The sequence below is a fragment of the Molothrus ater genome, chromosome 18 (assembly GCF_012460135.2).
Source record: "Molothrus ater isolate BHLD 08-10-18 breed brown headed cowbird chromosome 18, BPBGC_Mater_1.1, whole genome shotgun sequence".
NCBI classification, from domain to species: Eukaryota; Metazoa; Chordata; class Aves; order Passeriformes; family Icteridae; genus Molothrus; species Molothrus ater.
This window is the reverse complement of record NC_050495.2, coordinates 11,705,339-11,811,064: the sequence shown is the minus strand read 5'-3', so window position 1 is coordinate 11,811,064 and position 105,726 is coordinate 11,705,339. Positions and strand designations below refer to the sequence as shown.

The following is a 105,726-nucleotide window of genomic DNA, read 5'->3' as shown; positions in this document are numbered from 1 at the left end:
AAAGTACTTTCTGAAAAAGCTCCTAATCAGGGTTTCCTGCAGTTCCCAGGTCTTTGTTTTATTTGCCACTTGGCAAAGGTTCAGAGATGGAGCTGAAAATTGGCAGTGCTGAAGAAATGACAGTGAAAGAAGTGCTGAAGAAAATTGACAGTGCTGAAGTCCAACAAATGCCCCCATCTTACCAAGAAAAAGCAATTGAACTTATTTAAACAAACGTGCAAATACTCTTGAGTCTTCTTCCAGCAGCCCAGTCTACTAAAGCAGAGTAATTGAGGTCTGTTCTGAAATCATCTTTGCTTCCATAACCAATGTGCAGGAGCTCCCTGCATTTCTCTGAAGTGGCACATCCATGTGCAGTATTTATCTCAAGTGATGACACTTGCCTAGTTCCCATGTCATTCTGATTGTCACTGGTTTTGCCTTTCTGCAACCCCATTATTGCTGTAAGATTTAAAAGCTTTGGGGAGTTTTTCAGGATTTTCTGGTGCACTGATTACTCCACCCCTCCAAGAGGAAGGATCTCATAGTGTTCAGTATGACACTGGTTCAGACTTTAAATCAGCTTCTAACCTAATGTTAAGCAAGATGGGAGTCAGGAACCAATTATTTTAAGGTCCAATGAAGGAAGGATTTACTGTGCCTTATCCTTTTCAGCTGTAGTTCCTGGCATTGCTTCAGCTACTGCAGAGTCTTGGACCAGTGTAATCTTCTGTACTTCTTGTTATCTCATTATTTTTTTCTTTTGCTGTGGCAAACCAATGTCTGCTCTTTTTATTCTCTTGTAAAGCCTATAATAAAAGAATGAAAGAATTGCCCATCTCCCAGGCTGGAGTAACTTTGCCAATCCTGCTGTAGGATATAATGAAACTTTCAGCCACCACATCACTGTCAATAAAACGGAGACAGCAGTTAAAAAAGCTCTGACAAGAATTTATTAATTTTTGGTTAAGAACAATGAAATGTGTCTGACCATGAAATGATGAGATTGCCATATTCTGTACAGAGAGATTTTTCTAGAGATCTTTCCACTGTGTTGACAGAACCTGCAGTATAGAAGTTCAGGAGTGGTGTCAGTTCACAGACTCTCAGCCAGTTCCAAGGATGGCTGCATGCCCAGATGAGATGAAGGCTCAGACTTGCTACTCTTCCTGTTTCTGTATGTTCACTCTTGCTGAAAACCTACTCAAGCTGTCTGACACCTGGCCCAGGAGGGCAGCACTAGGTGCTACCTTCCTGTATTAAGCTGGCTAGGAAGTTTTATTACCCAAAAGAAAAGAAAAAAAAAGCTCAAGAAGCTATTTTGAGCTAAAAGCTGGAAGGAAAGAAGCTAGTCAAGCTGAGCCTTCTGTGCTTCTTTTCTGTCCATGCTGAAGGCTGAGAAAAGCCTCATTCAGAGTACCAGAACCTCTATACAACTGGGGGGAAATGGCAGTTGTGTGGTTACTGTAAAAATGCTGCTTTCTGGCAGGTGGGCACAAAATGTAAGTGCATTTTGTGCAGGACACTTGCAGATGGGTGGATATTGACTGTGAATGGCATTTTGTGCAAAACACTTATTTTTAAAACCTTTTAATACTTTTATGATATAAGAAAGACATATAAAATCTCTCAAGTACTTTCCCCAAGCCTTCATTTCTTCATCCACTGGCAAAAAAAAAAAATAAAATTAAAGTTTTCTAATCATCACTTGAGTTTGAGTTGTCAAATTCCTCCCAATATGATTCATTCATAACTTCTGGTGGAAACGGTGGAAACTCAAAGTCAAAATGATCCTTCATTTGGTCTGCGTTGCATTTTGAGAGCCACTTCTCTGTTTCCATTAAATTAGGCCTGGGCAATGTGAGGACACAGGCAGCCATGCCAGAAATGCCATCCTCCAGCTGGGGTCCTTCCTCCCAACAGTCTCTCTCTGCATCATAAATGTGCACATAGTCCACCCGGATTCCCCTGTTGTGGGATCTGCCTCCCAGGACATAAATCCTGTTGTCTAAGACTGCAATGCCTGGCTCTCCATGTCCTGCAGGCAGTGGACATACATTTGTCCACTGATCAGTGCTTGGCTTATAGCAGGCAACCTGTAAAACAAAAAAGAGAGAAGGCAAAACTGGACTTGTATCCTTGGCCATCTTTTTATGCTTGGCCAGTTTATCCTTGGCCATAAACTTGCAGGCTGGCCATAAGGTAAACTGTTTAGGAAGGAATCTCATCATTCTTCTGACAGTGTGTTGATAATGGAGACAGCATGTGACTGTCTAATACAAGTACAATGCTCAGCAGAAAATTGTGCATAGTTGCCACATAGCTTTGAAATCACAATTCTGACCCTGCTGCTGGACTAACAGCTGTATGTCATTCCAAAAATGTGTACAAAACTGAAAGAGATGGGGACACATGCTAATATAAGCCCAGACAGAACTGACCTGTTTGCATTAGAGAAGGAATGCTGGAACATACAAATATGACAAATCTGCTGAGCTGCCTCTGTGCCATGTTGGAGAGCTTCAGGTTTCATTGGGTACCTACTTGGCTAACTGCTTTCATTTGTAGGCACCTTCTTATCATTCAGACACACTCTTCAGCTAGATTTAATTCTGCCATCTCCACTGGCTCTATAAAAACAGTTCGTTTTTGTGTCTTCTTTTCAAGTCTCTAGCAGTTCTAGAAGCTGGAATAAGGCTGAAGAGGATTCTCTCCAGATGTCCCTTACCATCAGATACTGTACATTTTAATTGCATTACACAACTGCCATCCAGTGCCCCCAAGTAGGGGAATACACAGGAACTTTCTGCATTTCTCTGCCTTTCTTCTTTTCAAGTCTCTAGCAGTTCTAGAAGCTGGAACAAGGCTGAAGAGAATTCTCTCCAGATGTTCCTTGCCATAGTGTACATTTTAATTGCATTATACAACTGCCATCCAGCATACCCCCAAGTAGGGGGAATATGCAGGAATTTAAAGTAGGGGGAATATGCAGGAATTTAAAGTAGGGGGAATATGCAGGAATTTACATCCTTAACAGCTCTGCCCTGCAATTACACACTGGGAATTCAAAAGTTCTCCACTTAGAAAAACTGAATGTAAAGACAGCATAAAGCAAATTTAACTGATGTGCTGCTTACTGGGCATATGCATGCCAGTGAAGTTACCCATCAGAGATGTTTTAAAATTGATAAGAATTCCAAGTGCTAGAGCTTTAATGCTTTGTGGGTGAGACAAAGTGTTCAAGACAGACAATAGTAAATAAATCATTGCCAGTTCTGCAGGTGAGGGAAACCTCATCTAGCTGAGCAGTTTTATTTGCATGCTTAGTAGGACAAAGACATTACATCTAAGTGCCAGCATCCACAAGAAGCCAAGAAAAGACCCAGGTATTGCTGTATTGCACTAGTTGATGTTATGTCACGTGGATTGTTATTCCCTTCTCCCATCACATGGTCTCTCCCCCATCCACCCCTGTGCCCTATACCCCCTGCTTACCCCTCCTCATGGTATCCCATTGGCTATGGTCCTCTTCCCCTGCCCCCATTCCCTGGGGTATAAAAGTCCCCTGCAAGAGGGGAACCCTCTCTTTTCTACCTGGGGGGTCACCAGAGTCTGAGGTGTCCCTTCCCAAGCTAACAAACAGGACACTGCTTCCCACGTGGAGAAGAGCGTTTCTCGTCCTTTGCTTTGTCCATGTAAGACTGTGTGGGCCAGTGTGGGAGCCCAGAACATCCTCTGGCTGTCCAGGATGGCCAGGACCCCTGCCAGGGGGCTCAGAAGCCCTGGCACAGAGCCCAAAACACCTGTGGGTTTGATTATGACCCATGGAGCAAATCACCAACCTTAGATGAAGATCAGCAAGCCACAACAGTTTAGGTAGAATAATAGTGAAGTTATCATGGGGTGGAAAAGTAGATTTTGGGGTTTTGTTATGGGGGTTCAGGAGGCAAGATGGAGGGAACTGGGTGTGTCCAGCCTTTCTCCTTCTTCTTCTTGGCCTCCACCTTCTGCTGTGATGTTGGCACTTTTGGATTGGTTTAGAGTAGAAGCTCAGTGTCTAACACAGGTGATAGGTATTGGAAAGGAATTGTAAACATTGTACACATTGTAGTTTTTAGTACAAAGACATAACCCTGCCCTGGGGCAGGCAGAGTGCCTGGAACTGTCCTGCTGGACGGACCTCGGCAGGGCAGGAGAAAATTCTTTATAGATGAGAAACAATGAACAACCTTGAGACTGAGAAATGAAGAGCCCTGACTCCTTCTTCAAGCACCAGGCTGGGAAAAGAGACTGTTAACAACCTTGGAGTCACAGCGACCCAGAAAGGCCCCAAGAGGCCAGGATCCATAGGTAGCCAGAGTGGACTCCAAGAACAGCCCAAGAGGTGTGGATCTTACAGGGTGTGAGCTCTCTCACCTGGTGCACGTCCCTCCTGTAGCCCGAGTCGTTGTTGCTGCCCCCGATGACGTAGAGCTTGCCCAGCAGCGCGGCCATGCCGTGCCACGCCCGCCGGATGGGGCCGTCTGCCAGCACCTCCCAGCGGTCGCTCCTGGGGTCGTAGCACTGCAGCTCCTTCAGGTAATCCTCTCCTCTCCTGCCGCACGTGATGTACATCTTCCCATCCAGCGCCGCTCCCGCGTGCGCGTACACCTGCACGGCACAACCACGGCAAAGCAACAGCTTCAGCTCTGCATCTGCGGGTTTCTCCCGGTTTTGAAGCAGGGAATAGACGTGAAGGGAGTGATATTGTCATGAGTTACGCAGAGAGCAAAAGGAGAAAGGATTTTCTTAGGGACAGCTCTTTCTAAGATATTATAATTGTGAATTTCTGAATGAAACACACTAGAATTTCTAAAGCTTCCAGAAATGCAGCATTCTATGTCTTTATTGTTCCTTCATACTATAACTTCACTCCCTAATCTACTTGGAAGCCTTCTGATTGGTGATTTTTCTTATACAAGCAGTGTTATCAGGAATGCAAGTTATTCTACTTAGTAGCACTCAATTCGGGCTTTTTATATTTCTAGCAGTGACACACATTTATTATTTGTTTTATTAATAGCTTTAAGGATTAACACAATAAATGCAAGCAAAATCAACAAGAAGCAGTAAAAATAAGCATTTGACTGGAAAACGTAATTTACATATGCTATTATTTCATTTTCTTGTCATCCATTTATTGCATAGACAGAGTTTTACTGCTTTCCATCTGAATATCAGCGAATTAAAAGTTCCACCTGAGAAAAACATCTAGCAAGCTTAAACCAGGAATTGGGGGACTGTGGTAGTGTGTGTGGCTAATGCACTCCTTACCTCCTTCTTCAGAGGTGTCACATATTCCCAAGTGTTGGTTTTAGGGTCATACCTCTCCACTTCCCTCAGGTCTTCATGGTAATCTCGGCCTGCGACGGCATAAATATAGTTGTCCACGACACAAACACTGAAGTCAGCGTGCTCTTGCTGCAGGGATTCGATCTTGAACCATCTGTTGTGTCGTGGGTCATACCTTGTAAAAGAATGGGATCAAAGAAAGTTATTCCTGCAGCTGCAGAATCACTGCAGGAGTACCAGACAGCTCTGTGGATGTGGGTAACTGCACTGGCTTCAGCTGAAATTGAGCTCATCTCTAAGTGATGTGAAATTTGGCCTTGTCAGCATTTTATTATTAGCAAAGTTGTTTTGTTCTATTTATAGAAGATGTAGTTTGGCTGACATAATCATGCTATCAAAGCCTAGGTTTTCCATTATCTTGTACACTGCTGTCAGGTTACATATCACAATCTCTGTTTGCACAAAGCCATTCCACAAGGTAACACAGTCTAAAAATAGCACAAAGACTCAATCTGGATCTTCAAGAATGCAAGAAGGGCATAAATATGTGGTGGGTTCTTTGATTCTTTTCCCCAAATATCTGCTGCTCAAAGTGAATCTCATTATTCACTTTCATGTCAAACCATCTCTCTCATCTGGAAATTTTAGTTACAGAGAAAACTGGTTGAGAATTGAAACTATGCATGCCATAAAATAAGAGCAACTCAGCTAAGACTTGTAAAACTGAGCACAATATAAAAACAAAAGGGTTTATATCTGGTTTTGTAATGTAATGGGCATGAAGGTCTAAACCTGCTCCTCTCTCCTGCTCTTCCCTGTCACACAGTAATATAAAAGGACTCTGGAATGCCGCTATTGTGCACACAGATTCTTGAAAATCTGTTAGTAATAGCATTTTATTGAAAAACCTTTTGTACTGGGACAAAAACTACACATAGAAGACGTCCAGAAAACGCTAGTTAGAGAACATCTAGACAGCCTAGAGTTCAGGCTCATTACTGCTTCCCACACCTTTAATACTTCCCTCCTGCAACAAGGCAGAAAGAAGCACAAGTAATACTCTTGAATGAGTAGCTGTTTCTACACTGTCTGGCTCAGCTTTGTCTCATAAGCACTGCTGGGAGCTTCCTGTTACTATGAAGCTCATGAAATGAAGCTCATTTCTTGTGTTTTCTTTCAGTGAGGCTCCTGCTCAGCTCCTGATCTTTTGGCTGGCAAGTGTACTGACTGTCTGCTGGCTTACTGACTCAGAAATGGGCAACAGGCTGGCAATAAAATTAATAGCAGGATTATCCTTTTCTTACCTCCAACACCTGCTCTCTGCTCGAAAACCCCTTTCATTGTTGTCTCCACCAATTAAATAGACAAAATTATTGAGAACAGCAATCCCTTGGTTGGACATTCTGGGGGCTAGTGCAGCTGTAAAGTGCCTCCACTCCCCCAGCGAGGGGTCCAGATACTTGGCTTCATCACTGAGGACAATGGATGGAGTAGAATGCATCCCTCCAAATCCCACTACACACTGGAACTCTGATCTCAGCTGTGACTTGGAGCTCTGAAGCATTGGCTGAAGACATTCATTCTTGTGGTACATTAATGCATCTGCAACTGCATCTTTTAAAGGACATGGAATTAATTTGTCATGAAGTCTTTGCAGGGTCTGGAATTCCATCAGAGGAAAACGAACTGTCTCAAGTAGTTTAAGGGGCTCCATCAGGGAGACCTGTTTTGTTTCCAGTTCCTCTGGAGAATAATGATAAAAAACTGCCCCATCATAAACTTCAGACTCATGGTTAACCTCCAAACGGTTGCTGCTGAGGAGGGAGTAGACCTTCTGCAGGGGCAGCTGTCGGTACACCTGTGTCCTTGAGAAGGCTGTGAAGTTCTTCAGAATGTAGGAGTCCAGCTGCTCACTCAAATGCTTTAAGTCATAGTGGTCAGCTAGTCTGTACACATCGAGGATGTTCTCTTTATCTACCCAGGACATGAGGAAATCACAACAGAACTTAATGACTTCTGGAATCTGTAAGAGAGAGAGGTTTTTCATTTCAGACACCACCTGCCCCACACTTGAGAGAGGGGACTGAAGCCTGCGATGACTGTGAGGAAATTGTCCATGAAATGGCTGCTGAGCACTCTCCTCACAGTCTGAGCACCACAGTCACTTGTGTCCTATTCACCCTTCCCCAGAGAAACAACTCAGCATGGGTATGTGGATGAATATAACACAGCTCTTGTAGCCATGCTCTGCTGCAAGGCTCAGCTTGGCCTCAGGTGCAGCAGCAATGTGCCTTCCAGGACATGTGGGGCCCTGGGCACTGCCTGCTCTGCTGCCTGCCTGGGAGCAGCCAGGAAAACAGACCCAGGACATGGTGATACAGTCACTCTCTGCTTGTTCTTCCAGAGCACTATAGACATGCTATATCAAAGATTGTATCTGTTACAAATATTTCACTCAAGAGCATAGGAAGCCATTGGAAAGGAAAATGAATATTTACTATTGTCTTTTGAAAGCAATTTGAAGTTGTATCTGGCAGGAGGAACAAAGAACTAACTGCTGTCCAGGAGCCCCTCTGCTAACAAAGCGTGTAAAAACCAACCAAAGCAAGCACTCACAAAGTTTAGGATTTGGTACCAAAGCCTTGTGCAGCAGTTAGCTGCAGGGGAAATTAGAGAAAAAAAAACTTGTCTTAAAAGCACATGAACCCTGCACTTAGTGCAAACCATAGTGGCAGGATTTCCTGTAGTGATGGGGTCAGGAGAGGCCATGTGCCTGTGGACTCACCTTGAGCAGCACAACAATTTCTGAGCAGCAAACCCTATTCCTAACCATAGGCCAGGGATTTTCTGTTTCAGGGAAGCTTTCACAATCACCTCAGTGAAAGTGAATGTTATATAAAATACTCCTCTAGATTAAATGAGTAATGTTTTAACAAATGAAACCATTGGCCAAGTGAGATGTTAAGGACCCATTCATTGTTCCTAGCCTCCACAGTTACTTCCAGTAGATACAGCATCCCAGAAATCCTTCTTATCATGCCCATGCTCCTGCTCACCTCTTAACCCTCCCTCTAACCAGATATCCATGTTTTCTGTTCTTCATCATTGCTTTTGTTTCTTGTTTCTTTTTTGTCACATCTCCCAGGACCTCACCTGAAGCTGACAGGCTGCAGCTAAGGTTTCCTGTACACTGTTCACACTGAGTTCCAGCTCAGAAGTGTAAATGAAGTTCAAGATTTTACACATTGCATTGTAGGAGATGCCATGAATATGAACTTCTTCTTGTTCCATCTCTCTCAATCCTCCTGCAAACATTCCTCTGCAAAACAGACAATGGCACATGCTATGGCAGATTTGCATTGAAGCTATTTCCAGTTTGCTCATCTTATGTTGTCCTGGGAACATAAAAAATATTTGGAAATACAAAAAGCAAGCTAGACACTTTAATGTGATTACCTCTTCTCCAAGTTAAGAGTACAGGCCTTTAGGACCTAAGAAAGTAACACTTCATTGTGCAGGAAAACAGTAGGGGCAACCTAGAAGGGACAGTTCCCAGGTGAAGGATTTAAATACCCAGCCAGTATCTATGGGTAGTCAATGGTCAAAGGCAGATACTCTGGGTGTGGGGGAAGAGGAAACACAGAAGAACTTGGGACAGTGGGAATTTTGTTCCAAGGTAGAGCAGTTCTTCCTTCAGTTAGAAATTTGTCTGGATTGACTTGGGTGTTTGCTCTATGAAAACAAAAGGAACTGCTCATCAAATTGCCTGGTTTAATGGCCACTGAGTCACCCTACAGGCACACAGCAGTGACCCAGCTCCAGTGAGTTTTTGTGTATTATGAAATGATCACCACCACAGGCAAAGTCTTATAATGCTAAGGATATGTTAAAAGCCTCTTAGAGTGCACTTAAGCAGAAGACACCAGTTCAGATAGGCTCTTCTCTTTATAAACCTCCAAGTATCACAGTGAATTTAGTGGAGGTAAGCTCAGTGTGCAGGGACAAGAGCTTTATTTCTGCAGAGAAATAACAGAGAGATGAATAAAGCCATCGTTAGTATTTTGAAACAGCCTGTCACTCTTGTGCTGAGAATGACACAGGAACAGGCAGGAGGCAGTACTGCAGAAAGAGCAAAAGAAGGCTAATTAATTTATAATGAATTACTTTATTATACTATATTACATTATGTTACATTACATCTAAACTGAACCTGCCAAGCACTCAGCTGCACACAACTGCACAGAATCAGTCATGACACACACACACACACCTGGCCCTGACAGGCCAAGGAAACAAAACCATCACTTTGGGTAAACAATCTCCATGTTGCATTCTACTTTAGCACAAACACAGGCACAGCAAGTGAGATAAGAATTGTTTTGATCATTCTCTGAGGTTCAGAGAATGTGAATCTCAGAAATATTCTTGGGAAGATGGCCTTGCTTTTCTCTGTGAGGAGAAATGTGGCTACAACAGCCTCAGCTCCATCTTACAGGTCTGATTTTCTATTCACAAAGAGTCTGCCCAGCCAGAAGCTTTGGATGTCACAGCTGTGACTAACAGCCAGCCATGTGCCTGTTACTGTGATATTTTATGAAAAATCCCTTCACCAGGGTTTTTCTCCTGAGAAGCTTCAACTTTTCCATGTTTTGCTCCTCTGGAATGTGATTTGGAGAATTGTTTACCCAGCACGTGAATTGTTTTTACTTAATAACCAATCCCAGTCTTACTGTGTCAGACTCTCTAGTCAGTCAGGAGTTTTTAATATTCATTCTTGTCTAGCCTTCTGATGTCTCCTTCCTCTTTCTTTAGTATAGTTTTAATATATAATTTTCTTTTAATATAATATCATAAAATAATAAATCAGCCCTCTGAGAACCTGGAGTCAATTCTCATCTCTCACCTCATCCTAAGACCCACAACACGTGCCCATTGCTGCTGCGTGTCGCTCTAGGACATGAAATAAAACGACAGGAGCTGTCACAGACATATTTTATGAAAAATCTTTTTGCTAGGATTTTTCTCCTGAGAAGCTGAGAGGCCTCAGGAACAAAATGTAAACAATAATTATCTGCTGCTGTGGAATGCAACACGTGCATCTTTGATTGGTCTCATGTGGTTGTTTCTAATTAGTGGCCAATCACAGTGAGCTGGCTCAGACTCTCTGAGAGTCACGAGCTTTTGTTATCATTCCTTTCTATTCCTTGCTAGCCTTCTGATGAAAACCTTTCTTCTATTGTTTTAATAAGTTTTAATATATCATCTTCTTTTAATATAATGTATATCATAAAATAATAAATCAACCTTCTGAAACATAGAGTCAAGATTCTCATCTCTTCCCTCGTCCTAAGGGAGATCAGCGCTGTGGCACTGCAAACACCACCACAGCACACTGGACCTTCTAAGATAAAAAAGAGAGTGTTTAATTTCTGACTCCAACATTTCTTGATTTCCAAAAGTGGATTGGAGGACGACAGTGCCACCTCTCCAATGACCCTGACAAACCAAGTTATCAAATTTCCTCCATAAAAGAATGCAAACCACTAAGTTATTTACAGAGAGCACGTGAGAAAGTTCCTTACAAGAACGTAAACATCAGAAAAACTTGAAGAAGCAGGGTGACAGCAGCGTACCTGAAGTAGTCACAGGAGGCAGCCAGGAGGATGCGATGAGCCTCGATGGGTTTGTCCTCCACCACCAGCACCACATCGAAGAGGATGCTGCTGTCCCTGAGCGACACCAGCCCGCTGAGCAGCGCCTGCGAGTGCTCCGCGCTGCGGTACGTGCTGCTGCTGCTGCTGCTGCGCCGCTGCGCCGGCGGCTCCAGGCCACCTCCGCGGGCCTGAGTCAGCTCCTGCTCCTCAGCCATCCCAGGCACAAATGCTCAGCCGGCAGCTGCAGCAGAATGAAATCTGTGAGACAACAGAATCGGCAAAGGGTTGTGCTTTTTGCTTCACAAACGGTGCTCTGATCCTTGCCCGTCACAGAAAACAAAGCGACTCTTCAGGCAATGGAGAGACAGTTCTGTCCTGGACAAATGATTCCAAATTATACTGAAAACACACACATGGACATCAGCACATCAAAGTGGTACAATAAGGCTTTCCCAAAACAGGTATTCTGACTCCTGGGTTTTCACACCAATATCAGAGTATGTGCCACATGGGTCTTTGTTTTTCTCAGCAAGAATTTCACTTCCCAATCCATTACCAAAACCCCTTTTTTCTTTTGTATTTCTGCATCATCTGCCACAAAAAATGGACCAAAATTTTGCCAAATTCCAAATTGCCTGGTATTCTCAAGTAGCTTTCCTGCAATATAAACTGCACCTTCCATCTTTCTCTTAATATTTTACCACAGAATCTCCTCTCTCCTCTCTCTCCCTGTGTTTGCTTTTTGCATTTTTTGTAGCTAAGCACATTCCAACCTTAATTGTGCAAAATCACTGTACGAAACTGTAGGCTTCAAAGTGAGTTTCATTATTTTGGCATTTTCAAGCTAGCATGTATATGGAATATTAATCTCAATATTTCCAGGCGTGTTGTGCCTGGCCCCATCTGACCCTTGCTGCTGGACCAAAGGCAGCAGCTGTGGTGTTTCACCTCAGAGATACATTTGCCAGGCTGGGTGCTGCAGCTCGGCACTCAGAACAAATCCAGGCAAAGTAGGAACTCAGTTTACCTCTGGTGAAGAGAAAAGGAGAGGATTCTATCGTAGAGTTTTATTCCAGGACGACAGACCTCTGAATCTTGTAACAGCTCCCAACAGAATCCAGACCGCATGGTCCCGTCTCCTTTTCAGGCCGGGGACAGGGGGAGGGGAAGGCACAGGTGAGCCACCAACCAGGTGGGAGGAGGGGAAGGCTCAGGGAATAAAGACACTTGGACAGGCCAATGAGCCCGGACCTGAGGGCATCTTTTGAACTTCTGCCAACCACACCACGACCCTGCTGGAATGTTAGGATTGATGGACAGCTCAGCAGGAGGGCAAAGGGGGAGGGGAAAGGAGAGGCTGGCACACCTGGGGGGTTGGGAGAGGTGAAACAGGAAATGGCTTCACACTGCAACAAGCATGCACAGCTACTTTCCACTTCCTGTGACTCCCTGCAGAGAGCAGGTATTTCCTCCAGAATGGGCACTGTCCAAGGCTATCCTGTACCTATTTCTAGGACTGCCACTGATACACTGGGAAGGTCCCCTATGGCACATGGGAAACACCTGTAAAAAGCTATCTGCAAGTGATTGTGTTTCATGTCTATGGTTAAGCAATCAAAATCTCATGAGTCCTCTTCTACCATCCTGTAATTTACCCTGTCCATTGTCTTTGAAGAATGTCAGAAGTTGTGGCAGTCAGGGCTTATAGTCTCTATCCAGTTGTCAGCAGGCATTAAAAAACACCCCCCATTAGCAAAAGGAAGTAAGTGAGCTGATGTGGCTGCTGACACACTCAGAAGATCCTCTCTTCAGCAGCCTGGGAAATAGCTTAGTGCCACAAGGGATCATCACAAGGGGTTAGCAGCAGTCAGGGAAGCAGAAGAGAACAAACCCAGCAAATCCAAACAAAGAGTGAAGAAATGGAACCATTGTTTCATTGTGCCAGCCATAGACAGGGAGGGCAGCACTGCAGATCTCAAAACACTGCAGGTATTCTGGGTATGGCAGTGAGGAAGGAGCTCCCCAGATGATAACAAGAAATATGAGAATGTTTATTGTTCTGCCTGAGGAAGCTACCCTACACTGCCCAAAACAAAAGGAAGGTGGTGCTGCATGGTGAATGGGATGGAAAATACCCTGAGAAAGTGTATTAATGTTTATCTGCTCTTTGCCAGCAAAACCAAGAGAGCAGCTGAGAAGAGCAGCTCTGACAAAACAGCCTTCTGGGGAGCACTCAGGTCGATTAGAGAGGGAAAACTATCCATCATCAGCTGAAGAGATGAGTAATGGCTTATTTTTCATGACAGGTTGATGCTTTTCCTAGAAATCAAATGAAAGCAGACAAAACATTAGTGTATCATTGCATTTGCTCCTGGGGAATACTAAGAGTGATGGATTGAGGCAAGGGAAATAATGTAGTAAGAAAGGCAAGTGAAACAGTGAGTGTTACATGATGTTGATCAGAAATTTCCCATTGCACTAAAAGGAAATAAATGCAGCAAAACCAAAGGAGGGTGACATATGGTCCAAACGAGGAACTGATTAAGATTAACTCTGTTAATGTGGTTTAATGTGGTTAAAGCTCCAAACCAGGTTTTATCTTTTCCTCTTCTTAGAGAGCTGTATCAAAAGAAGTCCCTATGGAAGTAAAATTACTGTATCAAAAAGCAGAATTAAAAGCAACAAATTAACTATTTTCTGAATCCAAGGACATTTCAGGACTAGGGGGACCTTTGATACAACCTTATATCATATACTGCAGTCATTGGTGGGAGAGAGGCCAAGGCAAGGTAAGTGAGAGATAAAACTACAAGGGCCACTGAAGCCCTGAAATAAGTGTTAGAAAATAAATGTATTGTAGGAGAAGCAGGTTACAGACAGAGATACATACAGGGTAGAGTGGGAAACCCATATAATAATGCAAGCCTTTATTTATTTGTTTAATATGACTGTAGATAGTAACTGTTCAGAATATATTCTCTATCCGAATAATCTGAAAAAAATAACAAAAAGAGGATGAAGCTTTCAGCAAGTAAAGCCCCAGAAGAGATCTGATCTTACAAACGTGGTAACTGGAAGCAGGAAGATTAAATGGTATTATGAAAGAGAGAAGATAGAAATACATTAAAAGGATAAATTATTTAGTGATTCTGTAGCCAGTATGAGCATTAGTATCTGAATACCTCTCAGTGACAAGTGGGGGCTGTCTTGCAGATCTGCAGGGAGTTTATCTCACACTTAGTTGGAGTAGATACAGACTTGCATTATGCCACAACCATTACCAAGAGCTGAACAAACCAGCTCTGCTGTGACCACCCAGTGTGGGCAAGAGGAGGTGCTGGGAGTGCAGCTGAACCATCCTCCACAGCTGATTTTTGGCTGGTTAACAGCTGAACCTACATACTTTTTGCTACGCTCTCTTTTCTGAATTCTGGCAGTCCTGACCTCCTGTTTCCAACTCCTGTCCCTGGGCTGTACCTCAGCTGTCACTGGTGAGCTGGACTGTCCCTCAGGGTGGTCACTCATGCTTGTACATCATCCTGAGGAACTGCTCCCAGCCTAAAAAATGAAAGGTGAACATTTGTAGTATTAATTTACAAAGTCTGACTGACAGATATGGTTAAGTCAAGCCTTCCTTGAGCCAAAAGCCTCTTAACTCTTGCCCAGGTAGTCTGAGGAGCTGTTAGAAAAGAGGTGTGAGCCCAAGGAGGGCAGAGGGCCACGGGCTGGCTGTGGGGGATGTGGCCAGCAGGATTCCCTCAGCTCAGTGTGCTCAGCTCTGCAGCAGCTGCACCAGGAGCAGCTGGGCTGGGCAGGAAGGTGCAGGAGCAGCTGCTCAGGCAGGGTTAGTGGGGTTGTGCTGTGGGCTTCTTTCAAAGAGAAGTGGGATGGATTTGGGTCGTCTGGATTAAATGCAGTGTGTTTGCTGAGTTGATTGATCATTTTGTGTATTTCTTTGGGTATTGTTCTAAATGCTGATTACAAAATTGCTGAGGAGGGATGTTGTTGTTAGCACAGAACTCTGCTTCTCAAACTGTGTGGTCTGACCAGTGTGCTTTGTGCCTTTGTTGCTGTCTATAAAATCTATTTTGTCTAATCTTTATTAAAAAAAAACCCAAAACAACCCAAAGCTGCCTAAATGTAATATAAGCAAGACAGTTCTGGATAGAGAGCCAGAACAGGTTTGTTCCTCCATCCTGAGCTTCTCTACTGTCAGCTTCTTGCTCATAGGATGTACCTAAGGCTTCTCTGCTCTTATATTTCTGTTATTGTGAAAACAGCTCTGTGACTGAGACAAGCTCTTAGAAATTTGAGTAATATGTTTTCTTTCCCTTGTCTTCTTGAGAAAGTTTCTGGTCAGCTGTTAGCAGTGGGCTTCAGTGGCTGAGTACTGCAGAACTAACCCTGCAGGTGGCAAATAAGAGGAATTCTTTGAGTTCAATGTGCTTCTTTAACAGCAGCAAAGATAAGAAGTATTGTCTCATGTGCTGTGGGATGTTGTCTGCAGAAACAGGAAAATCCTTGTTCTGACCACTTTGAAACTGCAGAGAAAATCAGGCTAGACATTTTCTTTGCTGGCTGCACAATGTATTTGAGCCTGCAGTTGTGTTAGTTTGTATTTGTATTTTAGAGGATGTGGGTTCATGTAGTGATTAATTTTAAGGTATTACAACTTAGTTTCCAGTACATAAAGTATATGGGATCAGTAATTGTATGTGCATGGCTGCAGGCAAGTGTAGAAAGGTGTTGACTGTTTGGTCACTTTGAATCAAGGAGTTAAAAAAACTACAACAGCCAAAAAAATCCCCCATAAATGGAAAAACCCTCAGGGGGTACCTAGAAACACAAGACTGCTCTTTTCCAGTGGACTGAAATCTTCTACATTCTGTGTCTGGATTCCATCTGGGAACCAAGAGAAGGCAGCCATGCCTTGCAATGGAGGGAGCAAAGAACTTGAGTGCTCCCTTCTCTTTCCTGTATTATACACAAAGTTCACTGTGTCACCAGTGGTCCCTGGCAAAAAGCTATGGACACAGTGAAAGCCAAATGTCTCAGTGACCTGCAGAGAACTCTGTGGTTGTCTTGTAGTCAAATTCTACAACATGCTTCTGCAGATTACTGGCATGAAGAAAAGTAGAGGTCTTAGGCTTCTGATTGTTCAGCTGAAACAATTCATTAACTACCCATTAAAAGAGTCATGGTAATTTTTAAAAATAAAACCCCCTCTCTGATCAACAACAGAATACTTGCCTTCATAATAAAGGTATGTGGGTTATGACTGAGGAAGTTGGCACTGGGACAGGAGGAATTTAGGGAATGCACTGTAGTTTGATCAATGGCAAAATGGTGAGAAACTGGTTTGCTCTTGTGCTCACTACAAATCCTTATCCTTTTAAGAACACCAGGTCTAGGAATGGAGTAACTCAACTACAAGCAGAGGGGAAGGGGAAAGTTAAAGGTGTGGCAAAATAGATAAAGTAGAGAAGAATGCAATGTCTGTCCTAAGGATATTTTTCAGCACAGATGCATTGTCACACATGGTGTTCCTGTGCTGCCTTTACAGGAATTAACTCAGTCTCTCTTTTCTGGGAGGGATGCTGTGCTCTAACGTGGTATAGATCATTTACAGTGCTGAAGCCTGTTGTTGGTGTGTGAGGTATGATACACACCTAGCCAGGTATTCACCCCTTGTTGAGCAGCATCCAGCTCACAGAGATGCCCCTAATGTCAGGTGCATGTGTGGCTTTGGGGGTGTCTTCTTGTAAAGTTGTGCTGACAGCCTTGATTCCCTCCTGTAGAGAAATGGCTGGATGCAGGCAGGATTATCCAAGTTAGTTTCTATGGAAACTCAGACATTTTTGTATTCAGGAGCTGGTGGCTGTCAGTTACATCACTACAAAGAGGTGTTTTACGCAGATAGTGATATTTTCTTGTGCATCAGCTGTGCCCAAAATAAACTCAGGCTTGCTGGTGTCGGGTATCCAAATCTGTTTAGCTCACTGCCATATGGACAGGTGGCTCCAGCTTGGTGGGGGTCCCTTGCTTTCTTAGAAGTGTGGAATCATTTACACTGAAAAAGAAACTTGGGAGGTCTCTAGTCCAATCTGCTCAAAGCAGGGAAACCTTCAAAATCAGGTCAGGATGTGGAGAGCCTTGTCTAGTCAAGTGCAGAATCTCCATCCTTGTCAGTAGTCAGAAAGCTGATTGTTTAACCAGCAGATTTATTTTCTGCTTTAGCTGTGTGAATTTTTTCACTGCAATTTGTGACACTTGCCTCTCATCCCTGGCATGCTGCACCACAAAGGAGAGTTTGGCTCTACATTGTCCTGTGCCCATTAGGTAGCTTAAAAAATGCCAGCTGGCTCTGCCCTTATTCTTTTTGCCCTGAACAAAACCCAGTGTTCTTGCCTTGCAGGTGCTTGTACCTTCTTGTAAGTGCTCCTGCCCTGTACAGCTCCTCCACTGAATTCTCAGCTTTTTCTTTCAGTAGAGACCTCAAAACTGGGCAATTTTTTGGGATTATGAGTGCTTAACAGAGTGGGAAATAATAATTCACATCACCTACTGGCTGTATTCTTGCTGACACAGACTGAAGCTGGACCCCACTGGAGAAATCACATTCAGCTAGCTGCCTGTCAGGACCCCCAGAGTCTCCTTCCAAAGCTGCCTTGCAGCCAGGCTTGTCTCCTGCCTGCTGTGATATCTGGAGTTCCTCTCACCCAGCATGACTTTGCTTTTGCTGTTAAAAGTGATGCAGTTCCTCTTGGCTGACACAGAACAGCCAGTGTGGTGTGCTGGTTGGGATCCAAACACATCAGGCACTTAAACATTTGAATGCATTGGAAGAATTTGAAAATCTGGGCCCTGAGGCTGCCCACACCTTCATCTCTCCCTAGGGAGTAACAAGGATTAGGATTTAAGCAGGTTTCCATCCTGACAAGACAAGCTGCAGGAGCAAAGTGCTGAGCCCTGGGGGATCTGCAGGCAGGACCTGGCTGTGGAGCAGAGCTTTGACAGGGCAGAGAACACACAAACACACATCAGCTAACTCAGGGAGTGAGCAGGAAGGGAGGCAGCTGGGTGCCTGCCAAAATAGTTGGGAAAACAAATGTGATGCCACAAACAATGTAAAACGAAAAGCAAAACTATTGTTCATTCTGACTGGAGTGGAAATAGCAGAATAATTCACCAACTGGGTGATAATGTGTAATGGGCACTTGCTACAGAGAAACCAACTGAGTTCATGTTATGTGTAGATAAAACTTAAGCCAGTTTCATGTTTTTGCAAGGAAAAGGGAAGGCAGAAGCTTTTATCAGTAATTCTTCTTTCAGAATCCCTTTATGCATTCACAACTGTGCAAAAAAAATATTCTCAAATACTCTATTTCAGGAACCTTCTACAAATACAAGGAACAACCCAAACAACTCCTTTTGACTGAAGTCCCCACAAAAAGAAAGAAAGAAAGGAGGATATCTGGTATTATACCATATCTCAGCATTATTTTTGAGCACTCAAATGATGATGTGCCTTTGCCTGGTATGTACACACAGTCCTCCATTACCTCACTAATGGAAATAAGCAGAAACACACTCTGAATTGACTTTCTGAGCCATGCAAATGATGCTGTCTCACAAATGCTGGCATTCGTTCCTTTCAGCAAACACCTGGGGGGGTTTTGCTTTTTTTTTCCCCTCCCAAACCCATTACAAGTTATTTCTAAGACATATCCAGAATAAAGCACCACATTTAAAATGTATATGACACCACCACCATAGAGTATATCTATATTTAAATAAATGGATATTTAAAAATATTTTTTCCTCCAGTGAATAGTTTTTTTAAATTTAAATATTTTTTTCCTCCCTGAAGATACAGATAAGGTAAAACACTCAAATTAGAAAGCCCATGTTCTTTTGGTTGTACTAACAACCTAAAGAACATGAGCCTTCTAATTTGAATGTTTTATCTTAGTTGTATCTTCAGTGTTGCAACTTACCCACATTCATAGAACTGTAATGTTTTCTGTTGTGTAATTTATATATTAGCAATCTGCTCAAGGAATTTTGAGAACCTCAGGTAGCTGCCAAGACTTCAACCTGATTTACTGATTCAAGTAAATCACGTCCTGGCTTTTTAAGTATTCTAAAAAACAAGGAGGAAAAAAGTTAGAAAGTAATTATTTCTATGCCAAACACAACACTTAAGTGACCCGGAAGAGAGCAAGGGCCTCTTCCAGCATTTCCAGCTCCAGTTCCTCATTAACATGAATTTTTTCACATTATTCACCACATGAATTTTGTCCTGGCGTCTGTGGGGTTCTGACCCATGGCTTAGGCATTTCTCGGCAGCGCCAGAGAACGAGCAGTGTTCCCTACGGGGGAAGGTGACCTGGCACTGCTCACCCCCCCCAGGCAGCTGGCTCCGGACCCGCCCTGAGGAGGAGGTCAAAGCCAGCTCAGCCCAGGCACGGTTTTACTTTCTCCTGCCGGGCTGCCATTGCCCTTGCAGGGGCTGACACCCGCCGTGCTCGCCCCTCGGAGCGGGCAGCGCTGCCCGGTACCGGGGCCGGCCCTCCCCCTGCCGGGGCTGGGGGGCCCGGGCGGGTCGCGCCGCCGGCTGCAGCCCCCGCCCCGGCAGCGGCTCCGGCCGTGGGGCTCCCTCTCTGCCCCGGTGCCCGCGGGCAGCCCTGGGGCGGGGGCCGCGGCCTCGGGTCGGGCCGGGACACGCTCCCACACGCGGCTCCCCAGCAATGGCAGCACCGGTGCCGCCAGCAGGGGAGCGGCCCGGCCGGGGCCCGCGCTCCCTCGCCCCCGCCGCAGCACCTACCGAGAGCGGCGGCGGCGCCTCCGCCTTTATGTGCGACCCGGAACCCACCGGGCGAGGGAGGGGCGGCGGCGGCCGGAACCGGGGCGGGCGGCGTGGGCGGCCCCGGCACGGCCCGGGCAGGTGCCGCTGCTGTGCCCGGTGAGCGTCGGGCCGGTCACGGCCGCGGGGAACGCGGGGCTGCCGCGGCTGCCACCCTCGGGGCCAACGCGGGGCACGCCCGGGCCACCACCGCCGGGAAGTGCTCCTGGGCCGGACTACATTTCCCAGAGAGCCTCACACCGAGCAGGCAGATCCCGCGAGATTTGGCGGGGCTCGCTCCGGGACTCCACTTCCCGCGATCCCTTGCGCGCCGGAAGCGGCGGCGCGGCGGTTCCGCGGCGGAGGCCCAGGGCAGCGGCGGAGGCGGCGGGACGGGCTCCCGGTGGCCGCCATGGACGTGACCGGGCCCGAGACTGACTGGCGCAGCACCAACTTCCGCCAGAAGCTCGTCAGCCAGATGTGAGTGAGAGCCGCGGGCTCGGTGATGGGTAGGTAGGCCGCGCTAGGGCCTCGGCTGCTGCCGCCCTCGGGGCCGCCGGCGGGGCCGTGTCCCGGTCCCGGCCGTGCCCGCTCCTCTGCGTGGCTTTCCGGGCCTGCCATGGCTGGCTGGGTTCGTGCCCGCTCCCCGATGTTTGCGCTCCCAAGCGTGGTCCTCTCCTGAGGGGGCCTCGTTGCCAGATTTGCCCAGAGCCTGTGCGGGGTAACCGGGACCGGTCTGTGACTTGATTTGATTTTCCCGATCCTCCTTCTCTTCCGCTTTCCCCTTCCCCAGCAATACCGATTTCCTAGCCCTGCTTGACACCGTCTGGTTTAGGGTTGTGATTTTGCCCGTGTCCATGATGTTGTGAAATTCGGCATATTCAGCTCTATGAAAATCTCTGTGATGGGCTTGTGTGTGACTTTTGGGGGCAAATATGAAATAAAAATGCTGGTGGTTTAATGTGAAGTTCAGCTTGTTGCCTTTTCAGTTTTCCTTGGTGCTCTGCAGGCTTTTTCTATATTTAAAGTTTTTTCTACCCTATGCAAGGTGGTGAGCACAGAAGTGCAAGCACTGCTCATTCTTTCTAAAGTGATGTTGGAGCGCTACTTCGTGTATTTTGGAAAGTTTGATATTCTCTTGTTGGTTTTAGCAATCAATACCTAAAACTGGACTGTTTTTTATGATGTGCGTGGTGTGAGTGTTTGTGGGTTTCCTACAGTTCGGGTGCTGTTCCAGAATGAAACTGTTGCAGTGTTCATTGAAGGAGTAGGATGGTGGTTGTCTGTCAGAGCCAGCCAGACTTCCTTGGTGCTCACAAGGGATGTTTCACTTTCTAAACTTTCTGTAAAGTCATTAATCTTGTTAGATTAATCCCTTACTTCCTCTCTGTTCTGCTGCTTTGTCAAAACAAGCAAACAGAAGTGCCCTGAATGCTTTGAGGAAATAAACGTGAGTAAGCACATGCAAACCCAACACAATCAAACCTGGAGTTTGTATTTGCCCTGCAAACTGCAGTGTGGTTTCTCTAAGCAGCAAACAATGCTCAAAAATGTTTCAGTGGAAGTGCACAATAAGGGATTAAAAAATTGCTGCTACTGACCAAAAAAATCTTTAAGTTTAATGCCAAATGAAGAGATGACAGTAATCCTAAAATTTAATACATGCCCTCTATTTATTTTCTTTTACACAAGTGCACAGATGTCTCTCTATGATTCATGTACTTTTTATTAGGTGTAGTGACTGCCTTTTTTTGTCACTACAAGTTTAACAGGATGGATCAGATATTTGCATTCATGGCCTTGTTTCAAAAGCAAGCAAAACTGTTACTGGGCTGACTGGGACGAGTTGTTACAGTGACTGCAGCAGACTTTTTAAAGCAGTTACTGTGTGTTAGGTATCCAAAACAGCCTGGCCTGGCTCCATGGGGCCCTTGGGATAAGATGAATGAGAAATAAAAGCAATGCACTTGCTAAAAACTGGAGCTCTCATGCAGCAAGTTCCTGTTTCTTTCCAGGGGCTCCCAGCTTTGTCATTAGAGGCTGATGTAGTAGGTGGAAGAGGGAGGTAAATAAACATTTGGTGAATCACCTGAAAGTTTTTATCCTCTGTGGGAAGGTTGTTCTGAGCAGTTAATGAAATACAGTCTTAAATGTGTGTGCACATCTTGCAGCTCATCCTGCAAGCAAGAGGTGACACTTGTCAAGGGAAATGTTAACACTTGGTCTTGAACATTAAAAGCATGAAACAATCACATAACTCATTCTGAATTATCTGAATAGTTTTTGAGTTTTGAGGCAGCCTCTTCAGAGCTGCTGGCTATGGCTGTCTCCATTTGTTGCAATTCCACACTTGGGTTTTCATGACAACACTGAATTGAAGTTTTCTGGGTTTTGGCCTTGTTTGTCAGGAGTGATGTTGTGAGTGACCATTTTCAGTGTGGGCAGTGGTATCCTGAGGAATCTCTCAGTGCTCCAGGTGTTTGATTTGGTTGTGGACATTTGGGAGAATTGTGCTTTTCATGTCCTGAGTCCAGTACTGGGTGCTGTGGGGCTGCAGGGCTGAGCAGAACTTCCATACTGGAGCAAGACTGGGAAAGCCTGAGCTCCAGTGGCTGAGGCTGAGGGGCAGCTCTGGCTTCTCCCAGGGTGTTCCAGAAGTCAGCAGTGCTGTAGGAGTGTGGATAAATACTTGTGCTTGCAGGGCACCACTTTATCCTGGCCCTCACATAGCTCCAGTACACCCTGGTGCCTTGGGAGTCTCCCCTCTAAAAGCCTTTCCTTCAAATGCCTTTAGATGTTGGTATTGCCTGAAGGACAGCTCTGCTCTGGGATGTAAACTCAGTTTGTGGCTGGGTCTGGTTCCTGCCCTGAGCTGCTTGGGGGCTGTGTGAGCAGGGAATTGTGCTCTGATGGTCCCTGGGGTGCTTTGGGAGGTGCTGGCCCTGCATCTCCTTGTCCTGGTGTTCCACTGCAGCAGCTGCTTCACACAGTCCTGCTGTGCACTGCCAGGGAGGGAGCTGGGGCACTCTGGAAGGAGAACATGTTCTGCAAGATTTTTCTGTTAGACCAGCTAGCCTGAGTGAGAGCTTGCACATATTTGGGCTGGAAAAAAGCTTTGTGAGAGTGGAGGGGGAATTCCTGAAGCTGCTGTTGGTGCTGAATGCTGCATCTTGTGAAACCACAGCTCTGAGTGTTCTGCATGAAATCAGATTTTTAGTGCACATCTACACATTTACTAAGTGCTTACAAAGCAGATGGAGGTTGACTTGGTTGGGACCATCTCATTGCCAAAGTTTTGTAGAGTTGGGAGTTCTGCAAGGAAAGTGCTCTGTGCTAAAGCTATGACTCTTTTTTAGCTGATTTCCCTAGTCTTTTAATGTAACTGTTTTTATGTTGATTGCAGTTAAATATGTGAACAAGGAACAAGTTCTGTGGTTTTGTTTCTTCCCAGTCTAAACCTTTATTGGAATTCTAACAGACAGGACCTTTTCAGTAATGGAGATGTAGCCACAATAACACATCTTCCATGTTCTGTAATGTCAAGAGGAAATGGTTCATATAAAAACAGATAATTTCTTTGCTGTGGGTTTTTTTCCAGGTTCCTGATACCATGTTGATCACTGTCTCTGTCACATCCCCTAAGTGCTACTTACACATTACTTTCTTTGCTTGCCTCTTTGCAATCTTTGTCTTCCCTTTTTGTCTGCTCAGTTTTCAGTGCTCTCAACGTGAAAGGCATTCTCATTGTACTGAGACTGGAAAGTTAAGGAAGATTCAGAGCAGTGTGGATTTAGAGACAGCCTTTCCAAAAAGGAAGGTGTGAAAAAAAGGAGAATTGGGTATAGCTTCTATAGCTTCTTCCTCCACAGCAGAGCTCTTTCATGAGCAGTTCACTTCAAGGCTTGTTTGCTCGTGGAGGAATTGTTGCTCTGCACTGTGTTCAGATTCTGCTGCAGTTTAAGGAAGCTGCATTTATGAGCAGCATTGTTTTGGTGGCTGCCAGACCCCACAAAAGGTGCCCTTGCAGCAGGTGCAGTGTTCTGCTGTGTTCTGTGGTAAAGGCTGCAGCAGTGCAGCTGCTGGTTTGCAGCCTAAGCTCCTGCATTTTAAGGCTGTAGCATCTGCTCTTCTCTTCTGAGACTGTCCAAAGTTTAATAAGATTTTCTTTTTTTGGTAAACCCATTTGATTTAATCTTCTTGCAATCTGAGTCTAATTTTCCAAGTTCCGTTTGCTTTTGCCAAGGCAGCCTGGTAGCAAATCTCTGATGTTAACCAAGTCCAAAGTGCATCATCTGTCTTGTGTCCCCCAACATTCCAGCAGTCATTGAGTTGATTCAGAGAGCTGAACCCATTTACTTCTTGTGCAAGCACCATTCCTGCTGCATGGGAGGTCACAGAAATTCAGGGGAAATAAACCAGTAGTGTCTCTTCAGAGTGGCTGAAACTTCCAGGGTCACTGCCCTGACCTGCATTTAGTGTTGGGTAGCTGCTCATGCAAGGCAGTCACCAAGAGATAACTTTCTGATATGTTAATCACAAAGTGGAAGGAAGTATTTTCTGATCACTGGTTTGTGGAATGGAGACTGTAACTGCCAGGCTGCTTTAGCAAAGAACAGGTTTTGCAGGAAAGTTTCTGAGAATGACAGTGCCTAGAGGATTGGAACAGGGCTTCACCTGGCTGAGCTCCTTGTTTTGGGATGTCTTTCTCTGCATATTCCATAGCTGAACTGCTTGCTGCTCTTTGATGTACTGAGAATGCTCCTCTTTTCCCCTCATGTCCCCTCCCACTCTGCCCATGCTGCAGCTCTGCCCTCCTCTGTCCCCAGCCCCTGCTCCCCCTCATTGTCCTCACTCACTGGTTAAGCCTCTGTGCCTTTAAACAACCTTTTTTGTTTTATTCCTCCACCTTATGTTTCGAGAATTCTTTTGGAAGATCCTTATGCTAGGAAGCTCAGTCTCATTGTTTGCCAAACATGGATTACATTAATCCTGTCATTCAGTTTTCCTCAAATAAACAAGTGCTGCTATTTTGTCAAAATAATGCATCAGGCAGTGAAATAATGACTTGTTTAGCAGTTGGCCTTGAATTTCTGCAAATATTTGTGTTGCCTTTTAGAAATTAGTTGGCTTTTCTCTCTGTTATTTGAAGAAACTTTATAGGGTGGCAGTTTTAAATAATAGGTGGTGGTGATTTGGTTTGGGGGTTTTTTGTGGTGGGTATTTGGGTTATTTGTTTTTTTTTTAATCTATAAATGAGAGAGGAGTAAAAAGCTGTTTCACAGACCTTTCTAACTACAGGAAGTATTTGTAAGACCCTCAATTAAAATCCAGCCTTGTTTTTTTCCTCTTTTATTTTTCAGTGATGAAGCCATGAGGAAAGCTGGTGTTGCCCATAACAAATCTAGCAAAGACATGGAGAGCCATGTGTTTATGAAGGCCAAAACAAGGGTAAATCTCTATTTGCTTCCAGAAGTTATTGGCTGTTAAAAGAAGTTTGTAATGAATTGTAGAAATACAGAGCCAGTGCACTTAGGAATAGAGATTTGTGTGAAATTTGGATTTGTATGTGCTGCTTCTTTTACCTTGAGGGGAACTGGGGAGTTCTGCATGCAACAGATGCATCAGACTGGCCTCAGTGCCAGACAGCTTTGCTGGTGCTGCAGTGTTTCATGCACCTGTGGAGCCACCCTGTTCTTACTGAATGTCTGTGTGTAGTGAATTGCATGGAATTTCCTTTATCTGCACTGTAGCACCATTCCAGTTTGGTGGTCAGGAAAAAAATATCAATGAAAAGACTCTGTAAGAGTAACCCCAAGGGAAGAGCTGTGCTCTCTGTGAAAGTCTGGCTCTAATGTACAGTCCTGCACTCTTATCAAATCATAACCTGCTTCCCTGGAGCTGTGCTATGGGAAATTGGACAGTGGTTTTGTCTCCAAATAAGCCATGTTTGAAATGGAACCTGTCTTGGTGAAAATGTTACAATGCTGATGCCACAAATCTGCACCCGCTGTTGGCATCCTCCTGATGAGTTGTTTCATGGGTTTGTCTCAGCCTCTGCAACTTCCTACAAACTATGAAGCACACTAAGAAAATACTTCAGAGAATATTTGTCTTTTCACTTCTGACACTTCTGTCACGTTAGTTTTGCAAGTTAATAATTTACTTGCAATATGAATTTAGCTTTAAAAAGAGTTACTGTAGTACAAATGTGACATAATTCAAGGACTTCAATAATTCAGTGTGCAAAGTAAGCAGGTTCTGTCCTTAGAAAAAAGGAATTATAGTGGATAAGAAGTGGAGAATGCATGTTGATTGATAATATTTGCATATTGAGGTGCTATTAGTGTGGCTGTCAGGGAGGTTCTTCCCTGTGAATTTTGTGGTTTCTTGGTGTTCCTTCACCATCAACCACAATGACGTGTTAGTGAAAATATTCCTGCTTCATAAACAGACTGTTCTTGGAAGTGAACTGCTCTGAAAAGCCCACACACATTGGAGAGTAAAATCCAGTGTGGTGAGGAAGAATACTGAAGAACCAGAGAGTAATGGTTATTCTGTTTTCATTTCTTATGCTAAAATAGCCATTTTTCACCTTTAGGAGGAGTATCTTTCTCTTGTGGCCAGGCTCATTATCCATTTCCGAGACATTCGTAAGTAATTTTTTACTTTTGGTTTTACTTTCTTCTCAGTTGTGGTTTCTCATTGAATCATCATCAAAGAAAAGTAAATTTTAGGGCTTCTGTGTGTGATTCTACATGTGATTCTTAGAAAGTTGCTTTAAGAATTTTCCTGTAGTATGCATGCCTAATTTATAAATCCTGTTTCTCTTACACATCATCTATAATTGAAAAGTATTTGAGAAATTATTTGAACTTGCTACTTTTCCTACTTCCTAATTTTTTTCTGTATCTTTGCTTCTTTCATATTTTTATATAGCATTCTGATTACCCAATGGGCTTAGGTTAATGTATTTTATTAGAGCTACAGTAGATAGTGGGTTTTTAAAATTTATTTTAAAAATTATGTAGAGAGTATATCCAGAAGGTCAATGTGACAATATTAACAAAGATGATTCATCATTTTTTCTTTGCAGACAATAAGAAATCTCAAGCCTCAGTCAGTGGTAAGAGTTCCTTTTTTGTTGTTGTTTTCTTCCTTCCCATACTCTCCATTTCTAAATAGAGCAGCTTAGACATCAGGGCTGTGGTTACTAAGAATAAAGCATCTGTGTATTGCCTAGCTGGGATTTTAAATGTATTAAATGCTGCTGGAGTAAAGGAAGGGGAGCAGGACAGTCTTGGAGTTGTTCAGTGCTGGGGGTGGGAGGCTTGGCCAGTGCTTTGGGTGTAACACTGCAGGCTTCTTAGTGCCCCTGTTTGCATTTCTGTTAGCTCACAGCAGTAAGGTTCAGGAAAGCACCAGAGGGATTGAAAATCATCTGCTGAGCAGCCCAGGTTCCCTCCTGTTGCCAGCTGTGGCTCTCCAGGTGTTGCACCAGAGGCAGAAATATTTGTGGTGCTATTTGGTGAGCTTAGATCTGGTCCTGGCTTCTGCCTCTGTGCTCATTCTCACTGCAGTGGATGTTAGGGACATGGTGTGGTGCTTTCATCCCTCTGGAGGGCAAATATGCACTCTGTGGTTGATGAACATGCAGTCTGGCCTGCTGGAAATTATTTTATAAGTATTCTTAAGGAAGAGGTGGTGTGTGTTCTGTACCTGGTTCATATTGCTTCTGCACCCTGTGTTGTGTTTTGGCCTCTTGAATTGTCTTTCTCTAACTTCACTTTTCTGTGTGCCCAGGATTCAGATTATGAAAAATCTCTTGAAAGGCACTGAATTTATTCAATGCATAATAGCAGTGATGTTAGAGGGGAAGTGTACAGCACAGTACATCCTCTGCTCTGAGCATCGCTTCTCTGAACAGGAAGATCCACAGTGGGACTCTCTTGGTTTTTGAAGTTAAAGGCTTTATATCCTCATGGAGTTTTGTTGGCAGCTTGTGTATCAAGTTGGCGATGGCCAATAAGTTCTTTTCTCTGATGTATTTAAAATCTGTGTGGAACTTCACAACACTGGAGCACTTTCAATCACCTCTGTCTTTACAGAGAGGCAGAGATGTGCCAGAAGCCTCGCAGGCAGGGCAGTGAATCTGATTTTGTCAGGATATTGGGTCTAGTCATGGTCTGAAGCTGCCAGATCAGAGAGTGGATGATGGAGAGCAGGGGATTGTGGACAATTGCATGGCTGGCTGCATAGCAGTGTCTGTTTCCTTTGCAGATCCAATGAATGCCCTGCAGAATCTAACTGGGGGTCCTGCAGCAGGGGCACCTGGCATGGGCATGGCTTCCCGAGCTCAGGGGGCACCAATGAGTGGCATGACAGGCCTTGGTCCAATGGCACAGCAGATGAGTCTGCCAGGGCAGCAGCAGCCTCCTGGAACCTCAGCAATGGCCCCTCATGGCATGCCTGGGGTCTCTACAGCCACTCAGCAGAGTAAGTGTTCCTTTGCTTCAGCCACTGAAGTTGTTGGGTCAGCTTTGCAGTAAAAAGGCCTTTCCTCAAGGAAAGGGTGCTGAAGAGGTGTCATACTAGGTGTCATACTAGGTGTCATAGTTCTGGCTAAATCAGCCAAGTGAATTCAGAAATAATTGATTTCAAGTACTGCTACCTAATTGGATAAATGTCTTCCTTGGTATAGCCAACACAGTAGAGCTGTTGTATGAGAAAGTTCTTTCATCATGTCAGCTTCAGAACATTGTTTTCTTTCATCATGTCAGCTTCAGAACATTGTTTTCTTTCATCATGTCACCTTCAGAACATTGTTTTCTTTCATCATGTCACCTTCAGAACATTGTTTTTTTCAGAACATTGTTTTTGCCTGTGCAAACATGTACCCAGGTTTTCCATGGTAAGGTGCTTCCTGCTGGTGACCTCAGTGTACATTTCTTCCTGCATATTTTTACTCTTTACTTACTGACAATGGAGGGAGAGTGAATTACAAGTTGGTAGTACAAAGTGTGATTAATTCTGCTGTTAATCCATTTGAGGAAGCAAAAGTATATACTGCTAAGGAAGGACATGAATTAATCTCACATTATTGGGGTATCATATTTTAAGTAGAGTCTATCTTCTCTTCAGCCCAGCTTCAGCTCCAGCAGATAGCCCAGCAGCAGCAGCAGCAGCAGCAGCAGTTCCAGCAGCAGCAGGTGGCCCTGCAGCAGCAGCAGCAGTTCCAGGCCCAGCAGTCAGCCATGCAGCAGCAGTTCCAGGTGCAGCAGCAGCAGGCGGCGGCCGCGGCGGTGGCGCAGCAGCAGCAGCAGCAGCAGCAGTTGCAGGCTGTGCAGCAGCAGCAGCAGCACATGCTGAAACTGCAGATGCAGCAGCAGCAAAACCAACAGCAGGTGATGACAAACAGCTCCCATGGCAAATGTGGTGATGGGGGTGTGCTGGTTTGAGAGCAAACCAGTGCGAGATCCCAAGTCAGAACTACAATTTAGTGGGAAAATTAGATTAAAATGCAATAGTACAAAACCACTGCCAGAGTCAGACCATGCCCTGTCCCCTGTGTGTCAGGGGGGTGGCACAGCCCCATCCCATGTGGCTCAGCAGCTGTGGCTCTGCTGGAGCAGGGATCCTGCACAAGGGGGGAGTTTTCCTCTGCAGCTCCAGGGCTGCTGGAGATGGGCCTGGGCTCCCTCTGGCCATGCAGGGCAGCAGAAGCTGCTCCTCTGGGAATGCACTGGGCAAAGGCTGCTGTGCTGTGCCAGGCTCACATTGGATCCAGGTAGGAATGCTTGGCTCCTGCCCTGGGCGCAGCATCTCCCCATGGGATGATGGAATTGGATCAGCCCTGCAGGGACACTCAGTGGCCATGGACAGCAGAGATCCACCTGGAAAGTGGGTGGGTCATGGAAGAGATAAAGAACACTGCCCCACCTGGTTTTAACAGATGGTAATAGAATACAAACATTTGGTTACATCTTGCAGTGTAACCTAAGACAATCAGTTACTTGTCAGGTGAGGCTTGGCTTGTGTGGAAGTATCAGCTCTGCCTGTTACTAACACATTTCCACTTCTGGGTAGGGCTTCAGGTTAGATTGGCAAGTTAACTGACAGCAGTGTGTTACATACCAGAGGAAAGGCTTTACAGATGTTTTGTTGCTTTCTTTTGTCATAGCAATAGGGAATGAAAATGTTTGTCTCTTTTTTTTTTATAATTGTCAGGACAGTCTTTCATTCTGACAGAAATTGGGAAAGAATAGCCCTTGAATTACTCTAGCAACAGTGGTTGTTTTGTCATTGTGTGACTAATGTGTTGCCACTTTAAAAAATGTGTATATATACACGTGTGTGTATATATATATCATCCTTAGGTACAAAAGCAGGGGAGGAAACTTCAGCTGTCATATTCTTGTGCTGTTTTTGTTAGGGGGTGATTACATTTGAAAACTGTATCTGAGCCCATTTGTACAGGAGAAGCTGATGGATTTAACCTTTGCTTTTAAAAGTTACAGGAAAGCCTGTCATGTGGAAATATGGAAATATGGAAATACAGGGTATTTAACCATTTAGGGTTGAGATATACAAGGATGAGTGGATAAAAAGGTTAGGCTTTCCCTTTGGGCTTAAACCATCAATCTGATGTATTAGGATTCTGTTTATTTTTGGTTTATGCTATAAAAGTCAGTCTGCTGTTGCATTGCTGGGAGCTTTAACATGCTGGCTTTTCCTGCTTTTCAGATGCAGCAGCAGCAGCAGCAGCAGCAGCTGCAGCGGATTGCTCAAATGCAGCAGCTGCAGGCAGCACAGGTCATGCAGGCACAGCAGCAGCAGCAACAGCAGCAGCAACAGCAGCAGCAGATACCACAGCAACAGATACAGCAGCAGCCTCAGCAAGTCATGCAACAGCAGATGCAACAGATGCAGCAGCAACAGCAGCAGCAGCAGCAGCAACAGCAGCAACAGGTTGCTCAGGCACAGCAGTCTCAGCTTCCACCACAGTCCCAGCCTCAGCCCCAGCCCATGGTGTCTCAGCCTCAGGCAATCTCAGGACAAATTCCCAGCCAGGTTATGCCTGTCACTCTCACACCACAGCAGTTAAAAGCTATGCAGGTAAGGGCTAGTGACCAGCTGTCCATCTGGAGAAATAAAACAGATATCTGACTTTTGCTAATAATGGAATAGGAAACCATAACTTGTTAAGAGCTCTGCAGTTAGCAAGTTGTGGGTACAGGGTGTTTAAAGGTTTATGTCTGGGCCTGCCAGTAGAGAACAATTTTGTACCTAAGAGTAAGAGTTCTGGAAATGTGTGAAAACCATTCATGCAGCTAAAATTTTAAGAATAATTTCTTGTCTCACTCTTGAATGGACAAGTGAAACAAAGAAAAAGAAACATACTCTGGTTAAAGAAAAGTGATCTCCATGCAGTTTGCTTTTCTAGAACATGAGCAGGTACTTCGGAGTGTTCTAGACTGCAGCCAGTGTTTGCTCTCTGCCATGCTGGCTTTGCTTCTGCTGCCACATTGGGAGATTTGGTCACAGTTCAATGTGCTGGCTGTTCCTGCCTTCGAGAGAAGGTGGGAAGGACAATAGTTCTACTAGTTCTACTGAATCTCTTGCTGGGTCATGCACTTAATGGTGCAGCTTTTTGCAGTGTTAGAGTAATTTTTATCTGGGCTGCATAGGTTACTGTTGAATCAAAGCTCAGACCTGTTTTTCTTTGGGCCTTACTGGGGAGGATTGGAGAGTCAGCCACACTTCAGAAATGGATGAGTTGATGTCTCCACTTTGTGCTCCTACCAGCTGAGCTAGGAGTAGTTAAATGTCATCATTGTCACAGTGACAGATGTAATGAATTTATAAACATTTGCAATGCTGGTCATTAGTAGGCTTGCAAAAAATATAAGTGCCTTACTATCTTGATATATAAGACCTGATAGCAGAGGTAAGATGTGCAGGAAGTTGTTGAATTGGGTGTGCAGTCTATGGGAAAACTATTCTAAATGTTTTAAACATGGAAACTTGTTTTTACAAAAAAAAAAAAATCAAAAACTTCAGTTGGTGAGGCTGATCTTGTCTCCATACCCCTTTTAATGAGCACATGAGCCAATGCAGTTGAAACAGAAGTGTCATACCCTGCTCAGGTATGTGTGTTTACTTTGGGTTTGTTCTCACCCCCAGGTAAGAGCCCAGCTGGTGCAGCAGCAGCAGCAGCAGGCAGCAGCAGCAGCAGTGCAGGCAGCTCAGGCCCAAGCTGCTCAGATGGGAGCCTCGGGGCAGGTAAGGGCCCAGGGCCACAGCTCACAGCCTGTGCCAGGTGCATGCTAGAGATGAGCATGGAGTGGGTTCCTGGTGGTTCCTGGTGAGGGCTCTGACATTGCTCATCCCCTCTAGGAAGGGGCTGTGGTTCTTCTCTGCTGTTTCTCCTTTGCCTGGAGTCAGAGGCAGGATTTCATTGCCAACCTCTCTGTGCATGCTCTCTGTCCCCAGTAGGTTCGAGTGTTGCCTGTACTGACACAGGAATGCCCATGAGTCAGATGGTCTCCTGTGGGCACACTACAAGTCTGACTGTTGGTACCTGGAGTGTATCACCTCTTCTTTCATTAAACTCTCCTAGGTGACTGCTTTGTTGTGTAAACTGATTTCTGTACTGTGAATCTTTGCCTGCTATCTTTAATCACATGTGATTTACCTTCCATCTTCATGTATTGACTGGAAAAAAATAGTATAGATGATGAAATCTCTCTGCACTCCCCTTTCAGTCTTTCATCTTTCATTTTCTTCTGAGTGAGATGGGCAGTAGATCTAGATGCTTTTGTTCTGGATGTGAATTGTGAAGAACAAATGGTGTGTGTCACAAGTGCAGAGTTACATGAAAAAAAGAAAAGTGCTGGGTGAAAGCTTGTTGTCTAACGTGGTTTTTCTATCCTGCAATACACCTGCAGCCCCAGTGGTTGTTTCTTGATGTGTGTCTGGTATGAAGGAGACATGGGGAAAAAATGGGGAATGGCTTGAGCTGAACCTCTTATCCCATTTTCCACAAGAATATGGAAGTCTTTTGTGGCTTACCTGTGTAGTGTTTCATACTGAGGCATTTTACAGACATGGGTAAGTACAAATGTCACCACTCTGTAGATGAAGAGAGAGGCAGACAGATGAAATGAGGCTGACTAGGACTCATGGCAGAATTCTTGATGTACACCCAGCCATTCCATGTTTTTCAAGCACCATTTTCCATCCAGTGCACAAGTCATTTTCTAGATTCAGTAAGAAGTTTTTTATGTGGACTGTGCTTCTCCAGTGGACATCTCCCAGGCTTGTATCAGGGCCAGTGTCTTGTACCATGGTCACTCTCAGCTGGCCACATCCTTGTTGGTGTGACCAAGTTCTGTTTCTGAGTTGCTCCTTTGGCTTGTGTCAGTGTAACACAGGATGTAAAGCTGGGCAGTGGTAAGTACAGTTGGCACAGTGCTGGCAGCAATGCAGAATTCTCTTCCTACAGCTGAAATGTCAATTAAAACTTGTTTGTTTCTTAAATAATTTCCAGGTGGGAGCTGCAGGGACTTAGGCTGACTGGAAGGAGACACTGACTTTTTTTCTTGTTGCTAACTTCAGTGGTGCTCTTTTCAACTCTGAACAGATGGATTGTGTTTATGTAGAGTCAACTGAATTCCTGCCCCTTTAGTGACTTCATGTGCCAGTGGCTTAACAGCACAGTGCATTTGAAAAGCTTTGGGTGATGACATGGTTGACAGCCAGTTTTGTATTGCAGCTTCATCCAGTCCTGTGTGGGGATTGCTCTTTATCTACCACATGTGGAGTTTGGAATATTCCACACACAGGTTTTACTCCACTGATGTTCATGCCAGTGCAAGATGAGTCTACTAAAATTCACCTACCACTATGAAGTCCAATAACTAAATGGGTTTCTTGTACTTGTCTAAATATTTTCTGTATATAATAGGTTTAAGATTGTGGCTGTATTTAATATTACCATGCAGCTTCAGTGTTGAGAGTGTGTAAGGATTTCCTTTATAAGAAGTCTCTTTTAAGGCTAGATTTTTGCTTTCTATTTAGTACATTTTTCGGTAGCATCAGCATTTTTAATAAATCTGCTTTGATTTCTTTATTTGGTTCAGGGAAGTTTTTTTTAGAAACAAACCCTATCCTAATCTTTGCTTGTTACATTTAAATTTAGTTTTTAAGGGCTTTCAAACTGGGAATTTTGTTTGCTATGGCTGCATTTTTCCTTTTCCATAAAGTTTCTGTAAATCCTTTTTACATAAAAGTAAAAGCAGTCCCAGGTTTGAACATGGATTCATGTGAGAGGTTCTTCCCCGAAGTTATCAAGACCCCACACAGGTCAGTGTTACCCTGCTCCAGTCCTTGTGAGCATGTAACTCCCGGGGGAGCTCACAGCAGTGCTGTCCTAGCAACATGAGATCTACACAGAGTACTTGCAGCACCAAGGAAAAAGATCTGTAATCAACTGCAGTTAAGTGTGAGTAAAGTTGAAGTTAAATAGGAGTAAGGTTAAGTCACTGTTGTGGTGCAGTTCCCTCAGGTGCTCAGGATGCAGAGTGGCTGATGCTGGCTGAAAATCTGAGCTGCCTTTGGTGCAGGGGCACTGTAATACATGTGCTCACCAGAAACTGTGTATTCATGGGCTGCTGAATGCTTGGATGTTAAAGAAAAGAAAGCTGCAGGTTCTGGATTCTATTTGTTCTATTCCAGTTCATTTTTATGAATGAATGGGGTTTGTAGCTTACTTTGGAGGGAGATCCTCTTTCTGCTCTCTGATTTATCTCAATTTAATGGAATTTTACCTCATAAGAATCAATCTCACTTGTGGAGGAAGATGTGTTCACTTAAAATCTTTCTCAAAAGTACTTAAACATTTCTGCTTGTGTTCTTACCTTACAAGAAGAGTAACTCCTTTATGGACATACTGCTTTGGAACCCCTTTCCTGACTCCTTTATCAAAGGGTCATGGGTTTTGTAAATATAAATGGGCTGGAGAATGGGGGAAAATAGATTGTTTTTGTTAAGAGAGTGGAATTGGTGCCATTTTATATATGGATTTCCTTTCCAGAGCACACATTTAAAAAAATACAAAAGATCCTAACCCAAAATTGTAAGCTTGTGCACTCATTTGACCAACCACAACACTACAAACAGCTGAAAGCCTTTGAATTGGAGTTTGTCATGCTGCTGTTCAGTGATTTGCCAGACACTTAACCTGTGAATATTCTTCTAATTTCCTTTGCCTCAGTGGAAGTAATGTAAATCTTCACTTTTTGGTGGTGTGGCTTCAGAAACACAGCCAAGATGGGCCATGTGGGTCACCAGAACATGCCTGGGATTGCACAGCTCCAGAGATCTGTGTGCATTCACCAGGGTCTGAGCTGGGGTGATTGTGCCTGAAAGGATATTCCCCTCCCACCCCAGCAATTTCCCCCCTTTTTTTTTTGGTTTTGTTAGGGTTATGTTGCTTCACCAGCTCTCATGTTGACACTGTAGCTCTTCACTGCACTCCCTGGCATCCCCCTGTGCTCTGTGGCACTGCTGGGTTGTTGTGTTTGCTCTGCAGCTGCTGCATGCTGTGTGTGCACGTGTGCATGTGTGTGTGTGTCTGAGGCACCCCCTTTGTTCCCCTCCTGAAATCCTGTCTCTGACCATCCCTCTTTGCCTGGATGGAAAGGGACTGCATTGCTCTGATGTTGTGAACTAACAGCTGTGCTGAATTTGACACTATTTTTTCTTTATCAGTTATTGCTTTCTTTTTTCAGTCTTGCTATGTTGTATTTAATTTTATTTATTTTTAACAATTGTAAGCACATGCATTCTTTGACTCTCTAGAGATGTGTTGCTGGCTGCTTCAGTCCATTTACATAAACACCCAGCAGGAGTGCCCCAACCCATTTACAGGAAGGAGACTGCATTATCTCTTAGGTCAGTTAGGATTGTATAGGTTCCTTGGTATAACATGTAAGCCAGGGAAAAAAGGTAGCTCAGAGAACTTCACTGTAGATCTTTAGGTCCCAAACAGAAGCTCTTTTACTGATAAGTGAATCTGCCAAAGCTACCTGAATACTACCTCAAATATATACTGGATTTGTTGTAAATTCTCAATATGTGAGGCAATATCAAATTTTAAGTAGCAGAGGGCTATACAGATATGAAAAATTACATCTCTGTGACTCATGCAGGCTAATGGTTCTGAAAGGTACTTGTAGACACTGCAGAGCAGCATAGTTCCAATCCTATTTTAAAATAAAAATTGATTCTAATGCTCACCTTTGTCATTTACCCTAAATGCACACAGGGTGTGCTCACTCTATACAGCTGGAGAATCAAAAAGCTTGAAAAAGATCATGGACTCAGAAAAATTTAGCACACCTTAGTAGTAGAAGAATATGTATTTGTCAAAATGATGGTAATTTAAAAAGTGCACTTGGCTTATTGTGTGGGTTATAAAAGGAAGGAAATAAATTTTTCAAAGCTGGAAGTCCTTTTAATTGTCTTTGGCATTGCTATACTGGCATGGGTTGGGCTGGTGTGAAATTTGCTCACTGTGGGGCAGTGCACTGCCAGCTGCTGCTGAACTGTCTGACAAAGTGTCCTGGAACAGAGGGGACATGGCCAATTCTGCTGAACCCTTGGGGCCCACAGTGGGGAAAACACATCAGAAACCTGTGGCATTATAGAGCTTCTTAGGTGGAGAGCTCCTGACAGCAGAGAGCTTACTTCCAAGAGTTGGGAGAGCTTACTTCCAAGAGTTGGAGAGCTTACTTCCAAGAGTTGGAGAGCTTACTTCCAAGAGTTGGGAGAGCTTACTTCCAAGAGTTGGGAGAGCTTACTTCCAAGAGTTGGAGAGCTTACTTCCAAAGGTTGGAAGACTTATTTCCAAAGATTGGAAGACTTATTTCCAAAGATTGGAAGACTTATTTCCAAAGGTTGGAGAACTTCAAGATGTCAGGAAAAATTTAGGAAAAGCCCTTTATGGAAATGACAGGATAGTGAACCCTTGAGCCATGAGTCAGGCTGTCTATGGGCTCTGTCGGGGTACCAGCAGTTCATGAGGTGCTCTCTGAGATGGAGAGGAGGAGCATCAAAAGGAGCTGCATTTCCAGGCCAGCAGGTCAGGTTAACCTTCAGAGAGAAGCTCACTAACCTTCCCTCCATGCTCCCCCTCCCCAGTTCCCGGAGGCTGCATGTGCTTCTCATCCTGCCAGTGCACTGCATTTCTTGTTTTGCGATTACTTTTGTCTGTTGTCCCTCTGTCCTCAAAGATGATCACCGCACCCCTGGCCCGAGGCGGGATGCAAATCAGACCACGGTTCCCGCCTGCCCCCGCGGTGCCGGCTCCACCTCCAAGCTCCGTGCCCTTGGGCGGACAGCCAATGCCACAGGTATTTACTGGGTCACAGCCACGTGTGTGCTCGGGCACAGCTGCCCTGCCCGCCTGCTGCCTCTCCGGCAAGGGGAGTGTTCACTTGTGATCAAACCATGAACTTGCTGCTGCTACTCAGCTTCTTGGTGTGCTTTTTATGGATCGTTTTTCATTTTAACTACGAGGTTTTTCTTGGGATATCAAATAAAGCGTTTTTAAAGGGGGATAGATCTTTATTTTAACATTTAAAACTTTGCCTGTCGGGACCCAGGACATTCCTCTGTCTGCCCTGGGTGATTTTAGACCCTGGCACAGAGTCACAAACACCTGTGCCTTCCATTTTAACCCATGGAAACAATTCCCAGCTTTGTGTGAAGATTTACAAACCACAAGGGCTTGAGTAGAATGATGGTGAATTTGTCACAGGGTGAAAAAGTAGAATTTTGGGGATTTAGAATGGGGATTCAAGAAGCAAGATGGAGGAATCTGGGCATGTCCTGTCCTTCTCCTTCTTCTTGTCCTCCATCTTCTGCTGTGATGGTGACACTTTTGGATTGGTTTAGAGTAGAGACAGACTGTCTAACATAGGTGATAGGTATTGGGAAATTATTGTAAATAAAGTATATTTGTTTGTAGTATAAAAAGCCAACACCACCCCAAGGGCAGGGACTGTGCCACAACCCAACCTGTTGGACAGAGAAAGAATGTAACAGATAAGAGAAAATAACAACCTTGAAAAGCAGAACCCAGGAATCTCAACTTCTTTGGTCATGGGGCTGGGAAAAAAGAGACTTTCTAACACCTCAGGGGTCATCTCAACCACAGAAACCTGAGATTTGCCGTGTTCAAGATTCACATTTGATTCAAGACTCAAATTTCAGGTCCACACTCCATGAGTGTGCGTTGCTGAGTGTTGCAGGTCAGCTCTGCAGTGTCCCTGGCTGAGTTGTGCCAGGACCTTGCTTGGCCTATGTTCATGTACAGGTGATTCTTGTGTCATTAAACCTGGCTTGTTCCAGTTTGAGCAGCTTTGGCATGGTGTCAGGGACCCAGAAAAAATTGAGCTGTTCTTTTCTTCCATGGCTGTGTAGGAGAAACTGCCAGGAGGGTTGCACTTGTCCCTGTATCAGAGCAGATCCTGTGGAGGCAGGCTGGCAGCTCCTGCCCAGCTGCTGCTGGAAAATGCACCAGGTCAGAGCACTTCATTTCCTCTCAGGAGGCTGCAAAGGCAGTGACAGTGACCAGAAGGTTCTGCAGGCCCAGGCAAACACATCTGTTGTTATTTCTGGTTGAAGATGGATGCTCATTTCAATCCAGGACAGTGTGGATTTGTTAACTTACACAAACCCCAGCCATAGCTGTGGAGTCAGAGGGGAATTTGTGCTTTGGTCACTGTAACAGTTAATATTGACTGACATAATCATCTCCCATTTGAAATACCCACAATATTTGAGGCTTTTCCATGGATATTTAAGTATTAGTTTTGCTTCTATTTGATACTTGACTGAGAGCAAAAGGCTTCTAGTTACAATATTATATCTAGTTACAATATTATATCTAGTTACAATATTATATCTAGTTACAAGGCTTCTATCCACAATGTTTGAAGCTTTTCCATGGATATTTAAGTATTAATTTTGCTTCTATTTAATACCTGACTGGTAGCAAAAAGCTTCTAGTTACAATATTATATCTAGTTACAAGTTATATTATATCTAGTTACAAGTTATATTATATCTAGTTACAAGGCTTCTATCCACAATGTTTGAGACTTTCTGATGGATATTTAAGTGTTTTGTTTCTATTTAATACTTGACTGGTAGGAAAAGGCTTCTGGTTCAGGCATTCGGTGATGGGGTGATCTTTGAGCACTGTCACTGAGGAGCTTTGACTCCTGACACCAGTGAGCTGCTCATCAGAGGTGTCTCAGTAGAGGCCAGGGAGTGGGAAAGTGATGTAGAAGCTGAACAGCTGGTCAGAGCAGAAGAAGAAGAAGAAGAGAAATTTTTCATGAGCAATGATTGTAGTGAGAATGGCTCTGAAGCAGGTGCTGGGGTGAGTGAGTGAGTCATGGTTTCCTGGTGGCTGGAATCAGGTTTTGTTCTGACCTGCATATACTTGACAGCTCTGGACCACCATGAATCTCTGGTATTGTGTGCCAGAACACTTTGTTCAGGTTCTAGGTAGATTAGAAATTAGAAATGTTGTTTTTTACAGCTCTTAATCTTATAAACTGCTGAACTGCTGCTGTCTGCTGGGTGTAACTTCCTGGTGATCAGAGCCCCTGCAGCTGTTGACAGCAGGAGGGAGGGCAGAGCAGATATGTGGGTATTGGTCACTCATTTAAGAGCAAGTCTTCTCCTTGACTGCAGTATCAAAATCCATTTGGATGTGGTGAGGGTAGTTCAGGGTGTATTTTCTCTTTAGAAAAGAATCTTGGTGTTGCACTGAAGAATGCTTTTCAACAGAAGGATCAGATATGATAGCAATACCTTGTGGTTATTTATTTTTGCCCCATAACAGTCTGGCCTTTTTTATCACAATTCTCCTTAGGTTCTCCAGTGAGTTTATTTGTTTGGTTGGGATTTTTTGCTTCTTACAGTCTTTTCAAACAATACAAAAAATTACTGATATGGGGTTTTATTCCACAAACACCTGGTGTTTTGATTTGCAACAGAGTCAGAACTGAAGCCCCTTACCAGCCTTATCTCCTGGGTGCTGTTCTGTGCCTGAGAGTCAGCAAACTGGAGCTGGAACTCACAGCTGGGTTTATCTTCCTGACCTTTGCTTTAGTGGATGCAAATGCAAACTTTTATCATGCAAGCCTAAGTTCCCTATGGGCAAGACTTCAGAAAATGAGAGTGTGTGTCATGATCAGGTCACTGTAGGGGCACAGAGCAGATTGGTGCTCATGGGCTGCAGTAGCTGTCCATGGAGATGATTTTATGTGCAGAAATTCCTATCCCTCAGTGAAAAATATGTGCTTGGATTTCCTTGTGTCTGCTAAAGATGCAGGGTGTACAAATGAGCAGTAACCATGGCCCAGCTCTGGAAATGAATGAATTCAGTGGAGTTAAAGCTCTGGAGGAGGGGAGGTTTTGTCTTTTGGGCTCATAGCTGTTTTTGTAGTGTATTTGTTTGTTCTTCTTTATTTTTTAAGCCTTCTTTTTACTCAGAGTCAGCTGCAAAGAGCATTCCCTAGAAGTTGAAACTTCATTAAATTGTTACAATCTTAATCTTTATCCTACAAACAATGTAGAAACCTAAATCTGAAATCATCTTTAAACTGTTCTGAAATGATGTAGCAAATGAGCTGCTGTCAAAGAAAGCCAAGGCAGTAAGTTCAGAACTGCACACTTCTGAATGCATGTTTTTGAAAATGTCACAGTTTTGGTTACTGATAGGCATTGGCCTTTGCTGTTCTGAAATGAAGGTGGCAGAGGGCAAACCTGGAAAGGAGGAAATCTGTTTGCCTGTGCAGGTATTTGAATGAGGAGGGGTAGTGCAAAAACTTCAGTTCATCCAGTGCTGATGTGCACAGTAAATGCTGCATATCCTTTTCTTCACTTTCTGCAGCATTTGTAAATTAATGTAAATAATATCCTTGGTGCTGAATCACACACAGCAACTTAAATCTGGCAGAAAACCCAATGAAATCTTTCTCCTTCCTTCCTAAAACACAAGGGTTTAAGTGTTCAGAAATCCTTTTTTGTAACCAACTTGGGACACTTAACTGTGTCTGATTTCAGGAAGAGATGAACCACTCCAAGTGGTGTTAGTGTGACTTGGTGAGAAATGGGTGCAGTATCCATATGGGTAAGCTCCAAATCACTGTCTAACAGCAAATGAAATGGGCTTGTGAAGGATCAGGGAATGCTCTTTGCAGTGTCCATCCTTCCTTCCTTCCTCACATGGTGTCTGCAGGAGGCCAGCTGTGCTTTTCAACCTCAGAAAGGCTTTTCCAGTTGTTGAGGAGAGACATGCTGGTAACAAATCCACCTCCTTTGGAGAACACCAGCCCAGGCTCTGTAGTTGTTGATTATGGAGAAAAGGAAGATAATTTAATTTCAGCCTCACTTGTTCCATGTATTAACTTTGTGTGAGAGGTTGCAAAGATACTGGGGTTATTGAAGATTGAAAAGAAATCATAGCATGTCAGGCTGCATTTGGTTTTGAACTGTTCTGTAATGGGTGATGAACTGGTATCTTCAAGATGAGCAGTTTTGCACTGAGCTGGGGATTGTTTGTGCCTTTTTGGGGGAGTTTGACCTTTTGCAGGGCTGCAGTGAGAGGTACCAAGCAGAGCAGCTCCTGTGGCAGTCAGTGTGTCCATGCAGAAGTAGACAATGCAATATTTTTCAGAGTGCCAAATATCATGTGCTCTGCATACAGCTGGGTTATTTAACACGAGAGTGAAGGGCAGCACCAATGTGCAGTGCCTGTGATGTGCCTGGGACTTGTGGATTTACTGGAACCTTTGCTTAAAAATGGTTTAGACTGAGGGAAAGAGTTGTTAATTCAAAGGTGTTCATCAGTGACTTACAGAATGGACACATGGGTTACTGAGCCACAATCTGTGGCCTCTGCAGGCTAATTCCATTTATCTTTGTATGTCCTTACTTATAGCCTCAAGTCATCAGAACTCTCTGCATGCTCCTTAAACAAATGTGATCACTCAATAGCTGCATTACTGTCCCATGCCTCTGCCATTGCACAGGTTTTCTTGTTTGGTTTTAAGTGATTAAGGGGAAAAATATGAATTAGAACAAATGTGAGAAGTTGCTCAAATTTGAGTGTTCATCTGGCTCTGGCACTGTAGAGTGCACAGAATAAACTTGGTTGTTTGGTTCTGTTCTGGAATGCTCTTACTTGCCTTTTTGTCCTTTAGGCACACCTCATTATTCTCCAAAGGTCAGAAAGCTGCTTCATTTTTTTTCCATCCAGCTGTTGAGTTTGGAGTTTCTGTCTCCACCCAGATTTTCAGAACTCAGTATTTAAACAAGATGTTGGTGATTTGGCTTACTTGATTTTTTTTCTTCCTTCTTCCTAAAGAAAACCAGTTGAGAAGCTGCAGCTGAGTCTGACAGACCTTTGAAGACTGTAATTAAAATGTCTAAATAAGGAGGGGTTTTTGACTCTTAATTATCAAATGGGAAATGTCTTTTCTTCCTGCTCTTCCTTAGTTCCAATAAAGTACAGGTTTCTCACATGGCACTTCTGACATTTTAATTGCAACATGATGGTTTGGGCAGTGAAAAATAATTATTATGCAGTTAATTCAAGTTATGTGCAGATTTAATGGTCATTTCTAGTGAAGTTGATAAGATTTACTGCCCTGAGAGCTTCAAGAGTGATGCAGGTGGGAGTGTCCTTATGGGGGAGAAAGGCAACTAATGCTTTCATTTCTTGTAGGCCTGAGGAACACTTCTCTCCAAGGTAAAGCCTTTTAGTTAGGCTCCCCTGCTCTGCTCCCCTTGGTTGTTATTGATGGTGTCTTTCCCACACTGCAGGTCAGCCAGAACAACATCACCATGATGTCATCCCCATCTCCTGTGCAGCAGGCTCAGACTCCCCAGTCCATGCCTCCACCACCACAGCCCCAGCCTTCTCCTCAGCCAGGCCAGCCAACTTCTCAGCCAAACTCAAATGTCAGGTGAGCCCCACTGCGACTTCTGAGCACTTCTGGTAATGCCACAAGTGGGAGGTTTTCAGAAATATTCAGTAACCTCACTCTGTTTCCATTGGAATGAATGAATTTTAATACCAGCTGCACTGGGAGCACAGGTGAGACTGTGCTGAGTCCACTCTGAAAACTCCCATTTTCCATAAAGAATCTGTGTATGAAACCTCACCAGGGCAGAACTACAGCCAGCCCTAATGCTGCTTACTGAATGTCAGGACCCAGAACACCCCTCTGGCTGTCCTGAGCAGCCAAAACCCTGCCAGGGGGCTCAGAGACCCTGGCACAGAGCCCAAAACACCTGTGGGTTTGATATGACCCGTGCAACAAGTTACCAACCTTGGATGAAGATCTGCAAGCCATGACAAATTAAGTAGAATGATAGTGAAGTTATCACAAGGTGGAAAGTAGATTTTAGGGTTTTGGTATGGGGGTTCAGGAGGGCAAGATGGAGGGATCTGGGCATGTCCAGCCTTTCTTCTTCTTCTTCTTCTCCTTGGCCTCCATCTTCTGCTGTGATGTTGGCACTTTTGGATTGGTTCAGAGTAGAAGCTCACTGTCTAACACAGGTGATAGGTATTGGAAAGGAATTGTAAACATTGTACACATTGTAGTTTTTAGTACAAAGACATAACCCTGCCCTGGGGCAGGCAGAGTGCCTGGAACTGTCCTGCTGGACGGACCTCAGCAGGGCAGGAGAAAATTCTTTATAGATGAGAAACAATGAACAACCTTGAGACTGAGAAATGAAGAGCCCTGACTCCTTCTTCAAGCACCAGGCTGGGAAAAGAGACTTTCAAACTTTCCTTGGAGTCACTCTGACCAGGGAGAGATCCCAACAACTAAAATCATATCAGCTTCCAGGCTGAGGATCCTTCCTTGTCAGGTTCTGGCAGGTTTAATTTGTGTTTCTTTTTCAGCTCTGGCCCTGCTCCATCACCCAGCAGTTTTCTCCCCAGTCCCTCCCCGCAGCCATCACAGAGCCCAGCAGCTGCACGAACTCCTCAGAACTTCAGTGTCCCATCCCCAGGTCCTCTCAACACTCCAGGTGAATGATTTGAGAGCTGTGCTGCACACCAGGGCTTGGGCTGTGCTTTGGGAACTGTAATAATTCCTGGGAAACCTGTTCTTTTTGGCACAGTGTGAACTTCCAAGAGCTCTAGGTAGAAGCTGGCATTGCAGGTACTGAACACATGACACAACTGCTTGGATTCCCAAATCAAAATCAACTGAAACCTCTTTTCTCATCACTGAACTATCTAATGGGTTTTTCTAACTTCCCCAGTCTTTGAAAAAAAGAATGATATTTAATTTAATGAAGGAAGTTTCTAGAGGCATAATGATTCTCTATTCCAGCAGGAGGGAGCCCTTAGTGACACTGTGCAGGTGGAAAGGACATAAACACTCCATGCCAGGCAGGAGGCTGCTTTGCTCCTGAACACCTTCCCAGGTGAACTCTGGCACTTGGCACTCCCCCCCCAGTCAGAATAAGCATTTTGTCACCTCCATTCGTGGTACCACAGAGTGGCTCCTTCTCCTACCACTGGTGTGTGCTTTGCAGGTAGGAAAGGACCCACTTAACAAAAACTGCTGTGAATTTATTTTATTTTGTCTTTAAAGCATCAGAGTGAAGGCAAAATAAAGACCTAGAAAATTGGTATGTGGAACTTTGGAACTTTGCAGAAAAACATGTATTAAGTGGGAATTGCTCTCCTGCCCATAGAACATGTTATTTCCATACAAAAACTAGAGGTTAGGCAAGCACTTAAACTATGGAGGGTATCCAGTTGTGGATTTGGATATTTGACATGAGCTACACTTAGAGAGTGCCACATTTCAGCTCAAGATTAATTAAGAATAATGTTCTGCAGTATCTTGTATCACCCTGTGACATGCAGTCTTCCTTTTTGCCAGGAAATCCAAATTCTGTCATGAGTCCAGCCAGTTCTGGTCAGTCAGAGGAGCAACAGTATCTGGAAAAACTCAAACAACTTTCAAAATACATCGAGCCACTCCGGAGGATGATCAATAAAATAGATAAAAATGAAGGTGAGGTTTCCTGTGTTTGGCCATACATTTACCTGTGTCAGCTCTCTTATCTGCTGGAAGAAGCAATACTTTGTCTTTTGTGGTGACTTCTTTTCCAGAGATTTAAAATGTCAGAGCTTTTCTTTCTTGCTTCTAACTAAAGGCTTTAGTGTGAGGAATGGGCAAAACCCTCATCCTTAAATTCTCATCAGTTTTTTTACTTCTGATGGTTTTGAAACACGTAGAGTTCATGCTTTGGATATACTTAGGATTAGATGGAAGATCTTTAATCCTCACCACTTTCTTTAGTATTGGCTCATGTTTTCATTTTGACTGTGTCTCTGTCTGCAAGAATGGAAGCTTTTCTTGTAGTCACTGTTTGTTTCTCACACTGTTTCAGACAGGAAGAAGGACCTGAGTAAAATGAAGAGTCTCTTGGATATCCTGACAGACCCTTCTAAACGGTAACTTTTTCCCAGCTGTGGCAGAAATCTGTGGTTGGCCCCCAGCCCCGCTGCCACTGAGGCTGTCTCAGGCTCACACAGCAGACACACTCCAGCTGAGGTGCCTGTTTGGTGGCTGATGTGAATGAAATTTCTCCTCTTCCACAGGTGCCCCCTGAAGACGCTGCAGAAATGTGAAATTGCTCTGGAGAAGCTGAAAAATGATATGGCTGTGGTATGTAATGCTTTGTGCCAGCAGAGATAAGCAACTCATTCCAAAAGGTCTTAAGACTTGGCAGGATCATTTTTGCAGTTTTTATTACTCATGGTGTTAAAACTTCAAGTTGGACAAAATAAGAAAAGAGAAAAAGTGGGCAAGCATTTACTTCATGTAAGTTGCCTGTGTGTATCTTTTAACTGAATTTCAATTCCTTGTGCTTTGTGCCAAGACTTGAATAAATGTTTCTTTGGACTGTGGCTAATTTCAGGACAGCCTTCCTAAACTAAAACTGAATATGTTTTTTTTTTGCTTTACTTCCTCCCTTAATATTACTATGTACAGTTTTGAGAATCATTTGCATCGGAAGTTTACTGCTATAAATTTTTTCAGACTCAACAGTAAATATTTCTACTTTTGGTGATGATTAAAGCTTCTGTTGTGTTTCAGCCAACTCCACCACCTCCCCCAGTGCCCCCCACCAAGCAGCAGTACCTGTGCCAGCCCCTCCTGGATGCTGTTCTGGCCAACATCCGCTCGCCCGTGTTCAACCACTCCCTGTACCGCACCTTCATGCCAGCCATGACGGCCATCCACGGGCAGCCCATCACGTACGTGCACAGGGCTCTGAGTGGGAGCAGAAATCCCTCTGAGGAACCACTCAAAGAACAGATGGGTTTATGGATTCCTTTTTTCACATGTGGAATGTTTAATGATTCCTTTTGTGGGCCGTGTCGTTGTACACAGGGCCCCCGTTGCTTCCCCTCGGAAGCGGAAATACGAAGAGGATGAAAGACAGACCATCCCAAATGTCCTGCAAGGAGAAGTTGCAAGATTAAATCCTAAATTCCTGGTGAACCTGGACCCTTCACACTGCAGTAATAATGGCACAGTTCATCTCATATGCAAGCTAGGTAAGAAGAAAGGTGGTTCCTTTCCAGTCTGGTTCCTCCCTGGGGTCCACAGGCTAGAACCCAAGCTCAGTTATGCACTAAAACCCTCCTGGCTGGCAAGAAATGCTCTGCTCTGATGGAAGTGTCTTTGCCTTTCAGATGACAAGAATCTTCCAAATGTCCCACCACTCCAGCTCAGTGTTCCTGCAGACTATCCAGATCAGAGCCCTCTGTGGATAAAGAACCCCAGGCAGTATGGTATGACATTTGTTGGGCATGTGTATGTGCCACTAGGGGAAGTGGGAACACTTCTTTTATTTTAGTGTTTTAATACCATTTTTATAACAACTTCCTTTATCTGGTCCCTCATTTTTCTCCAGCAGCCAATCCCTTTTTGCAGTCAGTGTACAGATACATGACTTCCAAGCTCTTGCAGCTGCCAGACAAGCATTCAGTCACAGCTCTCCTGAACACCTGGGCACAGAGCATCCGTCAGGCCTGTCTCTCTGCTGCATAACAGCTCCTGCCTCATGCAGCCAGGAAGGAACCCTCAAAGGCTGGCCAAGATCTTCCACATGCCTCTGGAAAACCACAGCATGGGGAAGTTACTTCAGAAGAAAGAAGCCTTATGTTGTTTTGTTCCTAGGTTGGCAGGTTCAGCAGAGAACCTGATGTTAGACTTAGCTTTCATGCTTTCTATCTTCTGCCTCTGTGGACTTTTGCCAGCATTTTCAGATATACAAAATGTGTATATATGGTTCTCAAGACTGTATTTAGGATGAGTTTTTTATTGTCTTCTTAGAGAAGAAATTATTTGTGGACTTCCATCAGGGAGTCTGGTATAAGAGGGGGTAGGGAAAAATGTCCTAATTTGCTTCAAAATTTGCTCAGTGCCAGTATTTCTTTCACACTGTATGTTTTGTGACCTGACACTGCCCCAGAAATAAATGAGCTGCAACTCAAATGTGCTTGCAAACTTGCCAGTGGGTGCAGGAAATCTTTTTGACTGTTAGCTTTGCCCAGAGATGGGATAAATGACATCCTTTTAAGGCATCCCTCAAATATGTGAGATAAATCTGCATAATTATACTTGGAGGGGAGGAGGGGAATGTGGAACCAAACAGAGCAAAAAAGGTTTCATTTTATAAAACCTTTTATAGCTTATTTTAAATGCAACTTTGTATAAACGGTTTTTGGTTTGCATGGACCAGGTTTCTCACCTCAACTGAGTAAGGTTGATGAGAAATAAGAGATCCTGCTGGGCACACTGACTTCCCCTGTAAATTCACTAAATGTGTACATAAAGATGGGGGGAACCAACACGATAAAGGCCAAGTGACACAAATCAGTCCAGCAGGTTTGTAGCTACATTTCTTCTTTTCAGAGTCCTTCTGAGACACCTGGCTGCCAGTGGGAGTTAATGCAGTGCACTGAAAATGTTTCTATACTACAGCAGTTTGTTTAAACAAAAAAGGCAAAAAACATCTCAGGAGCAGAACTGACAACTCATCCATTGTGCCTCCAACAGTGATGGGCACTCAGATCAGTCAGCAGCTGCCTTAGTGTTGGCACTTTGAAAACATTTACCACAAGTAACTCTAATTTCATGCATTTTTCATACTTCCCCATGTGTCTAAGTTGCTCCTTCTCGAGTTCCTGAGGTGCAGGAGAATTTCAAGTACCAGATGTTCCAATTCTATCCTGCCCCACCTCTCTGTATGGTGCAGCAAACCTTGAAGAGTAGCTGGGCTCTCTTACAGTCGTGTCGAGAAATTGCTGTGACCTCTGTAAATCCACGTGGTGTCATCAGTTTTAGGATGTTTTTAAATGTGGGTACCTAGTAAGCACTGACTGGGGCAGCAGAATGCTGTCAGTATTTTGTACATGAGCTAATGCATTATCTGTTTGTTTCTACTGTAATAAATTTATTATTATTCCTGTGTTGGATGCTAACATTGTACTGCTCTTGCCCTGTTAGGAGACCATGGGATGAGGGTTGCTGTGGTCTGTGGGAAGGGAAAACTCACAGGCTGTGAAGGTGAGGGGACAAAATCACAAAAGGCTCTGTGTCTCTGCACCACATCCTTCCTGTCCTCAGTGAACTGGAAGAACTGGTCAAGAGCTCAGTGATGGGATGCACCTGTGGCATGACTGCAGGTTTATAAATACTCATGGCTCATTCTTCCCCCCTCAAAAACAAAAAACCCAAACAACATATTCACTCGAGTCTACAGGAAGACTTTTATAAAAATAAAATTTACATTGATTATCTCTACAAGGCCACATCAATGTTTATAAAACTCCGTTAACTTTAGTATTAAAAATATTTTAGGAAGAGCTGATATAATTAAAACATTTTAGTCATGGAATCTCAGGCTCATCCTTAAAACATTTATTTCTAGAAGCCAGGAAGAGGAAACTAGTGTTCATGTGGTTTCCATCCTTCGAAGAAAAAAGTCATTATTACAGCATAAAGAAAATATCCAGTGAGGATAATGAATGTGCAGCCAACTGGCCCAACATAAAACCAGGATGCAAGGAAGTAGATCATCAGCAAAGAGATCAGAGTCCTGTAGCTGGCCAGAAACCTCAGGCTGATCCTGGGTCCCCAGTTCTGGCTCGTTCTGTCCCTCACCACGGGGCTGTACCTGATTTTCTGTATGAGCTGGGGGTTGGTCAGGTGATAGCGACACAGTCTGCCAACAAAATCATCCCTGGAGCAAAGCACTTCCATCTGATCAGCAAACTGAGGAAAGAGGCATTTAAAAGTTAGTGTCCTTCTGCAAATGCTGTCATAAAGTAACTTATTTTATGATTTTCTTAGTATAGAGAGTGAGGATTATAGGGATCAAACTGCACTTTTAAACAGCAGAAATGGCTTAGGTGTGAAAACACAAGGCAAGTGTGCACTAAGAAAAGAATTTACTTTTCCTGTTTAGAAGCATTCACTCTGCATGTTACTCCCCTGCTGATCAACCATGAGTCCCCTAATAAATCACAATGCAATGCTTTGTGTAGGAAAAGCAGAATTACAGGCAGAGAAGCAGGCCTCTACTACTAGAAAATACCCATCTAGCCCACAGTGAAGATGGAGTAAGAACAAACCAAGTATCCCACAGGTACAGGTGACGTAGAACAGGAATGTGCAGGGGGAAGGCCAGGAGGAGGAGGAGGAGCAGGAGCAGGAGGAGCAGGAGGAGCAGGAGCAGGAGGAGCAGGAGGAGCAGGAGCAGGAGCAGGAGGAGCAGGAGCAGGAGGAGGAGCAGGAGCAGCAGGAGGAGCAGGAGGAAGCGGAGCAGGAGGAGCAGGAGCAGGAGGAGCAGGAGGAGCAGGAGGAGCAGGAGGAGCAGGAGGAGCAGGAGGAGGAGGAGGAGGAGGAGGAGGAGCAGGAGCAGGAGGAGCAGGAGGAGCAGGAGGAGCAGGAGGAGCAGGAGGAGCAGGAGGAGCAGGAGGAGGAGCAGGAGGAGCAGGAGCAGGAGGAAGAGGAGCAGGAGGAGCAGGAGGAGCAGGAGGAGCAGGAGCAGGAGGAGCAGGAGGAGCAGGAGGAGCAGGAGGAGCAGGAGGAGCAGGAGGAGCAGGAGCAGGAGCAGGAGCAGGAGCAGGAGCAGGAGGAGCAGGAGGAGCAGGAGGAGCAGGAGGAGCAGGAGCAGGAGGAGGAGCAGGAGGAGGAGCAGGAGCAGGAGGAGCAGGAGGAGCAGGAGCAGGAGGAGGAGGAGGAGGAGGAGCAGGAGCAGGAGGAAGAGGAGCAGGAGCAGGAGGAGCAGCAGGAGCAGGAGGTCAGTGCTGTGCTCACCCTCTCGTTGAGTGCCGAGGACAGGCGGAACAGCAGCCGCACCAGAGCTGCGTTCTCGTAGCTGCGGATGGGCTGGAGCTCAGTGTCCCCCTGGTACTGCAGCTCAAACCTTCGTAAGCCATTTATGATCTAGCAAGGGGAAAAGCAACACCTCATCCTGCAGCTCCCACCTGAACCAGCTTTGAACTGGCACCTCCCTTAGCCCCAGGGAAATTGCATTTCTCTTGTATTTTCAAGAACAGCCCAGGCAGTGGGCTTTTCTCTCACCTGGTACCTGCCAAGGGGTGTGAGGATGAGGCCATTCTCACTGGCAATGCAATCTGGAAGTTGTTTCTTTCCATTCTCATCTTGAGCTGTCCCACACTTCATCATCATCTGGGTCAGCTGGGCTTCACTCAGCTACACAAGAATATCACAGTTCTAAAGCAGGTGTTTGATCCACCCCTATTTAATTTATTTCTCACTTCACAAACTCATTAGCCTTGGAAGTTTTTGACAGCCAGCTCAGATACCAAGAACTGCTTAAGAGCACCTCAGACATTAAAATGACATAAACCTCTCCAGATTTGTTTGTTCTTGTCCAATTCTAGATTACTGCTATGGTTTGTATCCCCCTTAGCCCCCAAGGAGTATCAAAGAGCTGTCTCCTAGGGCAATTCTGTACAAGGGAGTGTGGCTGAGAGAAATTCATCTGTTATTTTTAAGTTTAACAGTTCATCCATAGCTGCAGTTGTATTTTTACAGCTCTACATTTAGAAGACACAGGAGAGTTTTTAAAATTGCCTGTTTGGAAACAAGAGGACAGCCTTGGTATAAACAGGTTTGGTATAAATTATACAGTCCAAAAGAGTCATCACTTAAAGTGGGTTTGATACTTAAAAATTCATAACACTTAATTCCATCTACATTGAAAATGGGTTTTGAAGCAGGCAAATTGAGAAGATGTTAGAATTTACTAGCAAGGTCTCTGGACAGCTTTGTGACCCCACACAGTATAAGAGACACAGATGTACATTTGACAAATCCTGACTCTTGTTCTTGCTGCCAAGTTCTTAGAAAGATGTTACTTACCTTAAAGATCTGGCACAAATATTCCAGTGCCTTCTCTAAATATTCATCTGTTTTTTTGATGCTGTCCTGCCCAATTTCATCAAGGTCATTGCCTGTGTAGGAGCCATTCACCTCAGATGGTGTGAATCTAAACCACGAGAAGAAGGACTGGCTGGCCATGGTCTCTGCAGAATGGTCTGATATGGACTTTGCTGTCTGCTGTGCCTGACAAATTAACTGGGCCAGTTTTAACACCTAAAACAAAGACCAAAAATTGTGTGGGACAAAGATAAAGGTCTACTAAGCATCAATACATGGATAAAACTGTTCCTTGACAGCTGAAAGTGAGAGCAATCCAGGCAAACTGACTCCCTTAGTGCATATGGATTTGTGCTGTTAGCTGGATTTCCAATAGGGCAGAGGCAGTTCTGTTGGAGCATTTAAGAAACCTCAGAGCTGCTTAGGTTCTTCAGCTGCTTTTTTTCTTTTTCCTGCTGCTTTTGTCTGAGTTGCTGGTAGGTACTGATCAACCAGAAGATCACAGTAAGCATGTTTGAGAGGAAATACCATATCCTGCTCCAAGGCAGCAAGCTGTTACATGAACTTACTATTTATCAAAGAGAAGCAGATTTGTACAGCTGTGGGTCCAGAAGAAAACTAAAATTAGGAGACTAAATTATTCAGGAATGCAGGGTGTCAAGTTTTCTACTTCTAACTTCTGATATGGATGCTCAGCACTGAGGAACATCTGTCACAGCAGAAAGGCAGGTGCAAAGGAGCTTGTTGCTTACCAAATTCCTGACTTCTGTGCCAAACATCTGTTTATACTGGAAATCCTGTCCTTCCAGGCTGTAAACATGACTCTTCACCTTAAATGAGGCATCTGTAACAGCTGGAGACCGTGATGACAAAAAACTCCCACCAAGAGTGGGGCTCATAAAAAGTCGGTGTTGCCGGTGGGGAATCACAAGTTCTGGCTCCAGGAATAACTGTTCTCCTGGAATTCCAAAAAAGCACTCAAGATAATGGTGCATAATATTGGTCTTGCTGGGGAAGGTCCAGCTGCCTTAAAGCTGCTGGGCAAGTTTATTTAGAGAGAGAGTTCTAAGGGGAAGGAGGCCTTAATTAGTGCTCATTATTTACCTCTCTCTGCCCAGAGCAGGAAATGTCAGCATGCATTTAATGCAGACCATACAAAGCAGCATTTTAAATTTGTAACATTTTTCAACAAAAGGCAGTGGAGAAACATACTTCAGACATTGATACTTGTGAAATCTCACCACTCCCAAATTCACTATGTCCTAATTATCCTGAAATGCATGCATGACTCTTTTACTAAGTAAAGAGACTTTCAGAGATATATAAAGTTTAAATCCTGAAGTATATAATTAAGTAATACAAGTGTAAGAAAAACTGACAATTGTAATTGGGCTCTTTATCCTTTAAAGATAAATTGTGAAATGCGATCTGTGTTGATTAGAAGAGACCAATTGACAAACATTAGTGAAGACAGATTGTGAATGGCAAATAGCATGAAAAATGGGAGAGAAGTGCAGCTCTGCTAATGAGATGTAACTATTGTGAGGAAAGATTGAGACAGGACAACACAAGATGTCAAAATATCCTTTTACCTTTCAGGATCATTTCAGCTAGATTGGGCTGAGCAAAGACCTTAGCTACTCGGAACACCATGAGGGCATTTTTTGGACTGACCAAGTCTGTCCGAAGAGCTCTGTTGAGAAATCCCACAAACAGCTTGGTGTACATGAGCAGGTTCTCTTGAATGAAGGCAGCCCTGTCAAAGTGAGCACAGGATTTGTGAGTACAGCTGTTTAAAGAACTGTTATTTTGTCTTCTACCAAATAAGGCACTAAGGGAATGTTTTATACTGTCTCTGGAAAGATGGTCAATTTACACTGAGACAAAAGAATACTTTCAAAACAAAAACTAGCGTTCTAAGAAATCATTCTCTAGTCTCATAACTAAGGAATAACTGAGGAATTTAACTCAGGTTGGTGCATAGTTCCTGAAATCCTGCTGTTTTACTCAGGATCTCCTTGAGGTTTGGCTCAGATCAGTCCCAGCTGCTCCCCTCTCACCATTTCTCTGAGACGCTGCGAGGCAAAGGCTCCGTGCTCTGCGGGGGCTTCTCGGGCGCGTACCTCCAGGGCTGCAGGTAACTCAGCCACATCTCAAGAACCTGGGCAAAGTCACACATAAACCCCCATGAGAGCCAGGACTTTATTGGAAAGGGAAGCAGGACGGGCTTTTTGGTAATTTTGTTATTTGTTATATAAAGAATTCTACTGGTCTAGAAAAGGAGATGACCAAGAAACAACAAAGACCAATAAACAGCTGCTGAACAGCAGTAACTAGTTCTAGTAACTAATAACTAGTTCTGTTGAGTACAGACTAAGTGGAGAAGCAAGTACATACTGCTCTGAAGGAGGCATCCAGAGGCCAGTGGCCAAAACAGTGCTGCAAAAAGATATAAAGCTTCTCCTGGACAAACCGAGGAATCACGACCCTGCAAAGAGATTTGAAGACAGTCACGTGTATAAACTGGCTGCAAACTTTAAAAACTAAACACCCAACCCAACACACTTCCACAAATGCAAATAGAGAAAGAACTGAGCAAAATTTGTTCCTTTTTAACTGAAACTACTTCAAGCCATTGAATTTCAACTCAAATTATTAAATACCAAATAGTAAACTAATTTTGGCCAGAATCCTCTGGTAGCATTTTCTTTTCTCTATAGACTGGTGCAATAGCTGCTGCTGAAGATGCCCTCCCTCAGAGGATGTGAGAAACATAATCCATTAGCTCTCATATACCTTTAATAACATACTTCTGTATTTAGCATCCAAACAGCCTAATTCAACCTCTCAAAGAAAGCTGAGATGTTCATGGAGAAAGCTCAGCTTTTCAGTTCTGTACACCTCAGAGACATGCTCCTGTACCAACCTTTTAAACTCCTCCAGTGGGCTGGCTGTGTGGGAGTGGGCTGAAGGGGAGAGAGGCTCTGGTTTCAGGCTGTTGCTGAAAGCATGCAGATGCTTCACAAGCAGTCTTACCACTAGCACATGCTCTTCAGTGGGCTTGAATGACTCCTGGATTCAAAGTAAAAGAGAGGCACCTAATGAGTGTCATTTGCTAAGTCCAGGGAATTCAGGAAAATTATATTCTCAGATCAAAATACAGGAAATGCTCTTTTCCTTCTAGGTTCTTCACCATAGTTTGGTGCCACCTGATTTTGGACAGGTTTGCTCCCCAGGACAAGCTGCATCAATCTTCTGCCATCAGTTCACTAAGAAACAGCAGCAAATTTGGATTGTAAGAAAAGTTATCTACAGTACTCTAATGCACTGAATTTTGGGCTAGCTTTAAAGAACAGAATAACTGGTAGATTTTGACTTACCCTTTATTGAAAAAAGAACATTCAGCCTTTCATTATGGCTACAAGTTCCTTGCTGCAGAAGCACAGCAGGTCCTTTGCTTATACCCATGGCTGGCTGTACTGAGTTCTCCTTCCTATGCTGGTACTCAGCGGCCTTACAGGAGAGAACAATCCTGGACAGTTACAGTAAGAACAGGACCTGGTTTAAGCCCTGTGAGATCCTGTTGGTTCCAACACCCTCAGGGGAGAACAGCCTGTGTGGGAGCAGCACCAGGAGTGATGGTGAGCCACAGTGATGTTACTCCTAAGAAGGGAGTGTGTGACACAGCAGGGAGGTGAATGAGGCACAGAAGTGCTGCTTCAAAGCACCAACTCCTTTGCTACTAAGAGTACTGAACTAATACCAATCCACCACTGAAGGCAGATTTTTGAGGTTGTATTCTGTTTCACAAAAGTTGAGAAGAATAATGTACATGAAATGTAAGTTACAGCTGCAAATATAATGGAAAGTGCTGGAAAGGTGTATGGGATTAGCTGCAAGAAGTTTCCAGTGCTTGAGGCAGGGAGGGAGTGTCTGTGTCTGTGTCCTCTCTCAGCAATGCCTGAGGCACAGCAGATGCCTTTTTACACTCTCTGAGATTCTGAACACACTGGGACATTCACTCCAGGCTCCATGACAGACACAGCCCTGCAGTGCAGCCAGGCCTGGGACTGGTTAAACCTTTACCACTTCTAATGAAGGCTGGGCTTGTTTTTGCCAGCTCCAACTCGTATCAGCACATTTCCAACACTCCTGGTGAGTTTATGCAAGAAGGTAGAACTCCAAGAAGTTGTGTGGTCCTTGGAGTTTGGACCAGGATCTCCACAGCAATTAGAGAGGCTCAGTACTCTGCTACAGGCCTTGAACAGGTGCAATTTTAAAAACCCCAAGTCCCCCCTGAAGGTACCTTTGGAACTTACAAAACCACCCTATTTCAATACATCATTTTGGGTGATGTTAGTAGTTTCTCCACATAGCAGCTCTTACAATTTCCTCTTAGCCTGGATCACCACCATTATCAATGTCATTGGTTTAAAAACTACTTTTCCCCAAAAGGGTTTTTGTTGTCAAACCTTTTTGTACAGGATGGATGTGTGCCATTGTTAACTCTTAATACAGTAATTAAATGAATATAACAGTAAAAAAGATTTAAAGTAGTACTTTCTGTGTTCCTTTCTAAACAGCACCTTGAGATATCATAGCACTTAATTAAAACAAAACAAAAAAAGGATTAAAGAGCAGGGAAATGCCATGTAGTGCTAAAGAGCTTTATAGTACATAAGCTCAACCCTCCCCATTCCCAAAATGAAGACCCAATGAATAAAGGGCTGAAGTAGGAAAAGAGGAATCAGCAATCTGTTCCACCAGGAATGTTTCTGCATGCACATTTCCTGAACAATCTGCAAATGTACCACTTGTGCTTTTGCAAAAGTGGACAGCCAAACTGACATTGCCACCACAAATTTAGTATTATCCAATGACATTTCCTTGGCTAAAAACCCCCAGATGTTACCTACCTTAATCTGGGTGACAGCCATGCAAATTCTGATCTTTTCTTCCACGCAAGGTTTGCTTAAATGACTACTGAGTGAGAGGCAGAAATCTGCCATTGGTGGAGACAGCTTTGGTGCCAAAAAACAGCATAGCTGGTAAGTCTTAAATTGCAAAAATGCATTTCTAGAAATCCAGTTTCCAATCAGTCCTCATAACATGCTAGAGTTTAACTCTTTTCTCCATCACCTTTGCTAACATCTCTCAGTATCTGTTTCACTGAACAATTTGGTGAATTTCAATGCAACGTTGCCAAATTATAAAACCACACCTTGGCAGAAGGAGCTGCTGTACAGCCAGCACCAATACACTTGGCAGATTATATGATGGAACAAGATTCTTAAAAAAGGAAACCAAATGAAAAGATGGTAATACTTGGTATGCGTGGAGGGCCTGGTAGCTGGATTGGGCAGGACTACCGTGGTGTTTACTGGAGATACTGAGTCGGTAGTGGAGAACCTCCAGCTGAGACAACAGAAACAAAAAGGAAGGGGGGAGGGAAAAAAGGAGAGAAGAGAGCAAGAGAAAAAAAAAAGTGAGAATGAGCCCAAGGAAGAAGGGTGGGGGGAAAAATGAACATCACAAATACAGTCAGGGACAACATATCACAATAACAACTGCAGCCACAGTATCCTCTTTTTTCTGGTGTTCAGTGGATTGATTCATAGTGTTTCTTATCCTTTGTCAACTTGGAAAAACAACTGGGAGCAAGTATCAAAAAATTGGCTGTTCTCTTTGCTGAGCTCAGAGCAAGGACTGGGGGATGTGAAACTTTTGCCAAATAAATTCCCCATTTCAGAAGTGAATTGAACTGCAGCAACAAGGATTTACACACTGTCTATTAAAAATGGAGTAAGAGAGCAATATTCTGCAAGCTTTTCTACATCTGTTTTGAAAACTTTGTCGTTTCTTCCTGTTCTGCTGGAGAAGCACAGTTTGTATGTGGAAGAAGTTCAAATTGAACTTTCCTGTCCAGAGAAATCCTGTGTATTCTCTCTACTTAAAGGCCATTTGGGAAGGCTGCAGTTCCTGTGAATTTCCTCAAAAAAGGAAATTACTTTTGCTGTTAGGGAAACATTACACATCTAAAAAGGCAAAGACATACCTAGCACAGGAATGCTGATGCAAAAGTCACCTTGCCATAACACTGAAGTCTCTGCAAGCCTCAGTCAGATCCCTCCTTGAAGGAACAACCTGACCAGCATTTTCTGACTGTAACAGTGAAGAGGATACTGTAGCAACAGTGACACACATGTATGAAATTAATGAAAAAACATAAAACAAAAAATGTACACTACACAGACCCCAATGACTGTTGTCAGGCATCTAAACTAACTCTCCAGATCACACCTCTGCTGTCTTTCAACAGCCTCTAGCCCATCTCCTCTGCTGACAGTTTGGCAGCTTTTGGTTCCACACCCTTGGAGTGGCAGGATGGCTCCTGCAGGCTCCCCAAGAGCTTGGGCAGATTGTCTGCTTCCAAACTGACTCCCTGCCACAGGAACCTGCAACCCCCTGGATTTTCATGGGTGTTCCACATGCAGTGCTGGGGGCTGAACACCTGGCATTGGAAGGTCAGGAAGCATGACATAAAGTTTGATCAAACTACTTCTTTTTAAGTGTTTCTTGTGGTAACAGCAGAAGGGAATAGGAAAAAAAGCTGCTGCACACTTGGACTCTAGATCATCAGAGAGAGAAAAAACAAACAGACAAAAGAATTGGAAAATAGTTGAATTAAAAGGGAAAACAATGACAGCATAGCAAATGGCATCAACCTCAGGCTCACAGCAGACCCAAGAAGATTTCAAAGCTGTAATGTGTATCTTCTCAAAAGAAATTGTTTACTATTCATTCCCATTCCACTGCCTTCTACTTACAAAGGGAAGTCTGTGATGACATTACCAAGGCTTAAGGAAAAATCTATGACTCTCCTTCTCAAGGAAGTTACTTATCTGAGATCTCTTTGGCCCATGAAAGCAAACAAATCTGGCTGCTGGACAAAGAGCGAGCAAGTTCTACAGAACCTCATCCCACCTTCCAAAACAGACATGCAGCCATTGCAAAACACTGATGGTCAAACAGCTCTAGCTGCAGCACTGAATGGTCACTGATTACCCTTCCTCCCAAACCCACAGAAGGCTAAATGCAATCAAGTGAACTTGCAGAATTATCAATAATTTTAAGAATAAGGAATAGGGCCATCTTGGGTTTCCAGTCAAGGTCTTTAATGCTTGTGTTAAAACAGAACTTCCACTTTTGGATGTTCTACTTCCTCATCTGAGGAACTACAAGGCAGACTGCTCTCCCCAGCCCACCCAGGCTACAAAGCTCAGGCTAATGAACAGTCCTGCCCCCAGCTGATCTGGAACCTTTCCTCAGTCCTGCAGGAGAGATCCTTCATCCATTCACGTATCTCATGGGGAATTCCAGTCCCCCATTCCACTGTTCCACCCCCCCAAAGAGGAAGACTTCCTATTTTACGTGTTCATGATTACTTCCCATCAAAAATGAAACTAAAATACCATCAGGGAGTTATGGCCTCAGGCTGTGGCTCAACACACCTTGTGGAGGATCCTGAAGTGCTGATTTCAGAGAACTGTAAGCTCTACCTAGGCCCTACTCCACCATAAGGTGCAGAGGCATTGTCTGCAACTGCTGCTCCCTAGTGCTAGAAGAAAGCATCTGAAATACAGAGGGTGAACAGAGGAGAGAAGTTTAAAGCAATCATCATTTCTGGCCTAAGCACAGCGCTTGATGCACAGAGACTGGACAGACAGACAGACCAAAGGTACTTCAAGCAAAGCCTTTCCATCACAGGTGCACAGCCATGCTGCTGGGAGTCCCAAGTGGAGACTTTGCAACATTAGTGAGTTTGCATTTTGACCTCAACTTTGACAATAAAAGACAAACCCCATCACATTTCAGCTCTCCAATGTTTTTCCCTAGCAAAATATAAATGTGTTTTATTTCATATCCTGTGGAGTGAAGGATTAGAATTTTTCAGTCAACTCCCATATTGCACTTCCACACAGGAAAAAATCCTGAGTAACTTTTATTATTTCTCTCCCCTTCTATGAAAGTCCCACTGTGACCCAGAGGGAATTCAGAGGATCAGTATTTTCTCCTTCAAATTCCCTTTACAATTATAATGCCTTCAATCTTAGCCTCCCCAACACTTACTTACTTCTTACATGCAGTAGTTTGTTACTGAACAGGCCACCACAAACTGCTTACAACAGTGTATTATCTGAGCAAGAGCTTGTCAGATAATCCAAATTCTGTAGCTACAGAACTGCTTCTGACACCATTATGGTGAAAAGCACATTTTGGAACATGAAACAATAAAAATAGCAGTTTAGAAAGATTTTTTAAAATTTGGATTTAGGCTAAAAATGGTTATGGATGTTCGAAATGACTAATTGGTATTTCAGTAACAGTTGCTATCTCTGCTGGAAATCAATTTTGGCTATTTTTAGCAGTCATGTTGCCCCAGTGGGATTTAACACAATGGTTTTATAGTGGCATCTTCTCAATCATTAGTACTTTGATGTTCAGATTGTTGTGACCATCCCACAAACTCATCTTGAACAAAAAAAAGAAACGAAAACCAGAACAAAACTAACACAACTTCTGCAATGAAGGCAAATCTGGATGACACACTTATTCACAACATTCTTTGTAACTGGATTATCAACTCTGGCACACTTATGTAGATACTCTGATAAGTTATTTCTTTCCTTTGGACCAATACACAAAAATAAATTCTGCACAGAACAGGAGATTTACCCCAAGGTAAGAGCTCAACCACCAGGTGATGTGCACAAGTGCAGCACAAACTATTACCTTGACGTGAGGGGACTGCATTTTCTGATACATTTCCAGTGAGTAATGATGAAGCCACATTTCAACAAAGATCTGCAAAACAAGTATTTTCTCAGCTAGGGAAAGAGAAGCAATCCCACACTGTCAGTCAGAAGATAATATAAGGAAGACCACAGGATATAACTTGAAAACTGAGCTGTACTGGTAAATAGACAGCACCTATTCAAGATGTTCCAGGTTATGCCAATGGCTGAGATGACAAACTCTCAGCACCTGCCAGGCATCAATTGCTCAGCAACATGATAGGAACTTGTTTCAGAATAATTGCTAAATCCAGATTTTCTTTTCCTTCCCTTGATAATGAACAAAACCAACCTGGCTGCGTTTAATCTTTGCTTTTGCATAGAGTATAGAACTGGTGTAAGATTTAAAAAAGAAAATCAGATGCAGAAACTTTTCCAGAAAAAAATACTCAAATGCCTGAGATCAGTTGTTAGATCCTTAGTCTAAGAAAAGGTATTAAGTGCCTTTCCAAGCTAGAACTGAACAGCCTCACAGTGGTTCTTCGCTGCATTAACAGGAAGCAACAGCTGCACTGCTCAATTCCAAAACCAAGCTAAAGCAAACTGGCCAACCTGCCTCTGCTTTAACAAGAAGAGATCCCTCAGTGAGCAGGGCATTTCCTTCCTTAAATGCCAGGTACCTGAAGCAGTGTTTCTGATCTCCAGATCTCCTGGGAGGCTGGGTCAGCGTTCACAGAGGGCTGGTGGGCAATGTGCCTCTTCAGCAGGCTGGTGTGGTGCATGCCATAGGAGGAGAAAGGCACTGCTGGGGACCTGGAGGACAAATGCATGGAATGACACAAGTCAGGAGGGCTTGGTGCAGCACAGGGGGATGGAGGGATGTATCACTGCTTTGAATCAGTATTTTATACACTTTAAAACAGTCTTTCAAACTGTATAATTGATTACACATTTCAAACTTCTGCAACTTCCTGTAATTACCAATTACTTCAACTCTAACCATAACCAAACACTGCACCACTGTTCCTATGTAATAAGATCACACACAGATCAAGTGTGGAGGTGTTTCTATAGTTTGGTTTTGTTCCAACAAGCCATATTTTGCCTGCACTGTTCCCACAATTTTCCCCTGACACTGGAGCCATTACCTGGGAGTAGGGGAAGGGATGGCTCCCCCAGGGTTTGAAGAAGGTGGGGGAAGGACACTTCCCTCTGTGGGCAGGAAACACTTGAGGTACGTGTCCACCAGGATGAAATAAGCACTGTTGGAAGGGCTGACGTGATGGGTGACAGGTGAGTTCTGCAAGAGACACACAGGTGTACCTGGGCTTAAACACTGCTGCTTTAAACCAGTGCTGGGGGGTGATGTCAGACCCCCTCAGCATAAAAAAGCAGAAGCCCAGTGTTAGAAAGGGTGAACTGGCAGCAAAGAGCCCTGGGAGCAAAGGAAAAGGAGCTGTGACAGAAGGGCTGCTGCAGCAATGACTGTAACCAAGCAGAAGAGAGGTAACAACAGGCAGAGGAACCAAAAACCACAGCCCACAGCAGCAAGCTGTGGCTCTGACTGTAGAGAAACCCTCACTGGCTACAGGGGGACAGAAACCATTTGGAACCCACTGCCTGCTCCTTGCTGCCATGACTGCTTACTGGTGAATCCAGGGTGGGTCTTTTGTTTAGTATCCAGTCTTGGATCACCAAGTGAACCAAAGCAATAACAAATTCCAACAGAACAGATGAAACTGCTGTTCATTTAGCTACACAGCACCCCAGCAGGCTCTTAAGAGAATTATGGAGAAAGGCCAATACTATTTTAAGGGGAAAAATGTGAAAGGTACTTACCTTCTGTGTAATCAAACTGATTGCAAAGTAAAACATGTAATATTCAAATGGATCTGGAAGAAGAGAGTTAAGGATCACATAATAAAAGCAGGTACAGCTGTTGGATATTGGGAGATGCTGAATAAACACTACATTTGTAATTTGTCAATGCTAAAGTACATTGCTAGAGCTTTTGAGCAAATTCAGCCTTGGCTTCTTGCTCTCCAGCTGGCTGAAACATTGGTGATTGAGGGGTTCTCTGTGTGACAAAGTGTTCTGTGCTACTCTTGGCACATCTGACTACTTCAAACTGAAACCAGCACAGCTCCAGCTACACTGCTTCCAAAATTCTCCAGCTGCAAAGTGAACGTGCCCTTTTCCTACTATATTGCATAAACTACAAGCAGTTACAAAAACAAGAATTGTGAAATACAGCCTCTGCTGAGAAACACTGGGAATTTTGTTGTTGACTTGATTAAGGCCAGAAATTCCTCCAAGAAGGGTTGACAAGAGGACACGTTTATTTTAAATTGTAATCTAAACATTTTTAATCAGCCCAAACTCTTCAGCATGACCAGGATTTACCCCACACTGATAAGAAATGTTTAACAGAAACACTCATGATCTCTCAGTTTTAGATATTTTAAAAAATAAGATACTCAACAATTAAAAGGATACTAAGAGCCAAATTCAAACCCAAACCACCAGATGAAGGAAACTGGACTTTGTTGTGGTATAAAGAGCACTCTGGGAGAACCTGCTCTTGTATTGAAGCCTTCACAGGGCCCTGAAAGAGAGAGTAATGGAATATTAATCTGGCTCCTCAGCATATTGCAAAGTATGATTTCAGATGGTGAGATTCTGCATTCTGGGCTGATCTCTACATTCAGCTCAGTGATTTTATTGCATTGCAGCAGTTCTGTGTCCAAATGCAGTGTTGAACAGGGAAAGTTGAAAACTCTCAACTTTCTCTCTGAAAATGAGTATTCAGTATTTTTTAAATTTAAATTCAGTATTTTTTTAAAAAGCCTTCACAGTAACTTTCCCAGTTGAAGTGGGAGCAGCAGAGTATTGCTGTTTGGCTGCTGGTTTTGTCAGGTAACTGAGCTGTGGACCAGCAATTATCGTACAGTTAAATGAGGTTTCCTTTTGTCAAAGCCTGTAGGACTATCTGAACCAATTTCTAGACAGTATGTAGGTGGTAGCAAGAAACACAGCAAAACAACTCTGCAGATGAACACTTCTGCTGGAAATGTGACACTTCACATCCAGGAGAGCAGTCAGACTTCAAACACACAGGCACACACACAGGCTCTGTGATAAACTTAGAAAACTACTTTCAATCCTGCAACTACCAGTAACCAACAACTCTCTCTGGGGACAGAGTAAGAATCACAGTGCAGCTTTCTTGGCTGAACACACACATCCAGCTGCTGAGAACCACAATCTCCTAGAGATTTTATGGCTGGGACTCTCCTCCTCCACTCAAGAGCCATTTCAAGAAATGGGGTCTGCTCCTAACCTGGAGCACTGAGGCCACACTTTGGCCTACACTGAAATGTAAGTACAAAGTGCATGCCAAGTTCCAACAGCTGCCACAACAACTACATTCCCTTGTTACAAACTAGTCAGTTACTCACTGGAAGATATGAGACTGGGAAATCATATCTGTACTCTTCTGCTTGGAGTTTGTAAACCAGCTTCATCATTGGGCCACTGCAAACAAGCATCAGAAAGGGAATCCCATGGTGAATAAAAACCCCTCTGTTGCCTCACTTCTGTGAGCTTAGCTTTGCACAGTGGAAAAAGGCCAAACACTGGTCATTTGTTCACCAATTCATTTCTTAATCTGTGCTGAAATTAATGAGTTCACCTGGGATCCAGGAAATCCAAAGCCACAGAATATTCATTAGGGTTTGTTCTTCCCTGCAGGCAGCGAAGGTTCCAGCCCACGATGATGCCATCCAGGCTGCCAAAAATGCTCTCCACCAGCCATGGGAAGATGCCATGGAGTTCCTGCAGGGAAAACAGACAAAAAGAATTCATGTGCACAATTCCTCACTTGGACAATCTCTCCTCACTTGGACAATCTCTCCTGCATGTACTAGAACACACAGAGATATGTCAGCCTTTATTTATGGCTGTTTCTGGGTTATCACTGGGCAGATCATCCATTCAAAACATTGCACTACAGCATGGCAAAAATGGGACACCTATCCTGATTTCTGATCCTACTGAAGTTACAACAATGCTCATCAGCATCACTTGCAGTTATTTGCCACATTTTAAAAACAAGTTTTCTTTGTAAACTGAGGCTGAAAAGTATTAATAAAGGGTGGTGAAATGAAACAACCCTTATGACTAGGAAAGGTTCTTAATTCTTGGCCACACTGCATTCCCACTGCTTCAATGGAGGTCCCCAAAACCCAGAATCACAGAATCAGTTAGGATGGAAAAGAGCTGAGATCATCGAGTCCATCCTGTGACCAGACACCACCGAGTCAACCAGACCCTGGCACTGAGTGCCACTTCCCTGAGCACCTCCCTGGGCAGCCCGTTCCAGACAGATTGTCTTGATAAGACAGAGAGGAACAATCTAAGCAGTAATATAAAAACCAGTTTCCCTGAATCATGCCAAGCAGGGAGGTTCTGGAGAGGCAGGGGCTGCTCACCTTGGCAGGCAGCTCCTCGATGATGGTCTCCAGATCGCGGCACCTCTGCGCGAAGGGTTTATTGACACAATCTGCCTTCAGCGTGGCCTGGTACAAACCACACAGGAAATGCGATCACGGCTGCCGGGCCGGGCAGGACAGCACTCACCGCGGCAATCCCCCTCAGCATTCCCTCAGGACAGCACTCACCGCCACAATCCCCCCTCAGCATTCCCTCGGGACAGCACTCACCGCCACAATCCCCCCTCAGCATTCCTTCAGGACAGCACTCACCGCAGCCATGACCGCCACAATCCCCCCTCAGCATTCCTTCAGGACAGCACTCACCGCAGCCATGACCGCCACAATCCCCCCTCAGCATTCCTTCAGGACAGCACTCACCGCGGCAATCCCCCTTCAGCATTCCCTCGGGACAGCACTCACCGCGGCAATCCCCCCTCAGCATTCCTTCAGGACAGCACTCACCGCAGCCATGACCGCCACAATCCCCCCTCAGCATTCCCTCGGGACAGCACTCACCGCGGCCACGACCGCGCAATCCCCCCTCAGCATTCCCGCCACACCCGAGGCTGCAGCGGCCGGGACAGCACAGCAGCTCCATGCACCGAGACACCGCTGAGTGCCCGCCCGGCCCGGCCCGTTCCCGAAGCATTCCCCCAGCAGGAGGAGGAGGAGGCCGTGTCCTCACACCCACCAGCAGGAAGCTGGGCTGCTGCAGGTGCGGCCCGGCCATGCCGCCGCTCCGCTCCCGGCCCTCAGCGCCCTCAGCGCGGACCCCGCTCGCTCCCCGCGCCCGCGCGGCCCTTGCGCGTCACGGCCCGCGCGGATGACGTCACGGCGGCGTTGCCATGGAGACGGCCCGCGCTGAGGGCGGGCAGGGCCGCGGCCATGGCAGAGCCGGGGAATGGCCCGAGCTGGGAGCGCCCCTCAGGGATCACCGAGGGCACCCAGCATTCCCAGCCTGTGCCCTGTCTATCTGAGGGAGTTATCCAAACACTCCTTGAACTATGCCAGCTTTGCCCTGGGGAGCCTCTTCCAGTGCTCTGCCACCCTCTGGGTAAGAACCTTTTCCCGGTACCCAGCCTAAACTCCCCTGACTCAGCTTTGTGCCATTTCCTCGAGTTCTGTCCCTGGTCACCAGAGATGGGATCAGTGCCTGCCCCTGCACTGACCCCCTGCACTGAGGATTTTGAAGAGCACGATGATGTTTCCCTTCAGTTTCTCCAAGGTGAACAAAGGGCCCTCAGCCGCTCCTCATGAGGCTTCCCCTCCAGACCCCTCCCCATCCCTCATTTGGACGGTCTCTAATAGCTTAACGTCATTTTTACACTGTGGTGCCCAAAACAGCGCACACAGCATTCAAGGTGAGGCTGCCCCAGTGCAGAGCACAGTGGGACAATCCCCTCCCTTGCCCGGCTGGCCATTCTGATGTGCCCAGGACGCGCTGCCCCTCAGGGATCACAGAGGGCACAGGACACCCCCGCAATCCCACCCTGTGCCTGTCTGTCTGAGGGCGTTATCCAAACACTCCTTGAACTATGCCAGCTTTGCCCTGGGGAGCCTCTTCCAGTGCTCAGCCACCCTCTGGGTAAGAACCTTTTCCCGGTCTCCAGCCGAAACTCCTCTGACTCAGCTTTGTGCCATTTCCTCGAGTTCTGTCCCTGGCCACCAGAGATGGGATCAGTGCCTGCCCCTGCACTGCTCCTGTGAAGGTGTTTGTGAAAAACGCCAAACACTGTTTTTAAAATTTTAAAAGTTTAATAGTAATAAAATGGTTATAAAAATAGTAATACAATTAGAGTAATAATAATTTGGACAATTTGAATTAGGATAATATGAGACAATAGAGACAAAGAGTTACGGACGTCCAGGTACCTCCTTCTGGGCAAAATAAGCCCCAAAAAGGACCCACGTTAAGAGAGGATTAACCCTTAAAAACAACAGCCTGTTGCATATTCATACACCTCATCCATGATGCATAAATTCCATTCAAACACAGGATTCTGTCTGGTTATTGTTAACTTCTTCCTCTGAATCCTAGCAGCATCTTTGAGGTGGGAAGAAGTTTGTTTCTTCTGATAAGAAGGCAATAAATTCTTTTTCTCTGAAGGATTTAGGTGTCTCTTGGCTGCTATCTCAGTGCAAGTCTTCTTCAAAAAAGTATCCTACACAGCATAGTTTCTATTTTAACATTTTGTTATAACCTAAAACTATATTTAACACATTACTTAAGAGAATTAATACAGCATAACTCTCTAACATAGCACATATAATATTCATTTTAATATTTGCGAAAAGCCAATCATAAAATACGCATTTTCCACACGTGTCCTGTGCTGGGTGTGGTGCACACACGTGTGTGTGACCTGTCCTGGTGGGATTCCTGCCGTGTCCTACACGTCCCTTTGTAGATGTAGACTGGCTGTGAATGAACGCTGCTCCTCCAGGTGGGGATAACGAGCTGCTTCAGCTCCAGAAAAAGCTGCTGGGACTTGATGGCAAGGATTCTGCCGTGTGTTTACTTGGCTGTGAAAGTTCTACGAGTAAATGTCAGGAATTAAGGAAATGTAGAGCTGGTGTGTTTTCAGTGGGTGATGATAGTAAAACAGGGAATCTCGACGTGAGGAATGATTGGTATCTGATTCTCTTGATTCAGAAGGCTGAACAATTGCTTTATTAAACTATATTACATTATACCATACTATATTAAAGAGATGTTATACTACAAAGAATACTAAAAGATATTAAAGACAACTCGGGACTGTCTCTAGACAGCCAGGACACAGCTTTGAGTAATTGGCTAAGGAAACAAAACAATCTTCAGCAGAATCCAATTGACAATAAACAATCTTCCCAACACATTCTACATGTGCAAAAACAACAGAAGCAGCAGGTAGAGATAAGAATTGTTTTTCTCTTCTTCTCTCTGTGCTTCTCCAGGAACAAAACCCTGAGAGAGAATGATATCTCTCATTTCAGAGAATGTGAAAGCCACAGGTGATAGGATCAGAGAAAGAATGCAAGAGGAAATAAAGGATTGGGTGAACAGTGTGGAACCACAGCACTGGAGGTGCTCAGTGGGGAAGGCTCAGGGATGCCTGTTCAAACAGCCAGCTGCATGGGAGACATGTATCCAATAATTGAAGCACTGATAGGAGTGCAGTGGTGAGCTGTGGAAGGACAGTCTGGTGTGCTCTGGAGCCTGCTGGAATCGATGGTGTAGGTTCATCATCCTTCTCACACAGAGCATTTTCACACATATATATCAAGATTGCAGATGTATTTTTTCCCATTTTGCAGATGCAAAGACCAAAGTCCAGAAAAATCACCTTATCTAGGTTTCCTCTGATATGCCACTTATCTAGGTTTCCTTTTTCTCTTCCTCCCAAATTTTAGCTACCTTTAAACCACAGCAACAAGAAGGCTTTTTTCTGTTGTTGGTATGTTTTTCCTGAGAGAAATATCCCTGAGGGAGTTGGAGGCTGAGCTGTGTTCTGCAAGTATGGATTCTGTGGTTTTGGGCTTGTTTTATGTTTTTATCATTCATTGTCAGAGGTTTCTGACAGGCAAAGAAGTGACTAACCAGCCATACCAAGAGCCCTTTTGTCACCTTGATGTAATCACTAGAGCATCAGTTGAACTCTACAGAGGTAATTAGGTTAATATAATTGTCATAAAGATGAATAACTCAATTTGTGCATAGAATATTGAGTTAATACAACACTCAGTTACCAGAAAATCCATGAAGAAAAGGGAGTTTCTAAATCCTGCAATGCCAGTTTGCACTGTTGCTGATGCTCAGGTTAAACATTTGGGACAAGTAAAGAACCAGACTGTGTGGTTCTGGTGCTCACAGTGCTGGCTCTGGAGCTCACACAGCCTTTTTTTCTGAAAGCAGTACTAAAAACCTTTCAATTAATCCATATGGGGCATCCACTGCACCATCCACAGGCATTGATGGGAAGTTTGGGTTCAGGAGTGTTATATCAAGGCTTTAGGAAGTGGCTTTTCCCCTTCAAAAAGAAGTGTTTGTAGTGAGAGATGCCATCTTTTATAGAGCAGGTGGACATCAGAAGGAGAAACAGGAGCTTTGGGACACTCCAGCTTCTCTTGAAGTCTGACTCAGATGCAGCAAACAAGTCCAAGCTGGGGACACGTGACTGTAAGTGTAACCAAATTTTGCTGATTAATGAAAGGAAAAGGCAAATTAGAAATAATCTAATTTACAGAAACAGCACAGGCATCTGATAACATAATCAGACCTTGTTGCTTTTGCAGGATTAATTTAGTCTCTTCCTGTAAGTACAGATTAGAGTGTTCTAACAGTGGAGATCTCTCAAATGTTTTCTTTTGCCTGGAGAATTGGTTGGGTGTTGATATGTCAGGGATGGGTAAAATGATAGAAAATATCCAGTGAGTTCAGCTGTGATGGGAACAAAACCAGACTACCAGTTAGTGAGAAATCATCTGGAACAGGGCCTGGATTCAAATAGGTGGGGAGAAAAGGGGAATTTTCAGACCTGTCATTATGTTTCTAGCCCAATCAAAGTAACTTCTGTCTCCAAAGCTGTTCAGTTCATGCAGACACCAACTTTATGCTGTTCCTGACATGCACAGGCCTGCTAAGGCTGTCAGTCAGAGTTCCACATGGCTGGAGATGAGAATTCATGTGTAGTCTGGGCAAACATTAACTCACCCAGTGCCTGTGCTGGCTTCTCCTGTGAGGGAAATGTCAGCAGCATTGAACCACTGCAGGATGAGGCATCCCCATCTCCACCCAGTTTGAGTGTGTGCAGCTCTTTGGGCATCCATTGTCATTTTTCCTAATGATTTCTACAAATTTGTTATATTTTTGCCTGGTTTCTGCAGGCAGAGATTGCTTAAGATATTGCATGACAGCATGGTATCAGGAGTTCCAGCTCCAGCTTGCCTCCCACAGTCCTGAGAGTACCTTAAGAATATTCTGATTTAATAAGCAGTGTATTTTGTGCCTGTTTATGGGTACTTGGAGTTTTGAAATTTTGGCAGTCCCATTTTGAAGATTTTCTTCTCCATATGAAGCGCTAGAAATTTGGTTTTCATTAAAATTGGATTTCTTGCATAATCACATGAATCCAGGAGCTTGAGGCATAAGTAATCTCAGTATTTCAACACTTGGGATAAAATATGAGTTCTGGTGGCAGAGTGTGTGAACATAATGCATTATGCAGGGGGATAAAGCAACTCTTGGATCAAGAGTCTGAGGAAGCTGCATATGGTGACCATTACTGAGTTTTGCTTTTTTATTATAGAGGTTGAGGTCTGGGATTTGGCTTTGAAAAGTAAAGCCACACTTAAGGTTCCATTTTCCATTCTGGTGGTTGCTGGTGGTCCATAATCTGTTTTTAAGTTAGATTAACCTCTAAGATTAAGTTTTGAAGTAAGAAAACTCTTTGTGCCATTTGTGAGAAGCTTTTCCTGTTGATTTTGAAGGAAATAGTGCTTCAAGCTGATAACTGCTTTCATTTCCAGAAATTTCCCCGTTTCTTAAACAAGATCTTGTTGCAGTAAGATAAGGATGAATTGCTCAGCTTTAACTAATACTTGAAGCATGCAGTAGGAGCTCTGCTTTCTATTTATACTTTGCCAAATTGATGTTCCTTTTTCTCAGTTCACCGGGTTTCTGCAAAGTGCCACTGACAGCCAAGTCACCTTCTCCTGTTGAGCTGCAGGTCTGCCCCTGGGACTGTAGATCAGGGCACTGTGCAGGAGGGGGCTGCCTTTGGCTACACCTGCATCCTGCCCTGGCTGTGCACAGTGCTCCCCACAGCCTGAGGGGAGGAGTGGGCTCGTGCTTAAATTCTCCTCTGTCTGTGGAGTTTACCACAGAGCCCAGAATCAGCCTCTAAATCCTGTGTATTTCCAGCTGTGCAATCTGGGCCTTCCAGAGAGAGTCTTTATTTGTCAGATAATTCCTGTTCTCACTTCGAGCACTGACCTCTTTGTGTTCCTACACGTTTCCAAGTGTTTTCCCAACTGCAGGATCTCCACCAGTGTGGTGAGAAGCATCTCTCCTGCTGCAGAGGGACAGTGATAGTCCTTGCTCCACAGTGCTGGGTACCTGTGACTCTTTCTGTGTCCCTGGAAGGCAGCTTGTCTGGCTACAAGATTTGTGTTAGGTGAATATTCCCAAGGAACCTGCTGAGCTATCACCATGGCAAGAGGTGCTGGGATTAGTTTGGCATCCAGGTCCCTTTTATAAGCCCTGTACTCAAAAAAAACCCCAGTAAATACAGCTCTAAGCTGCTTAATAAAATGAAATATAATAAAGAAGAAATAATGGCCTTAGGAAGGGAGGCAGTTCAGAGCTATAATATGAATGGAATAAGCTGTAGCTGGTTGGTTTTGTAACTGATACAGTGTTTCATGTTATTTTTATCCTTCCAGTTAAAACCAGATACTGCCATCCTTAAAGAGCACAGAATCAATTTAATGATACCTTTAATAATCTTTGCTTTCCTTTTGAGAGCCATATTTTGGAAGCAGAATGTCTCTCCCACTAATGGCTGTCTGCCAACTGGCTTTTATCTTTATCCTTTCTTATTCTGCAGCCTTCTAACCATGTGAATAATTTGCTCTCAGAGCATGTTGTTTTTAGCTCCTGGCAGTCAAGAAGAGAGAAATCAATGTAGATTGCTGGGGTGAGTGACCAGGAGGTGAAACTTGAAAGCCTTGAATATTGGCTGCTTCAGCCTGACAAGCATAATGAAGTGTGCATGAATGGGGAACTGCATGGAGCCATGAAGGAGGGTCAGTCACAGACCTCAGAAAAGACTCTAAAAAAGAACAAATACATAAGATCTCCTGAGGCAGAAAGTAGGGACTCATGTAAGAAACTTCTGTGAATACTGAACAACTTCTGGTGTAGATTCACCTTTCAAATCTATTACTCACATTTATTGTCCACCTTCTTTTTTAATTTGAATTAATGTGGGAGGCCACAGGTTTTCATGAAGATGCTTACAGATATGGTATTGACATTTGTATTTAGTCAAACACACTTTAAATATAGTTTGGATTTATATGATTTTTAACTTCTCAGAAGCTGGCACTTTCTTGTTCCTCAAAGATGGAAGGTGGATTTGTTTCCTTGCAGTACAAGAGCTGAAGTTGCTTTTCTAATGTAACACCATTTTGAATATAACAGATTTACCACAAACCAATATTTGCTTCTTTAATTTTATTTCTCATTCCAAGTGCCCAATTCTGTAACTAAACTTGTAATGATAGAATCTCCCAGTCATACAGGAGATGGAGATGGAATTAAGGGTGTAATTAAGAGTTTCTGCTTTGGATGCCCAGCCAAGCGTTCAAGAGCATTTGAAATGTTGAAATGAGAGAAACTGTTTTGAACAGCCTGTTCTTATCCTGAACCAGATTTCTTGGTGTATTTCCAGCAGTACTGAACAGAACTGAGAAATGGGCCCAGAACTAACATTTGGGACCCAGTAAAACAGGCCCTATTGCTTTTCTCCCTGGGGTTTTAGAGCCACCCTAAAGCAAACTGTGTGCAGGGGCTCCAGGCTCACGCCTGCTGTGTATGACAGCAGGACACAGAGCAGACAGATTACCAACCAACAATTCATCCTATGCATGTGAAATTCTCAGTTGCCAGATTTCCTGGGTTGAAGTTTATTTTGTATCATGAGACTGGATTTAAAATAAACCCTACAATACATAAGGGCTTACAGGAATACCATAAAAAACAGAACATCACATTGTTCTGTTCTCCAAAATAATAAAATTTTATAATCTTGCTTCTAAATATGAAATATTGAATAGTGAATGTCACAATAGGTGCCTGTAAATCATGCAAGTTTGGAGAGTAAGTAAAACATTTGACTGAGGGGAAATATAAATTTTTATTGCTGCCGTGGTGGGAAATGAATGTGATTTGTAGGATTGCTGTTGGTTACAATGAAATACAGTTTATTGCATAAAGAGGAAGGGATTCAGACAAGTGCCATGTGTGGGGTTATTTCTGTTGTGCTGTATAAGTACATGGCTTAACTATCAACAGCTCCTGTTCCAGGGAGCTCAGAGACTGACTGAGAGTAAGAATTGTGCCTGGGCTGGGCTGTCATTCAAGGATAGAGTTCAGATTGTGTGGCAGGTACCTTATGCCTCCATATCCTGTTCATATCCTTCAAGTTCAGAAGTTTAGGAGTTGCTGAACAAGCCACAACAGAGGAGGAAAAGACATTGGCAACATTATGGTATCTAAGGTGATGTTGGCTGAAAGTTATCGAAATGCATAAGCAGAAAAAACCCAGAAATTTTTGAGTGTTGATCAGCTCTAGGGGTTAAAAAATCACCTCTATCAATGCCAGCAGAGCTATTGCTGAACCTGGAGCCCTGTCAGTCATCTTCTCCAGATCCATCAGCTGGTTTGTGTAGCACAAAACATGATGTCATGGCAGGACTGTTATTGAAGCAATGCTTCAGGAACAGCCTGGGGAAGATCCTTTTTCCTGTAGGTGTCCTCATCTCCCAATCTATTCACCAAATTGTGTATTAGTTTCCAGATGCCCTGAGGCACTGATGGATCCTGCACAGATGTTTGTTAAAATACAGCCCACCTGATAGGACAGTGTACTGACAACAGCTGTAGCTCTGCCACTGGGCACAGCTGGGTCTATCCCCACCTAAACCTTCCCAAGTTTTGCAGTGAATCCCACTGTGTAAGTCTCAGTACAGACATGGATTTAGAGTTAGGAACTAAAGAAGAGAAATCTACATGTGGAGTGAGACAGGGACACTCAAGAGGGGTTGTCAAAACAGTTGATAGGGTTCACCATGTGCCCTGGAGTGTGGCTGTTGTCCTGGCTTAGAGCCCAGGCAAGGTTCAGAGTCAAGATTATGGCTGTGACAAGGAGAAATTCAGCATATGGCAGGAGGGGAGTTCAGAGGTGATACCACAATAAACTGAGGGCTTTTACTTGGGTGATCCTTTGACTGGGGACTGGAGTGCCCCATGGATAAGGGACATCTTAGGGGTGGGTGAGGGATGGGGTCTAGTGGCTCTTAGGCAGACACAGTGAGGTCATAGAGCCATGTAAGTGGAAAAGGCTTTTAAAATCATCAAGTCCAGCCCTTAACCCAGCACTGCCTTCTCAGCCAGAGCCTTGTTCCCCTCTGCCCCTGTCTGAGCTGTATTTGCTGGGCTCAGTGTGAGTGGTGCCCACACCAGCCCCATCCAGGCACTGCAGGTCCCCAGGAGGGAACAGAAGCAGAGGTTCTGCAATCAGCCCTCAGCAGGGATCCACCCATGCTGAGAGCACTGGGGCTGTCACTGGCAGAGAGGAAAAGAACCATGCCATGAATTTTTCCTTAGCACAGCCAGGGTTAACACAATCACGCTCAACACACACTTATTTTTCTTGGGACAGAGCTACTCTCCTATGTAAATAAAGATTAAGTTCATTGCATCCTTCTAAAGGACCTACTATCAAATTGTGTTTAGAATTGCACAGAGGTCCGGGCAGAGGGCAGAGTTCCCAGTTTCACTAATGAACTTTGTTTCCAAGCCTGTATCTTTTTAAAAAAAACCTCTTCTCTATTTCCCAGAAATGTGTTGAGCTTTTTGACCCTTAGGATTCATATCTCATATTTCTAGCATGCTGACACTTCCTTACTTCCTGTCCATGATACTTTAACCACCGGGCATTCACATTGCTTCCCCAGCACCATGGAGCTGCAGCTGTGCAATTCCTTGCCCATTGCTGTCCATTTCATATTCCTCTCCTGCTCTTCTCTGAGTGTTTGGATTTGACATTCCTGTTACTTCTAGTAAAAGGAAATGACTAAACACCAACTTTTACATCATTTTACTGTTACCAACATTATGTGGCTGATCAGAAATGCCAAATCACAACCTCAAGAAGAACAAAACTTTGGTTCTCTCACATTAGCTATATTTGCAGGATGAGAAATGCTGTGCTGTCACAAAGGAGCAGGCATCAGCTTGGAGCAAGGAGGTGCCTGAGGGCTACTTCCAACATCCAGCCTTGTTATTGACACTGACAGTGCCAATGACAGTGACAGTGGGGTAGTATGAGTTTCAGAAATGTGGACACCTGTCCTCTGCTGCAAGTAGTCACCATTAATGCTCACTTTGCTGAGTCACTGGGGAACCACCAATGGAACTGCTTGGACTGAAAGCAAGTTCCATCCTTAATATCTTGTGGAAACTGGTTGTTGTGGAGAAGAGCTCTTAACTGTAGTCTGATGTAAGTATTACTCTCTGTCATGTTCTCTGCTGGAAATGATTTCCAGTCTATCACATGTTGGGTTGCTACTGCCAGTGTTGTGGTTGTTGCTTTGACAGTTAAACCTTGAATCTCAGGTGACTTCATGTGTCAGCATAAATACAGCCAGGATAGGAACTTGCTTTTGGGTTTCTAGTGGGTCATGGGAAATGAAATTTATACTTTGTAAGCTATGATTTGAGGTGGGTTTGGGTTTATCTTGAACTCCTCTGTCACAACGTATTTGCATTTATCACGAGATCCTATTTAACTGTCCAACACATCCATGAGGCATGAGCTAAACATTGGCTGTTGGGTGCAGGGTTGTGGCTAAATTGATAAAGCCTGTGGTTTTTTAAAGAGTCAGAAGTTACTTAAATCTCCCTCTTTCTTTCTTGTTATGAATCCCTTTCTAGTTCACATTTTGGACTCCTGCTGTGCTGTGACTGTACTTCAGCCTGTTTTTCAGAAAAGCCCTGAGAAGTTGGCTCAGTTGCCCAAAGGGTCAGAGGACAGGCTGCTCTCTCAGACTCAGACTCAGTGGGTTTCTTTCCCTCTGATTGCTCATTTAGGGTAACGTTCCCAAAGCCTTTATTCTGGCTTGTTGCATGTATTCCTGCAGCTTCATGGCTCGAGGTGCTGCAGTCAGGAGGGTGGCAAAGGGGACACGATTCACAGTGGGATTCAGAAGCTGCTGCTTTGAGAGTGGCTCTTTCCAGGTCACCTCATTGCTCTGGGCTCACTGGAGGGGCACTGAGCCCTCTCCAGTGGTGCAGTGACAGTGTTTCCTTGGGTCAGGTAGAGCTGTGTTTCTAAAGCAGAGACTCACCACTGTTAGTGCACTGCTGGAGTAGCAGCAGTCTGGGGGATCAAGAGTGATGAGCCTGAAGGGAAGCAGCACAGTGAAGATGTGTTTTGCTCTGAAAACTTTTATCATCCTGTAAATCAGAAGCTGGATGATATTGGAAAAATCTATTAAACTAAATTATCAAAGGGTATCAGATATAAAGAGGCACTTGTGGCTCAGGAAGTTTCTGATTTTCCAGTATTTGGAGTCTGAGAGATCATTTAGGGAAGAATCACAACACATTTATTGTGGCACTCCTCCTGCTGTAGTCTTCCTTGGGCATCCAGTGCTGGCTGCTGTCAGAGACAGGAGCTCTGGAGCTCTCAGTTTTACCCACCTGCCTGTTTTTTTAATTCTAATATAGTCAACATCCAAGCCTATTGTTTAGAAAGGATGGAAATGTAAGCAAATGAGGCAAATTTTCTTTAGATGAAGCAATATCTGACCATGAAACCAGGACAGATTTGTGCTGTATAGGCATTATTACACACATACATACAGGCATATATATGTATAGACATTATATATATACAGACATTTTATTTATATATATATATATATATATATATATATATATACAGACATTATATATATGTATGTGTATATATATACAGACTATATATATTTATTTATAATGTCTGTATATATATACAGACATATAGACATATAAATATATATAGTCATTAAATATATATTTTTATATATATATAGACATACATTACATTTGAACATTGAACTGTTTCAGGGGGTTTTAGAATTTATTTCTCTTTCTAAACAATATATGGAGAATAGAAACACTTTCCCAATGTAAACACTTTTGGTTTTACTGTGCTTACGTTTTTAAAACAGCTATTTGGTTAATCTTGAATTAACAAGCCTCCAAAATATGGTGTTGGGCAATCTTGGCCACTGATGTGTGTGTGATGAGTGTGTTTATGTGTGTGTCCAACTCTGTTCAGACTGACTGAATTTCATGTCAGGCAAGGCAATATAAAACCTGTACAGTCTGCTGAGAGTCCTGGGCAGCTTGCTGGAATCCAGCACAGACCTGCCCTTGATTCTGCAGCAAGTGTCAGACCTTGGGGAGGAAGCAGAAGAGGAAAAGTCCAAGTTGGCTCCAAGACTGAGATGTGGCACCATTTTAGCACGGGACATGAAACAGAGACCGACATTCAGGAGCTGGGTTTCACTTGTCCCAGGCAGTGGGAAATGAGAATAGGAAAAGGAAGGGAAAAGTGCTGGTTCCTTTTGGCAGGAGCAAAGGATTGAGTCCAGAATTGTTTCTTTGGGGCTGGGTGATGGCTGCCTGATTTAAAGGACAAGGCTTTCCCATTCCAGGAGGTGATAGATGCTGGGCAGAGCTGCTGAAAGAAAAGAATTGTCCTTGTGGTGGGGCATGGCCATGTCGGGAGGGAACTGCCAGGGCAAGAGCAGCCCCAGGCACCAACTGTCCCAGAAAGGACAAAGAGAAGTTTGAATAATAAGGCCCTGTCCATGCTCTGGGGCAGCTCAAAGGATCTCTGTAAGTGATTATAAATTCTACATGGTTTGGGTGTGGAATGCTTTTATGGCTGTGCAGCACTCAAAAGGCTGCACCAGGAATTGCCAGCTGGGAAAGCTGTGTGGACAAGAAGCAGATCTCAGAGAAGAAAGCAGCAGGCAGGAGGATAGATGGGATGGGATAATGTAGTGGAAATACCTGCAGTCACCTGGTAGCAGAGCTGTGGATTTCTGTAACTCATCCAGGGGTCTGAAGTGACAGAAAGTTTGGTCACTGCTCATGTACAGCATCCAAAAGACTCTGCCCGAACGAGGCAGTGAAAGTGGAAACACTGTGAAAATTGCTGGTGCAGACAGAAAGGAGAAGAGGGCCAGAAGGGAAGCCAAGATGCCATCAGTGTCATGGCTGTGGCACCTGGAGCTGGGTTTTGGTTTGCTGAATTTCAGAGAGGTTGATGTGTGTGGCTGAAGGACCATTTTCCATTCTGCCTGCTAGCATGGAGCTCTGGAGATGCGCATTGTGATCCACATTCTGTGTTCCAAAAGCTTTCAAATTAATTTAATTTTCATTAAACTAGGACACTCTGTCCAGTCACTGCTGGAAGTCCTTTAATCCATTGCAGACAAACCCCAGATGTTTCTGTGTTCATTATTTATTTTGTCCTTTCTACACTGACCTTGGTGTGCCATGAAGAAACTTTCTTTTTGTTAAATGCTGCTGCTCCCATCTGCCCTTTGGTATGGAGACCAGCAGCTCTGCTTTTTTGGAAAAATCACAAAAACCAAAAAAAAACCCCAAAACAAAACAAAATAACCCCAAATCAAAACAAACAATTCACCCCCCAAAATACAAACAAACAACAACTCAAGTAAAAAAACTAAACCAAACCCAACCCCAAACAACCCCTCACAAACCCTCAAAGTTTTCTTAAGTCTTTTTTCCTCATGCAACTACCTTTCTTTTGATGGTTTCTGTGGTTTCTGATGGTTTCTGTTCTACTGTACTGGCTTAGGGTTTGAATCCAAAGGAGGTTTGTAAAATGTACTGTGCTGGAACAGCTACTGCCACATGATCTGGAAAGGACCACGTTATGGCTGAGAACTAAAATGCATTGCTAACAATAACTTCCTTGCATTTTCCATCTGATAAGCTGAAGATGTCTCACTTCAATATGATAAGAAACTTAACCAGCTGTTGTACAAAGAAAGGTCTTAAAATTAAATATGCAAGGTAGAAAAGAAGGGGAGGATATGCACGGAATTCTGAAAACAGCTTATTTTCTGTTGAAATAAAAATATCTACTAAGGCATCTCAGCTCAGGTGTTCTTACACTATATATTTAACACTGATGAAGATGAGTATTCAAATTCTGAATGTGGGAAAGCAGAGATTTTTTCCATTCCCATTGCTCATGCTCCTGAATGATCAAAATTTGACTTCTTGCATTTTCTACCCTGTGTTCCAGCTGAGTAAATTTTGGGACTATAATATCAGCATGTCCCTGGAGGAAAGAGTGTAAAATTTTGAAGGGAGGAAGGAGACATTTACATTGATCACAGTGTGGGAAAGTGGCTAATGAGAAGTGATACAACAGCTCCAAAGGGAATTGTGCAACAGCCTGGAATTTGAATACCAGGGAATTTCCAAAGTAAAGCAGCAGTGAAAGATAACCAGGGAAAAAGAAAAGTACAGAAAACAAGCTCTACAAGACTGATTTTCTCTTTTTTGCATGCTGCTCTTCCACTTTCTAGGGAAGAAAGCAAACAGTTTCTTGTGCTCTTGCACAAGGAAAGGGTTACCTCCCATGGGCTCTGGGGGCCATTCAGGAGGAGAGGAAGTTATTGTGAAGCAATGCTGTTATCCCTGGAACGCAGACAGAGCTAGGAGCCTACATCTGGACTTGCACAGTTCCAATGGCCTTCATTTTTTTGCACCAGGACGTGGCAAGGGCTGTTTATGGAGCTGGGTTTTATGCTTCTTGCTTTGCTTGTGTGAAAAGTGCATTTTATATGGCTCAACACAGATATTTACCATATGTATTTTGATGTATTGATTAGTAGTGTTGTATTGACATTTTAATAATATGATAAATGTAGTCTTGTAGTTAAAAGGTAACTTTTGTAGTTAAAATAAGAACTATGTTAGTGGGATATTTTTTTTAAGAAAGGAATGAGGCACTCACACCAGATAGCAGCCCCAGGACACCTAAATCTTTCAGAGAAAAAGAATTTATTGCCCTCTTATCAGAAGAAATGAACTTTTTCCCAGCTTGAAGGCGCTGTTAGAATTAAGAGGAAGAAGTTGACACCGACCAGACAGAATCCTGTGTTTGAATGGAATTTATGCATCATGGATGAGGTGTATGAATATGCAACAGGCTGTTGCTTTTAAGGGTTAATCCTCTGTCAACCTGGGTCCTTTTTCGGGCTGGTGCTGCCCAGAAAAGGTACCCAGATGTCTGTAACTCTTTGTCTCTATTGTCTCATATTGTCCTAATTCAATTCGTCCAAATTATTATTACTCTAATTGCATTACTATTTTTATAATCATTTTATTACTATTAAACTTTTAAATTTTTAAAACCAAGTGATTGGCGTTTTTCACACTTGTGAAGTGCATGAGGACCATAAGGGCAGTAAAGAACCTGCTCTTCCCCCATTCCCTTGCAGTGAAGCTCAGCTTGCTCTGGTTTTCCATAAGTGCTGGCTCCCTGAGATCCTTATTGACCTGCAGCACTCACACATCTGGAATTTATCCTTCCTGAGGTGCAGAGTTCTCAGGCTGTGTTTAAGTTGGGATTCAGGAGGGCAGAGTCTGAGGCAGGTGTGAGGGAATCTCTTCAGCAGCTTGTGGCTTCCCAGAGGCACATCCTGCTCCCTTCCCATCCTTCCTGCACCACTGCACATGGCCTCCCTCGCTCTCCCTCTCGGCACTCTGATGCTGATGGGTATCACTGGATTCCAGTGAAATGGAAAAGTGCAGGACTCCAGTGGGGGTGCTGTGTGGATGCTTTCATTTCTCAGGAAGGGCTGCAGGGATAGCAGAGCTGGGGCCTGCTGCCTTCACAGAAAGTACAATCTGTTAGGCTCCATTTCAGGAGTGCTGCTCATTTTGGAGAGGAGATGAAATGCAGATGCTAGTCCTGGTCTTGATTCCTGACTCAGAAATTGCAGTGTGATTAAGCACTTTGGAAAGCTCTCTCTGCACAGCAGTGCAGCTCTGTCATTTACCTGGGAATCCCACAAAAGCCTCAGTTCTCATTTAGGGGAATTTTTAGAAAATATTTCCCATCCTTGATGCTTTTTTGGAGAGGATGAGGTTGTTTTCAGATGATCTCTTAAGATAAAAGTCCCTATTGTTTTTATATACCCTTAACACCAGGAACTTAAAAACAAAAAGTAAAAAGTGAAAAGAAAAATGTTGTGGCAGCTGTACAAAGAGCCTAATGCAGACACCACATCCCCACTGCCTGGGGCTCAGTATGTGCAGCCCATGGAGAATTTGCCCTCATCTCCTGCATGGTGTGAGCTTGCAATGTGTAGGGCCAGAACATGGACCAGGCACCCAGAGCGTGGGGATGGCAGGGGAGGGAGAAATGGGATTGCTTGGTGGGGTCCCTGCTTTGTGGAGTTGGGAACCAGGCTGTTAGAGGCTGGAGAAGCATGTGGAGGGTTTGGAAGTGACCACACAGTCAAGCTTGTGGGTTTTGTCAGCATTTTAATAGCCATTTACCTGGATCCCTCTCCAACATGGAGAGCAGCCCACACTGGAGAGAGCCTGTGCTGAGCACCTCACTCTGCCTGCATGCAGACCTCTGTCCTGCTCTGTACCAAACTTCAGGAGGTTTCTGTTCAAGTTCAGCAAGGTCCCTGTGGGTGATGCTCTGCTCCTTGTCAGCCATTCCCCTCAATTTAGCCCAAGCCAGACATTTGCTGGTGTTGCATTTTCATCCTCATTTATTCCCTTTTTGACTTCCAAATTGTATTTCAACAGCACTCCTTTTTCTGAACACCTTTCTAAGGCTTTTGGTATTAAAGAGTTCAGGATTTGAGTATATTACTTCTCTCTGTGAAGATCCCTGTCAAAAATCCCTCCTTAGCTTCCTCAGCTGATGTGCTTCCCTTGTGTGTTCAGAGTGGCTCTTGTTGCCCTGTGCTGGGCCCTGGGGAGACCAAGGGAGCTCCAGCCTGCACAGGACCCAGTGAGCAAAACTGATCCAGGCAGCTCCTGAATGAGCATGGCAGTGAACCAGCGCTCACTGAGCTCACACAAAGCATATGATGGCAGCTCTATAGGTAGTTACATACAGATACACACACACTATACTATAAATATATTATATTTAGTACTTCCATGTGGGTTAAAACCCTCCACAGATATCCTTTGGGGTCACTAATGTAATACTCCAGCCTATTTTAGACAATACAGGGTTCAGGCAGAGTTTGCTGTTGGTGTCTTTGGATGCACACAAAGCTCCCTTTTGTTTTCTCCTGCCAATATTTTCAGCTGTTACAGTAATTGTACTAATGAGGTTTAGTCTTTAAGAAAACTGATGGATTTGGCCCAGAAGGGCACTCAAGAGTTAAGGACTGGATCAGAAGGTTTCACTGTTAATCTAATATTGAGCATAGCTGCAGTGTTACAGGGAGAATAAAGTGCTGATGTTTGCAGTAAACTGTGCCTGGATATCCTCATTGAATAAAGCAAATGGAGAAGAGTTTCCCTTGGGCAATGGTTTGTGCCATGTGTCCCACTGAGTCGAGCTGTGCAAAAGTTGACTTTCACTGGGCCAATGTCACTGTGAAATAGAGATTGCTCTGCTTTGGGTTCCACAGAGCATTTCCAACAGGCATTACATTTCACCAGCAGGAAAGGAAGAAGGAGGCAGCAGCTCTGCCTTTAACCTTGAGAAATTCAACAAAGACAGAGGAGTCCCTGACATTCTGCAGGTCCCTTTAGGCTTTCAGTGGTGTGAGAAATGGTGTCTGTCCTGTGATGTCCCATTCAAGTGCTTTCCCTTTGCTCATGCTTACAGCCCACAAAGAGACATTCTTGAAATGGGAAACTGAAGGACAGTGTGGTTGAGGAAAATAGTGCCAGAATAGTATTGGACTGTTGATACTTGCTGTCCTCAAGATGGAGGTTTGTCCTCTCCAGTCATCTGTCACTGCCCTGCTGCTCTGCTTCTAAAACATGGAATGCTTGTGATCCCCCTCCAAGCCTTCAAGGCTTTGTTGGATGAGTCTCTTTAGCCCTTACGTTGGAGCCAGAAGTGTGTTTGCAAGACTTGAGATGAAGTACTGCCAAGTTTCTCAGCTAAAAGTGTGAGAGTTATTCCCTGGCGTGCCTTCCAATTAAAAGGAAAACAAAAAAAAAACTTGATTCAGAAGGTACTTAAATGTTCATCTCAGCAAAGCATAAACCTATGAGTAAATTAGGAACATATTTCCCTTTTCTGATTTCAGTAACAAAAGAAGGATCATTTGGCTTTCCTGAATCAGGGTGATTTATGGGTTTAACTTCATCCTTAATTCTGAGGAATTACAGAAGGAAGAGAAATATGAATAAGAAATTCTTGAGTATCAGATTTTCCTGTTTCCAAGTATCTGTTTCTCCAGATGCCTGAACACTTGATTTTTGTGGGAGCAGACCTGTGACCCTCAATAAAGTAAAGTTGTTTTTGTGCAAAGAAAAACAATGTGCAAAGTTTAGTGTGTAGCAGGTTCTGACAATAAATGGACTGAGTACTGAGACAAATGGATCATGAGCACCAACTGTGGAACTCACAGTCATGTCCCTCAGAAAATCTGGACAATAAACTCTCTGAATATTGCCTATTAATGGGTTATTTGATTATCATATAGAATTAATTGATATTCCTGGGTTACAAATAAACATGACTGAAGTAGGGGGACAAACAGTGTATGAAGTACATCAAATTTGGCTTTTGGTTGCAGGATCTTGGAAGCTTTCTTAGACTCTTGTCCAATGGTTAAAACCTAATTTAGAGCTGGGAAATATGAAATGCATTTCTTCTTTATTACAGTAAGAGCTTGGTGACTGTAGACAATGCTCTGCAAACAAATTCCAGCAGAAAGAAGCATCCCCCTGAGTGTGTTGCAAAATAATTTGGACAGTGTAGTGACCAAGGCAACTGAGGTTATTTAGGACACTAGTGTGATAATGGCTCATGAGCTTGGTGTGCATTTAGGGTTCTTTAAATTTATATTTTAAAAAGATGAGATGAAGAGTGATAAACTGAGTGTCAATATCTTAGCTTTTCTGTGTTGAGTACAAATACCTGACCTTCTGTCTGTTCTTTACTTTCCCTCAATCAATGGAAAGCAGCACTAAAGAAAAGGAGGCAAAATGCAATGCTTGAAATGTCATTCATGCCACAACCTCTCTTTGCTGCACACAAAGCTGCAGCCTCTTTTCTTTGTCTGGTCTGGACTCTCATGAATCCTGCTTCAACACAGATGTCTCCATCTTCCCCAAAGGTGGCTCCTTGATTTGCATCTCCAGGTTTGTTCTGCCAAATGAAAAGCATGCTTACAGCTTGTGTAGATGCTGGGATTGTCTCCACACCTCCAGGCTCCCAAGGCTGGTTATGAGGGCTGTCTTCCAACCAGCAACCAGCTTTCTTCTCCTCAAACATGCCTGATGCAGCCATCATCCCAAACCAGCTTTACTGTCAGAGCAGCAGTCATTATAGATGGCAGCTCTGTGTGTCAAGGCATGTTGGGGCTTGAGGTGAAATTACATTGCCTTGGTGCAATCCACAAACCAAGGTGCACAACGTCCCCAGCAAGGCTGAAGGAGAAGCTCCTGGTGCCTCCAAAGCCTGCCCTGGTCCCTTTGGTCAGTAGATGACTCCCTGTACTCTCCCCACCAACTCAGCCCTATGGTTGAGACTCTCAACAGCTCTGTAATAACCTGAGAGGGAAATTGGGAAAGAAATCTGAGGATTTACACCCTTGGATAATTTCTTACCCTTGGAAGGGCAGCTGTGGTCTTCACATCAACCTTAGCAATGCCTGTACTCCAAATATTACATAATGTTCAAATTTGATCTCTTGATTGCAGATTTGGACAAAGATGTAGCAAGACCCCAACAATGTAAAGGACAATTTAAAGATACTCTGCCTTTTTATAAGGTAATGAATAATGATTCTGTTAATAATTAAAATTATAGCTAAAATTTCCCTGAGTGTATCTTGGCCTGTAAGGGTCTTTAAATGTCTGAGTCCCCTTTCAAGCAGCATACAAAGCCCTTCATGCTGGCAGCAGAAGACCAGAGAGTGCAGGCTATGTATGGGTATTTCTGCCAAGGCAAACTGTGCTCCCAGACAATGATGGCAAATGTGAAAGTTTTGACAAACAAACAAACAGAAAAATAGAGGTCAAAGTCCTGAATCCCAGCATATGAACTGCTAAGCGTCTTCTGACATGGGAGGGTCAGTGCAGAGCTTGTGGTCATATGGTCAAAGTTGAATGTTGCACCAAGACTGTAAAGGTTACAAGGTGAAAGAGACAAATAGGCTCAGTCTTCATTTCCATATAAAAAGAAAAATGGATTTTCCTATGAGAGGCAGCAGTTGGCTGGGATAGTCATAACTATGTCTTGGCTTTCCCAGGCCATCCTTGGCCTCTCCCTTGGTCTGGGAGGTGACACTCTCCTTTACCTCTCTTGCCTCTTCCAGGTCTCCTCCTTGACTGCACAATGATAATTTTCCAGATGCAGAAGTTTGATGTACTGAGTTAAAACCAAATCTGGTAACTGGGAGAAATTGGAGAGACTACAGTTGAATTCTCCACAGTATTTGTTGAAAGTGAATAGGCAAAATCCACTTGTCTTATTGGTACTGAGTGGTCAGCCCTGCTGAGTTTAAAGGGAAGAGCTTTCCCAGAAACAGCAGGATGATGATTCTTTAAGTGTGATACTATAATTTGTCAAAAATGAAAGATCAAAGTCAATTAGGAATTGAGAAACTCTACAAAATCAGCAAGGTTTTGCAATGGAGTGAAGAGTCACATTAGAGCTGAGGAGGCTTGTTTACACATGCCAACTTTTTCTTGAACTGTTATCAGTTCTCATAAGGTTGTAACAACAAAAAAAGACATTTTAGCCTATCGAATCCATTTACTGAGATATGACATGTGAAATAGTATTGCTTAGTTATAAAGTTTAGTGGGACAAGTTCAAAATCTGCCCTGAAATACACGTGTAAATCTGCACAGGTGAATTCCCCTTCTCCCAGATCTAGCAGAGAAAGGATCACAGGAAACATTTTTTGGAAAGACAGCAGACAGATGTGGAGCCCTATCTTTAACTTCTCGAGTGCAAGGAGAACTGTGTAATTAAGAGGCTGTTTGGGCAGCAATTCCTGCTGCTCATCACTGCTCTGTGAGGGATCAGGTCTGTCCCAGCGAGCTGCTGTGCACAGGCTGGACCTCGGAGCTCTTGGTGCCCTGGGCACCAACGTTTGCAAAGTGCTGCTTCATTCCAGTTGTTCTCTTGTGCTCATTTACAGAAGTTGTATGCTGTGGACACTGGCAAGACGTACATATGAAAAAAAGGTCACTAAGATGATAATAACCTTATTATTACTGTAGCTTATTATAATAATATAAGGTAAACTAGTAGTATATATGAAGGTTCTAGCTTTGTACAGTGTATTCAGCTTTTACTTCTGTGAGTAGTTTTAGAGGAACAAAACACCCCAAGTTTGCAGTGTAGGGCTGAGGTCATTTCCCCAGTGGTTTACACTTTTGTCAGGTAATTTGCGTGCCAAGAATGGGAAGGCAGAGCGGCTGTGAGAAGCAGGAGTAGTGTGGAGAGTGAACACATTCAGGAGCGAATGTGTTAAATGTTTTCATCAGACACACACAAAAAAAAAGGCGGATTGTGGATCTGCAAGAAAAGTTTATGAAAGAGAGTGGGAAAGACAGCGCACAGCCCTTTTTAGCAGCTTTTAATATTCGAAAGAATGTGATCGCTGTGGGCAGAGCCCGCTGCAGCGGGACCTCCCTCACAGCCCGGGATAAATCCACTTCCCCCAAGCAGGGCAGGCGCCTCCTCGCCAGGACAGAGCCCCGCGGCTGCTGGGGCACAGGACCAGCCATGTCCACGGGGAAGATCTGCTGCCTGGTGCTGCTGACCCTGGCCGTGCTGGCGGGGGCCGTGACGCTCGTGGTCATCCTGAGCCAGCCCAGGTGCGCTCCCCAGCAGTACCTGCACGGGGCCGTGGCTGCCGATACCGAGAGATGCTCCCTCATCGGCCGGTAGGTGCACGGAACTCGGCTTCTCGGTGTGGGGCTCCCTCATGGGCCGGTCGGTGCACGGAGCTCCGAGGCGTGGGGCTCCCTCATGGGCCGGTCGGTGCACGGAGCTCCGAGGCGTGGGGCTCCCTCATGGGCCGGTCGGTGCACGGAGCTCTGCTCCGAGGCGTGGGGCTCCCTCGTGGGCCGGTAGGTGCACGGAGCTCTGCTCCGAGGCGTGGGGCTCCCTCACGGGCCGGTAGGTGCACGGAGCTCGGCTCCGAGGCGTGGGGCTCACGGACGGATCCGCACTCACCCCGGCTCCGGCCCCGCTCCGGTGCCGCTCACGGACGGACCCGCACTCAACCCGGTCCCGGTGCCGCTTCCGGGCTCACGGACGGACCCGCACTCACCCCGGTCCCAGCCCCGGTGCCGCTCCTGGGTTCACGGACGGGACCCGCATTCATCCCCGCCCCGCTCCGGTGCCGCTCCAGCCGGGAGAGCAGACAGAGCCTCTGCCTCCGCGGATGATGCTTACTGTCATTGCAGTGTCCCAAAAATCTGCAAACCCTTGGCCTTTTGGAAGGTATAAATATTTGCAGTATACAAGTATAGTGCTGGTTTTAAGTGGGGAAGGAAGAAATTTACTTTTTGTGGTGTGGTAGATCTGATGGATAAGGGACTTCCTTGCAGAGAGCTGCAGACAGGTTTTAACAGACACAAGGAAGGAAAGGCAGGAAAAGGGGGACTGGTATCCCTGCCTTTTGGGATACCAGTTTGCCTTTTGTTTCTGGACTGAAGCCTGCAGCAAGTGTGTCTGCCATGAAGAAAAAAGCAAAAAGCAGATTTAGATTTAGCAGATTTTCTACAGTCAAGAGAGTAGAAGTATAAAAGACATATTTAGACCACTTGGAAAGAAAGCTGTAGGTTAAAAAAGTTCTCAAGATGTCCACGTTGTACACCTTCAGTTTGTGTAAAACTTGTCTCTCAAACATTTTGACTCCCATGTGATTATTTTACTGTTCTTTCAATGATTAAATGCCTGTATCCATGAAAGCAGAAGGATGGAAGTTTACACGTGATGCTGGATGCTCCAGTCATGGATGCTGTGTGCTTTGCCTCATGGCTGGGGGACTGAAATGAGACATGGTGCCATAATACCACACTTTGCCATGTCCCACCTCTGATTCTGGCAATGATGTGCTGGCACAGCATTTGTGAGCAGCTGGAGAAAATATTCTGTGGCTGCATGTATGTCAAGCAGCGAGTTGGGGTTTTTATGTGAAGACACACGTTCTTCAGAAAGCAGAAGTATTTTTAAAATCACTATTAATGGAAAAAGAGGAAACTACATAATTGGATTGTCCAAAGAATCTGCTGGGGAAAACCACTGCATTTGTTTTTGCAGCTATTGTAAACTCTAACTTGATGTAGTGTGTAATCAGTTGAAAGATGTTGAAGTGAGAGGCACGGAAATCTCTGGTCAGTGAACAACTGAGCAGCTTTGACTCGTTGGCTACTGCTGCTGGGCTCTCCCTTGTTTCCTTCCCTTCTCTCAGCAAGAAGCTGCCCAGGCTTCCCCAGCCTCCACCACTGCTGCAGCTGCAGCTCCAGCACACTTGCTGACAGGTCTGTGCTGTCCCTCCACTCTGATGGACCAACTTAAATTTCCTACAAATAGTCTGCCAATGATCCCCACAAAATCCTGCCCTTGCTCCACCTCCCCAGATCATTTTCCCTTCCTTTTGCCCATCTTGGTGCATCTGCACATCTGAGGTAATTTCAGGTCCTGAACATCAGGTCCTGCTCCCTCCTCCAGCCCTGCCAAGTCTTTGGGATGTTCCCAGCCATGGCTGCTCTCCTCCTTTGCCTGGGCTCTGCACTGCTCACCCTGTGCCTGGTGGTCAGCTCTACTCCCCTGCTGCTGCATGATTGCTGCTGCTTTTCCTGGTATCCTTTGCCTCCAGCCATTCTTGGAAATCTTTGTGCTCATTTCATGCTGTCCTTAGACTTGGAACGAGACAAACTCCTGTGTTGATCTCCCAGCTTCTTCTGTGCATGTCTTTGTAAAAGATTATAATAAAAGTAAAATTGTTTATAAAAATGTTCCTCTGCAAGAGAGCTTGGGACCAGAAGCTTTGTACTATATTTGCCCTTTTCCTTGTTGTTGCCCTATTTCTTTCTCTGTCCCACTGGCCCACAGTGGTGGCTTCATTTTTCTCTCTAGGAAGCTCATTGCATGCTCTGTACTGCATGTGATCCTGTTCATTTTCTCCCAGACATTTCTGTGCTGTTATACCTGTATGTCACTTTTTAAGCTCTCAGCTTTTAGCACATGATGCTCTTTAGTGCTCTTAGCACTAAATTAGTTCTCAGAGCAAACTGCCAGGTGAGAAAGTGATGTTCTTTCACTGGTGACACTGTGAGGATGCCACAGCAGAGGGGCTCTGGCAGGGGCTCAGCCTTTCAGAGCCATCAGCTCTGCTCTGTGACCTCCTGTGTGACTCTGCAGGGTGAGGGTTCCTCAAGGCTGACTCAGGGGCCCTGATGGGAGCACCATGAGATGACAATCATACAGCTGCTTCCTGCCTCATCTTTGCTGAATAAGATTTTAGGAATTTTGTCATAGCAGTAGCAATAAAATCCAATTTCTGAGAGCAGTCTTAGCCATTAGGCCCTGCTGTCCCCACCTCTGAACTGGCAGTTCATGTGACACTTCAGCAACGAGGTGAGAGCAGGGCAAAGCCAAGCAGCCCTAGGTGCCAGCCCCCAGACACACTACAGGGCTGGCTTGTCCCTGCTGTTCCTCACTGACCTTGCAGTCCCTCTCTCCTGCTGTGACCCCACAGCCTCCCCTTTCATCCTGCAAATCCCCCTCAAGCTCACAGGAATCCATGCAGGGGATGCTCAGAGAACTGGTCTGGTGCCTAAAGCCTTGGGATCTAAAAGCAGCACCTAATCTCTGACTTACTCACAGATTTTATTCTTTAATTAAAAAATCTTGTTCATTTTAAAGATAAACAACCTGCTCTGTGAGTTGTCAGGAGTGAAATGACATGATGCTCTGTTGGTTTAAGATTCTTCCATTTGGGAGTCTTTGTGTGCTCCTAATAGAATTGTCAGTTGAACTCACTGAGAATAACTGAACTAAACCTCTTGCTGAGGAGGAATCTGTATTTCAATGAGTGGGATAGTGGGCTGGGGAAAACTCCTCAGGGCCCATGTGTTTCCAGCTCTGGAGATTGTGTTCATGTACTCTGGATTTCTGAAATCTTTATGCAATTCTTTGGGTCCCTGCAGAAAGTGAGCAATCTCAGTGAGCCTTCAGCCTGTCACCACCATCCTGAGCTAAATTTCGCCTTAGCCATCAGTGCCCAGCTCTCAGTGCTCAGCAAGGCTGGGTCTCTTGCTGTGTTTGTTCTGCTGGAAATTGGGGGCTGAAAGCAACCTTGTACAGCTGCCTGGTCCAGACTAAGACCCTGCCCTGGGAGAAAACTTGTCCCTGAATGAAGTGAAACACTTTGATGAAGAGGGATGGGAGGCTAAAAGGAGAATCAGGGCAGTTTTTACCCAAGGATGTGGATTTGGTGCCACAGTCCACCTCACTAATTTCTCCTCATGTCAAGAGCCCTGAGGAGACAGGAGATGATTGCCCTGTGACAGTAAGAGGTACTCAAACTTCACCTCCAACTCTGAACTCTTGTTCCCTCCTGGAAGAGGCTCTTTTCATCAAGCATGCAAAAAAGCTCTGCATTCCCTACCAGTGTGCTGTTTGAGCTCTGTCTTCCACTGCTCTGCATTCCTTTGTTTCCCAAATGGCAGAAGCAAGAGCCAGCATAAGGTCAGGGACACATTTAGGAAAAATGTTCATTCCCAGTGGTGGGATTCACTGCAGCAAGGCGAGCTGACCTGGCCTGGCCAGCAGCCATCTCTGATCCCACTTCTCCAGTGTAGCCTCACATAAACCCTGGGAACCAGCCTTTGAAATCAACACTCCCCGGGGACAGGACAGGGTGTGGGGAGGGTGAGAATGGTGAGACTTAAACAGTCAGAAAGCGTCTGCAGCCCTGGGAAGCTCAGTTCTAACCAGAGAATCTGATGCAAAAAAATCCTTTTCAGTGATGGCACAGCAGATTTCTGAGGAATGTTTACATGCCAAAGGATTTGGTTTCCCTTCTTGTACATTTTAAATTTGGTAACTGGCCCTTTTTTACAGAAGCAGTTGTTGCTTTTGCTCTTCATAAATCCTGAGGAGGCAGATGCTGTAAAATGGGTGTTCTCCCAGTCCCCAGCCTTCTTTAGCAGAAAAAAAGGGCAATATAATTTAATATGTTAGCATTTCCAGTGTGTTTAAAGGGGCTTCAGGGATCCCTCTAGCCTAGGGCAGAGCAGAGGTCTTGGTCTGCAGTCCAGCACAGCCCAACTTTGCTGTGAGCAAAGTGCCATCATTCACCCTTTCCAGGGAAGGTGAGTCCCTGTTTGCTGCTGCTGGAACGGGACTTGGTTGTTAACACCCTCTTCTGCTCTTTCTCATAAAGAAACTCCATTAATGACTAAACCCCAACGCTAATTGTCAGGAAGGACATGGCACAAAACACTGTTATCAGATCTTGCCAGCTGCAGCACTCTGGGGTATCTCTAGGGAGACCTGGTGAGGTGCCACAACTTGATTAAGGACTTTGCATTATAACTAAGCTCATTGAAGCAGAGATTCATCTGAAGGGAGCCAAGTAATTGGACATAAATCCAGACGTGGTTTTGCTATATGTAATGGCCCTAACTTCCCCAGGCATCACTCGCATGGACGGGGCAGGTCTGTGACTGGAAATGAGTGAGCCAGGCACAGGGAGTCACATGTGACACACCAAGAGCCAGCTCAGTGTATTTCCTGTTGAATTTCAGTCTCTGGAGAGGCTGGAGGAAAAGGCATCAAGGCTGGAAGCCAGTGTGAATGTGCTGTGAATTTGGGTGAGAATGGTGCTTTTCAGGCTGTGGGAAATGTGCCTGATGTTCCATGTTAAGGTCTTAATATATTGCACTGAAATGTGCACTATACCATCTCCAAGCTTTTCAAAGTGTTTTTCCCTGTACAAACCATGCCTTTCCCTGTCAGAACCATGCCTTTCCCTTACAGAACCATGCCTTTCCTGTCAGAACCATGCCTTTCCCTGTCAGAACCATGCCTTTCCCTGACAGAACCATGCCTTTCCCTTACAGAACCATGCCTTTCCCTTACAGAACCATGCCTTTCCTGTCAGAACCATGCCTTTCCCTGTCAGAACCATGCCTTTCCCTGACAGAACCATGCCTTTCCTGTCAGAGCCATGCCTTTCCCTTACAGAACCATGCCTTTCCCTTACAGAACCATGCCTTTCCCTGTCAGAACCATGCCTTTCCCTTACAGAACCATGCCTTTCCCTTACAGAACCATGCCTTTCCCTTACAGAACCATGCCTTTCCCCTGACAGAACCATGCCTTTCCCTGTCAGAACCATGCCTTTCCCTTACAGAGCCATGCCTTTCCTGTCAGAACCATGCCTTTCCCTTACAGAACCATGCCTTTCCCTTACAGAACCATGCCATTCCTGTCAGAACCATGCCATTCCCTTACAGAACCATGCCTTTCCCTGACAGAACCATGCTTTCCCTTATAGACCCATGCCTTTCCCTTATAGACCCATGCCTTTCCCTTACAGAACCATGCCTTTCCTGTCAGAACCATGCCTTTCCTGTCAGAACCATGCCTTTCCCTTACAGAACCATGCCTTTCCCTTACAGAACCATGCCTTTCCCTTACAGAACCATGCCTTTCCCTTACAGAGCCATGCCTTTCCCTTACAGAGCCATGCCTTTCCTGTCAGAACCATGCCTTTCCTGTCAGAACCATGCCTTTCCCTGTCAGAACCATGCCATTCCTGTCAGAACCATGCCTTTCCTGTCAGAACCATGCCTTTCCCTTACAGAACCATGCCTTTCCCTTACAGAACCATGCCTTTCCCTTACAGAACCATGCCTTTCCCTTACAGAGCCATGCCTTTCCTGTCAGAACCATGCCTTTCCTGTCAGAACCATGCCTTTCCCTGTCAGAACCATGCCATTCCTGTCAGAACCATGCCTTTCCTGTCAGAACCATGCCATTCCTGTCAGAACCATGCCTTTCCCTTACAGAACCATGCCTTTCCCTTACAGAACCATGCCTTTCCCTGACAGAACCATGCCTTTCCCTTACAGAACCATGCCTTTCCCTGTCAGAACCATGCCTTTCCCTGTCAGAACCATGCCTTTCCCTGTCAGAACCATGCCTTTCCCCTGACAGAACCATGCCTTTCCCTGTCACAGGGTTTGTACATGTGTTCCCTCACAGCCCACACTCCAGGGGCTCTGGGGAGCACTGTCTCGGGTCAGTGTTGCAGCCCTTCTTTCCTCTTTTTCCTTAAATTTTCTAATTTTTGCCAACTTTCTAACACTTTCTGGGTCTTCTGCAGAGGTGACTGAGTTTTTTAGGAAGCCCTCGTGTCAGCAGTTGTTGAAGATTGCAATACAAGATGTTTTCAATTCCCATCTGTATGGCAGATTATCTTTTGTCAAGTGGGCAGTTTGCTTTATCTCTCTCTCTGAGTGACCACATTCACACCTCCCTGGGGAGGGGACATCTGCTGATAACAGCTATGGAATGTCCCTGCATGGCTGATAAGAACTACAGCATCCCATTGGGAGATGGGAGCCCAGAGGGAGGAGCCAAGCATTCCTACCCAGATATAATCCAGAGGTTCTGAGACACCAGCACGGCTTCTGCACTGGATTCCCCAGAGGAACAGCAGCTGCCTCTCCTTCCCCTGGATCTTCAGAGGCAGAATCCATCCTTCTCTCCAGGATCCCTGCTCCAGCAGAGCCACCCCTGACACTGCAGGAGGGCTGAGCCACAATTCCAATGGGTCTGTGCCCACACCCTGACCCACAGGGTGTCAGGCTGGGTTCTGACTCTGGCAGTGTTGTTCCAGTGTACTTCATTGTTTATTTTATAGTTTTATTTTTTTCCTTCCCTATTCAAGAACTGTTATTTCCTGCTCCCATATTTTTGCCTGAGAGCCCCCTTAATTTAAAATTTACAGCAAGTCAGAGGGGTGGGGAGGGTTTACATTCTCCATTTCAGGGGAGGCTCCTGCCTTCCTTAGCAGACTCCTATCTTTCCAAACCAAGACAGCAATTAACAGCTTGGTTTCAGAGAAACACCTCTCAGGGACATTGGTGTGGTGAGTCCATCCCCTGCTGCAAGGGGCTGGATGGGTGAGCCTGAGCCTCAGTCTTCATGTTCAGATGCTTTTTTATAGCCATGTAAAATTCCATCCTTCTGCTATCATGGATACAGGCATTTAATCATTGAAAGAACAGTAAAATAATCACATGGGAGTCAAAATATTTGAGAGACAAGTTTTACACAAACTGAAGGTGTACAACGTGGACATCTTGAGAACTTTTTTAACCTACAGCTTTCTTTCCAAGTGGTCTAAATATGTCTTTTATATACTCTCTTGACTGAATTTCAATTAAATCTGCTTTTTGCTCTTTTACAGCCAGGGAGCTCCCAGGAGGCCAAAAGCTGTGCAGAAACAGGAAGCCTGATATTCCCTACTATTTCTTTTCTTCCCACTTGTCCACATGTCATTTCCTTATAGGCAGTGGTTCTGAGGCACTTGGGGAAACAAAGAAAGCCACATCAGCCTGTTTGCTGGCAGCATCCTGTTCCTGAGCCAGCAGGTCCCAGCCATTCCAGCCATGCTGTGGATGGAAAATAAACACCAGTCTCTGTGTGTGCTCTGTGTTCCCATGCAAACTCTGGGATCAGCTGCACTGCAGCCACTGAACTACTCCAGTCTCCCCTCTGGCTTTGCCCTATCTGAGCAATGACCCAATGAAGCAATTAGGAACCTTCCTAGCAAACACCAGTGCTGGCTGTGCAGGAAATGCCATCCCATTTCCACTGCAAGGAAATGATGGTTTTCAGATGTTCTTGAGGGAAGCATTTGTTGAGACACATTTCTCTAACAGAACCTTGTTGCTGTCAGCAGCAAAATGTTGCTTTAATGCCTGTGCCTTGGTAGAAGCAGTTGAGGGTTTGTTTCCTGTTTGATTTTTTTTTTTGTTTTTGTTTTTGGGTTTTTTGGGGTTTGTTTGGTTTTTGTCTTTGTTGGTTTTATCTTTGGGAATGCAGGGAGCAGGCTGGGGCATTTTTGTGCTAATAAACCCAGGAAGTCACATTGTGGGAACAATAAAGCTTATTGACAGGAGTTTTCTCAGGAGTTTGCTTCACATGGACAGTGTTCCCATTTCAGTGCTCCTGTCCAGTTGACCAGCATAAGCCTTTATTAGGAATGGCATTTGGGAAGCTAGAGATCAGTTGGTTGGTTCCTAGCACATGGAAAGCCTCTTCTCTGCTCAGAGCATCCTTCTCCATGTCTTGGGACTCCTTGCTGTCCCTTTCAGTCCACAGCATTTGTGAGCAGCTGCAGTTCTCTCTCTCCCATAACTCTTTGCCCAGAGCAAGTCCAGCCTCCCACAGGTCTGGCCCTGGCTGCTCTTTCCTCCTGTGGACTCTCCTTTCTTTCCCTCTAATTGTTCCTTCTCACTCCAGCAGAGGAAGGTTCCCCTCACATCCCACACTGCAGCCACTGCATTTCTCCAGCTGCTCTCCTCAGGTTGCAGGGGTCCCAAGGAGGCATTTTCATATAGTTCCTCTATTCTGACACTCCTGGATTTTAACAGTGTCTTTTGTTCTTCCCTTCCCACCACAGGAACATCCTGAAAAGTGGAGGCACAGCTGTGGATGCTGCCATTGCTGGCTTGATCTGCACTTCAGTGATGAACCCCCAGAGTTCAGGCCTGGGTGGTGGGGTCATATTTACCATCTATAATGCCAGCACAGGTATGGCCTCTCCATGGTGCCTTGTCCCTCTGCAGACACACAACTGCTGCAGACAAATCAGAATCCTGCCTGTTCTCTCAGAGCAATATTTTGAATATAAAAGCTACATCACAAAGCACACTTGTGCTCTTAATCCAAAGCATCCAGCACAGGGAGCTGTGATTGTCAATTCAGAGCAAGAACATGTGTGGAAGAAAAGCTTTGATAGAAAATGAGCTGAATTTGCCTCTCCTTCTCCCTCCAAAGCAATCCCAAAGTGCATTCCAAAGGCACACAGGTGTGAGTGGCTGAGTGAAGCAGGCAGGAGGGGTTTGTGCTGGCAGTGCCAGCCGAGCCCTTGGGATGGCACCTGAGGGGTTTGTGTTCCCCAGCAGCTCTGGCAGTGCCTGCTGGCCCTGGGGCTCTCACACTGCTGGCACCAGGGCTGCTGTGACTCCCCATGCAGTGGTGCCACTTCCTGTCCCAGGAGATGCATTTCCACTTCAGAAATCTAAACCTCAGTGTCTGCTGGGGAGCCTTTCTGTGTTTGGCTTAAACTCCACTCTTGTTTTGTTGCTTCAGTGGGGGAGTTTCTAAGTCTTGGCTTCCAAAAAACCCCAGAGCTTATATATCTAATAGTAATATCAACAATGAGCAGTGTAGCAATATAATAGTTTTAAAATCCCTGCCAAGTAGTTTCACCGAGTCACAAATCTGGAACTGTTTGGGTGTATCTTATGCAAGAGCTTAATTTGGCAGACCACCTATGTTTTTCTTCTTTTTTCCTTTTGGCAGACCACCTATATTTGTCTTCTTTTTTTCCTTTTGGTAGAGCCATGGAACTTTATTTCCTTACAACAATTCTCCTCTGCTACCTGATTTATGCTGCTGCACAGAGCTCAGGCTCCTGCAGCACAGCTGGCTCTGTGACTGTGACAGGGAGAGATAAATACAAGGCAGAGAAGGAGTAAAGTGATAGACTAGACCTGAAATATGAGTGTATGCAAGGGAGGGTCTGGGTTTGTTTTTGTCCTTTCAAGCTCCCTGATACATAGAGGGCTTCAAACATGATGGACTTGCCTCATCATCATGTGGTAAATAGCCCTCCCAGGAGCATGAGGCTCATATTATGCCTCTGACATGTCCCATCTGTAGAAGAAGTGCAGGAACCTGCAGGTGTGAGGCAGCATATCCCAGCCCATATCCCAGCCCATGAACCCTGGGGGGAACCTTTGCTGCCTGGACACAAGCCCTGGCCTTCTCCCTGTCCTTTCAGTACCTTTAGGTAGGCACTGCTTGGTTTGTTCTAAATTAAAGCACAGGAGTCAAGGACAAGTGGTGCTGACACCTGACCCTGCAGGTGCACTTGGCACACCTGGCAAAAGGCTCCAGAGCAGCTCAGCTCTGGGCCAGCAGCACGTGCAGCAATGACTGAATGGTGATGCTCAGGAGGACAACGTGATTCATTTCCTTCTTCTTTCCAGGAGTAGTGGAGGTGATCAACGCCCGTGAGACAGCCCCACGAGTGTTTCCTCACAACTTGCTGTCTGGCTGTGGTGCTGGTTTCCCCATTGGTAAGGACACAGCTGTGTGCCCTCCTGGTGTGCACAGAGCTCAGGGTGGGGAACTGAGCACCTCACTGGCTTCATCTGGAGTTCTGTTTAGTTTAACACCCTCTACCTTTTTATTACTTTTCCAAATTGCCTTTTGGAAAAGTAATAAAAAGAATAGGTCCATAAACATAAAAATTCCTGTTTGGTACTAACACTGGCAGCCTGACCAGCGAGGCAATGGGGAGCCAGCATGAGGAGAAATCACAATGTGACTTCTCTCTGTTGGAAGTCTGCAGTTCAAGACTGGATTTCCCAAAGTTCTCATTCCCCAGAAGTTCTTACAGAGAAAAATAAGATCAATAGCTTTTGGGAAAAAAAGAAATCAATCTTGTGGTGTGCTTGCCATGTCCACAGATTGGGGAAGCACACTGGCACATCAGGGGTTGGGTTGCTGGGCTCAGGCACTCTTGCTTTAGCAGCACATCTTGGATCTTTCCACATTTCTTGCTGTGTTCATTCTCCTTCCCTGCAACATTGTCTTTTGGGGTGTGTTCTAGATTCTGGGGATGTTCTTATCCTTGGAAGAGCCTGAAGAGGATCAGGAGCAACTCTGGTTGGAAGGGACAGCTGGAGTTCTGCTCAAAGCTGGGTGATGTCAGGTGTTGCTCAGGCTGCCCAGGGTCTTGTCCTATCAAGAAATTTTTTAATTTCTCCAGGGATGTAGAATTTCACTGCTTCCCTTGTTCTGGTGTTTGCCCAGGCCCCATGAGTGCCATTTCTCCAGTGTCCAGCTGCCACCTCCCTTGCTGCAGCACCTGCCTGTTGCCTGTTATGTTTTCAGCACACCTCAGGCCTGGCTCCAGCCTCTCCACACCCCTGCTGCTCAGTATCAGGGATATACATGAACAGGAATAGGCAATAAGCAAACCCAGCCTGCTTTTAGAAGCCTTGGTTGCCTCTACCAACTCAGAGTTGGACTGGAGAGCTTTCAGAGAGGTGGGAGCCCCGAGGCAGTGCTGTGTGGGTGTGACAGTGCTGCTGTGCTCCTCAGGTCCCCGCTGGATTGGTGTGCCTGGAGAGCTCCGTGGCTATGAGGAAGCCCACAAGCGCCACGGCCGCCTACCTTGGAAAGCCCTGTTTGAACCAACCATCAAGCTTCTTTCAGAGCCACTGGTCATTTCTCCAGTTCTGGCAAAAATTCTCCATCACCCAAACTTCTCTGAACCAGGGAAAAGCCTGTGGTAAGACCCATGAATGAAACTGGAGTGTGAGGATCACTGTTCCCCCAGCTCCAGACCCTTTCTCTGACGTTGGAAAGTACACAGCATACATAATCCAGATCAGCTCCTGGGAGGAAAAAAAGGTCATTGGCCTTGGGCAAGAACAAGCTCATGCTGTAAAACTGATGAATGTTCTTCTTGAACAGCCCACTGCTGTGTGATGGTGGCAGATTTCTGAAGCTTGGCAAGACCTTCCGGTGGCCAGCGCTGCAGCGAACGCTGCGAGCCGTGGCGGAACAAGGAGCTGCAGCGTTTTATGAGGGAGAGATAGGGAGGGCCCTGGTGCAGGACACGAGCAAGGCTGGTGAGTAACAGCTGCAGGGAGTCAGTCCTGGTACACATAGAAACTGGCCTTTCTCCCAGCCATCGGCTCACAGTGAGCCTGGACCAGGGGAAAGCCAACCGTGCTATTTGCTTGTCACTTGGGGTGGTACCTGACATGGGAAGAGGCCACTTTTCCCCAATTCCTGTAACTTAGGCCCAGAAGCAGGGCTGAAACCACCCCCTGCTCTGACGTTTGCCCATTGTGCTCATACACTCGCCCCTCTGACTCCTTTAGGCTTTGTGACATTTGGAAAGGGAAGAGATCAAAATTCCACACTCTCCCTCTGTTTTCCCATCCAAAGAAGCCCAGCTTTTCCTCAAAGTGGCAGATGAAATCACACCATGGCACAAGTGCTGCCCTGCCTGCTGCACTCTGCCTTGGGGGTGCAAAGCTGCCCCAACCACAAGCTCAGGGGAACTGCACCAACACTTCCTCCAGCCTGCACACGGTGACTCTGAGATAGCCTCCCATGGGGGCCTGTGATTTCCCTGCTCCTGGGATGAACAGGCTTCAGCTGAGCTCCCTGGAGGTGCCTCTCCCTGTGGTGAGATGGGGTTTGGCAGCACATGAGGATATGAGGGCAATGCTGTGCTGGGTGGGAGGAATTTGGGCTGTACAGGGATGGCTCCTCACAAGCTTTACCAAGGCTCTGATGCAGGCAGATCTAAGCTGCTGTGCTAATGGCAGCTCCTGGGTCTCTGTTGAAGGGTCCAGTCTCTCACTGGAGGACCTTCGGGCGTACCAAGCAGAGGTGTCCTCAGCTCTGAACATCACCCTGAACAACCACACCAAAGTATTTGCTCCAGGACCACCCATGGGAGGTGCAGTGCTCATGTTCATCCTCAAGGTATTGGAAGGTAAATTCCTAATGGAAAGGGGTCAGCAAGGGGTTTTCAGAGAGTCTTGCTCCAGAATGATAAAATGCAATGGGCAGAAATGGAGTTTTTGAGCCAGAATGGGGCCCAAAGCAGCAGTGTGACCATGCTGTGCAGCAGGAGGATGAACTGGTTCACTTGTACAGTGGGTCAGCATCACCACAGCTGCTGCAAATGCCAAAGGATGCATGGATTTCCCAATGCTTCAAAAGAAATTGAAGTCACAGTGGAAATTAGTACTTGTTTCTTTCTGCATCCACATCCTGATAAAGCAGAGGGGAAACTTGATAAGAACTGGAGTGGGAAGAAGAGGCTCCTTTCAACCTTTCCTTTTTTTACACTTCTTGGAAAAACATTGCCTCTGGTCTATTAACAAAATTATTCCATCCTGCTCCACAGAGTATAAATTCCATAAAGCATCACTGGCAACACCTGAGGAGAAGATAGAAACCTATCACTACATTGCAGAGGCCCTGAAGTTTGGCAACATGCTAAGACCCCACATGAGTGACCCAGCCTTCTCTGAAGCTCAGGTGAGCTCCATGGTGTGTGGGTACAGTGCTACAGCACTGAGCAATGCTCTGACATGCTGCTTCTTTGCAGCCTGGAAGGAAAGAAAATACTTAGAGCTGCTACTGAAGAGCAGTGCAGCTGAGTTGGCCAAGGCAGGGCAGGGTCAGGATCAGGCTGTTACTCTGCAGCTTCAGCTGTAGGCTGGCCCTCACTTGCCTGACAAAGGGTGTGCCCATGTTGAGGTGCCTTGGTGCTGAGCTTGGTCCATTTTCTGGGATGAGAGTGGCCTGGGGCTGAATGCTGCCACCCCAGGCTCTGACTATTGGGGCCCAATTGCTGAGCCCAAAGATGGTTCTGTGCTTTGGTGACCAGCTCGGTGTCCTTGCTGTGCTGGCAGGTGCCTGTGGGGACCCTGCTGTCTGACCAGTTTGCTGAGTCTGCCAGGCAGAGGATGGATGCTCGTGGTGACCACCAGCTGAGCCACTACAGCCTGCTGGAGCCCCTCCCCAAGGAGCAGCACAGGAGCTTGGGCACGAGCCACATCTCAGTGCTGGCTGCAGACGGCAGCGCCGTGTCGGCCACCAGCACCATCAACTACCCGTGAGTAACCTGGGCTGGGGACAGTCACACGGCCTGGGCCAGCTTCTCAGGGCAGCTGGCAGGGCTGGCTGCCAGCAAAGCAAAACCTCTGGGCTTCACTGGTTTAGGCAGTTTCTGAGCTGGGAGTGTTTTGTGCAGATAGCCAAAAACTCCACAACTTTGTGAAAGTTGTAAAGCTGGTATGTTTATGACAGCACTGGACCATGTGGAGATGACTCTGCTTGAAAGACATGGGTACCTCTGGGAACTTCAGGTCCCTTTTCATCCCCCTCTCAAATACATATGCATACAATTTCACAATAGGTCCATACATATTCATTTTTACGAATTTTGCGTGACATTTGCCGCTGGTTCTTCTTTATCAGAAAGAATTCCTAGGTCAGGTTGACCTGCTCTCACAGCAGTCTGTCTGTCTGTCTTTATCAGCCCCTGTCTCCCTTTCCTTATCTCTGTCCTTCACTGAATCAGTTTCCCTGAGCCTAGGCTTTGCAGTCAGGCTACGTAGCTATGTTTTCTTTTCTAACCACAGACTCAAAGATGTACATTTCACCTAAACCAAAATGGATTTCTACTCTGGAGAATTTCTACTCTGTCTCAGGAGTGCCTTTTTCATGTGACAGCCAAGATCTGTGAGCATCATCTCCAAGGGCTGTCATAATTCAGGAGGATACAAGAATTTACTGAGGCTCTTGCTGAATTTATGTGGCACCAGTAACAGGGAACTTATCTCTGTCACCAGCAGCAGCACAAATTCCCTTTGGACACCCTCAGTGGGACACTTGCAGGCTGGGAGGAGACAAAAGTTACTCACAGGATGCCATGTGCAGTAAATGTCATCCATAACAGGAGAACCCTGGGCACTAAAAGGCTTCATCTTTCCTCCCTGCAGGTTTGGCTCCTTTGTGTATTCTAACCAAACTGGGATCATTTTAAATAATGAACTTGCTGACTTCTGCATAGCAAACAGAAGCATCAAACCAGGTGAGCATCCTCATCCTCAGAGTAAAGCACAGAGCCAGGGGATGGATACACAGGCTGTGTACAAGTGGGCAGGTTTTATGGTTTTTTCATAAAACAGACATGTTTTATGAAAAATCCTTTCCTTAGGATTTTTTCTCCTGAGAAGATGAGAGGCCTCAGGAAGAAACTGTAACCAATGGTTATCTGCTGCTGTGGAATGCAACAGGTGCAGCTGGGATTGGTCTCATGTGGTTGTTTCTAATTAATGGCCAATCACAGCCAGCTGGCTCGGACTGTCTGAGAGTCACAAGATTTTATCATTTTCATTTCCTTTCCTTTGCTTTCAAGCTTTCTGATGAAATAATTTTCTTCTATTCTTTTAGTATAGTTTTAATATATCATTTTAATATAATATATATCATAAAATAATAAATCAAGCCTTCTGAAACATGGAGTCAGATCCTCATCTCTTCCCTCATCCTGGGACCCCTGTGAACACCACCACAGGCAGGGACAACCTGTAAACTTACACCTGTAAGTTTACACTCTTTCCTTTCCTAGATCTGGATGAGAGCAAGTTTATTTCAGACTAAAAGAGGATAGTGTAGTGTGTCTGTGTCTACTCACATATCTCCTTGTATGGAAACACAGGAGTTTTGGTTTCTAACCAGAGAAATCAGAAGTTAAAAAAAAATGCTGAAGCTGATCACTGGCTGATGGGAAGGGGAGGGAAGAAGTGGAGAAACTACTGCTAAGACAAGCCTGCTGGTATTTTAGGCTCATCTCTGATTCTGGGTATAGAGCTGTGCAGGCTTGCACTGAGCCCTGTGTTGGTGCAGACATGGCTCTGTGCCATTCCTGCTCCCTGCTGGGAGAGGACACCAGTGCTGCTGTGGCAGGATTTCTGCTAAGGGTTCCTCATCTGGTTGGATGAGCCGCAGCAAGTCCTGAATACTTGGAGGATGCCCTGTCCTGCATCGAGAGAAGCTTGTTTAGCTTGTGCCAGAAAGGTCCCAGTTTCTTGGGAGATGGGCTTTCAGTACAAGGAAAATTTTCTGCAAGTTTTGAGCATCTTGAGGAAGGAGCAGCTTTTTTCTGTGGGAGACAAAAGAAAGGCAAGGTAGATGAACCTGTGTTCCTCCTACCCCGTTTAGAGCCACATGGAAAGAATAATATCTCTGCTTCTGCTCTAGGAGAGAAGCCTCCCTCAGCAATGGTGCCTTCCATCCTCATCTCCAAGTCAGGAGACATGCTGGTGATTGGAGGAGCTGGGGGGGGCTGGATTATCAGTGCTACCACCATGGTAAGTGAAACCCCAGCAAGCTGCCAGGTTTTTCAGCCCTCCCAGATTTCTAACCATGGTCAGTCCCTACTCACCTCTCCTTGGATCTCGACTCCTCAGTGCTTTTGTTAATTTGCAATTTAGAAGTCACTGAAGGCTGAGACTTTAGGCCAGGGAAAGCATTCTGGGAAGTATTACATGCTCATCCTATTCTTTTACTTGTCCAAGCTTCATTGGTCACCATAAAAGCAGGACACCAGGCTGGCAGGACTGTGGGTCTGGCTCAGTGCAGCCTGGCTTGGACAGCCCAGGTTCCATGTGCAGTTGGGCAGTGTGGGATTTGTTTTATTGCAGGCAATTATAAACAAGCTGTGGTTTGGTTATGACTTGGAACAGGCCATTTCAGCTCCTGTCATGCACACCCAGGGTGACAGTGTCCTGTTTGAGGACTCTTTCAGCAAGGTGAGTGGCCTTGGTGGGGAGCAGATTGCTTCTGTAACTCTCCTGGGTAATCTTTATTTTGCCTCTGGCTCACCTTCTTGTTTAAACTTTAATTCCTCAACCAGGCTCCACACACACACCCTCCTGTTTCACACCTGGCAGTGTTAAGATCTCAGGCCCCTGCCCCATTCACTCCATTTCCTCTTCTCTCCCTCCACAGGAGGTTAGGACTGGCCTGCTGGGAAGAGGACATAAAGAGAAGAAAGATAAACTTGCAATGAATGTTGTGCAGGGAATTTCCAAGGAAGGAAAGTGCATCTCTGCTTACTCTGATAAAAGGAAGCTGGGGAAGTCGGCTGGGTATTAGTGTGAAATGCCATCACATCCACAAAGCCACAGGAGATCCAGAACATGCTTTGCTTGGATATGCCCATAATTCCTGTTCCCATCAGGATGTCTCCTGGAGCATGGGCACAGCCTGTGATTGCCTGAAGGTCACCCCAGGCAATACAAGGAGAGGTCAGCCAACCTTGTTTAGAGCTACACCTTTCATTACTTACGTGATACACAGAGAACATATTTCTTGAGCACATCAGTTACTCAGAATGAGAGAATACAAGGTGTGAAAGGAAAACTGGTCCAAACCCCACTGAGATCACTGTGAAATGGCCCAGCTGCATCTTCCATTCCTGGTGGAATCTCAGTTTCTTTCAGGCTGTTCCCCAGTAAGCCTATTGCTGGGGCTCAGCAATGTGAAATACATAACTATTTTAGCCATGAACAAGGAGCATCTGTAGGGTCAAGATTTAAAATCTGAAGCATTCAGGCTTAGAGCATGGATTTGGAAAGGGAAGAGATCAAAATTCCACACTCTCCCTCTGTTTTCCCATCCAAAGAAGCCCAGCTTTTCCTCAAAGGTGGCAGATGAAATCACACCATGGCACAAGTGCTGCCTGCTGCTCTCTGCCTTGGGGGTGTAAAGCTGCCCCAACCACAAGCTCAGGGGAACTGCACCAACACTTCCTCCAGCCTGCACACGGTGACTCTGAGATAGCCTCCCATGGGGGCCTGTGATTTCCCTGCTCCTGGGATGAACAGGCTTCAGCTGAGCTCCCTGGAGGTGCCTCTCCCTGTGGTGAGATGGGTGCCAGCCTGTGCCAGCTCCCCCTCCTCAACACTGGTACATCAGCCTTTGGGAAGGCAGGTCAGGAAGGCAGTGGAAATGCTGCTTTTGGAAACTTTAGAGCTTTCTTCAAATTGCAGAGTATACATGATCAGGAGATGTCATTTGTAGCCCTGAGCTCAGCCTGGCCAAGCAATCACCAGGACTGCTGAGAAGTGATGCAGCATTATCAGGCATTAGCAGAATTGTCCCATATCCTCCATGCTCCAAATTCCTGTTTACCACAGCCTGTTGTCTCTAGTGTTCCCTTCAGACCAACCAGAGGGCATGGTAGGACTCTAAGAACCATCCCAGAAAGAGAAAACTTTTGGAGAAGAGACCTGAATGCAAATGGTCCTGGATTTTGCAACTGGATGCAAAAGGTCTTTTGCAGTTAATCCACAGCCTTGCCCTGCTCAAAATGGCCAAGAGAATCAAACATTTATGAAAATAAAACCTAAAACCCAGAAAACCCCCAAAGTTCTTCAAATATGCAGGGTCAAATTCCCAGGACCCTCCAAAATTCGATTTTCTGAAAGCTCCTGAGCCTGATTGCCCTATGGGCACAGTGTTGTGTGTGTGTCTGAAAGAGAAAGAAACCAGAGCCAGGGACTAGCTCAGAGCCCATGGGACTCCTAGTTCTCCAACAAATAGAATCCCTCTGTAAACATCTTAACAAGCACACGCTATTAAAAAACACAAATTAAAACAAGGCCAGCTAGATTTTACACCAATGTTTTTACCCACAAAGCCTGTCCAATAAAGCCATCCATTTACTGAAATCTCAGCCTTCACTTGCATTTTAGTGATGATGGGAGTGAAGCTGCCCAGAGCCAGACATGTGTTTTCCTTCAGAAGTTGTACCCCAAGGACTGCAGCACGACCCTGCTGTAGCAGTGGATGATTGATGAGTTACCAGATCCTGACCACAAGCACTCAATCACCAGCTGGAAATCAAGTTACTCATGGATGGAGCCAGCTCCATGCACTGCCCTGCTCCCTCCTTGTCCAAGTGGAATTCATCTTAAATCCCCCAGTTCAGCAAGAACTGCTGAAGGATTCTCCATTAGAGAGAGCTGGTTTCTCCATCACAGCTGCTCACTCACACTGTGGAAGTGGCCTGGCACCCTGAGAGGCAGCATCACAGTGCTGGTGAAGGGGAAAGGAAACAGCCCCAAAAGCTGTTGAGGGGCAATTTTTATGTTCACTTTGGCTATGACTACCAAAGAAACCAAATCTAGCTAATTTGCTGAGTTTTCTGCCTTGATTAACTCCCCTGTCCCAGCTAGCAGCTGCTGGGTGCATCGGT

The 105,726-nt window shown here is 44.9% G+C and overlaps 4 protein-coding genes across 7 annotated transcripts; 2 read left to right on the top strand and 2 right to left on the bottom strand.

The window, feature by feature from the left end:
• Positions 1-909: 909 nt before the first annotated feature.
• On the bottom strand, positions 910-19,981 carry KLHL22 (kelch like family member 22). The gene is made up of 7 exons (XM_036393299.2): positions 19,792-19,981; positions 10,944-11,205; positions 8,464-8,629; positions 6,615-7,333; positions 5,293-5,485; positions 4,396-4,629; positions 910-2,075 (listed from the first exon to the last, which is right to left on the bottom strand). The coding sequence occupies exons 2-7, from the start codon at positions 11,177-11,179 to the stop codon at positions 1,677-1,679; spliced, it is 1,947 nt and encodes a 648-aa protein (XP_036249192.1). The 5' UTR covers positions 11,180-11,205; positions 19,792-19,981; the 3' UTR covers positions 910-1,676.
• A 153-nt stretch (positions 19,982-20,134) lies between these two features.
• Positions 20,135-48,415, top strand: MED15 (mediator complex subunit 15). Of its 3 annotated transcripts, none has more exons than XM_054516771.1 (18): positions 20,135-20,289; positions 25,170-25,257; positions 26,408-26,459; positions 26,903-26,932; positions 28,087-28,302; positions 28,948-29,210; positions 30,550-30,921; positions 31,990-32,088; positions 37,101-37,220; positions 42,712-42,854; positions 43,802-43,929; positions 44,796-44,930; positions 45,310-45,373; positions 45,521-45,587; positions 46,020-46,180; positions 46,317-46,483; positions 46,622-46,720; positions 46,846-48,415. In XM_054516771.1, exons 1-18 carry the CDS (start codon positions 20,222-20,224, stop codon positions 46,977-46,979), a joined length of 2,406 nt encoding a protein of 801 aa, XP_054372746.1. In that variant the 5' UTR covers positions 20,135-20,221; the 3' UTR covers positions 46,980-48,415. The 3 variants fall into 3 exon arrangements, with proteins under 3 accessions (XP_054372746.1, XP_054372745.1, XP_054372747.1); XM_054516770.1 differs by having other exon boundaries at positions 20,137-20,289; positions 46,843-48,415; XM_054516772.1 differs by lacking the exon at positions 37,101-37,220 and having other exon boundaries at positions 20,140-20,289; positions 46,843-48,415.
• Positions 48,416-48,684: 269 nt separating this feature from the next.
• SMPD4 (sphingomyelin phosphodiesterase 4) lies at positions 48,685-65,423 on the bottom strand. Of its 2 annotated transcripts, XM_036393297.2 has the most exons (19): positions 65,324-65,423; positions 64,630-64,716; positions 63,831-63,973; positions 63,598-63,673; positions 62,636-62,744; positions 61,979-62,031; positions 61,288-61,439; positions 60,820-60,952; positions 60,138-60,209; positions 56,670-56,759; positions 54,271-54,416; positions 53,742-53,832; positions 53,405-53,505; positions 52,937-53,100; positions 52,097-52,302; positions 51,327-51,560; positions 50,523-50,654; positions 50,256-50,384; positions 48,685-49,208 (listed from the first exon to the last, which is right to left on the bottom strand). In XM_036393297.2, exons 1-19 carry the CDS (start codon positions 65,360-65,362, stop codon positions 48,882-48,884), a joined length of 2,484 nt encoding a protein of 827 aa, XP_036249190.1. In that variant the 5' UTR covers positions 65,363-65,423; the 3' UTR covers positions 48,685-48,881. The 2 variants fall into 2 exon arrangements, with proteins under 2 accessions (XP_036249190.1, XP_036249191.1); XM_036393298.2 differs by lacking the exon at positions 56,670-56,759 and having other exon boundaries at positions 65,324-65,377.
• A 20,943-nt stretch (positions 65,424-86,366) lies between these two features.
• GGT5 (gamma-glutamyltransferase 5) lies at positions 86,367-104,202 on the top strand. The gene is made up of 12 exons (XM_036393544.1): positions 86,367-86,548; positions 95,317-95,447; positions 96,911-97,000; positions 98,031-98,220; positions 98,406-98,563; positions 99,292-99,441; positions 99,859-99,992; positions 100,370-100,572; positions 101,462-101,553; positions 102,726-102,835; positions 103,169-103,276; positions 103,476-104,202. Exons 1-12 carry the CDS (start codon positions 86,388-86,390, stop codon positions 103,620-103,622), a joined length of 1,674 nt encoding a protein of 557 aa, XP_036249437.1. The 5' UTR covers positions 86,367-86,387; the 3' UTR covers positions 103,623-104,202.
• The last annotated feature ends 1,524 nt before the right edge of the window (positions 104,203-105,726 follow it).

Excerpts from the sequence above, each read along its gene's own strand:
- KLHL22 (XM_036393299.2), bottom strand. The coding sequence starts at position 11,179 with ATGGCTGAGGAGCAGGAGCTGACTCAGGCCCGCGGAGGTGGCCTGGAG. Across the intron at positions 8,630-10,943 it reads GCCTCCTGTGACTACTTCAG|AGGAATGTTTGCAGGAGGAT; the intron begins GTACGCTGCTGT and ends TCTGTTTTGCAG. Across the intron at positions 7,334-8,463 it reads CTGCAGCCTGTCAGCTTCAG|ATTCCAGAAGTCATTAAGTT; the intron begins GTGAGGTCCTGG and ends TCTCTCTTACAG.
- MED15 (XM_054516770.1), top strand. The coding sequence starts at position 20,222 with ATGGACGTGACCGGGCCCGAGACTGACTGGCGCAGCACCAACTTCCGC. Across the intron at positions 29,211-30,549 it reads AGCAGCAAAACCAACAGCAG|ATGCAGCAGCAGCAGCAGCA; the intron begins GTGATGACAAAC and ends CCTGCTTTTCAG. Across the intron at positions 32,089-37,100 it reads AGATGGGAGCCTCGGGGCAG|ATGATCACCGCACCCCTGGC; the intron begins GTAAGGGCCCAG and ends CTGTCCTCAAAG.
- SMPD4 (XM_036393297.2), bottom strand. The coding sequence starts at position 65,362 with ATGGCCGGGCCGCACCTGCAGCAGCCCAGCTTCCTGCTG. Across the intron at positions 60,953-61,287 it reads ATCCCTTCCCCTACTCCCAG|GTCCCCAGCAGTGCCTTTCT; the intron begins GTAATGGCTCCA and ends TTTGTCCTCCAG. Across the intron at positions 54,417-56,669 it reads AGGCCCTCCACGCATACCAA|GAGTCATTCAAGCCCACTGA; the intron begins GTATTACCATCT and ends CTTTGAATCCAG.
- GGT5 (XM_036393544.1), top strand. The coding sequence starts at position 86,388 with ATGTCCACGGGGAAGATCTGCTGCCTGGTGCTGCTGACCCTGGCCGTG. Across the intron at positions 99,442-99,858 it reads CATCCTCAAGGTATTGGAAG|AGTATAAATTCCATAAAGCA; the intron begins GTAAATTCCTAA and ends CCTGCTCCACAG. Across the intron at positions 102,836-103,168 it reads TTATCAGTGCTACCACCATG|GCAATTATAAACAAGCTGTG; the intron begins GTAAGTGAAACC and ends GTTTTATTGCAG.